We start from the raw sequence: 118,599 nt of genomic DNA, 5'->3' as shown, positions 1-118,599 counted from the left end.
ACTGAAAGAGGAATTTTCATGTGTCAAAGGAAATATGCAGTTGATGTCTTGAAGAGGTTTAATTTGGCTGAGTGCAATGCAGTGACCACTCCAGTAGAGTGTGGTGCTATTCTAACCAAGTCAGATACAGGAAAGCCAGTGGATTGAACATTGTTTAAGCAGATAGTGGGTTCACTAAGGTACCTATGCAGTAGCAGGCCAGAAATTAGCTATGGAGTTGGATTGATAAGCAAGTTTATGGAGAGTCCAAAAGAATCACATTTCCTGGCAGCAAAGAGGATACTAAGGTACATTAGAGGAACCCTTGATCATGGAATATTGTTTCCCAATAAGGCTTGCAATGTGAGAAATGAAATTACTGGTTATGTAGACTCGGATTGGAGTGGAGATAAAGATGACAGAAAGAGCACAACTGGTTATGTGTTCAAAGAAGCAGCCTATAGTAGCTTTGTCCTCGTGTGAAGCTGAGTATGTAGCAGCTTCTTTCAGTGCTTGTCAGGCCTTGTGGATTGGTATGGTTATGGAAGAGATGGGTCTGAAGGTTCCTGAGATGATGAAGTTACTGATTGATAACAGATCAGCTATTGATTTAGCTAAACATCCTGTGGCACATGGAAAGAGTAAACACATTGAGACTCGTTTTCATTTCCTCAGAGATCAGGTGACAAAGGGAAAGCTTGAGCTGGTTCATTGTCCTACTGAAGAGCAGTTGGCAGACTTGTTCACTAAACCATTGAGGGCTGAGAGGTTTAGTGTATTGTGCAAGAAGCTGAACATTATGTCTGCAGCTGAGGTTTTGAATTAGGAGAGAGTTTTTGTGAATTCTGAATTAGGAGAGAGTGTTAGAAATAATAATTCAGAATTAGGTCCTCTTAGTTTGTTACTGATTGTATGTTAGTCCCTAGAGTTTGTGGTCATTAACCATTTAGTCCTTGTGTAATTGACTTTAAATAAGACACACTGTGAGAGTGTGCGGTTAATGCAGAATATTCATTCTCTCCTTCTCTGATTAGTTTTCTGTTAATTGCATTACTCCTTCTTCTTCCTCTGTTCTTGAATGTGCAACAGTGTGTGTCAATGGTGTTGTGTAGCCATTGAATCTGCATTCAATTGAGGTGTTGAGTCTTCTTTATTCGTAAAGATCTAACAGTTATGTCAACAAAGCCAATCACACATTCAGTCGAATATTCGTTTCATATTAGCTCGTGTTTTGTAGAGTAACTATTCCACATAATTAGGCTCATGATTTTATATTCTCAGTATCTTTCATACTCATGATGAAAAATCACTTGAACATAAGTCCTTCATCAATAATCAATGGTGATAATCTACACCCGCTCATTAGGAAACACCACTTTATTTTAAGAGTACCGGAAGAAAATAGTTCACTGGAAATATTAACGAATAAGAATAATAATAGTATTTTTTTGTGTAATATAGTATGCTCCACAGGAGATAAACATGTTTGAACCGCGAACATCAACATTCTTGTAATGTTAATTCTCCTAACAAAGTTTTTTTTAGACTCAAATTAGAGATTCTAAAGGGAACAAAACACAAGTGTCACTTAAACCAACCACCTGTTAATAAGGGTAATAACATAGTAAATGTTATTTTATATACAATCCTTAAAGATTCACTCATTATCCTTTAGGTTGTATCCCTCGATCTCAAATTCTTAATGAATTAAAGTTAATTGATCAAAGTAATGGGAAAAGTTAAATGGTTCCTGTGTTCAACCATAGGCAACGATCTAGGTTAATCCGATACTAAATGACGTAGATAATCATTGTTATGCTTTGGTTTTTAAATTGTCGTATGAACAGTAGACATGCTAAGTGCAGTTGGGTTCTTTTTCAGACATAGTGGGTACTGATCATGTGAAGGAACATGATCATGATTGCTATAAGACCATGCATATGCCAAGCCAATTTAATGTCTATTATTACTCCAACATGTCAGTTTCAAAGTTCCAAGTTGAGTTTTTTTCTCTTTTTAAATGTAGATGTAGATTTGTTGTTGTTTAATAAGAATATGTGTTTATATTTTGAGACATTTATCATGGTTTGGCTTCGTGGCAAACCCATGTGAATATTGACAAATAAGAAATTGCACAGCCATTTAGAAGCTGATGGAGGTTTTTGTTCATTCCAAAATAGAAAGTTTCATGATTCTGAAATCTCGCAGGTTTTGTTTTTTGTTTTGGACATAGCAAGCATTATTGCCTTGGTGGCATTGGATACCATGTCGGTTGCAACTCCAAATTAAGAAAGGGAAAAAAATTTAAGTGAGAAATTATAAAATAAAATAGGCCTTCAATGATAAAAATTAAGTTTTTTTAAATGAGAAATAAAATAAAATAAAATACAGCAGCCCTTGTATAATCAAAAGTAAGGACAAAAAGAATCTTCACAAACAATATAGGTCTTAAATTTTTTACTCAATATACTATCTACTATCTCCTGACAATTTTAGATAAATAAAATTGTCATGCTTTCACTTAACAGTATAGATTCACTCCCACATAAGCATCTACAAGAGCTAACCCTAATATTGTCATAAGTTGTGATCAAAATATAATACAGCCCAATGATGTAAATACTGAACTAAATATCCATCTGCAGAAGTTTTGAATCATAATTCGATTGGAATGACCTGCTCAAGCATTTGATACTGAACTATTTTTGTTTTTTCAATCAAAAAGTGTGTATGTAGCCTTACTGAAAACTCTGCCATACAACTAGTGTTTCATGTTGCTGTCATCCCCAAATACATTTTAGTTAAATCCTACATTCTGTGTTTCAGGATATTATGGGTAGCTACATACATGTGTTTGTCAAGCTTGTGATCCAAAATTGCAGCTACCAGTGTTCACAGGTCCTTGCTGTAAGTTTCAACTTCCAGGAAGCATGTAAGCATCTAGTGTGGTCATTTGTGGAATAGGTAGCAGCATAAATGAATTTTGAAAGTGATCATTCCTGTCTCAACTCATCAGTCTGGAATACAATCTAGTTAGCTGCACAAGTAACATATCTGTTACCAATGTTTCTTCCGTGACAAGCTGAGGCTGACAACTCTGTGGAGAGACGAGAAAAAATGCAATTATAGCACTACCTCAAATATTCTGTGGGGTAACTGGGATATAGAACCTCTTCCACTATCTACAGTTAGAAGATCTCATATTCAAGTTGGTGTGCCTGACAGCAAGAACAGTACAAGTCCAACAATATTACTATTAGTACTTGACAAATCCAACATTTTGAGCCTTGCCCAGAACAGATTCAACATCTCCATGAAATAAGTTGAATTTTTTTGCCACAGCAAAACCAGCATGCATTCCATCTACTGCTGCACTAATGATCCCACCAGCATAACCTGCTCCTTCACCAACTGGATATAGTCCTCTTACGGAAGTGCTTTCATAAGAGTTAATATCGCGAGTAATCTGGATTGGGGAACTGGTCCTAGTCTGGAACAAAAACATTGTTCAGGACAAACAAATAACACTTGAGAAGCAAAGTCATGATAATAATCACTTGCATTATACAGAAGTTCTAACTTCTAATTTATGTCTGTAGGTAAATACATAAATACAAGGGGACATACTGATATTAGACCAAATTGAATGTGTGTACTTTAATTACCTCTACACCATGAAGGAGAGCCTCATTGCAGATAAATCCTGGTAACTGAAAAGTTTTGAAGTTTAAATCAAATAAAAAAATTATTAGTAATTTGTTGGAAAATTTTATAGAATGTTAAATAAAAATTTGTAGGACATGGAAACTACAAACCTCCTTGTCAAATGCTGCTAGTGAATGCTTCAAAGCTTCAGTTATATGAATAGGAAATAGCTGATGGAGATTTTCTGCTTTCACGCCTAAACGATAACTTGATGGGGGTAGAGATGTAACTGGTGTACAAACTAGTCAAGCTAAGTTTATAGAAGAGCTGAGAGCCTGAGAGTAACAAATAAAGGATAATGGTCAACGATTTTACCTGACAACTTATCCTCGAGAAAGTCTGTAACTGTCTGGACAGGCACTGTGAAATTTCCTCCTCCCATTGTAGCAGCTCTTCGTTCAAACTCTCTCTAAATAACAGAAGTATTAGACAAAACACAGATTGTTGAATTTGTAACATTAAGAACTCTTACATATCAATCAAGAACGATGACAATCTAGTTGAATAAAATTTCATATAATGCAATACTGGTTCATTTCTTACATCACTAATGCTTAAACACCAGAGAACAAATAGGATTTATATATTTTATTATTTAATAATTAGAGTAAAAATATGGCTCTAGCCTCTAGGTAATAAAAGTTTGATTTATTATGACAAAACAGGACAATAAAGTCCCCACATTTTAACTTCACTATTTGCTTTTGATAATTATAAGGGTGAAAATGAGAATGAAATAAAAGACATTTAGTTTAAACATTTAAATGCATAAGAACTAAAGACTCAGATTAGAAAAATCGAGACCTACCTGAAATTCAACCCCCGCGAGAGGACCATAATAATTCAAAGCTTCAAAATCCTTCATTGTGACTGTCACCACAAGTGCAGCATTCGCCCACCTAGATGCTCGCCGAGAAAATGACATCCCGTTGATGCACATTTCTGATGGATTTGTACTGGTGAGAACAACCTGTAAGTTCCAATATTCCATAGTTCACTACCAGTTGACTATATCTGATAATGGCAAGGTAAATTAAAACACAAATAATAATTTAATGCTACTAATCCTTCCACAGTAACCAAATGCAGTCCTCCTCCCCTTTTATGTCATTACTGCAAAGTGGTTAGGTTCAAATTAATATGATACACAAGGAAAATGCATACCTGCCCACCTGGACACATGCAGAAAGAGTAGCAACTACGATTTGCCACCCCTGAATCAGAAGATTCAAAGAATTCCTCTTTGTCAATATAATTGGCAACTTTGTAATCTGCCACTGGAACTTTACCACGTCCACGGCAAACTTCGGATGCCAACTCAGAATACTGCACATAAAAATAAATAAATGTAATAAATAACTTATCCCAAAGGCTTAAGTTGTTTGAGTGCAGACACATGAAGAGTTTTATATCATATTTCTAACACACACTCTAGCCTAGAATTCATTTGGGCTTGAAATGTGGACATTGCATAGGTCTACCTACCTTTGCGCTGAAATTCAACTTTTTTATTGGAAGAATGAGGGCGGAAAAATTGAGCTCTAAACCTCTCAGTCTTAGAAGCTGTGATACCATATCATTAACCAATTATCTCAAAAACTTTTGTTGGGTGAAGACACACTAGTGGTTTATATAATACTTCTAACAATAATTATGCATGCAACATAACATAATCATGACAAATAAAAAATCAGTGATAAAAGCTTTTATGATGAACAGAAAACTCTCAGAAATTGAAGAGTAGGAAAATATATTACTCATTGTTTATTCTGACACACAGGCTGGATGTATACAAAGTCAGCCTATGAAGAAAAGGGAATACACTTATGTCAGATCCCATGTTTTTTTGGGATTGACAGGAAGCTACAACTAAATATGCCTGATTCTAGAAGAGAAATTGTTGCAGAATACAAAATATTTCCAAATAGACTAACATAAAAATAAAATAAACAGAATTCGATCACGGTAGGGTTGAGATAAAAAACCAATTCTGTTTGAGAATATACACATTTTTCCTCTCACTGTTCTGTTTTGGTGTGGGGCATTTTTGTGAACCCATAAACGAGAAATGGGAGATTGATAGAAACACATGAACAATTTTATCAAATGATTGAAAACAGGAGACCGTCTCTCCTCCAAGGGTTTCCTCAATCCCTTTCAACAAAAGGATATTTCATTTCACAGAATCCCAACTACTTTATTTGTTTGTGAGAAAATTCTAGCTAACTATACTAACAAATCCCAACTACTTTATACTTACATTCATTAAAAATAAGGAAGCTGAAACAAATTTGAAGATACAAACCTGCATGCTGTTTATTAGTTCTTGAGGATGCTCAATCCGAAACCCTACCTGTTTGCAATGTAAAAAGCACAAAATTAAATAATTAGAAAAAAAAACATGACAAGAACAAATGTTAAACCACATTATATGATCATCTTTCTCCACTAAAAGCAAAGAAACACAAATAGGCCAGAACAGAGAGCATCATGTTACAACAATGACAAATAAGAATTTAGCCAATCTAGGATTTTCTGAGAGTCTGATTGGCACTAAGGATCTACATTAATTTCTCCTCATTAAATTTAGAAATTTCGGCTTCACAAAGAAGGTTCTCTGGTGTCTTTGTCCAGAAAGGAATGCTAGGGATACAAAATGCATATGTTCAAAAAGATAGACATCATGATTTTAATAAATTGAAATAAAAATTAAAAGATTATTGGTATATACTCACAGCAAAATCTTTTGGTACCAATTCCACATTGTGAGTAAGAAGCGTTTGATACATATCACGAGCAGAATGACCAACAGCCAGAATAACTGCATCAAATTCCATCTTTTGGCTCCTTAAACGTGATTGATCAGTTGATTCGGATGCCATAACCCCCAGAACGTGTCCATCGTTTATAACTAGATCATCTACTCTTGTTCCAAATTTTATGGCAACCTAGAACAAAGAAACAACAGTGTTATTTGGACAGGATGAAGACAACTGCAAGAAGGAAGATTACACTGACACGTGAATTTATGTTCAATACAAAGAATTATTGGAACTCACATCCAAATCTTGCAGATGTCGTCTAAAGTTGCGAAGTAAGGGAACCAACCTATCTGTTCCTAAGTGAGGCTTTCCATCAATCAATATCTGTTTTGGAGCTCCAAACTGCACTAACGTTCTCATAACCTAAATATAAAGTCAACCACTCAGTAAGACATATAGTTAGGCATAAGGGTGAAACAGGGTAAATCAAAACTATACGAATCATGTCAATTATAGTTATGTGACTCTTACTACTTAGCCAACCTTCACAAGTAAAAAAATTAACAGGGTTTTCCCCATTATTATTATATTTTTAATCATACATGTAGTCACAGATTTCCCCATGCACAGGGGTCTTGAGTGTGAAAGTAAACTAGAGGTTCTACAACACAGCACTAAAAATGATTTTTTTTTCCTCAAAGCCACTCAAAAAGTATTAGCACAATGAGTGTGTAACACAAGAAGTGGGGACATTACAAAATTTAAATGAAAGAATTTCCCTTAAAAACTATTTTCCAATGCAGATGTCTATTTTAGCTTAAAAGTAACCACTACACCTCAGGCATAAGATATATCAACGGATACATAGGACATGACTAGATTTGTAAAGGCTGTGAAGACTATTTTTTCTCTGTCTTGGCATTGTACTTACTAAAATAAGTTCACAAAGCTCTTTTACTATTATTCTTCTCAATTGCTGCTTCTTCACAAAAGCTGCAGTGATTAATGAAGACTTATTTTTTTTGGCACTGCAATACTGCATTAATATAAATCCATAAAACACTTTTCATTTTCCTATTCCTTTCTTATTGCTACAAGTTTATAATGAGATGAGATGAGATGCTGTGGTACAATCCATAAATTAACAATGAAGGTGTAAGCTATTTAAAATGACAACCAAAACTATGTTTTGAATGTGGTTATATCTTCCAGATAGTTGTCAAATCCCAAAAGTGGATCTGGATCCTGCTGAGACAGCAGAATTGAAAAAGGATCAACTGAACACATAAACGGGGCCGCACATATCTACTTTATAAATACAACATCAGGAAACTAACCGCAAGAACACTGCCACTATTGCGTCCAATTCTCGTTACCAACTTCCCATCACTCCAGGTACCTGCACCACCCTGCTACACATAAGTCCTTCATAAATGACAAAGCAAAAAATCTAGTAAACTAACATAAGAGAAAGGCTAGTTGAAAGAAAAAACAATAGAAAAGAATCCAATTGAGCTGACAAACTATCTGTAACTCAATAAATCATCCCACTGATGGTTTTCATAAGCACTTCATAAATATTGCGGCCTATATGAGCATTAAAAAGGTACACATGTTTCCGTTAAATCCAATAAAAATTCATAATAAGCTCCTCGCCTATTGGCAGTGTAGAGAACTTCAAAGTGTGGCAACACTCTGCACAAACGGGACAGAGAATGCTCCTATGTGTTTTCTTTAAAATAAATTTGCATGCATGTCAAAAGTGATGAACTATTTTGACACATTAAACCATCATTCAAAGAAATAAATAAAGAAGCATAGTACAACCTCCCCGAAGCAGAAGTTACTTTCCAATTCTAAAATCCGACGAACTACAAGAGCACCAATATCACGCCCCCTCTTCTCAACCGGTTGACCTCTTTCTATCACTGTAACATCTGCACCAAGCTCTGCAAGAACAAGAGCTGCAAAAAGGCCAGAAGGCCCACTACCCACTACTGCAATCTTCGGCTTTCTGGCAGCCCGGTTCCCATTCAACTCTCTTGAGAAAATGCTATGTCCATTTTCCCCATTCACTACATCTTCCTTATTTTCTTTACAGTCATGTATGATACTCATCAGATCACCAATATCTTTTCTTTCAAGCACATGCTCCACTAGGCCAACTTTAGGCTCCAGCCGAGAAATAAAGTCCCACGAACGAGGCTCCAGGTCAAGTAGCTTCTGAACATCCATGTCCACAGTATGCACAAATTTAGGCTCCTTCAATTTCTAAAAAAAAAACAACAGCAAAACAAAATAAGAGCATGCAAATGCAACAATAACAGAAACTATACAGCAATGTAAAACCATGTTTCACTTCAAACAACACAAATTCAAATGAACTCTCACAAACATTCTACACATCTTATACATTTATACATTGCATTAGCATACCTTCCTAGCATCAAAGGACTTCCTCACAACAGAGAAAGCTTCTCGCGGCAACAGTGAAGCAACCTGAATTTGAAAAACTTTCAGAGAATAAAATGCATAAAGAAACCAACTTTCGACATCAATTTGAAGCTGAACCAAATGGGTCATTACGAAAATGCTTCACATTTCATTCAATTACCGGGAACTCGATAACTTTGGCGATTTCTTGAAGAAGGCCATCGGAAACTTCTAGAGAGTCCTTGCCAGGGTCTTGAGTGAGTGGTACGGCGAGGTTGGAGAGCCTCCATGTACCCTCGAACTTGCTTTTGTCGTCGGAACTCGGTTGAAGAGCCTGTTTGTGCTTTGTTTTGAGCTTCTTCTTCTCCGATGGGTATCTCTGTTTGCCGGTTCTCTTGGCGCAGCAGATTTTGTTGTTGCGGAGGGGGTGGTGGCCGGTGAAAGGAGCTGCTGTGCCTCCATGAATGGGAGTGTGGAAGCAGAGAGAGGTGTGGAGCTTCGAGCAGGGAAGAAGGAGCATTTTGGTGAGGGGAGTGAAGATTAGGAGAGTGTTTTTTGCTCCTTTGGGATAAGACTGTTTGCTATATTGAAAGTTTTTTTTACGAGTAATAAAATGTGTAGGTCTTTTCTTTTAAAAGTTTTGGGGTTCGGCTCCGGTCACTATCGCGGATCAAGACATGTCTTCGAGATTACAGGTCGCTTACAGAAAGATATACTTACAGATCGTTCATCAAGTCCATACATCAGCAGCCTTTTACAGAGGTACTTACAGATCGTCCACCAACACAACTCTTACATCAGCAGTGGAGATCAAACACACAACTTTAACCTTAAGAGGAAGTGTTCCTTAAGAGGAAGTGTTCCTAAATAAATGTGTGGGTTTTATGCATGTTGTCATTTTCAATTTCATATTTCAAACTTGTAATGACATGTGAATTAATCTTTCTGATGTAAAAAAAAAAACATGTGAATTATTGGGTTAATAAACTTAATAGGGGTTAAAATACTGAAAGTTTGAACATTTGGGACTAAATTGATAAATGTAAATTTACAAGTAATTACATTGATCATAATGTCCAAAAACATTGAATTGGGTAAGCAAAGGTAAAAACTAAATTAGGGTGGAAATCAATGTCATAAAATCAAACATGTTGTCACTTGTTGAAAGTATTAGTTTCATGAATCAATTGTTGAACCAACAAAACAAGAATTGAACGTGTTAAATACTTTTTTTAAGGAACATGTTAAGTACTTAATCACTGTATTACTTGCATGGCTTCTAAAAAGAGATAATAATTTAAACATTTTGAGAAAAAAAACATAGGTCAATGGAGGAGGAAGAAATAGGGCAGTGGTAGAGAGTCTAGAGGCCAGGGTGGTAGAAAGTGTTGACAGTGGCGAGAGTAGAGAGTGGAGAGTAGGTAGAAGATACCAGTTGATGATTGTGGTGGAGGGTAACAGATATTGGATGGCACAAGGTGGTGATGGTGGAGGAGGAGTGCTGGTACACTGGTGACAATGTATATTAGGTGGTGGTGGTGATGGGGTTGTAAAGGGTGGAAATGGAAGATGTAGAAAAATAGTGAGAAAGTGATAAATTTTCAAGTTAAAACTAAATATTTTTACTGAAGTTGGCTAAAATTATTTTCAAATGAAGTTAAGAATCATTCGTAACTATTTTAATCAGGTGTGTTTTATCTTAAAATTTACATTTAGAAATACAAAAGTTGAAAATTCACACGACCACCCAAACGAGCCCTTACTTAAAGAAATCAAACCCATATATTGAAATGCTAAATAGTAATTGCCTAATATTACGTAAATGTTTAAAGTTTGTAGATGACCTGAGCCTATTGCCCTATATTATCAATCCTTTAGCATCGCATTGGTATAATGCCAATCTAGACCTTAACCACAAATGTGATTCACCCTGAAAAAACTGAGGCAGAAAGAGAACACCATATTCTCTTAAGCAAAGAAGTAGTACATCATTAACCCTACAATTGACCAATAGTTTGAAGATGTTTCCTGAGCGATACCGGATGTCACCAAGCCACCTGATAAATCAACGGGATTGTACTTTTAGCTCACACATTGGAAGTTCTTTTCGAAAAACAGTTACAAGATTATACAGTATCAGTTGTGAGCCAACCTTTGCTGGTGTTTTGCATTACCAATTGGCAGCATCTCCTTCCCGAGCCGGATAGAATTCGCTTGGCCGAACAATGTTGACCTCCTCAAACTCGTTATCATCTGGAAGAAACAAGTAGATAACTTTCAGTTATGTTTAAGGTAATAGTGTAGGCACGTGAAAATGAAAAATGGTCCTCTAAACAGATAATGCTGTCAAAATTAAGTTTCAGGAACATGTGCAACAACCAAAGAGAGTAGGGGAAAAGAACAGAGCATAAATTACATAAAAATTCCAGTTGCATGCTTGTAAAGATCATCTCAAATATACTAAGAAAGAAAGATTCATACATTTGAGTCTTGACCCCAGATCAAAGTTGAAAAGACCAATAAAATAGCCATCCAGAAGAACACCATGAATTCTTTCAGATGCTTTATTCATATCGCTTACCGGTTAACCTAACAATATTCCCTCTCAATATATGATTTATTAATTTGACAGGACAATTTCAATTCCATGTGGAATCTCATTCTAATCCATCAATTGACAATTGCAGCTCAACAAGACATATCATGTATATGGTAGAAATCAAATTTGAACAAGAAGTTATCTTTTGGACTGGGAAGATTTATTATAAACCCTGCAATCTTGGCCCCATTGGTTTCCCCAACCTCACTGACCGACTGATTGCAGGATCCTTCAAAGAACAGCATAGGCAATATGGCAAAAGTACTCTGCACGCAATCAGTGGAGAAAGAAAGCAACTGAATAGGCAACAAGGAAGAGAATAATAATATACACTTTACCTTTCCTCAAGGCCAGTGCAACAACAGCATCATTTTCAACCTGAACAACAACAAAAATATGGGAAATTGTCAACATCTAGAACATGCAAGTCATATGAGGAGCAGGCAGAGCTATTTTGCTAATTAGAAATTAAGAATGGATGTTAAAAGACCCAAGAGTAAGATATTCCTTAAATCCTAAGTTCCTAACAATATAAAAAAATAAACAGTACATCGAACAAAGCATGATACAGTAGTACCTTTTGATCTGCCAACGTCTTAGCGTCCTCTAATACCTCCCCTGTACCATGTAGAATTAACTGTTGATTATTCGCTGGTTGATCAACGAGTTCTTCCAACTTCTGCTTTACATCAAGAATTTTATCAGATGGCTTGCACCGGATGAAGTATGTTGTCATCTTACGCTTAACACGAATGTACATATCCTGCATGAAATGATAGGTTAGATTAAGATCACTCCAAATTTTTGATAATGCATTACAGTCTACAGATATCTAAAAACAATTAGACCACCAACTATATTATCCATAAGGTTAGCATTAACATAGCACTGAATATGATATGTTCATGCACACCACAAAAAAAAAAAAACTGGCAATGATCTTCAGAAAGTGAAGCTCAATCAAATCTCAATAATAATAGAGTCTTTTCCCACTAGTTCAACTACATAGATCAAACGATGTCATAATGTCCTATTGCAAATCAATTTTACTGGAAAACCGTTTAAATCTAAAACCTTTAGCAAACTGGCCTCTAATTTTCCCGGTCTCCCATTACTTCTAAGTTCTAGCTATTGGACTACTACCCTCTCTCTCTTATTTGCTTTCCTTACTAGGATAGTAGGATGTCTACAAGTCTTATCTGCACAAACCCAAACCACCTAAAGCGACATTCAGGCCATCTTTTCCATAATAAGTGCTACCCCAACTTTCTCTCTGATGCTTTCATTTCCAACCTAATTTTATCTTGTATGTTTCACTCATCAATTTTATCGTTTTCATCTCAGTGACATATATCTTATTTTCTTGCATGACTTGTAGTATCTTATATTGGTATAGTCTCCAATTTTCACCTCTATGCAAGAATGACAAAGCTTCTTGCTAAAGTAATGTTTCATAAACTCTTACTTGTTTTAACTTAAATGAAACTCATGTGCTTGCGAAGCTCGCCTTCATATCTCTAGCTTCCTATTTAATTTTCCTCTCGACTCTCCAATTAGTACTAAACTATATACACAAAACATACTCCCTCCGGTCCTATTTATAAGCATGAAAGAGAAGAAAAATCTTGGTCCTTTTTATAAGAACCAAATGAAAGTTTGAGCTATATTAATTATTTTTTTCCAATGATGCCCTTATTAATTATAACTTGTAAAATGTGTCTCATTAATTATTCTCTCTCTTTCTCACTTTCCAACACTAATAACAAAGGGTAATTTTGGAAGTTTATTTTGATTCAAGACAAATTTAATGCATTTTATCTAGTTTAACTACATTTCTTAAACTATGTGAATTTTTTTTTTTGTTGCTTATAAATAGGACCGGAGGGAGTACTTAGTAACACTCACTTTTGGATATGTTCAACTGGCACCCCCATATCCGAGTTAAAAAAGATAGAGACTCAATCACTCAAACAAGCTAAACATCATCACGATCGCCTAACATCACTACCATGTAAAATCCGAGGCACGCAGCGCACCTAAGCTCCAGCACAAACACACAGTTTGGGTTAAAAGAGCGTAATTCGATACACATTTACTGTGTCCTCTTTCATTCTCATAATCTCACGCGAGCACGACATAGACAACCATTTACTAACTCCTTTCCTATTTTACTACCCTCCCCATTCAATTAGCATCAAAATGAAAAGGGAACATTTCAATTTTCATTGTCTTTTCATGACAATTTCTACCAGTTTCCTTCACTTGAATGAATTCGAAACAAACAACGTAACCAATAAATTCATAACCAAAAGAACCTAAACCTAGCATTCACATCACGGACATGATATAGCTTAATCTTCTCAGCATTCACCAACATACATCACAAACACACACGTTCACACTTCAATTCGATCACGCTGGAACCATTTCAACATGAATTAACAAAAACAAGTAACAAGAATTGGAAAGAAAACAGCACAGAAGAGTGATTCACGTACCATTGATTACGTTTCTGGTGTGATGTTTCTCTTCGGCAACGCGCAAACGAGGATTGGTACCTGGAGATTCAACTGGTGACTGTTCCGATGTGCGTTCTTCTCGGTTCTCACTCCCTCAGCCGCACCGCACCGCACTGCACCGCCGCACGCGTAAGAGCGGTTGCTTCTTCCCGGGCCGTATCGCAGTTGCTCCGCCCCGGATCTGAGTTCACAGTTCACACGCTTCCCCTTTGCTGGCAATTTTCTTTTCTTTTTAATTTCTACTACACTTTTTTGCTTATTATTATTATTGGATAGTAAAACTTAAGGACATTAATATGTTTTTACTTTTTAGTGTCACACAAATAGAAAAGAATCTAAATTGGTCCCAGTAAAAAACTTATAGGCAATTGGTTCTTCAAATTTTTATTTTCACTAGTGCTTTTTACTCGCGCGTTGCACGGGGAATTTGTCTACTGTATTTGATAAATCGATCGATATTTTAAATTATAAAAATTTTAAGATACTAAAAAGGTAAGAATAATCATAATAAAGATGTAGATATTTAAATAGCATAAATTCAGACACTCAATTCTAGTGTTTTGTAAAGTTTTGCATATATGAGGTATAACTGAATTTTGTTTGCGAAGATGTATACCCGTGTTACATAAAAGATATTGCTTTTGTGTTTTAGATATGTAACAATACACAAATATATAATTATTGTTTACATTATTAAAAGTACACTTAAGTTATATAAAAATATTTTTTTTCACTCGTACAAATTTTCTTTTTTCATGTAAAATGTTCCTTCCCGTGAGATCTCATAACTCAAATATGTTAGCACTAATAAATTTATAGTACATATGTATTAATATTTTTTATTCCTCATATTATTCTTACTATCAAATTATTATAGTTATATACATAAATAAATATAATTACTCTTAACTTTTATTCACCTAATCTGAACGGTTCAACTTTTAACTATTCTTCTTCTTCCACCTCTTCCCTCTAATGGTATTGGATGACTCCAAGCTCTAAAATTCACTCATTAATATTCGACACTTCATTAGTGAATCATCAAATATATTCCATAAGTACTAATTGGATATGACATCATACCATCTAAAAATTCACATTTCACCTACTTCTTTGATCCCCTTGAAGTGCTACTACATGAGATGCTTTTTTGACCGCGTAAAATCGCTTCTATATGAGAAACAATGGATCAACCTTAGTAAAGCTTTGTTCTCATAGCAATACTTATCCCACAGGTACCAAGAAGTATTACTACAATGTTCAATGCAGAGCTTGGTATATTTTGCAAAGCTCTGCTAACAACATAGGAATCAACCTTAATAGTCAAATTCTTGAGCCTCACTTCCACAATTGGAGCTTTGCTCCTAAGTCCTAAGATAATAGAAATAATCAATCAGTTCAAATCATCTATATATTATATTGGGATCAAATACATGATTCAGTGATTTGATTTTATCTTAAATATAAATTTGACTGATTCTTCTAAAAGTCATAAACAGTGGCTAAAAGCTAGGTTAGCCTCCAAGTAAAATGCTTGATTAGAAGGTTAGCCTCAAAGTGACACACAACTGACATAAAAGCAGTAAAAATGAATCTTTGCTGCCCTAAACCACCTTTTTAGAGAAGGAGAAAAGCAATGTAAGCATACTTGGAAAAAGGAGTAGACTTGAATCAGGATGGAACACAAACTTGACATCAATTGCGAGCATGTATGGTTTTAATTTTAACCATTCAAGAATTACCTCTCAAGTTGCTTCTAATAACTTATTTCTTAAACAGGAAATCTAATTCCCAAACCTCCATTGAAACAATGGTTAATCAGGGAATAGAGTTCCAGAAACTTGACCAAAATACTAAACATCAAATTGTTTTCCCATCTTAAGAGTGAAAAAGAAAATTTCTTCAAAAGGTGCATAATTTCTGAATGCGATCACTCCTTCAATTACACAAAAATAAGACTCCAAATACAACAATAGAAGGTTTTATATGTAAAGAACATACCTTTGTATAAGAAATCAGATGCATAATCAACAATGGTACAATTATCAAACTGACAAAGGTAGCATAGTCACTTGTTAAAATTAAATTAACTAACAGTTATTGATCGTGAGAGATAGAATTTAAAAAATAAAACCAAAATAAACTTGGATGATCATTATTTCTCACCATCCCCTAAAAAAAGTGCAAAAAATCGGTTTGAAGTAACATACCTCAGGTACAAACATAGTTGTTAGAGCCTTTAAAAATCCTTCAAACATCTATCCCTCTTCTAATCGTGCTGAAACAAAGAATCCACACACACCTTTTAGGACCTTGCTAGGAGCAAGCAAGATGCATCCTCCAATCTAAAGAATATAGTTGAAGAATGTATCCAACATCAAATGCCTAAATCACCACAAACTACATTCATATCCAATCTGTTTGCATCCAACATCAAAATCCTTCTCCAATAATGGCTATAATACACCGTTAGTCATATTTGTTTAAGAATCTAGTTGTATTTGAGTCCATGTTTCTGGAAAACTCATGCTTCGTGTACATGTTCAATTGTTCATGTATCTTGATTGAGTGTGTATTTTAATATATTTTGAGTCGGTTATTGCTTTCTTTTATTGGTTATTAAAATTATAATGGAATTAATTAATTTATGATATTAGGAGATTGAGTTTGTTAGAAATAAGATATGATAGTTATATGTTTGCTTTTTGAATTTTAAGTCGAGTTGCAGGTACATATAAGAGATGAGATGGTTGATGCAGTATCTTAGTTAATTAGGAAAAATATTTTAAAATTTTAATATTTTATAATCTCAGCACTACATATTTTATTTTTATATTGTAGATCATGAAAAAAATAAAAGGACAAATCAGGGGATTCCGGTAAATATGCAGTAAATTAGGCTAGAGAATTTTCCTAATTTGAAGATATAATGAAAACGGTTTCAAAATTTATTTTGAAAATAAATTTAGTAATGAGTAATCTAGGTAAATCTTAGATAATTAGAGCAAATCTTTTGAAATATGGAATGACACGTGTCAACAGAAGAGAAACTTTCTAATGGAATAACACATGAAATTTTTTATAAACGAAAAATAATAAATTACCTAGTTTATCACCTAAAATAGCACGGCTCTACAATCAAGAGATGAGGAATTTAAAATTTTCATTTACATTAAATATAATGTTACATGGTGGCTGATTTTTTTTTTAGTGATTTTTGCTAGTTTTTACTTTGATTTTACATAATTTCTAGTAAAAAAAAAACGTTGATATTTCATGTTTATTTTTAATTCATGAGTGCATGATATATTTTTTGAATGAAATTAAAATATGAATTAAAGGAGTGTGCATCCCAGTATTTCCAGGTCGAATTTTAGAAAATATTTTTTTAATTAAGATAAAATCAAGAAATAAACAATCTAAATTCTAATCAAATAAAAAATTTATTAAAGTAATAATTAAAGATAAATAAAAACTACCAAAATCTAGCAAATCACAATAAAAACTCATAAAATTTCCCTCTATTTATAGTTCATCTCATCCTAGTACTAAGTAACTACTATAATAACATCTAACTAACCTGGTAGTCCCTGATTAATTTCTCCTTCTGTTACATGCTTACATCAATCAATATCAATATCAATATCAATCAATATCAATATCAATATCAATATCAATATCAATATATATTAGAAAAGAACAACTTATAGCATGACGTGTCGCTCTCACAGGTCAAGTTAGTGACGTGTCGCTCCGAGATTAATTCTAACTTAATTATTTACACATCACCTTTTCCACCTTGGCCCTATTTGCCCTTACCTTATTTCTCCAGATATTTTACACGTGCTAAACCTAAACTCTTCCTCCTCCTCTTTCAGGGCTCGTTTGGCACGCCGTATTAGGCATGATAGTATAAGCTTATACAATACATTATGAGTTTATCCATTGTTTGGTGATGACATTGTATTGTATAAGCTTATCCATCAAAGTCCCCTTATACGTTAAAATGACGTATTATTTAATCCATCATGTGAGTGATGTATAAGACATGATAAGGTTGCGACGTATAAGTCACCATCACCACCACCCTCTATTGCTGCCAACTTACACCACCATTGGCACCACCACCACCACCACCACCATCCGATCACCGCCGCCGCCGCCACCACCGCCCTACCGTCACCACTGGTGTTGCCACCACCACCACCACCACCACCGCCGCCCTACCGCCACCACCACCATAATCGCCGCCACCACAACCCTATCGCCACCACCACCATAATCGCCGCCACCACCGACACCACAACCACCACCCTATCGCCACCACCACCACCACCACCATTGCCTCCACCCTCCACCGTCACCACCACCCTACTAAGCCGCCACCGCCTTACTACCACCACCACACTCTATCGTCGCCAACACCACAACCACCATCGCTGCCACCACCGCCACCACCGATGTTGCCGCCACCACCACCGCCACCGCCCTATCGCCACCACAACCACCACCCTATCGCCGCCACCACCACCACCATTGCCTCCACCCTCCACTGTAGCCGCCACCGCCTTACCACCACCACCACCACCCTATCATCACCACCACCACAACCACCATCGCTGCCACCACCACCACCAACCTATCTCCACTGTCACCACCACCGCCACCAACACCAACCTACCACCATTGCCACCACCACCACCAACCTACCACTACTTCCATCACCACCGCCACCACCGTTATAATCACCTCCATATTTGATTTTTATTTTATATCATTATTCAATACTTCATTAAACATAAAATTGCATTAATTTAAACGATATGGTAAATTATACAGTGTATGTCCAAACGCTGGATAGTATAAGAAATTTATCAGGGCTTATACTATCAGGCCTAATACTATCAGGCCTTATACTATCAGGCCTTATACTATACGTCGCACCAAACGGGCCCTCAATTTACGCCGCTCACCATCAACGTATTATTCTAATCTGAAATCTTCTTCTTCCTCCTGTGACTTTGTTTCTCTCTGCGCCCAAACCCTAACGCCACCAAGCTTAATTCATACGTTCACCGTATTGCATGGAACGACAACAACAGCAACCAGAGCAGCGCCACCTCCTCAGTGGCGGAGGTGATTCTCCGGTGCTCTACGGCCCCACCACCCTTTCTTGCATTTTTCTTTTTGTGAAATCATAAAAAGGCCATCTTATTATTAAAGCACTAAATTAACAATTTTGAATGGAATGCAGATGTTCATTTACAGCATAGCATGGACCTCCTGGGTACACTTTTGCAATTCTGTTCCTGTACAAACACGGGAGGAGAAGGATGTTTATGGTATTCCTTGAGAGGGCTTGAACATAAAAGAGGTATGAGAAGCAAGCCATTGAAAAGAAGTAAGAATTTTTAATTTCTTTAGTTTGTCTTTCCAGAAACTACTATGCATCATATCAATGAATATCTCTTCCTGCAAGAAGCAGAGCGAGTGAGAATCGAAATCGGCGATCTCCGTGAAATTCTCGGAAAGCTCTAACAAGCCAACGAAGAGAGCAAGTCCCTTCACAAACCGGAGCAGGAAGTGGATGTGTATTGGGATTATCATTCTTCTCATCCTCATTCTGGTTATTTTCTTCCCCATCGTTACCAGTCTCACCAGTTTTGGAGATCCATTTTAGTTTCGCTCATGCACATGTTGTGTAAGGTACTTATCCAAGTTTTGATTTTGTTGAAAACCCCCCAAATTTTTGAAATCAATTGATTGCCAATTGCAGGAGTGGATTGCTCCCAAGCCTATGCATGAGGTTTTGCTTGAGGGTGCTTTGCAACATCAAATTGTGAGTAGAGTGGAGTACACATTGATTTGGCAAGCTTTTTTGTTGTTTATGGTTGTTTTGAGGTTACTAATTATTTTTCTGTTTTCAGTCTGTTGAACTGATTGATTTCGCTGAGGAATTGAAATTGAAACCCCTCTTTAGAATTTCTCCATTCTCATTTTGTTGTTGATTTTTTTTTGCTACAGGATTATTTCAGTCATGGATCCAAGTCGGAGCTGGGCTGCGCGTTGGTTGCGAATTGGTATTTTTCTTTTATCTTCTGTTAGTTGTGCTAATTGTAATTGTCCTTTGCCTTGGCTGTTGCTAATAAGGAATCAAACAAATGGGGTTCAGAGGGATATATTGTTTCAATTTGTATTTTGAATTACTCATTTGCTATACTGTTTTCCCTTCTATTCTATAGGTTTTTACCCTTCTCAATTACACATTTTCTTCAACTTTAATTACGCAAAAGTTGAAGAAACTCAAGTGCCACTTCGCTTAGACCTTCAAGTAAGTTAAAGACAAAACATTGTTTCCTTCTCTGAGTCATTCACAGTGCTTTTTTTTGAACCATGTTTTTCTGATTTGTGTTTTAGCTTCAGTTCTTCAAGGTTTCTTTGATGCAGTCACTCTTCTGTTGAGGTATATTTGGATGGTGCTTTTCAATCTAAATTTTTAAAATTGATGCTCTTTTACTCATCATGTTTCTGTCATCTATATTATGTTTTTGTACCATTTACAGGAACAATGTCGACAATCTGCTTTTACTCATCATATTCAATAGGATTGTTTATTTGTTTTTATCCAATTTCATTTGGATGTTGGTTATTGGGTCTAAGTTGTTTATTAGCGTTTCGTGTCTTAATCGAAAGAAATTGAGAGTGTTTGTGTTTGTTACTAGGTGGAGGCGCACAAGTGGAACTTGAATAAATATTGTACTAAGCGCTTAGCGATACATTGGTCTTTTGTAGGCATTTGCGTCGCAGTTTGTTTATTCCTGCAAGAAATTGGGACTTGATACCAGAAAGGTCAATGTCAATGGTGGTGCCATTGCTCTTGGGCATCCTTTGGGCGCTACAGGTGCACGTTGTGTTGCAACTTTGCTGAATGAGATGAAGCGTCGGGGCAAGGACTATCGCTTTGGTGCAATCTCGATGTGCATGGGTGATTTCTACTTTTGGTCTCTCTCTATAAATAACAAGTAAAGCATATATATAATCATTTTTTAATTGAAATAAAAATTTAGTTTAGTGACAAATGCATATCATGTGGAAGGCAAATTGATTGTTTCTATTCTTCTAAGCTGGCATTCAAACTTAGTGGCTTGCTTAATAAGTTAGCATAATTATTTCTAGAAAAGAAGACCTGTTTCAGAATAGTAAAATGAAAAGAAGCATAGGTAAATAACTTATGGCATCGGAGGGTATTTTCTAGAACCCAAATGAGTCCTAAATACTCAAAATTACCCCTGACTGTAGTGAATTTAGGAATCTCTAGCGGTTTAAGTTATTTTTATCTAGCACGTAATGGACCAAAGTAGGACTTCATACCTACACTTGAATTCCTAAATATTTTAGTCTTGACACAAGTAACTATGTGAAGGTTTGGAACTATCTCATTCTAACCACAACCATTAAGACTCTAGAGATTAAGTATGTTTCAATAGATAAAGATTCAAAGCTTTTATGGATTGATTAATCATTAGTTGTTCTGTTTCTGTGCATATCTGTGTGCAGTTGATGAGGTTGTTCAGCGAGCCTGTATGGACAACATATAATCGACCACAGGAAGATAACCCTGATAGAAAGGAATACATGAAGGGCTTGAAGCAGAGAGGGAGCGACGAACATGAGAAGAACCGAGAAAGCAAAGGGGCCTCTGAAATCTCTGCCAATAGTCCAAGGTTAGTCCTTTCCCAAAATCCTCAGATCCCACATCGAGAAGATTTCAGTGCTGCAGCCAAAAATGTAAATCTTTTCACCCCATTTTTTATAACCTCAGATCCCACATAGGACATATTGTTCCATTTTTTCTCTGTTAAATTTAATCAATTCCTTAAAACTGCATTTGCTTACTTGCTCCGACAGTTTGTCCAGTTGAAATTGGGTTTTTGTGATCACCATTTTCCCGGTTGTGTTTTTTATTTTTATTTTGAGCACTTGATTTTTTATTTTTGTTTATTTTCATTTGTTAGTAACAAGTTGTTGCTTCAGATTTAATGACTATAGACTATAGATATTTGTATTCTTTGTCTCTTTGTTGAAGTTTTGCAATTTTTATTTTAGATCAGATAAAAAAAAAGTGTTGATGCAAGTTCATTGATTCACTGCCATTTATTTTCCTGTTTGACAGAAGTAAGAGCTAAGTTCCTTGGAATCTTATGGTGAAGAAGGCTATGTGATTTTCGTTGCTGGTAGTGGTTGGTGAAATAGAGCATCCGTACAGAAGTCTCAAAAGCTTTATAAAATGGGTAGTGGCTGGTTTAATGTGTTCAAGTCAAAGGATGAAATGATGTCTTCAAAAGTCGAGGAAACTACAAGCACTGCAAAGGAAAGGTCAAAACCTCCAACACATGAAGAAGCACCTTCAAGTGTGACCAAAAAGAAGGTTGCAGCTGCAAAGCAGTACAACTCTTCTGTATGTGGACATGGTAGCAAAGATTCTCACTCTGTATCTGATTTTTTTCGTGTTTGTACGGAAACTAAATTGTGTTGTTAATGCTCTCAAACAAGTTGATCTTAAATGGGACATATTGTGCTTTATATAGCTTTAGAGCTTTGATTTTGATTTATAATTTATACTTTCTAACTGTTTCGTATTCGTAGATTTGGTTTTAATTTTTCAGCTATTTTTCATACACAAGTAGTTTTTTACAAACTAAAGAATTAAAAGCTCTCATGGGAGAAGCATTTTACATGAAAATAGTTTATGTACAAATTAATAGAAAAATACATTTATATATTCTTTAAGTACATTTTTCATAGTTTTTAATAATTATGAGTAAATATACATACAATAATGAAAATTTGGTAGTAAATATATGTCGTACTGAGACTAGAAAAGAAAAGATTAATATATATATATATATATATTGTTACATTTATTTATTTTAATTGCATGAGGAGGAATGTTTTACATATAAATAATTTCATTTTTGTAACAAAAAAACATTTTAAATCTAATTTAAAATGATTTTAGTATTTTTCTTTATTTTTTACAATAGATTTAGAAGTAAGAACATATATAGAAAAATATATCATCCTAAGATTAGAAATCGTTATATCTATTTATGTATTAATTACTGGGTTTTAAGCTCAACTCCAATCGGGAGGTACGTACGTGAAGTACTTTTAAAATAGTATAAGAGAGTTGGCAGAGTGGATTCTTAAGGTGGGCGATGAAACAGTTGACACCATCGACGAGGCTCAAACAACAATTGAAATTTCATCAGATTTGTTGATCGGACAAGGTCCTGATCCTCTTCTTGAGTTGGTTAATTTTGCTTATCCGGACTTAGTGGCGAACTTGGAAAATGATTCGTACTTCCAGGAAAGAGTGATTCTCGCCCGTACACTCGAGAGCGTCGAGCAAGTTAACAATTACATGCTGTCAAAGCTTCCTGGTGTCGAGAGAGAGTACTTGAGCTACGATACCCCACGTAGATCGGATGAGGATATTGAAAGTTGGAGTTTCGATCATGCTTCTTCGAACATAGACCAAGCGGTCGGTCTGTGTAATGGGACCCGGTTGAGGGTCACTCATCTTACTCAGTATATAATTGTTGCGACTGTTTTATCAGGAATCAGGCTGGGTAAAACTGAGTACATTCCGAGGATAACCTTAACGCCTTCTGACTCTGGTCTTCCCTTCAAGTTCTCTCGAAGGCAGTTCCCGGTGACTTTATGCTTCGCGATGACTATAAACAACAGTCAGGGCCAGTCCCTTTCTCATGTCGGTTTGTACCTTCCGAGGCCTGTGTTTACTCATGGACAACTGTATGTCGCTCTCTCAAGGGTGAAGTCTAGAAAAGGCCTGAAGGTGCTCATTGTGGATGAGCAAGGGGTGGTTTCGAGCTCCACGCGCAATGTTGTCTACAAAGAAGTTTTCGAGAACGTGTGAGCGAAAATTGACGTGCATAATCGCGCTCACTGCAGAGTAACTCAGCTACTGTTTATTAGACACCATAAAACCGTCCCCTTATATGTTTTGGAGAATTTGATGTTTCGTTAACCAATCTTTTTATTAGTTAATCAGTCGTTTGCTTCGCATTTTAGACACTTCTATTTCATCTTTGTTTATTAGTTATTCAACCGCATGAATTTCAAACAAGTGATTCAATTTAAGACTTTTCCGCCACTATGCTCAACGTATCAGACTCTTCAATTTCATCCGTTGTTTAATATATTTTAAATAATCAACATATTGACTGACGTATAAAAAAACGTATTGATTGATGTATCAAATACGAGAAATCTGTCACCTTATATGTTATGTAGAATTTTAGATTTCGTTAACCAATCCTTTTATTAGTTAATCAATCGTTTACTTCTCATTTCAGACTCTTATATTTCATCTTTGTTTATTATATTTAAAAAATCAACGTATTGATTTACATATAAAATACGACATACGTATTCCCCGTGCATCGCACGGGTTCAATAAAAATACGATAAAAATTAATTAATACTCTAAAAATAAATCCAAAATAAAATAAAAGACCCACAGATAAAATCAAGAAATAAACAAACTAAATCCTAATCAAATCTAAAATTTAAAAATGTGCTAATTAAGGATAGATAAAAACTACCAAAACCTCACAAATCAAAAATAAAAATTTATAAATTCCTGAATTAAATAAAAATATGAAAATTCAATAAAAATTAATTAATACTCTAAAAATAAAATAAAAAACTCACAACATAAGAGAAAAACAAACATAAATTTTTCCTTTAGATTCAATACAAAATTGTTGGATGAAAATTTAACTTTAATTTTTTGTTTGAATTAAAAAAAATTGAAAGTTAATTTTTTTTGAATTTAAAATTATTGTTCATAGGGAAATAGTGCATTCAATGTGTTGAAGAAAACTTTGTAAGAATGCAAGAAAAATATCATAAAATCATCCAAAAACACAACAATATGGTTGGTATTTCATCTATGTTCTACCAAATAACAACATCCGTGTTCTACATTAAGTCTAAGCCTGCAATCTGAATTAGACACCTATCATATAGTAGGACATATGTTACCTTAGCACCCATAATTACTAACTAAACACTTTGCAGACTGTTTATAGAAGATGCATATAAAGGACTAAACAATCAATCAAATATAAATGGCCAGAAACTCAAATCAAATTCTCTCTCACATGTGCTAAGGAGATTACTACTTTTAAGGCATGACATGAATCTAAAAACTAAATAGTAAATGTCATGTAAAGTCCAAACCTTTCAATGATAGCATCCCATGCTCCTTCTTCTAGATATCCCCATCAACCTTGACCTAACTTTGGGCCATCAAAAAAATATGAAAATAGGAAGAGAAAATGATATCACTTTCCAGAACCATAAATCTAAAAAAAAGGGATAAAGTACTAAATGATTAGAATCCATACATCAATTTTTCCATCATAGATCATAGCACCAACCTGAGCAATATCGTTAGTCTCAAAGGTAATCACACCGCTCTGCCATGAGATTAACCCCATCATTACGAATACTTTCTTCAACCTACGAATCAAGGAGAAAAAATCACAAATGTTATTTAACTCAAAAGTCCTGAAAATGTATAGAAGTCAATGTGTAGAAGCCAAAGATATATAAGGACTCTGTTGAATATCTGTTAAGCTTTTGTTTATTATTAATCTAAATAAAAAGAAACTAAATCTATCTAAACCTATCTCTATTTAAATAGATATTATCTCTATTTAAAATAATCCAATAAATATACCATAAAAATTAATTAATACTCTAAAAATAAATCAAAAATAAATTAAGATAAAATCAAGAAATAAACAACCTAAATCCAAATCAAATCTAAAATTTAAAAATGTATTTTTTTATTAGAATTAACCTTAGAATGACACGTGGAATTTGTTTTATGATAATTAACGTGAGAATGACACGTCACTAAGAATTAACGTGAGAATGACACGTCACTAAATCAGCCTGATGGAAGTTCTTTTATTCTAATATATATTGATTTCATGAATCTCTTTCCTACATTTATTTGGAAAAATTGATTATGCACAAGGAAAAATTTGTGCATAGTTACACCAAACACTTTTGAATCACTATAGCATGATTGAGAGGAAGTATTGGAGTGGTTCTATGTTAAAGTTGCATATTAGATTTATGTGCTAACCAGGTGTTTGATGAATTGACTCAACGAAATTTGAACATATTTTTGCACTTTTTTAAGTGATTTTATTCCCCAATTTTATTTTCTCCGATTACTAAGTAGGTTTGAAATGAATTTAAGTTATAATTACTATGGAAGAGGGTTGGTTACATGAGCAGTGGCGGAGCCACGTTGAGACAGGGGAGGGATGCAGTCCCCCCAAACGTCATATTTTATTTGTTATATATATACCACGATGCATGTTTTGGCAAATGATGTGTGTTGTCTCAATGGTTGGTACTTGTGATTTATGACTATTTGGTAGTGTCTTCAAATCCTCCCCAAGTCATTTTTTGATTAATATTCCATTTTGACAAACTTATTTTTTATGCTATTATGTTAATTCACTTATTTATTTATTTTTGAAAGATAATTCACTTATTAATACTTAATAACTTTTATACAATTAATTAGTTCAAGAATTAAAATATTTCTTGGTGGTTCAAAACTCTCTTAGAAGGATTTTTTAATAATACTTCAATTTTGACAAATTTATATGTTTTTTTCAAGAGAAACATTTGTAAAAAATGAACTAGCAAATTTCCAACATTATTAATATAATTATAATAAATTTTCAATGAGTATATAATTCAGTTTAGTCATTAATTTTTGTGTATATTTGAGTTCATTCCAAATAAAAAACTTTATATTTCTGTTTCATATTTTATTTTAGCCCCCTCATATTATTTTTCCTAGTTCCGCCACTGTACATGAGGTTGTTCTTTGTGAATAAAAACAAAGAAAGAGTTTCTTTGATTATTTTTATCTAACTTTTATGATTGTTTGGAACTCTTATGCTTGTATTGTAGATGAAAAACAAGAGGAAAACAACTTCCAACCAAACACGAAGAATTGTACCGGAAATTGGAGGAAGGAAGGTGATTAAGGAGATGGGGCTTTTTCATATCATTGCGCATATACACCTAATTCAGCATTGTGATTGATGAAAGAAGGTAGTGGAGCGGATGGAGAGGAGTAGGATGATGATGAGCCTTAGAGCTCAGATTGAGGAAGTTCTTTCCCTTAACTTTTTACTGTTTTATTTTTTCTTTATTTTTATTCCTTCTTTTAATTTTCTTTGTTTCTTATTTAGTAGGTTTTTTGCAAGATAGTTCAGTGTGTTTGTAACATCCTGACTTGACGACTGGCCTCACGGTAACAACACGAGTCTTTTCAGCGCACTTTGTCCTCACTCGCGCGCTTCCCGGGAAAACTTCCCAGGAGGTCACCCATCATATTATTGCTCCAAGGCTAGCACACTTAACCATGGAGTTCTTATGAGTTGGGCTCCCGAAAAGAAGTTGCAACTTGTTGTCATGAGTAGTACCAATCAAATCTCTTATGCCCTCCTCAACTGTATAGTCCATCCCTATACAGTCTCGGAATACCTCTTTTTCGGGTGCGATATCGATTCATTCATGTGCCCCTCCGCCTAGAAGCCTGCCAGGAGCCGCTCCTTGTCCATGCCTCACTGCACCGGCGATCACTCCCCGCCCTCGTCGGCCCCGGGCGTCACAGGCCCACCAACTTTCGCTTGGTTCGTCCCCGAACCACACCGTACTGGGAGAGGTCGGCTCTGATACCAATTGTAACATCCCGAGTTGTTTGTAGACCCTTAAGTTTCGGGGTCGAAACTATTTTAAGTGGGGAGAATTGTAAGACCCGGTGATTTATTTATGTTTCGTATTATTGAAGAATAATATAAAGTACGATGTTTTATTCAGTAAGGAGAAATTACTGATTAATTGTTACTATATCGGTTGTATAGTAATTTATTACGTAATTAGTTATTACGTAAGGCGCGAGTAGTCGATATGCATGCATGCACATGCATGAAATTCGAGTAGTGCATAGAATATGCATAAAAGGGAATTTTCGAGACTTATATCTATTATATTGGAGGAGGAGATTTATTTATTTATTTGTTAAATAAATATAAAGTGTTCTGAAATTTTATTTAAATAAAAATTTAATTGGATTTAATGTTATTTGGGAAATAAGATTTAAAAAAATTGAAGATATATTTTTCTTCTATGGGTTGGCCGAAATTTGGGTTGAAAGAGGGAAATATTTGAGTTGATTTTCCCAACAAATTTAATGTATTTGGACATTTGTTATTTTAAAAATTAAATCAGTTTTTTATTATTATTATTTATGTATGAGAAGTTTTTTTTTTAATTTGAAAGTTGGTTGAGGGAAAGGGAGTGGCCGAACCTTCTTGTTAGGGTGATGGTTTTGTTTTTTTCAATTTTGAAATTATTTCCATTTATTTTAGTGTTTTAATTAAAAGAAAAAATAAATAAATATCCTAACAAACTAGAAGGGGGGGGGGGGGCGGCCAAGGCTTGTTAGAGGGAATCTTGGGAAGTTGGTTACTTGCTTAGTGGAAAAGAAATTAATTTGAATCAAAATTAATTAAAATTATATTTTTGCCCTTGGGCTTGGGCTAAAATTAAGAGTTTTATCGTATTTTTACCACCACATCCTCCACTATAAATAGGAGTCTCAGGTGATGAGAAATCACAACTCAGAGCTCTCCAAATTTTCGTGAGTCTCTCGCTCTCCCTCTACAGAGTTCTTCTTGACCTCTATAGGAAATAATTCCTATAGTAACTGAGCTCTACTTCCTTCGAGAAGTAGTGAACTCAAGTATTCTTCTTCTTGTTTACATGAAGAAGATGTAATATTGGTTGATTTTAGGGGATGGGGTTCGAATATGTGAAGGGGGGAAATGATGCTCCTTTTTCCTTCAAATTCTAACTCTAGTTTGTTGGTCCGTGCAGGTTCGCGCACGGAAAGGTTAGATCGAACGTACTCGATCTCGCGTGGAAAGCATAACAAAGGTGAGGGCACTTCCGTCTAGAGAAGTCTTATTGCTTTCCTGCATGTGAAAAGTTGTATGCGAGTGTGGTTGATAACATGCTTAGTATTAGTATTCAATATTATGCTAAGTGATGATATGATGTATGATTTATTATTAAGTTAGTATGATAAATTCATAGTATGCTATAGAACTAGTTAGTTGATGTATGCTAGTTCAAGTATGTCTTATTTGCTAAATGAAATTATGCATGATGTTATTTAATTTCAATAGCATGAGATAAAATGCATGTCTATTTACTTGAAGTAGTAACATGAGACTAGGATTTTATGATGTTTACTCGCATGCAAGTAGAGATTATGATTAGTGGAACATAGGTCTGGTTAGGACTATGGACCATGAGAATAGTGGTTCCGTTAGAGACAAAACGGATAACTTGCACGCGAGGGTGAATGCGGTTTGAACCGTGATGTTATGACTTGTGGGTGTCTGACCCATGGTGTGTTGTGGTCGTTCCAAGGAACGCCATGATGTTGTGAGCTTTGATCATGGTGTTGTTCGTCTGCTGGACGAATGGTGTTGGATCCAAGGTGAAAGGTGGTTGTGTGAAAAGTGAGGACGCATAGACTGACTGAAACTTAGGCTATGTGATTAACCCTATCGATATAATTCCGTTGAATATATTTTTGGGATATCTAGTTGTTCATAACATGCTTAGACAGGAACTACTTGAGAGTCAGAAGTTGACCCTCGCTATTTTGTTATTTGTTGTTTGGGCGCTTAACGCCAACAGATGGTGATTCTGGATGAGCTGGTGGATCAGGACTGGGAGATTTATCTCCCTAGTTTTGATGATGACTCTGATGACTCAGCCTGGGGAACCGACTACCGCCAGGTGAGGAACATATATGTCGGCGGCGCTATCATCTTCAAGCGTGACCCGAGTGGACAGGTTGTGGTGACTCAGCCCCTTAGATGAAGGATTCGGTTTCCTCATGCACCTTCTCGATTTGGACTTCCTGTGGAGATCGCTAGCAGTACGGAGTCTGATCCAGAGGAGATTCCGATTTATGAACCAGGCGAGGGAAGCGAGCCTTCGGTGAACTCGGAGTATCGTAACCCTGCGGAGGGACTTCTAATACCAAAGGAGGAGCCTATGAGCCCAGTGGCGCCACCCGAGTATGGACTCGATGAGGGACTCAAGGATCTTGCACCCGAGGTACTAGATGTGCCGCCATGTTTCAAATGGATCATAGAGGAGTTAAAGCAGTGGAATCTGGAAATGCAAGCGAAGATTCAACAGGGAGCAGAAACGCCAGATCCTTCGAATATGTGGGCTGGACACTATGCAGACTGTAATCAGGACCATGGGTGGAAATGAGAGCGTTGATTTATCTTTAAAGTTTTGTTTGCAAGTACTTTATTTGAATTCTTGATGTAATCAAATCGACGAGTATTACAATGTGGTTTATTTAAACACCTGGGTGTGACCACGAATTTTATTTATTGATGAAGTTTTAATTTTGGATATGTCGATTATCTTTGTTAAATGATTCCGCGCGTTTTGAAACTAATGGTTATTGAAGAGTTTTACGTAAATTGAACTTTTACCACTAAGTAAAGATTAACAAATTAATCGGCGAAAATTCTTTACGAAAATTATAATAGACAAATTAATCGGCGAAACTTTATATTTATTTAACAAATAAATAAATAAATCTCCTCCTCCAATATAATAGATATAAGTCTCGAATATTCCCTTTTATGCATATTCTATGCACTACTCGAATTTCATGCATGTGCATGCATGCATATCGACTACTCGCGCCTTACGTAATAACTAATTACGTAATAAATTACTATACAACCGATATAGTAACAATTAATCGGTAATTTCTCCTTACTGTATAAAACATCGTACTTTATATTATTCTTCAATAATACAAAACATAAATAAATCACCGGGTCTTACAATACTCCCCCCTTAAAATAGTTTCGACCCCGAAACTTAAGGGTCTACAAACAACTCGGGATGTGATTCCCGCATTTTATCTTCTATCTCCCAAGTAGCATCACCCGTCGCTTGATTCCACATCACCTTCACCAAGGACACCTCCTTGTTCCTCAAGCGCTTGGTGCTTTTGTCGACGATCTTGATGGCGGCATCTCCATCGTTATATCATCCTTCAGCTGAATATCATCAGGTTCAATCACATGAGAATCATCAGCCATATACTTCTGAAGTTGCGACACATGCAGCACATCATGTATGTTGGATAGAAACGGCGGTAAGGCAATCCTATACGCCACGGGTCCAACACGCTCCATAATCTGGTACGGTCCGATAAACTTTGGAGTAAGCTTCTTTGACTTGATCGCCCTTCCGACACCTGTCATCGGGGTAACCCGCAAGAAGACATGATCTCCAGCTTGAAACTCCAACTCCTTCCTGCGATTGTCAGCATAACTTTTCTGACGACTCTGCGAAACCCTCATCTTCTCTTGGATTCGCTTCACCTCTTCTGTGGTTTGCTGAACTAATTCAGGTCCAACAATCAAGTTCTCCCCATCTTGATGCCAACACAAGGGTTTTCTATTATAATTTTCGTAAAGAATTTTCGCCGATTAATTTGTTAATCTTTACTTAGTGGTAAAAGTTCCATTTACGTAAAACTCTTCAATAACCAATAGTTTCAAAACGCGCGGAATCATTTAACAAAGATAATCGACATATCCAAAATTAAAACTTCATCAATAAATAAAATACGTGGCCACACCCAGGTGTGTAAATAAACCACATTGTAATACTCGTCGATTTGATTACATCAAGAATTCAAATAAAGTACTTGCAAACTAAACTTTAAAGATAAATCAACGCTCTCATTTCCACCCATGGTCCTGATTACAGTCTGCATAGTGTCCAGCCCACATATTCGAAGGATCTGGCGTTTCTGCTCCCTGTTGAATCTTCGCTTGCATTTCCAGATTCCACTGCTTTAACTCCTCTATGATCCATTTGAAACATGGCGGCACATCTAGTACCTCGGGTGCAAGATCCTTGAGTCCCTCATCGAGTCCATACTCGGGTGGCGCCACTGGGCTCATAGGCTCCTCCTTTGGTATTAGAAGTCCCTCCGCAGGGTTACGATACTCCGAGTTCACCGAAGGCTCGCTTCCCTCGCCTGGTTCATAAATCGGAATCTCCTCTGGATCAGACTCCGTACTGCTAGCGATCTCCACAGGAAGTCCAAATCGAGAAGGTGCATGAGGAAACCGAATCCTTCATCTAAGGGGCTGAGTCACCACAACCTGTCCACTCGGGTCACGCTTGAAGATGATAGCGCCGCCGACATATATGTTCCTCACCTGGCGGTAGTCGGTTCCCCAGGCTGAGTCATCATCAAAACTAGGGAGATAAATCTCCCAGTCCTGATCCACCAGCTCGTCCAGAATCACCATCTGTTGGCGTTAAGCGCCCAAACAACAAATAACAAAATAGCGAGGGTCAACTTCTGACTCTCAAGTAGTTCCTGTCTAAGCATGTTATGAACAACTAGATATCCCAAAAATATATTCAACGGAATTATATCGATAGGGTTAATCACATAGCCTAAGTTTCAGTCAGTCTATGCGTCCTCACTTTTCACACAACCACCTTTCACCTTGGATCCAACACCATTCGTCCAGCAGACGAACAACACCATGATCAAAGCTCACAACATCATGGCGTTCCTTGGAACGACCACAACACACCATGGGTCAGACACCCACAAGTCATAACATCACGGTTCAAACCGCATTCACCCTCGCGTGCAAGTTATCCGTTTTGTCTCTAACGGAACCACTGTTCTCATGGTCCATAGTCCTAACCAGACCTATGTTCCACTAATCATAATCTTTACTTGCATGCGAGTAAACATCATAAAATCCTAGTCTCATGTTACTACTTCAAGTAAATAGACAGGCATTTTATCTTATGCTATTGAAATTAAATAACATCATGCATAATTTCATTTAGCAAATAAGACATACTTGAACTAGCATACATCAACTAACTAGTTCTATAGCATACTATGAATTTATCATACTAACTTAATAATAAATCATACATCATATCATCACTTAGCATAATATTGAATATTATTACTAAGCATGTTATCAACCACACTCGCATACAACTTTTCACATGCAGGAAAGCAGTAAGACTTCTCTAGACATAAGTGCCCTCACCTTTGCTATGCTTTCCACGCGAGATCGAGTACGTTCGATCTAACCTTTCCGTGCGCGAACCTGCACGGACCAACAAACTAGGGTTAGAATTTGAAGGAAAAAGGAGCATCATTTCCCCCCTTCACATATTCGAACCCCATCCCCTAAAATCAACCAATATTACATCTTCTTCTTGTAAACAAGAAGAAGAATACTTGAGTTCACTACTTCCCGGAGGAAGCAGAGCTTAGTTACTATTGGAATTATTTCCTATAGAGGTCAAGAAGAACTCTGGAGAGGGAGAGAGAGAGACTCACGAAAATTTGGAGAGCTCTGAGTTGTGATTTCTCATCACCTGAGACTCCTATTTATAGTGGAGGATGTGGAGGTAAAAATACGATAAAACTCTTAATTTTAGCCCAAGCCCAAGGGCAAAAATATAATTTTAATTAATTTTGATTCAAATAATTTCTTTTCCACTAAGCAAGTAACCAACTTCCCAAGATTTCCTCTAACAAGCCTTGGCCGCCCCCCCCCCCCCCCTCTAGTTTGTTAGGATATTTTTTTATTTTTTTCTTTTAATTAAAACACTAAAACAAATGGAAATAATTTCAAAATTGAAAAAAACAAAACCATCACCCTAACAAGAAGGTTCGGCCACTCCCTTTCCCTCAACCAACTTTCAAATTAAAAAAAAAAACTTCTCATACATAAATAATAATAAAAAAAACTGATTTAATTTTTAAAATAACAAATGTCCAAATACATTAAATTTGTTGGGAAAATCAACTCAAATATTTCCCTCTTTCAACCCAAATTTCGGCCAACCCATAGAAGAAAAATATATCTTCAATTTTTTAAATCTTATTTCCCAAATAACATTAAATCCAATTAAAATTTTATTTAAATAAAATTCCAAAACTCTTTATATTTATTTAACAAATAAATAAATAAATATCCTCCTCCAATATAATAGATATAAGTTTCGAAAATTCTCTTTTATGCATATTCTATGCACTACTCGAATTTCATGCATGTGCATGCATGCATATCGACTACTCGCGCCTTACGTAATAACTAATTACGTAATAAATTACTATACAACCGATATAGTAACAATTAATCAGTAATTTCTCCTTACTGAATAAAACATCGTACTTTATATTATTCTTCAATAATACAAAACATAAATAAATCACCGGGTCTTACAGTGTTCATTGAGTCTGTATCCATCATTTAGTTTCTATTTTAGTCATCTTATTTGTGATGTCGGAATCCTTAGTTATTATTTCTCATATGCTTAACTCCTCAAGTGGTTTTAGTTCTAGATAAAGGCCTTGTCTTCGAAAGTTTTTGATACACTTGTTCTGTGAAGTTATTGCGACATGGCATGTTGTTGGGAGAGGTGAGTGAATTATGGATTTGAGAGGTGAGTTGTTGGGTGGTGTTGGTATGAATTCATTCGGGGTCTAGAAACTAAATGGTGGACGTAGACTCAATGAACACACAAAACTATCATGCAAGACTCCTACTAAATAAGAAACAAAGAAAACTAAAAGAAGGAATTAAAATAAAGAAAAAATAAAACAGTAAAAAGATAAGGGAAAGAACTCCCTCAATCAGAGCTCTGAGGCTCATCATCATCCTACTCCTCTCCAGTCGCTCCGCTACCTTCATTCGTCAATCACAATGCTGAATTAGGTGTATATGCGCAATGGTATGGAAAAGCCCATCATCTCCTTAATCACCTTCCTTCCTCCAATTTCCGGTACAATTCTTCGTGTTTTGTTGGAAGTTGTTTTCCTCTTGTTTTTCATCTACAATACAAGCATAAGAGTTCCAAACAATCATAAAAGTTAGATAAAAATAATCAAAGAAACTCTTTCTTTCTTTTTCTTCACAAAGAACAACCTCAAGTAATCAACCATCTTCCATAGTAATTATAACTTAAATTCATTCCAGGCCTACTTAAGTAATCGGAGGAAATAAAATTGGGGAGTAAAATCACTTAAAGAAGGGCAAAAACATGTTCAAATTTCGTTGAGTCAATTCATCAAACACTTGGTTAGCACATAAATCAAACATGCAATTTTAACATATAATTGTTAGAATATAATATTATAATATTTATTCTTAATTTATTATAATGTAATTACGCATGTAATCTAGCTTAGATTTATTTTCTAGTTAACTATTAGCCTAGGACCTTTGTATATAACTACTCAATTATTTATCAATGAAAGACACAAAATACAACCCGACTGCAACGTCGTCCCTTGTGCCCCGCCGCGGTGCCCGGACCTCAAAGCGTCTCGCTAATATTCTATTCTAACAAGAACCACCTCAATACTTCCTCTCAATCATGGTAGCACTCACTCAACAGCCAAATAACGTGTTTAAAGAACAAAGTCCGAAAATGCATAATGAGAAATCATCATTCTATTTTTGCCCTCAAGCATGGAAAAGTGAGTATAAAAGAAGAAGAATATATTAGATGAAACATACCTTGGTAGAGAGGGACACGCATGGATAAAAGAACAAGGATTCGAGCAAAATCTCTGGGTGAAAGGAGAATAAAGTGAAAGGAGAATAAAGTGAAAAGATAAGATTTTTTTAAGAAAAGATAAGCTTAAGATATAGTGATGTTGATTTTAAAGCAAAACAAAATCTTCTATTTTTTTAAAGTTTCAGACTTGGTGCTGTCGCACCAATTTTCTACACGAATGGCACCAAATCCAGCTATGTTTTCCAGTAGCGTGTTTGTCCCTCTGGCCTCACGCGATAGCGCGGAAAATACACCAAAACTGCGCCAAATTCAGTGCTAGAAATTCCAGAAGCGCTGTGCTACTCGCATGATGGCGCAATAGCGTGGAAATTGCACTAAAATAGCTCCATTCCTGCGCTGCAAATTCCAGTGGCCATGAGTGGCAGAATTTTTCCATGTTATTTTTTGTTTAATAATACTAACACTACGAATTAGGAAACTGAATAATTATTCAAACTAAGAAAGCAAAACTAAATTGACATTAGACTTAAGAAATAAAACCAAATAAAACTAAAACTATCACTTGGGTTGTCTCCCAAGAAGTGCAATTTTATAGTCTTTGCTAGACTCCCTTAGACTCAGAATGTCATCCGTGGTTCATCTCATGGTGCATTGCACTTGCGAGATATTTCAACCGAGCACAAACCTTAGTTAAATTTTTACATGCAACGTCAAGAGCTAACACACAATCATTAAATTTTGAATTAAGAGGGATAGGAGATTTTTCATTTTTCTTACGCTTTGGCTTCCATTGAAAGCACCCACCTTTTACCTTCTCCTCCTTATGCTCTGAATTGGTATTCTCCTTTTGGTCAGAGTTGACAATCATGCGTAGACTTTCTTTATTTGATCGGTCTGCGTATTCTCCTTTTTCTTCTTGTGTCTAGCGAAGCCTCCGAGCTTCAAATTCAGTTTCCCATCTCGCCTCATACTCAACCCAGAGTCTTGCTTCTATCTCCTCTTGTGTCTCAGTCTCTGCCATTGTTTTTGCTTTCTCTATTAGAGCTCGATTTCTACGAGCAATCTTCTCGATCTCATGATCAAAAAGAAGAGAATTACAGTCAACGGTACCTCGCATACACTAGCAAACCAACATAAGTAATACCTGCACAAGAGAAGTAAAGAAAACAAAAATAAAGTCTTAAAAGCAAGAAATAGGTTCGATTATTATAGACTAAAGCGGGGTTTGGATCCTCTCATGTGTAAAAAAACTTGAGAGTGTCAAGTTTCATCATCTCACCATTAATTTTATTTTATTTTATTTTTCATTTATTACCTACACAAAAGTTAATGGTGAGATGATGAAACTTGACACTCTCAAGTTTTTTTACACATGAGAGGATCCAAACCCACTAAAGCGCAATCCTCGGCTACGGCGCCAAAAACTTTGATAACTCCTAGGCAAGTGTAGTTATTTGTTAAGCAGTAATAAAATATCGAAATCAATGATTGTGGTTGTCTAAATCAATTTAATCTATTAAATAACTTAAAGGACTAAGTAAAAAGGTTTTGGGGGTGAATAATTGTTGAAAAATAACTTAATTTAAAGTTGTAAAATTCAGTGAAAATCAAGTACGTAGTATTGAAAGCAATCAAAAGGGGAAGTACCTGAGATAGAATTTCATCAATCTCACTTATGTTCTTAAAAGATTAATTAACTTATGAATTTGCTAACTTATTTATGGTGCTTACCTAAGTTTCTATGTGATAATGTCTTAACTACGTAGAACTTCCAATTAAACTGCTAACACTAATCTCTTAAAGTACTTAGTTACTAGCCAACACAACTAGAATTTACCCTTATCTCTAAGGTGTAAAAGTTCTTAATCAATTTCTCACCGGATCCCTATTTTCTACAAATTAGTTAATCTTCATGCATAAAGATTCATAGATAAAAGATTAGAAATTCATAAATAAAAATATGATTCACAAGTCTAAAAGTAAATCAAAAGAGTTAAACCGGACACCCCAAATACCTACGGAGGTTTAACCAAGCATGACTACCATAATCCAATAAATTATTCCAATAGAAAGGTTCTTCAGTTTTCTAATAAAACTAGGGCTAACCCGGGGAAAACGGCTCAAGAAAAGTTGCTCTCAATAGTCAAGCAATCACGTTCCAACCTATTGTATTGTGGCTGGTAGGCCTGTTCAACATTTTTTGGCCCGACCGAACCCGACCGGCCCGTGGCAAAAAAAAAGGCTTTTCGGGCGGGTCGGGTAGGTTATCGGGTCTTACAATTAAAAAAAACCGGTTTTAACCGGTCTGGTTCGGTCGGGGTCGGTCTGGGTTCTGAACCGACCGGCCCGACCGATTAGGGATAAAAAAAAATAGTTCCTCCAGCGGCCCAGCCCATTGTGTGTGAGTGAGGGGAGGAAAAAAAAAAAGGCTTCAGAAACCCTAGCCCATTACCCCACCCACTAAAATTTTTAACCCTCCCAAACCTAGCCGTCCCAATCCCAACCTCTCAACTCTCATTCTCTTCTTCTATCAACCTCTGCTCTCTCTCTCAGACCCGCCACCGCCACCACCACCACCACCCTTCTCCTCCTCTTCTTCTTCTCTCCAAACCCTAGCCGCCACCACCCTTCTCTTTTCAGATCCGCCGCCACCACCCTTCTCCTCCTCCTCTTCTTCTCTCCAAACTCCAAACCCTAGCCGCCACCACCCTTCCTTTTCAGATCCGCCGCCACCACCCTTCTCCTCCTCTTCTTCTTCTCTCCAAACTCCAAACCCTAGCCGCCACCACCCCTCCCTACGTCGCCATACTCTGTGCCGCAACCACCCTAGCCACTCACTCCACCACTGCATCTGCATGGCTTCTTGCCTTCTTCCTCCATGCTTCTCTAGTCCGTAATAGTTTGTTCATCTTCATTTTGCCTCAATCGATTCTGATATCGCAAGATGAAATGAACATGCTATTTCGCATGAGAAAAGCAATTGAAAACTTGTTCTTGACTATGTTGTTCTTGGTTAATTTGTTTGGTCATGGTTCTTCATCTTTCTATTCTGAGTGTTCTCTGCAAAATCCGGTGAAACCGACCTGACCCGCCCGTTACCCGACCAAATCGAAACCGATCCAAACCGACACATCTCATGGTCGGTTACGAGCCCAATTTTATGTCATGCGGGTTCGTCCGGTGGACCTTTTTGGGCCCGAAACCGACCGAACTCGACCGGTGGACAGCCTTAGTGGCTGGCTGGCTGCACCTCGTTCCAATTTATATATATTTTGATTATTTTCTTCTATTCCTTTTTCCGTTTGTTTATTCCAATCACGTGATTTCCTTGTCTCGCGTAAGTCAAATTTTATCTTCCACTCCTGCCACGTGTCGCCTCCCTAATGGTGCCGACAACATAAAGGAGAAATCCAACGCTTCGCAGCTCATGATCTTATAGTGAACCTCAGGCATGATCACGCCACATGGCATGGAACCAAATCGCATCCGTGTGATCTCCTGCGGGTGCATGGTAATTTCAGTGGACCCTCAGCGGAAAATCAACATTTTATGATTTTCCTGAAATTAATCATTAAATAAATAAAAATAAGATAAAAATCCAGAAATTAACAACCTAAATACTAATCAAATCTAAAATTCAAAAAGCTCTAATTAAATATAGATAAAAACTACCAAAATCTAACAAATCAAAATAAAAACTTATAAAATCCTAAATTTATTAAAAATATGAAAATTATATAAAAATAGCATAAAAACTAATTAAAACTCAGAAAATAAATAAAAAATAAAATAAAAGACCCACAAAAATACCTTTATATTTTTCGGGTTATCAATTAACCTGAATGGAATTATGCAATATCAACCAGATAAAAAGTTATAAAACTATAAGTTGAAGTAAAAGAGTTAATTCCTTAATCCTAATACTCCCCTACTACTTATAAACCTCAACATTTAAGCAAACACAGCTATACTCTAAGACAACAAAACTCTCAATTAAATCATTTTCAAAATCCTAATTCAAACTACTTTTTCAATTAACAATGAACATGTCCAATGAACATTGAGCGATGCTATATCGCACAGCCGAAATGCTGCACAACAAAGCACGACAAGGTTAACTCAAATACCAAATCAATTTTTAAAAATATAATAAAATAATTTATCATGAAATTCAAAACAGAAACACACATATCACACATATCGTGAGTGTCGTGTGATATAGCATTTTCCATGAACATTAAGTGAAAATAAATGGGAGAAATTTACTATGTATAAGGAAAAACATGTGCATAGTTACACCAAACACTTTTGACCCACTATAGCAGATTTAGTAGGTTTTTCTTAAAAAAATTCAAAAACATATATATTAGTAAATTAGTTAATTAATGATTAGGTTAATTATTCAATAGTTAAAAAAAGGTTAATTATTAATCTTCATCTTCCTCAACGTGCAACTTTCTCCAGGTTTTTTATACCCATAATTGCAACAAGCTTATCAGCCTTATCTTGCTTCTGCTGCAACCGAAGAAGTGAAGATTCAAATCATGAAATCCAAATCAAACTTTGAACAAGAGGGAATAACCTTTTGAACTATTGAATCAATATCAATCAATCATCATCAATCAATATCAATATATATTAGAAAAGAAGAACTTCCATCAGGCTAATTTAGTGACGTGTCATTCTCAGGTTAATTCTCTTATAAAAAATTCACGTGTCAATTTGTCAGATAGCAAATTCCACGTGTCAATTTGTTAGATAGCTTCCAAAACAAATCTATCTTGGCTGATTTAAAAATTTTAAATCTTCTTTTTAACTTTAGAAATTTCTTTATGTATATGTAACGTGAGATTTTGTTTTATATAAAAAGTATCATTATATTTTTTTACATAAATATTAGCAATATAACAAATATTATAATTTTTTTACGGGAATAAGTTTTATAATAAATACCATTCCGATTTGAGCGAGTTTCTTTTGGGTTAATAATATACTATTACTTTGCACTATTTAATTAGGGAGTAATGTTTTTTTACTCCCTAAAAAAAAGATTTATAGAAGAGAAAAAGTTTGATGCACCGACGGTGTAAAGTTTTTTTACACCGTCAACCAATTAGATTTTAAGGATGTGAGAAAATCTCTCTTTTCATTTAATTTCTTTAATTGACATGTCACATCCTTGAAATCTGATTGGTTGACGGTGTAAAAAAACTTTACACCATCAGTACATCAAAATTAAACTCATATATTGGTTCAATAATTAGTTAATATATTTGTAGATTTGGTAAAGGGATTACACACGCACACAACCCTATTTTTAAATAATACTATAACTCAATTACTTTTAAAGGAATGGTTAACTCAACATTTTTAAAAAAGCCTGACATTTTTTTTTAACGTCCTAACATTTCTTAATTCAAAGCAATTATATTTGTTTTAAAAAAATAAGCTTGATAGACTTATGTCTGATTTAAGAAAATGTAAAATATTCAGAGAAATGAAGCTTATGGAAATATTGCAAGGTAATGAGATTGACAGTAAACATAAGATTACGGAGTGTCTCATCCTCAGCGTCTGCTGCAGAAATAAGAGAGTTTGCATAGTGGATTCTTAAGATGGGCGAAGGAACAGTTATCACCATCGACGAGACTGAAACCACAATTGACATTATGTCAGATTTATTGATTGGACAAGGTCATGATCCTCTTCTTGAATTGGTTAATTTTGGTTATCCAGACTTATTGGCGAACTTGGAAAATGATTCATACTTCCAAGAAAGAGCGATTCTCGCCCCGACCCTCGAGAGTGTTGAGCAAGTCAACAACTACATGTTGTCAAAGCTTCTTGGAGCCGAGAGAGAGTACTTGAGCTATGATACCCCATGTAGATCAGATGAAGATTCTCAGGTTGACGCAGAGTGGTTCACCTATGAGTTTTTAATTGACGTTCAGCGCTCGGGAATTCCAAACCACAGTTTGATATTAAAAGTTGGAGTTCCAACCATGCTTCTTCGAAACATAGACCAAGCGACTGGTTTGTGTAATGGAACTCGGTTGAGAGTCACTCATCTTACTCAATATATAATTGTTGGAACTGTTTTATCAGGAATTAGGATGGGTAAAACAGAGTACATCCCAAGGATAACCTTAACGCCTTTTGACTCTGGTCTTCCCTTCAAATTTTCTCGAAGGCAATTCCTGGTGACTTTATGCTTCGCAATGACTATAAACAAGAGTAAGGGTCAGTCCCTTTCTCATGTGGGTTTGTCCCTTCTGAGGCATGTGTTTACTCATGGACAACTGTATGTTGCTCTCTCAAGGGTGAAGTCTAGAAAATGACTTAAGGTGCTCATTGTGGATAAACAATGAGTAGTTTCAAACTCCACGCGCAATGTTGTCTACCAATAAGTTTTTGAGAACGCATGAGTGGAAACGAACGCGCATGATCGTGTTCACTATAGATTAACTCAGCTATTGTTTATTAGCCACCATTAAACCGTCTCCTTATATGTTTTACAATATTTGAGATTTCGTTAACCAATCTTTTTATTAGTTATTCAATCGCATGAATTTCAATCTATGCAACAAGGGTTTCAATTTAAGGCTTTTTTGACCACTTTACTTAGCATTTCAGACTCTTATATTTCATATGTTGTTTAATATGTTGTAATTCCTTATACCTATGATTTGTTCGATTGTTTTCATGTTCATGACGAATGTCAAACGAGTTCCAATTGATCTGGATCAGGCTTAGAAGAGAAGTCTTTTTGTTCACTTTGTTTCGCATTTCAGACTCTTCTATTTCATCTGTTTAATATATTTTAAAAAACAACGTATTGATTAACATATCAAATACGATAGACATATTCCCCGTGCAACACACGGGGTAAAAAAACACTAGTAATTAGAACATATAATATGTTTTTTTTTTTGACTTTTCTATAAGGAGAGCCTTACAATTGTCATTACCTAAGACATTACGAAAATTCTAGAACATGGGTTTATGTAATTAAAACTAAATAAAACTAATTACAACATTTAAATAAAGTCCTTCATAAAAAAATTCCATTTGTAAAAAAAAGAAGTCATTAATCGAGCTAGGTTGTTTTATTTTCCTCTTCTCTCTTTGTGGAGTATTATCTTCCTCCATAATATTTTGACAAAAAATACATAAAATGAGTTTTCATTTTTAAAGAATCCTTATATTATTATACATAGACTCTTGCAGTGTTCTACATCCGTTCAACACTTCAACATATGTATTCAGCAAAGGTTTTCAACCTTTGCCGATAAACACACAAAATTTGTGGCGGTTCGTCAGATTTATTATTATTAAATACGCTACATATTCTAGCGGTCAGAAATTAAACCGCCACAATCTACATATGTCGGATGAATATCACCGCATCCATACATCCACTAAACATTACCATTTATTAATTTGTAGTTGAAATTATTGACTCAGTTATTAGAATTTATGTTTAGTTTATTTCATAAAAGATGACAATCAAATTGGGTTACTGATACTTTTCTAATTCTACTATTGATAATATTGTTATAATAATATGTAAATCAATTTAACTTTTTTTTGTTGCTCAAGATATCTTTAGAACCGACATTCACTAGACTAATCTCTTCGAAGCAAGAAGTTGTATCACAAATTCATTATTACGTCTTGTAAAAGAAGGTACACTTAATAAATTTGATAGCTTCTTTGTGAATAGTGAAGGGCAACATTTCTACCATACTCCATTCATTTCATATTATAAATTGCATTTTCTCAAATTTTTCTCTAAAATATAAGTCACTCCCTAATTGCATTAATTACTTTTTTCATATTTACTCTCATTTTTCTAAAACATTTATATTTATTATCATATTTAATATGAAAGAGAAATGTGATTTTTAAAAGTTTTTAACTTATTCTAGGAGAAATTCATGAGTAATTTAAGATAGTAAATAAAAAAATTACAAATTTATTGCTAATATTTATTTGTTTTATCAAATATCTTTTGATGAATAAAAACTCTCATGGGGCCATGGGGGAGTGAGTCCCTGTCTTGTTTAAAGTGATCGACAAAAAAAGTGATCGACATTCGACAAGCTTTTCTTTTTGGTAAACTGTCAAAGTCCCATAACCATAACAAATAAAACTTTGCCTTATGAGATTTTTGTCTTTTCCCTCATCATCATAATCAGATCAGAATACATGTGAATAAAAACACACACCAAAATATGAGATATTGTAACACAAGCAGCTGAAAGATTCAAAATCAATGGCTGTTTGCATGTGTGGGAGTTGACTTGATACCACATATTTTTTACCTTTTAATTTAAACCAAATGGTCGGCAAAGCGCGGCGATGCTGTCTTTCTCTGTAGCCAATAGAAACACTGCCTTGAACAAATCATGTTATTTATTTAAACTTAGTAAACAAATTAATAAAAAAAATAAAGGGAATGAATAATGGTGACCATGAATAATAAGGTCAAATATCACTGATTTTCTTTCCTCTTGTTAAAAAAATAGTTTAATTTTGAGGCTTAATACATCAGAAGGCCCCTGAAATTGTAAAGGGAATCAATTCCAGGGCCTGAAAAATTTTCGCATCAAATTGGGTCCCTAACAATTTTTTTTTAATTCAATTAAGGCCAAATGCTGCCATATCTCAATTTTGTCCTAGTCATCAATTACACGTGGCTTTTATAATTTTTTTTAATTAAAAAATTTTAGAAAAAATAATTTTTAATTCCAACTCAATTATTTAATCAGAAAAAAATATTAAAAACTTAATAAAATCATAATCTAATAATCCCTTAACTAAACAATTACATAATCTAAATAATAAACTAACATAATAATCTAATTATAATCAATCCCTAATTAAACCCTTTCATCCCCAAATTGAACCCAATTACAAATCTTTCCCATCCCCAAATTGAACCCAGACAAGAACCAAGCACTCCTTCCTCCTCCATCACCAAGAACAACAACCAAAAATAAAATTCCTGCACCTCTGTGGTAGAAATTTGGGGTGGATCTGAAGAATATGTGTTTGGAGTGAGAGGAGAGACCGAAAGAGAGAGGAGTGTGTTCTTGTTGTGGCTCATGATTGAAGAAAAGAGAGTAAGAGAAATGGGTAATGGGTTTTTCTGGGGAAAGAAAATAGTATTCATCATCTTCTTCCCCATCGTGTTCAAGATCCTGCAATCGAGAACCACTGAAAAAGAGAAGGGGAGGAAGAAATGGAGAAAGGGGAAGAAGAAATGGAGAAAGAAAACCCAATATCACAAATCAGATCCTCTTCTTCATAGCTACCTGAATCACAAACCCTAACTTTCTTTTCTATTCAACAGGGCCAAGAAATCGTGGGTGCTGGGGAAGGTTTTGGGGCTTGAATACGAAGGTTCAGATGAAGAAGCAATACAGGGCCTCGGGAGTGCGGAAAAGGAAGGGTGGAAACGGCACGAAGAAGAGGAATTGGAAGAGGGGATGAACGTTTCCTTGCATCTCTTGCAAATAACCCAGATCTGCTTGTCTCAGTTCCTGTGTTGGCCAGATGGGGATGAAGGTGGAGAGAAGATGGTTCTATCTTCTTCCACTCTAGGGTAGAAATTGGGGATGAAGAATGAAGATGAATAGTCAGGGTTTAATTGAGGATTCTCAGATTAGATTAGGGATTAGTATTTGGTTAGATTAGGTTTTTTTTAAGTTATTAGGTTAGATTAAGTTTTTTTTTTAAGTTATGAGAAGATGATTTGGGGTTAATTTGAGAGGGTTTGGAATTAAAAAATTAAGTTTTAAATTTTTTCAATTTAAAAATAATTTTAAATGCCACGTGGAAAAGTTGAGTAGGCTAAAATTGAAGCCACTTCAGCATCAGACACACTTTGGCCTTAATTGAATTAAAAAAAATTTCATAGGGATCTAATTTGATGCAAAAATTTTCCAGGCCCTGGATTTGATTCCCTTTACAATTACAGGGGCCTTCTGATGTATTAAGCCTAATTTTGATGTACCGACGGTGTAAAGTTTTTTTACACCGTCAACCAATCAGATTTCAAGGATGTGACATGTCAATTAATGAAATTAAATGAAAAGAGATATTTTCTCACATTCTTGAAATCTGATTGGTTGACGGACTTTACACCGTTGGTGCATCAAACTTTTTGTCTAAAAAAATATATCACTAACTTTACCTTTTTAGTATTTAAATAATTGTAAAGAAGGAGCCCTATTTAAAAAAGGAAGAAATTGCCCTCTAAAAGGAAAGATTTAAAAAGATACTTATTTACTAAAAAACAAAGAAGGAAATTCTCATAAAACAAAAGAAAACAAAGAAGGAAATTATTAAGAGCAAACGCAGAGAAACCTTAACGAACCGTGTTTTTGTCTGTAACCAGAAACCGAAGCCACACACTCTGTTCTCTTTCTCATGCGTGTAACTGAACTCACATAGTGCTGTTGTTCGTGTATATACAAAAACCAACACCAACCACAAAAAAAAAAAACTTCATTTTCTCAATTATTACCCTTAGTCCTTAAGCCTTGAAAATGCATTGAATTCTTGTACATGCATCATCACAGAGTGAACCATTGGCGAAATTTCTGTGAGCTCTTTTGAGAAGGAAGGTATATTATTATTCATCTATGAATGTTTCCTCATCTTATATAGTCAATATCATTTCTCTGTTGCAAGCAGATTTCTGATTTGAGGTTTTGTTTTCTGTTATGGGTTTATTCTTCATCAAGTTTCATTTTTCTGTTTGCTTGTGATCCCCAGATGGATCATCTTCTTCCTTTTTACTAGTTGATTTGTGGGCATGTCGCAAGTTTGCATTTTTTTTTTCATCTCCAAAAAAATTGCCATTGTTCTGTTATTCTCTGTACACAGCACATGGAGTCATGGACTAGTAGATTTTTAAAGCTAGCTTTGTATTGTGAATTTTATTTATTGACTCTTCTCACATCACATGCTTTATTCAATACTACATGTTTGTTTAGTATTTTATCTCAAAATACAATCTCTTTGTTTCTTCCAAACAACCTTTGGAGATTGCATCTTGAAGGCTGATTGTGATGTAGAGGTTCTGTTTTGTGTGTTCAGGGATCTGTGATCTGTGATTGATTGGTTAAACTTAAGAATTTATTGAGGATAACTGCAATTGCGGCCGCAACATAACGGGTTTTGGAGTCCTCACATTGGCATCGTGACAGCAATTGGGGCTGCGTCAACTTGCATTTGTCTGCAATTCTAAGTAAATCGTGACCGCAATTTAAAACCCTGGCATGGCAGAAACCGTCTCGGGTTCTGTGATTGCTCGAGCTAAAAGTGATGTGTCAGCAATGAAGGAGACGCTTCGTGTGCAGCAGCAGCTTCTGCAGAAGCTCTATGCTGAGTTGGATGAGGAAAGGGAAGCCTCAGCCACTGCAACGAGTGAAGCGCTTGACATGATTCTGCGGTTGCAAGGAGAGAAGGCTGCGGTGGTGATGGAGGCGTGTCACTACAAGAGAATGGCTGAGGAGAAAATGTGCCACTCGGAGGAAACCATCGTGGCCCTTGAAGAGGTTGTGTGTCAGAAGGAGATGGAAATTGCATCTCTGGAGTTTCAAGTGCAGGCTTATAAGCAGAAGCTTCTTAGCTTGGGGTGTGATTTCAGTGTAAGTGAGTTCGAGTTCCCGGAGGATCTGATCTTGAATGGAAATGATCAATTGAATGGAGAAAAGGGTCAATCTAGCAATGTGAGAAGGATGCATTCAATGCCTCCTATTCAGTTTAAGAGTTCCCTCAAACTTGCTCTGAAGAGTGAGAGATCACCTAGTCCAGTTTCTGATGTGATTCCTGAGGTAATTTTGGAGAGCACTGATCAGGAAGTTACTGCACCTAACTTGGATTTGAGAAGAAAGTTAGGAGACTTTGCATTTGGAAGTGGAAACCTTGATTCATATTGGAACCAGATAAAGAGGTTAGATGAACAAGTGAAGGTGATTTCAGATTTTACTGAAGGAGAAGAAAATAGTTCAGACTTGAGTAGTAGAAGGGGGAGGTCGAGTTCATTTTTGTCACTGGCTAACAGGATTATAAGTGACCAACAAGACAGGTTTCATTCTGCTAATTCAGATAGAAAAGAAGATGCTAACCCTCCTTGCTTGCCGAATGTTCATGATGTGTTTGAAGTCCCACAAGCTAGTGAAAAGCATGAAAATGAAATCAGTGAACGTTTGAAGAAAAGGCTTGAGAAATGGAAATCTGAAGCAGAGAACAGGCTAACAAAACCAGATCCAGTGTCTGAGGGAATGGTTGAGTCATCTCTTAAACATGATGCAGACAAGCAAAAGGGCGTGGTTAGAGTACACCGCGAAATCAAAGCACCTAGCATTATAGATATGGTGACTATCAATGGCCTAAAAAAAGAAATAACAGGTGTGGAGTGCAATGCTCAATCTGAGTTTCAAAAGCTGCATCAGAGAATTGAGAGGCTTGAGAGGGAGAGAATTAGTCCAAGGCATGAGATTATCCATGAAGGGAATGGTGAAGAGCAATTGAGCCTATTGAAGGATGTGCAAAATCAACTCAAGTTAATACAGTCTGAGATGAGAAGCTGGAAAACCAAAGAAGCCAGAAGCTGGAAAGCCAAAGAAGCCACTCCTAAGGATGATGATGTGTCTTTGAGCCTTCTCCAACTCCAAGAGGTACAGTGTAATCTGGTGTTTGTCTCTTACTCTTTTGATAATAAAAAAAGATGGAAATTATTGTTTCACACTCATGGTTTTGACATTAATATGTTCACTAATGTTAATGTGTGTGTGATGGGAAAGGAAGAGATTTGGTGAGAACTATTTGTGCGATTTCTGACCTTTAAAATAGGAATTGACCAGACTAAATTTCTATGAACAGGCAATGTTGCACTTTTGGCTGTGATCAAGTAATTGAAGAATGACCATCTCAGTTGACTAATGAACTCACTGCATCATATGACTTAGTCTGCACAGAAGATTGCTTTGGGGTATAGAATTACAGCTTCTAATTTGAATATAGTTGATGAAAAATGTATACATTTCCATGACAACATGTTGTACATTAGGCACTAGGGTGATGGCAATTTGAAATGCTTTCAGGTTTAAATTTGATTTCATGTTTTGCTGAATTGAAGAGGTTTTTGTAGTGCAAAATGAATATAGATAGTGTGCTTTTGACCCCCATTTTATATTGAGAGTGAGCAAATATTTGAGTGCCCTCACTTTCTCATGTTTATGTTTACTAAGGAAGAGAAATGCATATGCAATTTCTCATTATAGCTTATCTGCATCATTTACTAGTAGAAGTTTAAGTATTTATTGAGATAAAATGAAAATTCAACGTGTCTATTTACAAAATATACAAAGTTTAGGGTGAACCAAATAACAAACTTCTGCTATAAACGCAGCACATGAATGAAGGTTAACCGGACCTCAACCATTCAGGCAGTTAACTACATCAAGGCTATCTATCTCACACAAACAAGCTTACGCCCACCAGTCCTCCGAGACAAGGATAAGCCTCAAACAACTCCAAGCAACTCAACCAAAAACACTTCTCCCACTCCTTCAAAACTTGAGAAACCAGCCCGCCAATTCCCATGACGATCCTGGAGAAGACTGTCAAACAACCAATTATCTCAAAAGCTAAAGCTGTTATGTCAGGGCTACATGAATAGTTCATATCATTATTTCTAACAAAGACCTCCACAGCCCATGAGGGACGAACCCCTAGTGAAGCTTCCGTCGGTGTTCAGCTTCACCCACCCCACTGAAGGAGGAGTCCACCGATCCTGCAATTGAGTCATCGCAGTCAGCTCTTGCACAACAGCAAAATTCGTGAAATCATGGATACAAGTTTAATTCAAACTTTTCCATTAATGGTTGTTTGATAAAGCACTTTACCTTCTAAAGTGATGCCAAATCTGCAAATGTAAACGATTTGGGTTGAAACTCAATAGTCTTTTCTCGAGAGGCATAATGACATGCTGTTAAGACCGCGCACCTCTTTATTATGTCTTTCACGGAGAGTAATCCATCACTCTTATCTAGAAGCTGGAATTCAAATGATATGCTGTTAAGATCACACGTTCCACTTTCAAAACAATCATCTTCACCATTGATTCCCAAAAAGCAAAGAAGCACATGATCTGAATTGGAATTAGTACCCCACAACAACATTCTAGCTATATCAAAGGTGGAACGTTTGTTGATACAACACTTGACATCTCCATGGTAGCTCCCTGAAGGTAGATGAGAAAGAACGAGGCAACAAATAAAGCCGCACAGGCCAGATTGTGGAAGTTGCGGAAACGTTATTGAATCCCCTTCAGCACAAAAGATAAACATGTCCGGAACTTGGTCTCCAGGGATTACAACATATTGAGGACGTCCTGAAGGTCCTTCATAAAATCTGACAGGTATGTTGTGTTGTACCACTGTTACCAAATGAGTGATGTCTGTGTGCAAAGATGTGCAGTTAATAGCACTTAACATGTGTAGGGAAGGTGGAAGCTCTGGAAGAGACACAAGTTTCCTACAATCGTCTAACCGAAGCTCTCGTAGATTCAAAAGGATCTTGATATTTGGAGACAACATCTCAACATTGCTTCCACTTAGGTACAAGCGCTCTAATCTTGTTGACGAGCCAATGGTGTCAGGGAGTGCTCGTAAGTTGCAACAATTTCCCAAATTCAACTCATTTAAAGACTGCATACCATCAAGGATTAAACATAAATGGAATTCATTTAGTAATTTGCATCCAGAAAGGTCTAGATGGCGAAGAGATGCGTTTACCGGATCATGAGATGACTTGTTCCCAATCCCAAAACTCTCAAGATTGTAGCAGTCCCTTAGAGTCATATGATGAAGTTCCTTACAATGCCAAATTGATGAGGGTAATTTCTGGATACTTGTGCGTTCTAACCACACTGTCTCCAATTTCTCTGAGAAGATTGAGAATTTCTTCAGGGATGAGCAGTTCGTGAGATTGAAACTGCGGATAGATTTTAAATGGACATTACTTTCAAGGCTTTCAATCTCTGTGCAGTATTGTAAACCCAGATGCCAAAGCTTGTGGAGTGAAAAAATGGATGGATGAACATCACGCAAACTTATACACTGATCAAGAGATAATACTTCAAGATTTGTGGCCATAGATAAGTCTGGGAGCTCAACCAGGTGTCTAGAGCATTGAAGATCAATTGTCTTTAAATTCACAACATTCTGCAGTAACAAGGTAGACATGTCACTTCCTAAGCTTCGAACAAAAAGAAGAAATCTAAGCACATATATGGAAATCTAATGACTCCTATATATTGTCTATAAAATTAAAACAAAAAGTAAAATATACATGTTCATATATACCTGAACTCCATCCCAAAGCTTTTGAATGTTGCTGTCTGGCATGACAAGCTTAACAAGCATTTCAGCACAAAAGGTTGATGGTAAAGACTCCAAACAGTACCCAGGCCATTCAAGGCGCCTCAATTTTTTAGACAATGACTCAAGACCGTTGGGGAGGTATATCTTACATCCTTCACTCGGTATAGAAGAATAGAATTTAAGAAATCTCATTTCAGTCATTTTTGTAAAAGAATTAAAGCTCAAATGTAGATCCTTAACTTTAGACACATCTAAAATTATGCATTCGACTACTTCAGTTCCCTAACAAAACAAAATAGAATAGCAATTAGTAAATGCTATCATAATAGCTACATTCTACAAACATAGATGCAATTTTATTCGACGAAAAGTAATTTTAACTCGCACCAACCTTGTTATTTTTCAATACATCATACACTTCCTCAGGATCCCACAATCGACTTCTTCTTCCAGGGTCTTTATGAGATTCTTGGCAAACAACATTTCGGCCCATTTCTTGTATCAAGTCATGCATTTCTATTCTATTAAAATATGAAATAGTTATAAGAGACTTATCTATCAGTTCTTCTATCCCAACAGCAGCAAAGAAACCACAAGCATCTAGTAGACTTGTTATATGTTCTCTAGGTTCTCCTTTTAAGAAACATGCAATGTCTAGAAATATGTCCTTCTCGTCAGAATCCAAGCCATAAAAACTCATTTTTAACACATTATGAATTTTCACATCTTGAATCTTTTGGAGCTTTCTTAATTCACTTTTCCATACTTCAATATTTCTTGATCGAAGTCGTGGACCTAAGACTTTTAAAGCCAAAGGGTTGCCTTTGCAATATGCGATCACACTTTTTGATAGTTCTTCAAATCCATTTTTGGGACGCTTTTCTCTGAAGGCAGTCAAGCAGAAAAGTTGAAGAGAGGCATGGTAACTCAGTTCCTTAACCTCATATATATCATTCACAAGGCTGAATATGTGTTTGTCTCTAGTTGTTACAATCACTCTACTTCCCTGTGCCAAACAATCATAATCACTGATGAGATCATCTAACTGTTCTGAGGTAGCCACATCATCCAAAACAATAAAAACTTTTTTACGTCTGAGCTTCCTCGTCACAAAATGGGGCTCAACACAAAGATTTTCTTCTCCTAACAAGTCAGAAAAAAGTCTATTGCGCAAGGCATCTAAACCATTCTTTTCTGATTGTTCCCTCACATTTTTGAGAAAACAATGACCTTCAAATTGAGAAAACAACTTGGCATGCAAAGCACAAGCCAGGGTGGTCTTACCTACGCCACCCATGCCCCATATTCCAATCACTCGAACTTCTGTTGAGCCAATTTCCAATAATGACTCAACCTTTGCATAATTTTCCTCTATTCCAACAACTCCCTTCAATTCAATTGGGGATCTAATTTCCAGCTTTTTGATAACATCTTTAAGAATGTCCTTGATGAATTCAGATTCATTCCTACCATAAAAATTGTAAGATTAAGGAAAATGTGTTTTGCAAGTCAATCAATATAATAAGAATGAAAATACAGAGAATTGAGAACAATGTATACTTAAAAATATAAACTTGCATAAAATTTAATTGTACAACATCAGAACAACACAAAGACATCATCATCAATGTTTCATGAGTTGATATTGATAATTTGTTATAATAAAAGTATTATTTATTTAATTATTTTATCGAACATGTTTGAGAGAGCTTATTTGAGTTTATCTTATAGTTGAAACATTTATGTAAGTGTTTGAGAGAACTTATGTAAACAGCTTGTGATCTACCTATATGCTGTTTTGAGCTTATTTTCATAAGCTATTCAAAATAGCTTTTGAATAAAAGCTTATGTTTTTATATAACATATTTTCAACTTATTTCAATTAGAGTGAGCTTTGTTTTCCCAAACACGCCTAAGATAAAAGTTGTGAGGAAAGTTGTACCTATAAGTCCGAGAGTCCCACCCTGCCAAATTGGCTGCTTCATTGAGGGCACATCTCCATTTCTGCAACTTGTCATCATCACTGTTTTTGAGACGTTGCTCGTGCTTTGCAAAAGCTTCCTTGTAGCTCCCTGTCTGCTTCCTCACATCTGAAGGATCTACTTTATAGAACACAGGTATTACAATTTGTCCATGATCCCTCTTGCATTCAAGAATCATGCTGATCTCATCCAAACACCACTTGGAGGAAGCATAGTTTTCAGAGAAGATGACAACAGATACAAGTGAGTCTTGTATGGCTTTGATGAGTGCTTGTGAGATCTCATCTCCCTTCTCAAGCCTGTAATCTATGTAGGTCTCCACTTCCTTTTGGAGAGCATCATAAAGATGGCTGGTGAAGTTGTCCCGAGTATCTTTACCGCGAAAGCTAAGAAAAACATCATATTTTTTCAGAGACATCACAGAAGATGAGGAAGAAGAAGAAGGAGCAAAATTGATGATTTGGTGGTTATCCTCCATGACAATTTTTTCTGAGTAAGATGAAAAGAAGCTAGATGAAGTTGAAGAAGCAGCGTTAATTTGCTTCAATTCTGAGTGATTGAGAAATAGGCGTTGGTTGGTTGTGTGAAGATGACGATCAAGATGAGAAACAAGGAAGAAAATTGGTTAGAGCCAGCTGTGAAGTTTCAAGTAGTGTTCTACAACTTCTACTCTAGTCTCTTAATTAATTTCAACCACACAATCCAAACGTACACTCTCACTCTCTGAGCAACGCGTTCCACGTCTATTGACTTGTTGACTACGGCATTGTCTAGCTAGTTGCTAGTGTTCATGTATGCAGTACCAGTGGTGGGCGTTGACCATAAAATATTTGCCAGGAACCTGTGAAGTTCATTATCATACAAGTAGCATGGAAAGTTCACATTGACAAAAAAAAAAGCATTGGAAGTTCACGAGCGTGATTCTCAATCCCTTTCTTACTTAATCTAAATCAATCTCTCTCATTTTTTCCCTCTTCGTGATTCTCAGGTTGCTCTCTAAGTTCTCAAACTGTCATTTTTCATTTTCACATCTGAAGAAGCTGAAACGTTTAGGAGCCAGCAAGGTGGTGACACGGCGGAAAGCGTCGGGGTTCGTGAGGTGCAGAGAGAAGGTTTATATTGCGAGGAGAATTGAAGGAAGGAAAGAGCTGCTGAGAAGGACGAACAAAACCTTAAACCCAAAAACAAGCAAAGAGGACGACACTTTACTTGAACCATCACCAACAATGGAGACGAAGTAAGCAATAAGGCGAATGTGAGTCTTCCCCAGCACTTCACTCACGGCTAGAGACGAAGAAGAAATGGTGAGGAGAGAATGAGGGATGAGTTTGTGTCTTTCTATCTAAAATAAAGATGAATGTGTTAGGGCACTTAGGTTTTTGTTTTGTGAGTTGTTTTTCAATGAGTATAGTTCATTTATTCAAATGGATTTTAATTTAGTTAATAGATTAGTTGGAGTTTTGGTTTAGTAATTAGGTGATTTGATTTAGAGATAAGTTAATTAGTGATGTGGAAAATGTTACCACAAAAAAGTCACATAAGAATATAAGATCTATTAAACGTATCAGCTCGCTAGTCAACTTAGTTTAGCACTAGGCAAGATCACTTGAGCTTCACCCTAAGGAATTGTTTGGTTGGAGGAGAACGGAGGGGAGGGAAGGGGAGGGGAGGGATTTTTAAAATCTGATTTTGTTTGGTTCAAATTTAGGAGGGGAGGGGAGGGAAATGGAGGGGAGCAAAATCCCTCCAACCTCAACTTTTTGATCCCTCCAAAAGTGGGGGAATTAGGAGGGGAAATAAATTTCGGACAAAAATAGCCCTGCAAAAATCTAAAATTCCAACTTTTTATTCTAGGGTTTCCCTTCTTTATTTCACGTTATTTCCTTCTTCTTCGTACCAACCGCTGCTGCCCCTCTCTCCACCGTCGGCGCTGCCCCCTCTCCGCCGCCGCCGCCTCCTTCTCAGCGGCGCCGGCCCTGCATCCCCGCAACCCAAGTATGTGTTAGCAGCATGATTCTCTCACAACCCTTCTACATGTACTAATTTGTGGAAAGAATAGAGAAGAAATCGGTCATGTTGTACACGGTTTGAAGAATTTTGATGTGTTACTGTTTGTTAGTTCATCTGAATTAAGTTTTGTTCAAATTAGAAATTAACAGTGAAAAAAGTTGAGATTTTGGGTGCAATTCCATCTGGAATTCTCTTCTCCCTCCCTCCACTGTATCTGATTCAACCAGCATTTAACAATAGAAAAATGGCATCCAATAAGGGCTGTCCGCATGCAAACAGGCTCCAAATTAAGTACTTGGGTTAAAACTTAAAACACCTTCAAATGTATTTGGAAACAGATATCGAAGCTACCATGATTGATCTACAAGTTTTCATGCCAAATAGATTTGGGTTGTCAATTTTTCTTTTGTACAGTAATTGGAATCACGTAATTCAGAATAATTAAGCTTGATTTTGGTTTGTGAGGTTATGGTGAAGGCATAAATTATGCTGAATAATTGTTGATGAAAAAGGATGTTATATTGTGTTGTTAAATTCAAGTAAATATATAAAAGGAGATAAAAGTAATTTTAATTATAAAATTTCTTGCCTCCCCTCATGAACCAAATAAAAATAAGTTATTTTCCCTTCCCTCCCCTCCTATGAACCAAACGTAATAAGTATTAAAATCCCTCCCCTCCCTTCCCCTTCCCTTCCCTCCCCTCCCTTCCCTTCCCTTCCCTTCCCCTTCCCTCCCCTCCCCTCCATTAAAATCCCTCCCCTCCCCTCCCCTCCCCTCCCCTCCTTTGAACCAAACAGTATGTAAAGCAAAGTCTAATGCCAACATCTCTTGAAGTGCAAAGTCTAATGGTAGTATCTTTCTTTTCCAATCAACTAGCTTCTCAGCTCAAGTGTTGCCTAACAATTTATGAACAGAGTCATACATGACACACTCATGAGCATCCACATTTAATGAAAGCCGAATAAAATTGAAATTAAGCCTAAATAGATCATAATTCATTTTCATAAGTTTATCCAAACATGTGTATATATAAGTGCTTATGCTATACGATAAGCTCGTTTGAAAAAACAATTAATTAAGCGCTTATGGTCATAAGCCACCATAAGCGCTTATGACATAAGCACTTATTCATAAGCTATTTTAAAAAAATTATTGAAATAAATTGAAAATAAGCTGTATATAAGCATAAGTTATTTTTCATAAGCTATCATGAGTAGCTTATGAAAGTAAGCTCAAAACAACTTATGGTAGGCCAAATACTTACACAAGTGCTTATGCAGATGCTCAAATATGCTCTTTCAAACGAGGCCAAAATCAAATAAACTTTTAAATAGTAAGTTAAAAAATTTAGCATTATATGCTAATAGATAATCACTTATACGTACTCAAGCTTTTTTAAGCTTATTTTATTTCATTAAATTTCTCACATAAACTCACATAAATAAGTTGTTTACTCAAGAATTTTTTTGTTCTCTACATATTTCCAATATTTAAAGAAATAGAGTAAAATTAAGAAAATGGATTTTGTCTAAAAATCCTCATCTTGTACGCTATCAAGAGTTAAGAGAGGTTTCGAGTTTCAACCTCATCCCTGAAACGCGCAACAAAACTCTCATCCTCCTCTGCGCTTCCTTCCTTCCTCGCTTTCTCCACCCAACAATGTCACTGGCATCTTCATTTCCCATTCCTCACGTTCACGCCTCCACCACACTCAACCACCACCACCACCACCACCACCACCACTGCTTCAACCACCTCCAAATCAAACGCAAGCACTTCGTCTTCATCTCATCCCCCACCCTCACCCTCTTCTCCTCCAACGCACTTCAATCCCGCCACCGCCTCCTCCGCTTGGACTCCACCACTGACAATTTCCTCGTCGACGGCCTCAATTCCCCCCTCGACGACGACGACTCTGAACCGCCCGCGGCAAACAGCAAGATCTTCCTCCAGGAACCGCCCTGGATTTCGTCTCATTTCCTCAAAGACTGGCTCATGAGAGCCGAGCAGGAGGTGCGGGAGGCTGAAACGTTCGACGCGTTACGGCGGAGACAGATCGAGGCGGAGACCGAGGCGTGGGAGAGGATGGTGGAGGAGTACAGGGAGCTTGAGAGGGAGATGAGGGAGAAGAGGTTGGCGCCGAATTTGCCTCGTGTGAAATCCTTGCTGCTTGGGTGGTTTGAGCCGCTTAAGGAGGCCGTGGAGGCTGAGCAGAAGGCGCACCAGGCGAGGTCTAAGAAGCAGCAGGCGTCTATTGCTCCTAATGTGGACTCGTTGCCGGCCGCGAAGGTGGCGGTTATTGTGATGCATAAGATGATGAGTTTGGTCATGGAGAATGAGGAAGGGTGTGTTCAGCTTGTTCAGGCTGCTGTTCAGATTGGCATGGCTTTGGAACAAGAGGTAATAGCTTGACTGCTGCATATAATTGATTATTGTTTAAGTCATCTTGGATGTTTAGTATGTTATGCCATGCTGTTTTCTAAATGGAAAATGAAGTGTTAGTTAGTTAGTTAGTTTTGCGGCATCATGGATGCCAATGTGTTGGAAGTTGATACTTGGAAATGGAATAATAAGAACTATACATACATGATGAATGCAACTGCTGACTGCTCCCATGGCTAGGGATGGAAATAGGCTGTGTAGCCTACGGCTTGTCCGCCTTAGATGGGCTGGTATTAGTCTGTTTACTAAATAAACTAGGGCCCCGTTTGGAAGAGCTTATTTGAGCTTATTTGATAGCATAAGCGTTTGTGTAAGTGTTTGGGAGAGCTTATGCAAACAGCTTATGGCCTACCATAAGCTGTTTTGAGCTTATTTTCATAAGCTACTCAAGATAGCTTATGAAAAAGAGCTTATGCTTATATATAGCTTAATTTCAATTTATTTCAATAAATTTTTAAAAATAGCTTATGAATAAGCGCTTATGTCATAAGCGCTTAATTAAGCTGTTTTTCCAAACGGGGCCTAGAGCTAAGTTTTTTGCTAGAATCTTATTTAATTGAAAAAGCCAACTTTTAGAATATTAGAGAAGTCTTTTAGGTTTGATAGGCTAGTCTATTGAAGTAAATGTAAATAATGCGATTCTGTTTTTATTATGGTTATTGTATTATACTTTTATTGTAATGTTTTGAAATTGTGTACTTTATTAGTCTACTTAAAAGCTTAGGCCCTTTGCATTAAGACTTTGCTTGTTAGTTTATTTAGTGATAGGCTTGTGACTTATTTAAAAGCCTCATTTCAAAACAAGCCTTTAAATTGGCTTTTAGGCCAGGCCATACATTTAGAAAGGCTAGCTGGGGCTTAAAAATTCCTATATCAGATAAATAGCTCAGACTTAGGCCTTAACAATAGTAGCAACCAAGCGTTTTCCCCACTAGATGGAGTTGACTGCATGCATAAAATGACGCCATAATGCCTGGTCATGAATTAAGTTCAAAGATAGTCTGTTTAACTCTAAATTTCTCTTAATGGTTTGACCTAGTCTTCTTTGATCTCCAGCTACCTTTAACTATTGGACCAAAGTTATTGATATCGTGCATTCGTGCTATAGCAGCATCATGTAGCAGCCTTTGTTTTGTCATGCTGCAATTTGCAGTTAATATGCTATGATTGATTCATGGAGCGTAAAGCCTCTACTTCGAATTCCAAATTTAATTTTTGATAGTTTTAACTTTTATCTTATACACTTATTTAGGCAGAAAAAAATGGAAACCACCTCCGTTCATTGATGAACATCATTCACATTTGAAGCAAGCCCCTCTTCATCTTGTTCGCCATCACAAGTGCAAGCCCATTAGTTGCCAGCAATATTTCCAGTAGTATTAGAATTCGAGTTAGAACAAACTCTACCCCAAAAACTAGCTTATAGCTGAGGGTTGCTCTACGCCTCTACCCTTTAGGACTATTTTTTTTTTGCCATATCTCTAGTCAATGTGGGACTTCTCAATACATCCCCTCACACCGAAGGCTGGCATTTGGAGCGTGGAATTTGCAGGAATGAACATTTGCGGGTGGCCAATATATGGGTGATCTTCAATATACAGATCTAGGATAGACTCTGATACCATATTAGAATTCGAGTTAGGCCTACTCAAAAGCTAGCTTAGAGGTGAGGGTTGCTCTACCTTTTATAAAGACTATTTTGGTCATATCTCTAATCAATGTGAGACTTCTCTACAAGCTATTCCCGGTGTTGTTTGGCACCCCCACTGGTGTTCACTTCCCCCTGCTGCTACACAACCTCAACCATGCACTTTCTTCCCAGTTTTCCGCTAACCCTTTGGTTCATGACCCTCAATTTCAGTTTGCAGTTCTGTTAATTTTTTTTGGTCACCCTCTGTTTTGCTACTCAAGCTCCTTTTTTTTATAGAGAATATGGCTTCTTAATTAGGAATATGTCTTAACTCTATAATTTTGGATAATTTTTTTTTCCAAGCATTTATGTGTATAGGGTATAGCATAAATTATTTATGTTGGATCTATAATCTTTAATTTATATAGCTTCCATCTCACTATGCACTATCCCACTGTATGTTTTTTTTTGAGTCTGCAACTCTGAGTCACTATACGAAATTGATAACTATATATTGGACCATCATTCATCTGGTCAACTTTCCTAGGTTAACTTTCCTCTTTAGATCTTCTCCATACATGTCCAAACCACCTAAGACGATACTTTACCATCTTTTACACAATTGGAACTACTCCAGCTTCCTCTCTAATTATTTTCATTTCTAATCCTATCTTGTCTTGTGTAAACACTCATCCATCATAACATTTTACTTTTTTTACTCTCTATTACCCAACTTTCAATCTCTTCCGACTTATCAAGCATAGATTAGTCATTTAGTCTGTTTAAGATAAGGTTTGGTTCATTTCCACTCGTCATAGTTATGTTTGGATATCCAATAGATAGTGGAATTTAATGGAAAGAAATAGTATAAATTCCATTCCATCTTATTCCATCAATAAAAGGTTCCCTTTTTGTAGGTGCCAATTACTTATACACATTTGATGCGGTTATTTTATAGATTAAATGTATGTTAAGATTATTTTATTGTATTTCAGGTTAGGATTCATAAGTTCCTTGAAGGAAATAAAAGTCTCCAGAGTAAGAAGACAGAGGCTGACACTGAAGAGAATTTGAATAATGATAAAGAAAAACAAAGAAAATTTGTGAATGGTTTAATTAAAAGAAAAAAACTGAAAGAGGTACATGTGGTCTTGAAACAGGAAGAAGTTAGTCCTTGGAGCCGTGCTGCCCAGGCTAAGGTTTGTGTGCTTGTCTTTGAGTAATCAATTGTATTCTCTCTGTGTTTTTCTTTATTCTTTTTCCTTTATGGGTTTGAAAACTGAAATTTAATAAGCTAACACTATTACAATATGCAGCTGGGAAGTCGATTAATAGAATTATTAATTGAAACAGCATATGTTCACTCTCCAGTTAATCAGTCTGCGGATACTCCACCGGACATTCGACCAGCTTTCAGACATGGGTTCAAGCCTCAATCAAGGAGTCCAGGGTCAGTTTTTTTTTTCTTTTTGCCGCGGGGGTGGTTAAATTAGTAATGAAGATTTTTGTCCTTGACATCCCTAACAACTAAATATCAATGTCTGATTAGAGAAAATGAGGATTGAAGTTTTTGTGGTAGGAGTTTTATTTGAATGTTACATGTTATGTGTCTTGTTTATTAGTTCTCTCTCTCTCTCTCTCTCTCACACACACACACACACACACAGATACGAGACATTCGCCATACACAAACTTTTGTTCTTCACTGTAGAATGTATTGTGATGAAGTATGACACATGATCTTTGCCTAGGAAAATGAAAGTCCACATTTAAGAAGGTCTCAAAATTTCCAATGTCTATGACATAGATGTTAAAAACTGTAAACAAGGAAATATATCCAAAGAGTAGGTATGCAGACGATTGATGGAAGTGCCTTTATCACACTTGTTTTTCATTTGTAATTCTGAATAACTATTTGGTACCTGTAGGCAAAAGATCTTGAAGAATTATGGTGTTATACAATGTGATCCCTTAGTCCTAGCTGGGCTTGAAAAATGTGTAAGTTGAGACATCTTTTTCAATCTTAGTTGAAGTTATTCTGCAGCATAGTAACCAGTTTTATGATAGCTTCATGAATGCGAAGGAAATCCATTCGTATCTCTAACATTAAGTTTACGATGCCCCTTTTTAACCAGTTTGTTTTCTGTTACAAATTACAATCTCTCTCTCTCTCTCTCTATCTATCTATCTATCTCTCTCTCTATCTATCTATCTATCTATCTATCTCTCTCTCTGTCTGTCTGTCTGTCTGTCTGTCTGTCTGTCTGTCTGTCTGTCTGTCTGTCTGTCTGTCTGTCCGTCCCTATTCTTGTGTAAAGCTCGCTAAACTATACAGACTTTTATTGAAATCATAACTTCCGCCTGACTGCCATTATCTGTTCTGCTATTCTGAAACTCTTTTGCTATTAAGCATGGCTTCAGGCACAATTTGAACATCAGATACTTCTAATCTTTTCAGGATAGTTAGCATGCACTACATAAAGTGGATATATCTTAAGTTGCTTACTTACGAATCAGTGTTTTTGTCTTTGTGCAGGCTAAGCATATGTTAATACCTTACATGCCAATGATAATACCTCCGAAAAAGTGGAAAGGGTATGGCAAATGAGATGGTCCTTCTTGTGTTGTATTTTGAAATGCTGGTATTTGGTTTAATTTTATGTCGTTATACCATGATTATTGTGCTTAGCTCCTACCTTTCTCAAAACCAAATAGAATGAAGGGCAACTAATTGAATGAACTTTTAGCTATTCCTTTTTATTTACAAACATGGAAACTAACTAGGATAAACGAAAAATAATGTAGTAAAGGCTGCGAGTATCTGTTCACATTCTGTTTATAATCTTTAATTTCCTAGTTGCTAGCCTGTGTGTGCCTAATAACTCTCTTTCCAGGTATGACAAGGGTGGGCACTTGTTCTTACCTTCTTATATCATGCGTACTCATGGATCTAGGAAGCAGCAAGATGTAATGAAGAACGTCAAAGGAGAGCAAATGCAAAAAGTTTTCGAGGTACTATATGTAAATTTCCATTTCCCTTTTTATTTGCCGGGAGGAGACTGACAGTATTACGTAAAAGTTGTAATCTGGTGAAAAACTTGTTCCATTGTTTGCATGATTATACTAATGGTGAGGACTGTGCTGCAAGTCAGTACAGTTTTGTTAATTAATTATAATTACAAGCTTCCTTTTCTTCATAAATGATTCAGTATTTCTCAACAGTTTCAATATTTGTAAGTCTTCTACATTTACCCGTTCATTGAGTTGTATCTGAAATCCTGCCTTACGCTTCATCTTTTTTCCCTACAAAACCGATGTGGGAAACGGGAAACCATGATATGTCTGCTATTTATATTATGAAACATTTTGTATTCTATAGCAGATTCCCTTCCTAGAATTAGTCACCTTTAATTTAGCTTCCAGTCAATTAGGAAATCCCAAATATCATGTGATCTGGCCTTAGTGTAACTCTTTTCTACGTAGGCTAACTTTGTATAAATCTAACCTTTGTGTGTATCAGAATTAAAGGTGTATTTCCTGATCTATCCTTCTTTTGCATATTTTTCTATTTTTTTCTTTATTCTATTTTCTTTACACCACTTTTGGATTTCAATCTAACAAGTCTCAAACTTACTAAATACTTCTCGGCTCTATTTGTGCTTTGTACACAATCCTTGGAATGAAGTTGTTACAATGTATCTTGTATTTAAGTTTGACTTATCCTTCTTGAACAATAATTTTGTGCAGGCATTGGATATTCTTGGCAACACTAAATGGCGAATAAATGGAAGATTACTTGATGTTGTGGAGTCCATCTGGGCTGGAGGAGGTAACGTTGCAGGACTGGTTGATTGTGAAAATGTAAGCATAAATAAATAACTTAATAGATTACTTCAATATTCTTCTATCGACCAAAATGAATATTTCCTTTTATGTTGAAAATAATAGATAAACAATTTTTCAAGATATAAAAGAGGGGCAGTTGTTGAATTCTTCATATAGGAATGATTTTAGTCCTGTCTTTTTTTCCCCATTTACCAGTTGTTCAGACTAGCAAGCTAAATAAAAAGGGCTTTTTACTTGAACTAAAATTATATTCACCATTTCACCTCTAGATGGTGTCATGGTGACATTTGGCTCAATTGATCTCAATAAACAGCCAAGCTTTGTGATTGAGACTTCAATGAGTGAGAAGTAATCCGGTATAAGTATAATATTTTCGTAATTCATATGCAGGCCAAATCCTTGCACATTCAAAAACTCTTGATATTACCAATTACTATGCAATTAATTAGCTCATGCATATTCTTTTTTGTCTTTTAGGTACCTTTACCAGACAAGCCACCTACGGAGGATTTAAAACAAATTCAGGAGTGGAAGTACAGAGTAAGGAAGGCAAAAAAAATGAACCTAGAGAGGCATTCTCAAAGATGTGACACTGAACTTAAGCTTTCTGTAAGAACTTCCCTCTCATTGTAAATTATCCTTCAATGTTTTGTTTAAACAATTGAGAACAGAAACTCTAATAATAGTTATATCAGCGACCTATATAATCATATTGGTCAATGTAAACCGTATTTGGATCCTCTCGTATCAGTTTTCACATTATAGAGTCATGTCAGTAGAGACAAACACAAAGATACTGCGAAAGATAGATTTTGGAGCCTTGTTTAGGGCTGTATCTATTTTTTCTTCACATGGAACATTAAATGAAAGGATCCAAATACATATTTAGACTTGATTCGCAAAGTTTCATGAACTATATGATCATGAATGACATGATCTTAACTAAGTTTTCTGTAATCGTGTTCAAATATGAGATGTAATGACAAGAAAATGTATTATGAAACAGGTGGCAAGAAAAATGAAAGATGAGGATTGCTTTTATTATCCACACAATCTTGACTTTCGCGGAAGAGCATATCCTATGCATCCTCATTTGAATCATTTAGGTTCTGATCTGTGTCGAGGTCTGCTTGAATTCGCTGAAGGGCGACCATTGGGAAAGTCTGGACTTCGGTGGCTGAAGATACATTTAGCTAATTTGTATGCAGGAGGAATTGAGAAGCTGTCTTATGATGGGCGCCTAGGATTTGTAGAGAACCATATTCATGATATATTTGACTCTGCTGATAATCCTGTTAATGGAAATCGTTGGTGGTTAAGGGCTGAGGATCCTTTCCAGTGCCTTGCTGCCTGTATTAATCTATCAGAAGCCTTAAGAAGCTCATCACCAAATTCTGTTATCTCTCATCTTCCAATTCATCAGGTAATTCTACATTGGAAGCCTTAAAAGCAATGGGAGAACTAAGTTGTTATAGCTTTTCTAGAGTTCCCTTGTAATTAACCAAATTGATATTATTGAGATTCTGCATAGACTAGGTATGGCCAATGTAGTTCTGACTAGGCCTAGGTTGACCCAGATTCTAATATGGTAAACGAGTCCATCCTAGGTTTGATTTTGGGCCACCTACAAATGTCCAGTTCTACAATTTGACGCTTCGGATTTCCAGTCCTGGACATGAGTGTGTTGAGAATTGAGATCCCATTCAGACTATAGTTTTTATAAGGCTTCGGGAAACTTCACCTCTTGAACTATAATTTGGGATTGAGTTATGCCTAATCCAAATTCTAATAGATCTCACCTTCAAGGCAGAAATGTGAGATTTTCAATAAAATTTTACTATCTGAAAGGTAAGATGCAAACGAAGGGAACCCAAAAAAAGAAAACTTGAGTCCTGAAATTTGAGCACCTATGTTCTCCTGGAGTATATACTTCCCTTATGATAACAATGACATATGACCCCGAACCCCGTGTATGGTTATTTTTTCTTTTTCATAAAATTTTGTAAAATATAAAATGGAGAAAAACTGTCTATTAGAGGTAGTTTTTAGAAGAGAGATTACTGAGTTTTCAGAAGGTTCCAAGAGGACAATGCACTGTGCGTTTTTTCATGTTGTCAAAATGTATATCATATTTAATCACTTTAAATGGTTTTCGGTAATGTTTTAAGAGAAATTGATAGTAATGCTGCTCTCATGAATTTTTAGGATGGGTCCTGTAATGGCTTACAACACTATGCAGCTTTGGGAAGAGATGAGGTGGGTTTACATACGTCTCACTGATCTTCATATATTTCATTTTAAAACTTTATGCATTCTAGATTTGTGATGATTTCAGGGTTGTAGAATGCTTGCTTGTAGAACTCTTCACTATTTATCATTGAGCCACTGTAACATTGAAATGCTAGTATTGCTAGGAAAGAAAATCGTGTATGAATCATGGGCCTCCATCTAATAGCTTAAGCTTCATAATAGAGTCTTTACGACCAAGTGGTTAAGAAACTGATCTTTTCTGCCTCCACTCTTTGTAAGTAAGTTGAATTTAAGCACAACATAAAATATGCATATGTATTGTCCATGTTTTAAGCTAAAGAACTCTTGATTGACAGGGTGTGTTGGATGTAAAGTCATTAATGGGCCTTTGCCGAATAGATTAAGCTCTTAGGAAAGTGGTTACTTGACAACTATCATTATGGCATATTAAACTAACCTTTCTAGTACTCCTGCGAGTCTGCAACATCATCACCACTGCTTATTCAATACATGAAAAAATGGTTTTCCTTTTGCTCTTCAATTAGTTTGGGAGAGTTTTGCTGCTTCATCGCCTTCATGTGATCATATCTTCATATTAGGTACCTTATTCAATAGTATGGCTAGTAATGGCTAGACATGCTTTTATTGATGATCTATTTTTCTGATACAAAGTAATGATTCATCATTCCGGTGGTTGGTAATAATAACATTTCTATAGTAGTAGAAGTGTTTGATATTCAAATTCATTTTAAGACGGCTACCATGATCTTAGTTAGTACAAAGTTCATTAATTTGTCCTACATACATATGTGTGCCCTTCTTTACTACAAAGATTTGATCCACTGCTTTCCATTTCTGGGGTTGTTATTTTGATAAATTATTCTATACTATTTTCTATTTCTGATTTGTGATATCTATTATTCTCACCTGACTGGAATAAATGTGCATTTTTAGCTGGAGGCTGCGGCAGTTAACTTGGTTGCTAAAGAGAAACCTGCTGATGTTTACTCTGAGATTGCCGTTAGGTATGTTAAATTCATTTTTACATTGTATTTGAAGACATATCATGGTACATTAAATGGAGCTCAATGTAAAATGCAATGCTTCTGCCTGTGTTTTTCATTGGGAATTGCGTTTTTGTTAAATCCCTACCTTGTGACCTGCAGTGAATAAGATATTCAACTCATTAAAGAACTTCCATTATCCAGCAGTGTACAATTGATCTTTGTCCTCATTACTACAGATGTTTAATATTTTATTGTCACTTAAACTGTAATGAGCAGAGTTCATGATATAATGAGAAGAGACAGCAACAAGGACCCCAGCACTTTTCCAAACGCTTTGTTAGCCAAAGTTTTAATTGATCAGGTTGGATTCAATTTTGAAGTTTCAAACTTTTGCTAATCTAAATGAATTTATACTTCAGCAGTTGCCGATGGTCTATTTTTCTGTTCTTCTATTAACTTTTGGAAATATTCAGATTGATAGGAAACTGGTCAAACAGACTGTAATGACTTCTGTATATGGTGTTACTTATATTGGGGCACGAGATCAAATAAAGAAAAGATTAGAGGAAAAAGGCCTCATTACTGATGATAGACTTTTATTTACTGCAGCTTGCTATGCTGCTAAGGTGAGTATCAGCTACATTATTTGCAGGGAATTTATCTATTAGAGATTGCAATAGCCACCTTGTTAGGATTTAAATTAGGATGACATTAGTGCTGTTCTGCTCCAACTGTGCCTGCTGTTCTCCAATCAAAATATAACACATGGAATTTTGTAGAGTAAAAAGTTAATTAAAATTCAAAAATGAATTAATGGTATGCTCATGTGTCAATTTTTTATTGGAGGAACAGTTCCAACTTCCAACAGGATAAATGGTAATGTATCTAACTCTTACCCTTTAAATTATCCTAACAGCAAACTGTAAAAGAGAAGAGAGAAGATAGATGTGAGATATGCAAAACTCAATCCTAATGGATTCACAAGAAGAACCTTCTTTCCAAGGGAAAATCCCTTTATAATTCAAATACTGCAAAACATAATCCTAGCCTAATGAGAACTCCCCTATTTATAACTATTATAACTTAACTATCCTATCTTCTAATAATAGAAAATATATCCTAATAATTAACACTCCTAGTAACAGTAAATATATCCTAATTATTAATACTCCTAATAACAAAATATACTCTAAAAAACTTCAATATTTCGATCCGTAACACACCTGAATGTGCAATTGCGAGTGTTGCATTATGATATGGTATTATGATTGCCTTCTGGAATTGTCTAATAGAATAGAATTATGACACTGAAAAGTATTCTTTTAGATTTTTTTTATGCAGAAAAAGAAAACAAGAAAAAACTTTCTAGAGTGAAAGAAAGAGCATATTGACGTCAATAATTTTTAGATGAAATGCAAACAATATGAAACCCAGACATGGAATTTAAGATGGAGTATTTTATAGTATTGTATACATAGTTGAGTATATCATGTTCAGTTGCTAATTTCTTGGGAGTTGGGAGCATTGTTCTATGAGCAAAGAGACACATAGATTCCTTAAGCTTTCTTGGTGCTGTATTTAGATGCTCTTTGTCACTCTTAAGTAATATTAGGAAATTTGGTCAGCATTATCAAGCTTAATTTCTGTAGGTGACATTGGCTGCCCTTGGAGAAGTTTTTGAAGCTGCACGAGGCATCATGAGCTGGCTTGGTGATTGTGCGAAGGTTAGTTATGTGGCATGTTGGCGTCCAAATAATGTCACCTATTGGTTACTTTTAACACTTTCGCCTATCGGTTTATGCATCTGTTATATCACACGTGTGTGTGGCCGTATTTTCCCTTCCTGATCTCTTTTCCTAAAAGTGTCTCAAAAATTCTGCAGGTGATTGCATATGAAAACCAGGCTGTTCACTGGACCACTCCTCTTGGTCTTCCTGTTGTACAACCATACTGTAAAACTGAACGCCATCTGGTGAGTCTTCTATATATGTAATTTTTTTTTAATTCTCGTAATTTTGGTATTAATATACTTGTTTGAAATATACTATACAACCATTCATGTGTCCTTTACCCACTAACTGAAGTTTTCGAGATGGTTGGTTCATGACACGGTATCTGAGCTTCTATAACCCAGTGGTCTAGAATTCAATCTTTGTTACCGCCGATATTCTAATAAAAAAGTTGAATGCTAGTACGAGGTAGAGGAACCTATGCATTGCCCACACTTGAAGCCCAATGACCTTACATGAGGTGGCGTGTTAAAAATATAATATAAAATCATTCATGTCTCCTTTATCCAATAAGCTTTTAGAATAGGGGGTTCATGACAATACTTAATAGTGAGTTAGTGACGCTGTTAAAAGAATGACAGTCTTTAAAAATTGGAAGGCTTAAAAAATTTGTGCAATCCCCGAGAAGTATCTATTGTCAAGAATAATTGGCTTGATGCCTTCTCTGATTCTATTCTCTTCTATATATAATACAATTACATTTACAAGCATTAATGACTAATTAACCCTATTTCCTAATTTGCACAGCCTAAATTAGGAAGTCTAATTCTGTACATTCAAATAGGAATATTCTTGATTCTATTTCCTAATTTCTCAAACATAAAATAGGAAACAATCATTAATGACAGAGATCCTCATTGACATCCCCCCTCAAATTGATGCGGTTTGTCAAGAAGCATCAATTTGCTAAGGAGAAACTGGTGACGAGGACGAGGAACCGCTTTAGTGAAGATATCTGCAAGCTGAAGCTGCGAGGAGACATGAGGAAGAGAGATAACATGATCATCAAGAGCCTCACGAATGGAGTGACAATCTACTTCAATATGCTTAGTGCGCTCATGAAAAACTGGATTAGTAGCAATCTGAATAGCGCTTGTGTTGTCAGCATGGAGAGGCGTAGCATTGATTTGAGGGAATCCAAGTTCAGCCAATAAACCACGAAGCCAAGTTATTTCAGAGCAAGCAGTGGACATAGCTCGATATTCAGATTCAGTGGATGACTTGGAAACCCGGGCTTGCTTTTTGCTCTTCCAAGAGATTAAGGCCGGACCGAGGAACATGCACCAACCAGATACTGACCTTCGTGTATCAGCACAACCTGCCGAATCAGCATCACTATAGGCAAGCAAAGTAAGAGATACATTGGCCGGAAAAAAATAATCCCCGATGAGTAGTTCCTTTCAAATAGCGAATGATGCGGCGAACAGCAGCCAAGTGAAGATGACGAGGAGTGTGCATGAATTGACTAACTTGTTGTACTGCAAAGGAAATATCTGGACGTGTAATAGTCAAATAGTTAAGACTTCCCACTAATTGACGATACAATAAAGGATCAGGCAAGAGATCACCCTCATCACGATGATATTTGACATTAACTTCAAGAGGGGTATCCACAGGGACAGCAGACTGAAGACCAGCCAAAGAAACTAAGTCCTCAGTATACTTGTGCTGATTGAGAAAAATACCTTTAGAGTCAGAATGAACCTCAAGCCCCAAGAAATAGTGAAGATACCCAAGATCCTTCATGTGAAAGGAAGCTTGAAGCTGCTGTTTAAGTAGTTGTATGGGCGCTTGATCAGAGCCAATAATGATCATGTCATCAACATAAATGAGAAGAAGAACAATACCAGCGGACGTGTGATGAATGAATAAGGAGGAATCATATTGGCTCTGAGTAAAAGAGAATCCAAGAAGGGTAGACCGAAATTTCTCAAACCATGCCCGAGGAGCCTGCCGCAAGCCATATAAAGAACGCTTGAGTTTGCACACGCCTCCAGAGGAAGAAAATAAGCCTGGAGGGGGTTTCATAAAAATATCTTCTGCTAAATCACCATGAAGAAATGCATTCTTCACATCCATTTGATATAAGGACCAAGCTTGAGAGGCAGCGATAGAGAGGATTGTGCGGACAGTGGTCATCTTTGCCACAGGTGCAAAGGTCTCATCATAATCTACCCCGTATTCTTGTTTGTTACCCAAAGCAACCAACCGGGCCTTATAACGATTGAGAGAACCATCAGAATTTAACTTCACGGAATACACCCATTTGCAACCAATGGGTTTAACACCAAGAGGGCAAGGGACTATGTCCCAAGTGAAATTCTCTTGAAGTGCTTGTAGCTCATCTTGCATGGCCTTTACCCAACGCATGTCCTTAACAGCCTGCGAATAACATGTGGGAATAGGTATGCTAGATAAAGTAGCAGTAAGAGAAGTAGGCACCCATCCATACCTATCGGGTGTTCTATGCATGCGAGTGGATCAGCGCAGAGCAACTGGTGCTGGTTCAGGCGGAGGATCAGCATCGGGAGGGGGCAAAGTAGGAGGCCGTCTGGTATATACCTGTCCAGGTTTAAAACGTTCTATAGGGCAAGGAACATCAGCAAAAGTATGAAGAGGAACAAAACTGTTAGAATCAGAAGGAAAATATGGAAAATAATATTGATAATCAAAGAACACCACATTTCTAGAAATGCGCATGCGTTGAGCAATGGCATCATAACACAAAAATCCCTTTTGATTAGGAGAATAACCCATAAAGGCACACTGCACAGATTGAGCGCCGAGTTTATGACGCTCTAGAGGTGGCAAGTGCACAAAGCAAACACACCCGAACGTGTGAAGGTCATCATAACTTGGTTGTGTGTGATAGAGACGAAAGAAAGGACAATCAAAAGCCAAAACCTGAGATGGGAGGCGGTTGATCAAGTATACAGCCGCAGACAAGGCTTCAACCCAGAATTGAGAAGGAACAGAGGCTTGGAGGAGTAATGTTCGGGTAACATCCAGCAAGTGCCGATTTTTGCGTTCTGCAATGCCATTTTGCTTAGGTGTATATGGACAAGAACGTTGTGAAAGAATCCCCTTCTGCTGCAAGTACTCTTGAAAGTTGTGAGAAATATATTCCCCACCAGAATCAGTACGCAAAACCTTGATACATGTGTCAAACTGAGTCTCTATATATGCCAAAAACTGTTTAAACATACAAAAGACATCAGATTTAGAGCGGAGAAAATAGATCCATGTAAACCGGCTATAGTCATCAATAAAGGTTACAAAGTATTTATACTTTGCGTGAGACAAGACTGGTGACATACCCCAAACATCACTATGAATAAGATCAAAACATTTATTAGCACGATGAGCTATAGAGGGAAAGGGAAGAGTCTTGCTTTTAGCAAGTTTGCACACAGAACAATCAAATGCAGAATTAGGAATAACAATTTTATTACTTAACAATCCAGATTTCAATAAATGAGCCAAAACAACTGAGTTTGGGTGACCCAATTTCCTATGCCAATCCTCATACTTATTCGGGACACCATTACAAGCAAAAGACAAAATATTAGACAAAGAAAACTGAAGAGGAAACAGTCTGCCCACTTTAGGCCCCCTCGCAATCACTTTCCCCGACACCTGATCCTGCACAGAACAACCATCACGAGAGAAATTAACATTACAATTGTTATCGACCAATTGTCCAACTGAAATCAAGTTTGAAACAAGCCCAGGGGAAATGAACACATCTCGAAAGGAGGAATTGATGTCTCCAACAGCAGAAATAGAAAGAGTATTACCATCAGCAATTTGGATATTTTGGGTGCCATGATAAGTGTGAACATTGTGCAATTTTTCAGGGGAACCAGTCATGTGGTTAGAGGCCCCAGAATCAACAAACCAAGGTTGAGATGTAGTTTTGGACTTACCCTGAAGACCCAAGGCAGAAAGAGCTGCAAGTACCATTTGTTGTACGGCCTCAGGAGTCAAGGAAGCAACACTAGAAGTTGTAGGAGCAGAAGGCTGGTCTATAGAAGTTGTAGTTGCGTGTAAGGCATGCAATGGCTTCCGCGGTGGTCTAGTTGGGCAATCTGCGAGGATGTGACCATGTTGCTTACAATAGTTGCAAAATTTCTTGCTGCAATTCCGAGCAAGATGACCAAATTGCTTGCAAGAAAAGCATTGAACTTGGCGCATATCACGGCCTTTGCCTTTACTCTGGGCAGTGTATGCAACAGAGACAGGATCAGCAACAAAGTCATCACGGGATAAGGTCAGAAGACGCTGCTCTTCTCGAAGTAATTCCCCAAGACACACGTCCAAGGAAGGGGCTGGATTCCTGTTCAGCAAAGCTGCACGCACAGCTTCAAATTCAGGTCGAAGCTTCATGAGAAATTGGTCCCGTTGGCTAATCTGATAAACCTTTTGGACAGCAGTGAGTGAATCTTTAGAAACATCAGTGTGTAGGATAGCTGAATGATCAGCCCAAAGAGTAAGGAACCCGGAGTAATAGTCCTGGATAGAGAGATTTCCCTGACGATAGTTAGCAATGTCGAGCTCCAACTGGAACCGTTTGGCAACATTGTCCTGATTGTAAATACGCTTCAGATAGTCCCACATATCTTTAGCAGTAGAGAAAGCACGTAAGTTGTTGATCATGTGAGGTTCAACAGAAGCAAGAATCCAGGTTATAACTTGGGCGTCCTTTGTTTGCCAAGCCGCCAATGCTGTTTTGTCTACCGGAGCAGTGGACTGACCTACATGATCGTCCCAAAGGCCTTTCCCTTTCACGAACATTTGGAACTGAAACTCCCAAGCTCCATAATTTTTGCCGGTAAAGCGGACACAGAAGTTGTCGGAAGTCTTTTCGGAAGCCATGAGAAGCAAAGCAAACTGACCAGAAACAAGATAGCACAAAAAAACAGCAATGTTCCAGAAACAGAACAGCAAGAAAAAAAGAGAGTAGCTAACCAGGAATAAAAGCAACGAACCAGGATGCGCTACAGCGGCACAACACGAACCAGAAAACCAAGATTAGCCACAAGAGTGAACGACGACGGGAAGAAACAAATCAGCAAAAACTAGAACCAGAGCAACGAACCAGAGAGCCAAGGTGAACCACGATACTGAACCACAAAGGAGGCACGATGTTGATGCGTAAAAGAGAAGCAAGAGTGTGTCGCTCTTAGCACACAAGGAAAAGGCACAGGAGAAGTGAGAAGACTCGTGATACCATGTCAAGAATAATTGGCTTGATGCCTTCTCTGATTCTATTCTCTTCTATATATAATACAATTACATTTACAAGCAATAATGACTAATTAACCCTATTTCCTAATTTGCACAGCCTAAATTAGGAAGTCTAATTCTGTACATTCAAATAGGAATATTCTTGATTCTATTTCCTAATTTCTCAAACATAAAATAGGAAACAATCATTAATGACAGAGATCCTCATTGACATCTATATGTATGTGATATGGATGTGTTTATTATGCAGTGTTGATCCTTCTGTAGCACGTGTTTAAAAATTATCCAATTGAATCATATTACAATAAGGACTTAACATTTTGGCGTATCTTAAAACTCCATGCTAATGAATCTCATCATGGAATCCAGATCAAAACATCACTTCAGGTTTTGGCTTTGCAGAGGGAGGGGACTGCAGTAAGTACACATAATCTTTATAGTCAAGTCTTGTTTTCTTTCAGAACTACTTTTATTATTTATTATTTAAACTACTTGTAATCCAGGTATCTGTGAAGAAGCAGAGAAGTGCATTTCCTCCTAACTTCGTACATTCACTGGATAGTTCACACATGATGATGACTGCTCTAGCCTGCAGCGATGCTGGCTTATGTTTTGCAGGTTTGAGAACTTAATTTCACCATAATAAACATATATGGAACTTCCCTTTTGAAGCTGATAAATTATTCGATCTAAATTTATTTAACTTTTAATTGTACATTAATTGTCTATCTTGTTTTTGGGCTCTATGCTTAGGGTTGAAGTTTTAATCAATTACTTTTAAAATTGTGAAAGATTATGACTCTTGACCTAAAACGCAGATTGTTTGAGGTTTGCATTTAAAGGAGTTTCTTTTCTCTTCATGGTATCCATATTTTATGGTTGAATATATAAATAGGTTAATAGGTACCAGGAAAAACAGAGGAAATGAAGTAGAAATCAATGTAGCTTTAACTGTACAAACCTGAATCAACTGATAACAGACTCAGGGAACTGTATGCATAAGAAACAAGATGATGAAAAATATATAGAGCAATTCGAGATGTTCAATTATGATTAGGTGCTCGCTCTTCATAGGACGATTCAGTACATCAAGTATGTCATGCTTCTCACGCCTCATATCATGAACCACAGTGATTCTGGGTTTGGGCCATGGGCCCACGTCAAAGGGAAACCAATACAGTTGTTTGTGAAGTAGCCCTCTTGCATGCTTACTCTCTCACTTTCTTTTTTTGGGAGAAAATTCAAGCTTTAGTTCACTATGTATGAATGGGAACGGTCTTAAATAAGTCTTAAGATCATAGTTTCTAATGTTATTGTCACATTAATATGTCTATCATTTTTCTGTTTTCTACATCTAAAACCTTTGAATTTTTCTCAAATATTTGCTTCAATCCTACATATAATAAAAGATCTTTGGGGTTTTGTCAATTTTGCACTTAAAATGCTTAAGGCACATCTAGACCCTAGAATAGTGATAACCGTAGACTGTAGTTATTAAATCCACTTTTGGTTCTGTGGTTCTGTTCTGTGAACGTATTTACATTTATTTTCACTTTATCTGCCCAACTTTGAGAAGTTTGGTGGGAGGAAAAGTCTATGAAAGAAATATTCTTGTCTTTTCATGTACTTTGTCACTTAAATTTTGTGAAATAATTGCAGGTGTTCATGATTCATTTTGGACACATGCATGTGATGTTGAGATAATGAATCGGATTCTTAGAGAAAATTTTGTGGAGCTTTATGACATGCCTATACTAGAAAATGTAAGTTCCCACTGTATCATAGTTTGGGCTTATTTTCTATTAATACATGGAGAAAAATTGTTACTTGTCCTACTATCAAATATACGCTAGTTCTTGTTGGGCTCTAATTGCCATGTGTGTGTGTGGATAAAGTTGAAGAATTTCTTAATCAGACACAATTTGTCAAATTAGAGCAAAACTGAGAAGGAAGATAGTTAGTTTTCCACTTAAAAGATTGAACATCGTTTGGTGAAAGAGTAGGTACTATTGTCTGGGAAATTAAATAAAATTTGTATTGTTGTGGAAATCATTTATTCATTTAAAAAGGCACTAAATTTATAAAGACTGCTTTGCCTATGAATCAAAGTTAACGTTCAAGAAAAAATCATTAAGATCATATAGTCCTTAGTCCGTACCCTTTACCATTTCAGATCTCAACGGAGTAGATAAAAACAAACCATAGGCTGTTTTCTTTGACATTGTGATTGAACTTTGATTTGTTGGCAGCTGCTGGAGGACTTCCAGACTATGTATCCAGGATTGGCTTTCCCTTCATTGCCAAAAACTGGTGATTTTGACTTACGGAAGGTTCTTGATTCTCCATACTTTTTCAACTGAGCATTTCTCCAAGAGCAACAACTGTAAGTTTGCTGCAGAAGCTTTCTTGACTTCTAATGCAAAACCATGGACGAACTTCCGAGGCATTTTCAACCTGTTTTGAATGTTGAGGTTGGAATGATGACCCATCATTGCCTCTGGAAAAGGCCATGAAGAAAAGCAAATAGGTTCTGGAGATATTTTCAAAGAAAGTATCTTGTTGCTTGAGGGATCAGAACTTTGCTGATTTGAAAATCTAATTAACTTGAGGCTGGTTCAAGAGGAGATAAAGGCAACCCCTCAAATTTATAATACATTCAGGGGAGGAAATTCACCACGAAATTTTAATGTCCGTGATTTCCAACACCTGAATTGAGTTGCGGCTGGGCAATAGACGTGGCTAGTGCTAAATGAGCAGAGCATCTGTACAGTGTGGAACCTAGGGGCAGAGCAAATTTTGATAGTGCAAGAGTATTTTTCTCTCACAATGTAAAATATGTAATAGATGTATTATAGTAGGTTAGAGAAAGTTCGTTAGGGTTAGAAGCATTGGCTTATCTCTGATTTTTATAAAATTAGTCACTTCCATTAAATTCAATCATAGTGTATTAAATTATAGATATTGAGAATAAATGGAAAAGGATTTTAGAATTCATCCTTGTTGTCTCAGCTTTAGATTGTAGGAAATCCGGTTCATTTTTAATGCCTTGAATTTATCTAACTGTTTATGGTCCGCATTCTGTTTTACTCACTCAAGTTAGTGGGAACCCATTAATTCAACACCTCTAAGTTCCAATAATATGAAATGCAGAAACTAAAGGAAAACTGCTATAAAAATTGCAGTGCAAATATCCATTATCTCAACAACATATCATGTCCCTTTGCTATTAGAACTTCATGTTGGGGTAAAAAGGGGTGGGTGGTATGTTCATTTGAGATAAGGGAAAAAACGCCTGCAATGCTTTTGGTTTTTGAAATTTGATGTCTTGGAGTTGTAAACTGCACTGACATTTTCTGATGAACTTCCTCATAATTGGAGCTTTATATGACATTTATCTTTCCACCAATTAGCAGCAAAATGCGAGAGTGCTCCATATTATGCTCGTATAGTGAGTGAGAGATCCTCAAGATTTCCATAGTACTTTGCCATGATGTATTGTCTCCAATTTCATATTTATTCACTTATTTCACTAAAAAGCTAGGATCTATGGACTCACTCAGAAGTTACAAATCATCAATAATGAGTTCTTCCATGAATAACCAAGAGCGGATGTAGAAAGCAAATAAAAGAAAAGAACTTTCATTCCACAAAAATACATTTGATATGTTCTGTTTATTTGTTTTATTTTTGCTGCGAGATGTACATAAATATTTACCAAGTAAGAGAAAGGTCAGAGACTGCACACATGTAGGACTTTTATTTTAAGGTGAGGCTATTCCTCAAAGAAACAGGGTTAGAAAATGACATAGCTTTATGAAATTCATAACTTCAACTGTTTCATCCATAACGACCATTTAACAGCTTCTAAAAATTTGTCATTTCGCCGCAGTGCAGTGATTAGATTAATGTAGGTTTTCTTGTCAGGTTCTATTCCATTTTTTCTCATTTCCTTGATCAAGCCTACAGCATCTTCAACCATGCCTGCAATTCCATACGCCTTGATCAACGTGTTATAGCTGCACAAATCAGGTCTCAGACCATATTCTTTCAATTCTGCAAGCACGCCACCGACTTCCTCAATCCATCCTTGTTCTCCATAGATATTGATCATGGTGTTGTATGTGTAGTGGTCAGAGGCACAATTTGATTCCTTCATCTGTTGCAACACAGATCTAAATGTCTCCACTTGGCCATCTTTTCCATAAGCATTCAGCATTGAATTGTAGGCTTCAAGGGAAACTGAAAACCCATCAAATTGCATCTTCTGAACAGTTGATGACATGTTCTTGAAGTCTTTATTTTTCCCATATGCAGCTATTATTGTATTGTAAGTGATCACATCAACCAGACCTTGTTTCTTAGCCATGAAGTACAACCTTCTAACCTTCCTGAAAAGCTTGGCTTTTCCAAAAACATCAAGCATGACATTATAGGTAATTGTGTTAGGTGCGAATCCACGCTGTAGCATCTCATCAAAAAGCCTGGAAAGCTCATCAACTGGCAGAGCCTGAGAACAGCAGTTCAGGACACAACTATATAGTTCCTGGTCCCAATTCACTCTATCTTTGGAAATTTTGTAGTACATACCAGCTAATTTATCCACCATGTTACACCTTTGATAAATTCTCAACATATCACGCAACAAAAACTGGTCAGGAACGATATCCGGTCGCTTCTCAATTGCATCCAATACAGAACAAGCATCTTCCAAAGATCCAGATTTCACATACATTCTCACAACAATGCTGAAGGCAATCATATCCAAGGAAACTCCTGAGGACTTCAACTTGAGATACAACATCTCTGCTTCCTTGAAGAGGCCCATCACACTGTAAATGTCAATCATGGTGCACATGATGTGCTGGTTTGGCTTGTCAACGCTCTTCGGCATCTGATTGTATATCCTAACAGCATCCTGCAGCAAACCCCCCTCTTTGCAGGAGCAAATCAAAAGATGATACAAGTTGTCCTCATAATGCCTATCCTGCCACTTCTTGTCACCCAACACTCTCAAAGCATCTTCCACCAACCCATGCTTCACATAAGCCATGACCACAGTGGAGCAAGAACCCTGGCTAACCAAAACATGCTGATAAAGCGACCCCTTGAGCAAAAAAGGCACCTTGTTAATCTTTCCAACACTTTCATAAACACGCAAAACCGTACCAATAACAGAAGAACAATGGCAACCACAATGCAACATATCATCCAGTGTTCCAACAGCACCCTCCTCATCTCCATGCTCAGCTTGCAACTTCATCATCGTGTACAAGTTAGACGAACTCGGCTTGTAACCCAACCGTCTGAGCTCCTTGTAGTGCCACCTAGCCTGTTCATAATTCCCAGCCCTTCCCCAACCTTCAACCATGGAACGGTAAGTGGTCTCATCAGGATCCAACCCAACAACACCCTCTTCCTTCATCCTCAAAAACAATCCCTGAGCAGCATCCATTTTCGATGCCTTCCCATACCCAGTTATCATAGTGTTAAAAGCAATCACATTGGCACAAAACCCTGCTTCCTCCATTGACACCAAAACCCCCTCAGCTTCCCCCATTTTCCCTTGCTGACAAAACAAATTCAAAATCACCAACCAATTCTCAAAATTCAGAACCAACCCTTCTTTCTCCATCAACTCAACCACCCCTTCAGCCTTCTCATACAACCCCATTCTAGTATAAATCGTTATCATCGAAGAATTCGCCGCTTCGCAAACAACCCCAAACTGCCTCATCTTCGAGATGGCAAATTCAGCTTCATCCACATTCCACCCCTTCCGGTAAAGCCCCATCAGCATCCCGAACGTCGCCGCATTCGGAACGACGCCGTATTCCAACATCAAACGGAACCATTTCGCACCCAACCCCACTAGGCCCCGTTTGGAACAAGCGTAGATCACAGTGTTGAAAACGCGGTAACTCATCTCCGAACCGAAACTGGCGCGCATTTCCTGAACCAGCTTCTCTGCTCCTTCCCAGTCCAGGCTCTTGCACAGAGCTCGAATCGCAGCGTTGTAAGCATCGGCGTTGCGTTCCACCTTCCCGGCGCTCCTCATCCAGCTGAAAAACGACAGCGTTTTGGCGGCGTCATCGTTTTCGAGGCGTTTGAGGATGACGTTGCATTGGTCGGTGCTGAGTTCGAGGCTGCCGAGGTTAGCGAGGTCTACTACGTCAGTGTTGAGTTTCTCCGTGTTTGGCGGAGAGATGGTTTTGGCGGCGGAGGTGAGTTTTTGTGTGTTGGGGTTGCGGAGGTTCTTGGAAGCACGAAGCGGAGGGTTGGTTTTAAAGGGGCGGGGTCCGGCGTTGGCGTGGAGGTAGGTGGAGAGGGATGGGAGGGAGGGCTTTGAATCGAAAGCGTCGAGAGAGATGGGGAATCTGAGGGAGGCCATGGCGATGAGTGGTGGTGGTGGCACTTCATCTTGCTCTCATCTCATCTCATTGTGAGTGGATTTTGTGATTTTGCTATTGCTCATGTTGGTGGTTGAAAACAACAAAAATATCTTCACGTGAATCATGGTAAAAAATTTAGAGTGAACTATTGGTTATTTGGTTATGACGTTGGTATGTTATTCCACTTTATTGACTAGCCTTCATAATACACCATTTTGTTTAATGTTTAGCAATCTCCTATAGGGTAAACTAGGGGTGAACATGGCCGGGTAAATTCAATGAACCCGCCCAACCCAATCCGATCCAATAGAAAAAATGCGAGTTGGATCGGGCAATCGGGTTAGTCGGATAGATTTTACTATAACCTAACAAAATTCGGATCGGATTTCGGATTCAGTTCAAATCCATCCAACCCAACCCATAATCCATACATATAATAATAATTTTTTTTATTTTACTCATACTTGGAGTGCTAGTGTCGGAGTGTACTTGTATTTGTAGTTATTTGTCATATTTGAACTTAGAGTATTTGTTCATGTTGGTGGTTGAAAACAACAAAAATATCTTCACGTTAATTGGAGTAGTAAAAAAATATAGATAGAGTTATTGGTTATGAGTTATGACGTTGTAAACATTTTTTTAGCAATAGGTTAAATGTATAAAGGCCGACTTCAACTTATCTCTCAATCATCACTTGTTGAAAAGACTAGAGTTGAGGGACTCATGTTTTGAAGGTCAACCGGTAAAGGTCGACTTTAAGTTACCTCTCGACTGTCACCTGCGATGAAGGTTCATAGCTAGGAGACTCAACTTTCGAAGATTAAGTGCTAAATGTTGACTTCAACTTACCTCTTGAGTCTTGACCATCACCTGTGGTGTAGGCAAGAGATGAAAAACTCATGTTACGGAGTACATGGACGATCGTCGATTGTCGACCATGACCATGACCATCACCTTCGGTGAAGGCGGGACGAGGAACTTATGTTCTGGCAGTCATCATTGTGCTGTCACCGCCGGTCATATCGATCACCATATATCATGTCATGATGGATCGGCAAATTTGTGGGTCGAGCTGGATTTGAACCGATCAAACATAGTAATCGGGGTGCATGGTCATCCACCAACCATCAAAGCACTGCATGTCAACCACCGATTATGCACGACCAAGCATAGTTATAGGAGTGCATGGTCAGCCACCCACCACCACGTGCTGATTGTCGACTATGCCCGATTCGGGTGCATGGTCAACCATCAAAAATTTGAATGTCGACCATGTCCGACCAAACATAGTTATTCAGGTACATTGTGATCCACTGACTATCCAGTTATACCGACAATCCTCAGAACATGTTAGTCTACCAACCACGAAGATGTTGAGCGACTACAATCCCTTCATGTGTCAAAAGCAAACCACTGACCGTGTGAGCCCACTTGTCCAGCTCACTACGGACCAACCGCTAATCTCACTATCGACTGGTACCATTGCCATTTAACATTTTTAGTATCGGGACACTACTCATCGTTTGATCAAAGACGCCAAGTTCTTCGCGTCCGACAATTCGACGACCCCCAATATTTTCCGCCGACTCAAACCTCGAATATCACAAACTAAGCCCTATAAAAAGAGGAGAGAAAGCATACCAGGTACACGCACTTCATGAATTATTCCCTGCTTCTCACCCACATTCTAATTTGACTGTCAGAGTCTTTTTGCAGGTGCCACCCCTAGGGCATCCATACGATAGAAGTTTATCTTTCTTCCTATAATTTTATGTTTGAAAAAATACAAAGACAAGTTGCTATTATATAGGAAAGGTAACCAATCAAATGGATTCGTTTGTCTTTATTTCCAATTCTTTCAGTGACAGATATTTCCACAAACTGAATCACTGTGATGAGTAAAAATCGAGGAACAAGGGAGAATTCTATTGAGGAAGATTCCATGGTAAAAACAAATGGAAATGTGAACATAAACTTCACGAGGCGCTGAGTAGCTCGAGCTTGGGCATGGAGGTTCCTGCTAAGAAGGATTTGAGCAATGTCAGAGCAAGTTTTGGTCTGTGCAGAGGAACTTCGTGCCCTGCACCCCTTACAGTTACAAACGTGAGTCCAGCATATTCTTGAGTCCATCCTCCTACCTGCAGTTTCATTCACATATATAGATGATGCACTGAACTTAAGTGAACCAACATGGAAGAAAATATAACATAAACCAAGGGAAATCAAGTCATATGAAATGGAAAATTTGAAAAAAATAATTGTAATCTCTTACCTCCTCCTCATCATACCATGGACGCCAGGGGCTCACAGTTGGAAGCTTGAGAGCATCTATGCTATAGCGAGTAGATGTTACTGGGAGTACTGCATCTGTATTACCACTGATATAACATAAAGGACAGAAAATGTAAGTTATGTTAGGAGACAAAAATTGTTAGAGATCCATTAGACATAAATTATAACACCAGCTAAATTAATACGAAACTTGAAAGTATAGACATAAAAGTGAATGAGATGATAACATAACAATAAGGTAATCAACTGACCACATGTCATGTAAGTATTTTGTGATGATCAATTGTCTGATCATCTAAGGAACCTATAAGCATATACTAAAAAATTTATAATTTGGGATAAATCTTTATTTGCATTTTTTCCCCTGATTGCAATTCATTAGCAAACTGTCTTTGTGCCAGATCATTACTGCAAGTTAATTTGTCCTTCCTGGCTATAATTACTTTTATGCAAAGTAGGACAGCAGATGAATGAGTAAACACATATGCAAGGATGTTGTATATGTATTAGAACATGAGAATAACCTGAAAACCCATATCCGCAGTCCCGAATTAATAAGTTCTCGAAAAACATTGAGCACCGTTCTTGGAGAATCCTTCCAGTGGGTATTTATCACTTCACTGTAATGAATAAGTGGATTCTAATCTCTGTAAATTTGGTGAAGGAAATGAAACACATGCAAACATGGAGAGAAATAGAAGGAAGAACAATAATGCACTTTATGCTGTGGCTACAATCTCTAAATATGCTACCAATTATCAAAATCTTCAAATGATTTAGTTGCAAGGATTCTTGAATTTTTAGTTTCAAAATGAAAGGAGAATTGTAAAGAAGACATAGCAACTGAATGTTAAAATGATTTTTATTTTTACTGTTAAAAAAGACCAAAATGATAAACCACATTTCATTTGTTGTTTGACCTTTTCCAGCAATGAATTAAGAATGTATTTCAATAGCCATGCTTTCAAGTGTTTCTATAATGCGCATTACCTGCAGGTCTCCCATTTAGCAGGCTTATGATTTGGATCAACATGAAGAATCCTTTGGACCTCAGGTAGATTGAAGTATATAGTGGAGTGCTTCTCTGTGCAAGGATCATACCCAGCACCGAGTCTACCAAATCTCTGTTTCATGCCATAACAAATCAATAAGGATCAGCACTATAAATATCTCATAATTCAGACACATTGTAGCATGCCGAAAAATTCTTATCATTTGAAATATGTTCAAAATCTATATTTTTGGGTTTAACTTCGAATTTAAACCAAAAACTAATGAATGTCTTATGATAAACATAGTCAGACACACAATAGGATATAGAGGAAGATTGATACATAAAATTGGCTACTACAGGAAACAAATATAGGCTATTTATAGCATTCATTCACAGTAACATATGTTTTGGGAAATATATACATATACTGCACCATGAGAAATAAGAAAGTCATCAACAGCTAGCAATGTTGGGCGCTTAAGACCATAAGAAATTGAATCCAATGCTAAACAAGAAAGCTGTTCAAGAAAATGTCCACTCACATGCTTCTTTTTACTGTCTGATTTGACTGGCTAGCATTAGCATGGCAAGTAGGAGTAAAGATACTGTATGGATCTATATTGACAACTTCTTTATCAGCAATTTCAGAATTTTTTTCACATGAATGTGATGGGTGTAGGACTGACTGAGAATCACATAGCAGGTTCAAGAGCTTGTATGTTTCATCTGAAATCATACCACTTGACCACATGAACTGGTACATGCCCAGTTGATCATGGTAATCATCTAACAGAGCATTTCCCACCTGCAGCAAAGATATGTTGATTAAAATAATGATGACAAGAAGGATTAACCCAGGAATTACTTTTTTCCAAAAAAGCAGTCAGTAGATTCAGTACCATGTAACCTTTCAGATTTATAGCAATTTCTTTACAAGCTGTGTTGTGCTTCACAATAACTTGGCTAAGTTGAGGAACATAATGCCCTGAAACCCAGGATTAAAGATTGACCAATACAATTCGAACATTACAAATCCTACGTAAAGTAAATGAACCAGATTACCAGAATGAGAGTTCTCATCTCACTAATTTTGTTTACCTGCATAGCTCTCGCCGCTAATAAAGAAGTCTCTTCCTTTATACTGGGGAAAACGCTCAAACCACTTCAATAGAAATATCAGAGAGTCCTCAGCTGCACATAAAATTTTATTAATTCTACTGGCATGTGAATATGTGTGTAACGAGAAGAGAAGAATGCTAACTGGTAAAAGTGTTACCTGTCTTCTTATCGCCATGGTTTAGCAAGTCAGATGAAGTATTTGAATAGGAAAATCCAACTCCAGCAGGAGCGTCGACAAAAAGAATGTTGGCAACTACAAAAAGCACAAATGGTTAGACAAAATTGCATTTATGAAGCTTATTTCTTCATTAATTTTTCATTTCTGCAGTTCTGCTCATAAAAACCAGTACATGATAAGCATAAGTAAGATTCCTTTTGCAGTTATTTCAATAGAAAGGACAACTTCTTGACAGTTTCTATTGGAGGACATGTTATACAGAGCAGCTTAAGATAATATAAGGACTACATAGACATTAAAGAATGTGAAAACAATATGGCAGTAGGCATAGGTTCACCCTTATCATTATCAGATAAGCATTAAAAGCTGTGGAGTACAATATGTGCAGTAGGCATATATTCACAGATGTAGTTATCAAATAAGCATTGAAAACTCTAGAGGAAGACATAAAACTCTAGAGGAAGACATAGGACAGTTAGAAATTTAACTACCAGTGGAGATGGGGGTGAAAAAGCTCAAATGCACAAGGATTAAACATAGTGAGGAGCATACAAGTAGAAACAGTAACACCAATAGACCTAATATTTAAGAATTTGGGTCAGAATATGTTGGGGAGAGTCACGGCGAGGACCCATAGGTCAAGACCGAGGGGAGACACCAAGGAGATCTTGAACACCACCTCTTAACCAATGTGGGACTCCAACTCAGCACTTGAACTCCCAACAATCTCCCCCTCAAGTGTGAGTCCCTCAACCACATCACCCATGGTCCTCCCGTCAAGGCGGAAGCTATCAACCGTCACTATGGTTACTAACCATCGGCCCCTCCGCAGAAGTTACCCGACCGTTACCATGGTTACTAACCACCGGCCCCTCTGCGGAAGTTATCCAACCGTTACCATGGTCTCACGAATCATCGGCTCTGATACCACTTGTTAGGGAGAGTCACGGAGAGGACCCATGGGTCAAGGCCAAGGGGCACATCTTAACCAATGTGGGACTCCAACTCCGCACTTGAATTCCCAACAGAATATGATGTTAAATTATTGGTTTCCTTGGTTAGTTCATTGTATATAAGTGTATGTTTGGTTTGGCATTATGTCGAATTGCAAAGGTAATTTCACGCATCTCAAGGTTTCAACAAAAAAACTAGAATTTGACAGGTTGACTCAATGTGGATTGGAGACGGAGGCATTTTGCCATGTGAGCGCATGTGGATCCACATTGAGTTCAACCAAAATCTAAATACGCTAAGGGCTTGTTTGGTGGTCAGGATAGGATATGATAGGATATGATATGTGAGCAAGATATCAACAGGATAGGATAAAAGCAGGATAGACTCTTATCATATCCTGTGTTTGAGGTGCACATGGTAAGGACAGGATATGATAAGGAAAAATGTATCAGATTTATATTTGAATAAAAAATACATTTAAAATTCATCATTATATTAAATTTAATTTCTTTACATTTTCATGAATGAGTCTATATTTTAAAATAAATAAAATTAATATAAATTTTATTAATTAGCCTATTTTATTGTTTTGAAGATACCCTATATTTTAAATAAAATTATGTAGTTAACCGATTGGTTTTCACTTAGTTGTGACACATGATAATTAACAATGAAAGTTAACTAAATTAAGAATATTATTATTTCAAAAGTACTTTATATTTGAATTATAAATTATTATATATAGATAAGTAGTTTTAAATAATAGGAGATGAAAATAAAAAATTAATCTATTACTATTAAAAAATCAATATTTGTAATCAATGTTTTTGTGACACGTGATAAACAATAAAAATTAACTAAATTAAAAATATTATTATTTAAAAAATACTTTATATTTAAATTATTATATAAGTAGATAAATAATTTTTAAATAATAGGAGATGAAAATACTAAATTAGTCTATTATTATAAATAAATCAATATTTGTAAGTGAGTAGTCTATTTTACTATTTATGAATAATAATTGTATTTATTTTTTATTTTAGTTAAATTAATATTTTTATATTTATTAATTAATATTACTATAAATTATAAATTATATAATATTAAAATAAATTAATTTGGAGTTAGGATACTGAAAGAAAATATATAACTGGTATCCTATCCTGCTCTATCCTAGCTCCCCCCTTAGGATAACTTTTACACATGATTGACAGGATAGGATAGGAGACAGGATAGTGTTATCATATCCTGCTGGCGCAACAAACAGCAGATAACAACAGGATATGATTATTATCATGTCCTATCCTATCGTGTCCTGGTCACCAAACGGGCCTTAAATCTCGAAGATGTTCCCCTGCCCCAACAGGGGGAACCATTCACAGAAATTGAAAAAAAAATAAAAATTGACCAGCTTGTAGGTTGACACTCACCTTGATTCCAAGCATACGGATTGAGATAAAGGGTCTTGCCATCTGGCTTTATATGAAAAGGGCCAATTTCTTCTGCCTCCCCATAAGCAATGGACGAACATCCAGGTCCTGAAATATCCCAACAAGAATTTTTGTTACATTCCAATCCCAATAGTAAGTAGTAACAGAGCCTGATCATCACAAGTTACAGGAGCAACAAGTTATGTCCTTATTCCAATCCAACAACTATCACAAGCAAACTTGATTAAAATTTCAAAATTGAGCTAAAAAACAATTAGTGAAGATTACTACTAGTAGTAGAGTTTAAGGTTAAATCAATCAACCTCCATTTAGCCATAAAACAAGGGGTTTGGTGAAATGATCCGTTTTAAAATAAAAGTGGGGACAAAAAAAAGACAGAGAATAGAAGATTAAAAAAAAAACAAGAAAAACAAAAATCTAACCTTTAAAAAACCCATCGTAACCCCACCCTATTCCTAATGAAAAAAAAAACAATTCCCTAATTCTTAAAACAAAACCACGTAATACTACCCCATCTACCCACTACTTTTCTATCTAAACCTTATGTTCTCTCTCGTTTTTGCTCTGCGTCAGAGAGCAAGCAATTGATTATCTCCCACAAATTCTTGTTCATCTTTTGTTCTTTTTCACTACAAGTTCCACACCAAATTTCCGATTCCAATAGACACCCATGAAGGAATATTTTGGCATCCAAGTGGAAGTGCTTTTGGGATAATTTTGAGGGTTAGGGTTTGTGCTCTAAGGAAGGAGAAGAGTATCCACTCCTACAGAATTGTTCTTCCTATTTCATTGAGGTATATCTATCACTTATAGATTTAAAGAATGATATCATAGTATATGTTAGACTTGAGTAGGATTTTTTTAGGGGTTTGGGTACATAATTGGGGATTTCATAGTTGCTCATGGGTAGTACGACATAAGATAATTGTTGCTGAAGGTTTGAAGTTGATTTTTGGTGTTCAGATCTGCCGGTTAGTGGTTCGTTTGGTTGTCGCGCCGTTGTAGAGAGCAATCGTGTTGGTTCTTCGTAACTGTGAGTGGTTTTCAATTGCTATGACATATTTTTAACAGTCTTATAACTGATTTAATTACTTTATCATATTGCCTATTTATCTAAATTGGGGAAACATGTTTTTTATATGTTTGACTATCATTCTTGAACTCTGAAAGCTGATTTTATGAAGCTGATTTTGAGTATGTTTTATGAGTTGATATGAGAAGAGAATGACATTGGTTTAATTTTGAAATTATATGAAATTGAGATTGTGAACTTGAAAAGCTTTTATGAGCATTGAAAAGTTGATGTTGAGAATGTTATTTTGAAAAGCTTTGATGAGTATTGGAAAGCTGATTTTGAGACTGTTGATGAGACTTGATATGATTTGAGAAAATGGTTTTGGGGATCCTTGATAGAACCCCGTAGCCGTTAGCTGAGGTAACGGCCTAGGTGCACCTAGCTAGTTTAATTTCGGGAGGAGAGGGCTATCCGTTAGATGGAGCCGCCAGTGCACGGAAAGGGCTATCAACGAGATGTAGCTTCCCCCGATGAGATTGATGAGATATGACATGATTCCGGGTGAGAGGGCTATCCGTTAGATGGAGCCGCCTCTTGGGTAAGATAATCCTTAAGAGGAAAGGGCTATCAACGAGATGTAGCTTCCCCCGATGACACGATGTGACTTAAGAAAGGAAAGGGCTATCCGTTAGATGGAGCCGCCCCTATCGGAGAGGCCATCCCTTAGGAGGAAAGGGCTATCAACGAGATGGAGCCGCCTCATGGTTCTACATGTGTAACCCTATTAATTATATTTTTGGTTTTATGTTTTTCATATCTGGACATGATTTTAACTGTATTTATTTGAAATGGTTATTTATGAACTTTATGATTTTTGTCAAGTTCATTGTTGAAATGATTTAAACTGGTATTATTGATGATATAAATTGTTTATACTGAGCTGAGAGCGAAAAACTCGTGCCTAGTTTGTTTCCCCTTCCTGTTCATGGGGGTTGTTGACTGCTCACTAAGTCTTTGTGACTTACCCCATTCATTATTTTCCCTCCACAGATTTTCAGGCAACTGAGTAGCAGATTGTTGTCAGGTTCAGATCATTCGGCCCATTTCGTTTATAGGCCTCATTTGGCAGGTGGTCATATTGGTATCTTTGTTGGTCTTTGTTATTCTGCAGCTATAGGGGAGTCTTGGGGGATATAGTTGTTATTTATTTTTAAATTTAAGAAATTGCACTTTAGTGCTGAATTTGGAATTTATGTATTCTTGGAATTCTAGTTATGATAAATATCAATTGATAGGTTTTATTATTTTGGAGATATTGATATTACAGGAAATATTATTTTGTATTTTTTTTTTTTACAAATTCTGGTAAACATGTATAACTTTGGGAAATCATTTTGGAAAGTGGGTTTTGGTTAAACAGGCTTGCCAGGCTAAGGTGATAGTCTGTGCGCCGGTCACGGCTTAGGATTTTGGGTCGTGACAAAGTTGGTATCAGAGCTTTGGTTGTAGGTCCTATTAGCTGCAGACATGAGGTTGTAATGGAATCTTGCTAGTAAATTGTGAACCGCGGCACAACTTACTTCAAAGATGCTATTAACGCCTCATGAGAGTCCTAAAGTTGTTTCCAAAGTGTGATTTGAGTTTGTTCCTCATTCACTGAGTTCTGAGTCATGTGTTATGTTTGATGAATATTCTTTGTTCTGTTAGGATGCCACCTAAATTAGGATTTCTATTATAAGACGATTAGCTTGTTAGAACCCTCCGTAAGACATTTGGGGTCAGTAGCGTTCGACAGTGTAGTGCAAGCCAAAGGCGATAGACGTTGGTTGTTTGTTGACGTAGGAAATGTTAAGGTGCTTATATCGAGACAATGAAATTTATGAATGATAGAGCTTGCAATTGGCTTGAAGGGATTACAACATGATGTGAATCTATGTGTTGGAGTTGTTATTGGGAGCGTCAACCAAGTGTTAGAAAAAGGGAGCAACAACAAGTGAGTGTCATTGGAGAGGTTGATGTCACATTGATTGTTCACGTTAAACTTAATTATCATGCTTTTCTAGTACTAGTCAAGGGTGGATCATAGAGGTTTATTGATGCTTTTGAGAGTATATGGAGAGCACTTGGATGCTCATGCATAAGGGTGGCAAAGTTAACGTCATTCAGTTGGAGGATTGTAACACATGATTGATCTAATGACTTTATGGTATGTGAGCGATTGGATCGGCTTTGATAACGTGAATAAATTTTCCTAGAAACTCATAAATCGCTTTTTTTCTAAATTGTTAGAGATGACTTTGCATATAAGTTTGAGCTGCTGAAGAAAATTGATAATAATTTCTCAAGTACTCTCTAGAGTAATTCTAGTAGATAATCTTAAAGCTTTATGTAGAGTCATAGACTAGATTTAAAGGGCCCTTACGATCCATTTTTCCTCAAATGCATTTTTGCATGAGATCTACACCTTGTTTTGTTTGTCAAAAGATCATCATGTAGCTTTCTTTGGAGATAGTAGGGTGTGACATTAGCGCAGTCAGACAAGTCATATTATGGAGGATTTTCTTGGGGTTGTGGTGCAACTTCCTCTAGTCGTGGATAAGCGTTAGTAGAAGCGTCTTTAGCATTTTCTTTGACTCCCTACAACACTTGTAGACAAGCTATGAGTTCTTTTCGCCGAGGTCGTGCAGTATCTAAAAATAATGATAAATGAAACAGTAGTCGATGTTAACGACATGTAAGGAGAGTTGAGCTCGAGTCTTTATTTTGACCCATCAAGATGTTTAGGCAACCAATGAAGTGGCAATAAGTATACTCCCTATATGATATTGAGATGATTATGTTTTCCTTAGCGCTAAAGATATATACTCTTTTATCATTGTTGTCAGCTTAGTGAATTATCTTCTTTCATGAATAAGATGTTGGTCATTGCTGAACCTCTTGGAGAGTATTTGATAGTTGAGTTTGTGAACCATTATTTTTAAGGTATCCATTGGAGATCGATTGAGAGTTGTTGATAGTCGTTACAGCTTAAGACATAATTGATTTTAATGTGATCTTTGGATATAGATTGGATAATCTTTTGTCAATGATACTTTGGACTGTCATAAATAGGGTGGTGAGATTTAAAGTACCGCGAGAGTTGTTTTTCTCATTTCCGGGAGAGTGAAGTTGGACACCTCACAATCCAGTTTCAGCATTGAAAGTTAACAAGTTACTACGGAAGAGTTGTAGATGACAATTGATCTTGGTAAGAGATACTCAGTTAGCAAAATTGAAACTAGAAGAGATTTTTGTAGTGTGTATTTTGCAGAATGTATTTCCTAGAGAATTTTCTGGTGTACCTTCCAATAAGGGGATAGAGTTCTCCATATAGTTAGTTTCTAAACCAGATTTATTGTGAAGAAGAGAGTCAAGACTGTGTAGTTATGTGTAGACTACAAGCTAATGGAGAATATGATGGTATAAAAAAAAAGACTTAGTGATCTAGGTACCATAAATGGAATATTAAGAAAGAGAGAATTTTGAAGACCACTTACAAAACATGTTATGACTGTAATGGGTTGTTAGTCATGCATTTAGACTTAGTGATGTCAATGCTGTTTTAAGAATTCAATGAACCGCATCTTTAAGTCATTCTTTTAGCACTTTGTGATTGTGTTTATTGGAGGTATTCTCATTCATTCTGAGGATAAAGAAGAACACTATAAGCTTGCTAATAGAAGAGTTATGTTTGGGATTGTCCATCCCAAAGGACTGTCGACTTTTATGCAGATTCATTTTAATTTGGTTGGTGATTGGGTTAATGATGAGAAACATGATCAAGGTCAAGATTCATAGGTGGTGAAGTTGGTAGAGGATTTTTAAGGTAAAAAGGTTCCACGTTTTCCAGTAGACTCTGATGATATTTATGACTTTAATGTCGGCTGTGTGTGCCTAATACAAATAGTTTGTGGAGGAAAATATTAGAGGATGTTTATCATTATTTTTAGATCATACATCCAGGTTCTAATAAAATGCATTAAGATATGAAGAAATTTTATTTATGGGAAAGGATGAAGGAGGACAAAAAAAAATTTGTTTCTAAAGGTTTAGCATGTCGACAGGTGACAGATGAGCATAAAAGCAAATAATGTTGCTTCAATCCATTAAGATACCATAGGGAAAGTGAGAAGGTGTAGTTATGAACTTGGTGAGAGGTTTGCTTAGGAAATTAATACGTTATGATTTTGTATCGGTAATTATGGATCAATTGACTGAGTATGTACACTTTTGCCTATAAATAGTAGGGTTAAATATGTTTATGGTCCCTGTGTATTGAGGACAGTTTGAGTTTGGCCCCTATTTTTTTCAAAGTAAAGCAACCATCCCTCCGATTACACTTTTCGTAACAAACCACCCTTAACTCCGCCAGTCCTTGCCAAATGCCATCACCTGAGGGGACGTGGCATTGCCACGTATTAAATGAGGTTGACCTGGAATTTTTTTTTTCAGTAAAAATTAAAAATGACGTTTTTTTTTTCTTCTTCTCAATTACAAAATTAACATTTCCAATCTAAACAACCCAACATTAAAACCGAACATTATGTAATTTGACCCACACTTATCCAACAATTCAATTCCAACACTTATTCATTTCCAACACTTATTCCATTTCCAACACTTGATCATAAACATTATCTTCATCTTCCAACACTTGACCAGAAACATTACCCAGCCATTTGCTTCGAACAAATCGAACAACTTGCGTGAAGAACAAAGGGAAAGAACAAATCGCGTGAACGAACGTGACAAGAAGGAAGAAGACTTCAACCGAGCGAAAGAATCGCAAGGTTAGTATGATTTTTTGCGTTTTAGCAGTTCGGGTTTAGGGTTTTCTGGGTACAATAGACTTAGGGTTCCTGGGTTTGCTGGGTTTAGGTGCATAATCGTGTTACGGTTTAAGAGTTTAAGCGTTCCATTTTGTTGAACGGGAATGGGGTTTTGATTTAGGGTTTCTATTTTCCCTTGTTGAAATGATTCGTTGTTTCTTTTGTAGGATGTCTTTCACGGTTCTGATTCACCACATGGGGGCTTTTCGTTTTGAGCCACATGTGCATTATGCAGGAGACCTTGTTGAGGTTCATGCATGCCATGGAAATGACATAGATATGTGGTCCTATTTTGAATGTCGCACTCTTGTGAAGTCCCTTGGGTACACTGCAAACTTCAAGATATGGTGGAGAACAAATGAGGATGCTGCTGAAAACCTGTATAGGGAGTTGCTTACGGATGATGATGCTATGGTACTTGCTTCATATGCTATTCATAACAAGTGTGAAGTAAGTCTATTTGTGGAGCATATTGTAGAAGTGGTTGATCCAATTGAAATGCTGCCTGATGTTGAGGACCATATTGTTGAGGAGCCATTTCATGAGAACCCTATTGCTGAGGAGCCAATTGCTGAGGAGCCAATTGCTGAGGAGCCAATTGCTGAGGAGCCTATTGCTGAGGAGCCAATTGCTGAGGAGCCAATTGCTGAGGAGCCTATTGTTGAGGAGCCTAATCCTACTGGAAAAAGAAAAAGAAAGAGCTCACCTACAAAGAAGTCACCTAGAAAGAAATTTCCTAGAAAGAAGACCCCTTCTGCATCCAAGGCTGTTGGTGCTTCTGCACCTCCAGAGGCAGCAGCTGTGACACCAAGTGTGAAGAACCCTCATTTTAAGCCCCCTACCAAGAAGTCAGCTCAAAGGAGGTCTGCAAGGATGAGGGCAGTTGTGCATCAAACCAAAAATAATAAAGGCAAGGCGATAGTAGTTGAGTTGTCTAGTGATGAAGATGGTGTGGTTGAGGATACTCATGCAACTGAGGTTCCTGAAGATGTTGAACTTGATGAGGTTGTTAGCATCCCTGGTAATCATGGTGATCATGATGATTCAGACACTGACAATTCTGTTGCTGGCATTCAGTTAAATGATAGTGAGGAGGAGAGGAATGCTGAAGGTGATGGGTTTGAGAATGGTCTCAAAATTCGAGGACGAATTTTCTTTAAGGGGGGAAGATTGAAATGATCCGTTTTAAAATAAAAGTGGGGACAAAAAAAAAAGACAGAGAATAGAAGATTAAAAAAAAAACAAGAAAAACAAAAATCTAACCTTTAAAAAACCCACCGTAACCCCACCCTATTCCTAATGAAAAAAAAAACAATTCCCTAATTCTTAAAACAAAACCACGTAATACTACCCCATCTACCCACTACTTTTCTATCTAAACCTTATGTTCTCTCTCGTTTTTGCTCTGCGTCAGAGAGCAAGCAATTGATTATCTCCCACAAATTCTTGTTCATCTTTTGTTCTTTTTCACTACAAGTTCCACACCAAATTTCCGATTCCAATAGACACCCATGAAGGAATATTTTGGCATCCAAGTGGAAGTGCTTTTGGGATAATTTTGAGGGTTAGGGTTTGTGCTCTAAGGAAGGAGAAGAGTATCCACTCCTACAGAATTGTTCTTCCTATTTCATTGAGGTATATCTATCACTTATAGATTTAAAGAATGATATCATAGTATATGTTAGACTTGAGTAGGATTTTTTTTAGGGGTTTGGGTACATAATTGGGGATTTCATAGTTGCTCATGGGTAGTACGACATAAGATAATTGTTGCTGAAGGTTTGAAGTTGATTTTTGGTGTTCAGATCTGCCGGTTAGTGGTTCGTTTGGTTGTCGCGCCGTTGTAGAGAGCAATCGTGTTGGTTCTTCGTAACTGTGAGTGGTTTTCAACTGCTATGACATATTTTTAACAGTCTTATAACTGATTTAATTACTTTATCATATTGCCTATTTATCTAAATTGGGGAAACATGTTTTTTATATGTTTGACTATCATTCTTGAACTCTGAAAGCTGATTTTATGAAGCTGATTTTGAGTATGTTTTATGAGTTGATATGAGAAGAGAATGACATTGGTTTAATTTTGAAATTATATGAAATTGAGATTGTGAACTTGAAAAGCTTTTATGAGCATTGAAAAGTTGATGTTGAGAATGTTATTTTGAAAAGCTTTGATGAGTATTGGAAAGCTGATTTTGAGACTGTTGATGAGACTTGATATGATTTGAGAAAATGGTTTTGGGGATCCTTGATAGAACCCCGTAGCCGTTAGCGGAGGTAACGGCCTAGGTGCACCTAGCTAGTTTAATTTCGGGAGGAGAGGGCTATCTGTTAGATGGAGCCGCCAGTGCACGGAAAGGGCTATCAACGAGATGTAGCTTCCCCCGATGAGATTGATGAGATATGACATGATTCCGGGTGGAGAGGGCTATCCGTTAGATGGAGCCGCCTCTTGGGTAAGATAATCCTTAAGAGGAAAGGGCTATCAACGAGATGTAGCTTCCCCCGATGACACGATGTGACTTAAGAAAGGAAAGGGCTATCCGTTAGATGGAGCCTCCCCTATCGGAGAGGCCATCCCTTAGGAGGAAAGGGCTATCAACGAGATGGAGCCGCCTCATGGTTCTACATGTGTAACCCTATTAATTATATTTTTGGTTTTATGTTTTTCATATCTGGACATGATTTTAACTGTATTTATTTGAAATGGTTATTTATGAACTTTATGATTTTTGTCAAGTTCATTGTTGAAATGATTTAAATTGGTATTATTGATGATATAAATTGTTTATACTGAGCTGAGAGCGAAAAACTCGTGCCTAGTTTGTTTCCCCTTCCTGTTCATGGGGGTTGTTGACTGCTCACTAAGTCTTTGTGACTTACCCCATTCATTATTTTCCCTCCACAGATTTTCAGGCAACTGAGTAGTAGATTGTTGTCAGGTTCAGATCATTCTGCCCATTTCGTTTATAGGCCTCATTTGGCAGGTGGTCATATTGGTATCTTTGTTGGTCTTTGTTATTCTGCAGCTATAGGGGAGTCTTGGGGGATATAGTTGTTATTTATTTTTAAATTTAAGAAATTGCACTTTAGTGCTGAATTTGGAATTTATGTATTCTTGGAATTCTAGTTATGATAAATATCAATTGATAGGTTTTATTATTTTGGAGATATTGATATTACAGGAAATATTATTTTGTATTTTTTTTTTACAAATTCTGGTAAACATGTATAACTTTTTGGAAAGTGGGTTTTGGTTAAACAGGCTTGCCAGGCTAAGGTGATAGTCTGTGCGCCGGTCACGGCTTAGGATTTTGGGTCGTGACATTTGGATTGAGGATCTTGATCAGCCTCCATGAACCAGTAGAAGAGTGCTCTCCCAGCTTTGTCATTGACCGTGATGTAGCCAGAATAGTGTGCAAAGCTGGTGTTGAAGTTTTGACCAGGGAGCCTACCAACCTTGTCATGGTGTTGGTGAACAAATGGGTCTGATGATGTTGCAAAATTGATGCATAGTAAAAGGGTGGCAACTATGGCTATGGCCAAAATTTGAGACCACTCAGATTGGGCCATTTGCCAAAATCACAAGCTTCTGCTTGAATGGTTGTTGCCTGCTTGCTTGGAGATATATAGTAGATTATACGGTTCCACGTGCATTGCAAGCATAGGTTTTATATAAACTATTATGGAAAATGATTGAGACACGCAATACCAAAAAATGGAAAAAAAAAATATGTTAATTATGTTGTTGGTCCTATAAATATGGTAATGTTTGAGTTTAGTACTCGGCAGAGTAAAGTTGCGTATGCATCCTATATTTATAGAAAAGTTTGGATTTGTTCCTCTCGCCTGAATGGGTTTGCATGTCCTATGAAAGCTAGCTTATGAACTTAGAGCATCTTCAATGGTAGTATCTAATGTTAAATACATATTCATATGAGTATCTATTATTATTGGAGTACATATTCAATTTCAACATGACAAATATGAAAAAAAAAAAAAAAAGAGAACGCATTTTAATGAGAAAGGAAGAGAGAGATGGGAAAGAGAGAGTTGGGGGAGGAAGGAAGAAGTATGTATCAATGTGTGTTTGGTGGGGTTGTCTAAATAACCCATAATAAAAATTGGGTTAAATCACCCATGATTAAGTGTACCAATTAGATTATAACATGTGTTTTTATATTTTCCACCTCACTTTGTTCAACTCCTTTATTTTACATTTTCATAATTTTTATTTTATTAAATAATTTAATTACGAAATAAACCTATCAATTTAGATAATAACGTACGACTCCTTCATTAAAAAAAAAATACTTCTAAAAGAGAAAACAAAAAACCTAATCCCCATTTTCTTCCCTGTACGCTAGCTTTTCAGATGGAAATTGTTTTTACATCCAACTTTTCCCTAACATACAACATAGAAATTGCAGTAATCAATATAATCATAGACTGGATGCATAAAATAGCAAACGATAATCACATTAACTTTCTCATTCATTTTTGATTGACCAATTCCTTCCATCTAACCACAGTAAAGACATTGCAACAATCAAGTAATCAACAAATTTTTTTTCTAAGAATAAAAGAGAAGAGTGATGAATCTTTAACGTGTTTCTTTTTGTTACTGGCATTTCTCATCTTCAAAACCAGGAGGTTGGTGCACATACACTTCCTCTGAGATGTATCCATTTAAGAAGGCACTCTTAACATCCATCTGATGAAGAATTATGTTGTGATTTACTGAAAATGAGATCAGCAGTCTGATAGCTTCCAATCTTGCTACTGGAGCAAATGTTTCAGTATAATCTATTCTTTCTTGCTGACTGTAGGCTTGAGCAACTAGCATTGCTTCTATTTAAATAGAGAAACCTAGCCTACACGTTTAAAAATAACAGAAAATATTTCCTAACATTGTTAACAGAAACCTAGCCTTTTTTTTCTGTTACTAACAGATACCTAGCCTACACGTTATTACCTAACAAAAGAAAGATCAATATAATCAAGAGCCGAAATAAAGCTACAAGGATCACAAATAGTTGCAACTAAATAAGAGCCACCAGAGAAGGCTTCTTCCACTATTGGTAAAGTCGAAGACAAGGAAACAGACTAAAACCACATATCAGTGGTCGAAGGCATGACTCAACGGGAACCAATAGCCTCCGTTAAAATCAGAGATAAAACATAGGAAGGATACAACGTCGTAATCATTGTTGAATGTATGAGGTATTTTTGAGAAAAAAATGAGAATTTATATTTCAAAGATACAATAATGCAAAAGAAACAAAGAAATTATGTCATTCGATCGACCCGCATAAACCGTCATTATTTATAAAATAAAATAAAGATTAATTATAACAGCATGGAACGCTAGAGATTGCAATTATCATACATGTAACTCATAGTAGTTTTAGACAACCAGAAACGTCGATATAATGTCATCAAATGTATATTTCACAGCGCGATAAGTCAAAAAGTAATTTCATCTTCTGCTCTTACATATAGGTATTGATAATATATACCCTATCTAGTTTTTCTTTTTGATAAACCAAAAGTTTGGGAGATAAATTCTTGGCAAAGTATTTTCCACCTTTAAAGTCTAGCAAGTTACAAAGAGATATCATGAGTTTTTCTCAAATAGAGCAAGAGTTCTTATTTGGGGCTTTAAAGAGATCTCTGAAGACACTCAGACGATACCCGGCCTCGCCATAGGTTTTCTATATGGTAGCTAGTTTAGATCTCCTATGGTGACCTTCCTCATCAAAATAGAGTCAGTATTGATATTGATGTTGGATGCGGATGGTTCATTTTGAAGAAGTCTTCAACTAAGGTCATGTCATTATTCAAGATATGGCCTCCATCACATATCAAGCAATCATAGCTTACATATACACTTTCTGAATAAGCTTGCAGGCATTTACCTGAAGGTATGAAAAACGATAGAAAGTGGGGGTTTGAATAACGTTTTCAGATTAAAACTTTTCCCACTTGAGATTTTAACAAATCTCTCGAGTTCAGAATGTAAAGTGCTAAGATAAGAGTTGAGGAAAGCACACAATGATTTTATCCTGGTTCACTTGATAAATTCCTCAAGCTAATCCAGTCCACCCGTTAAGGTGATTTCTTCCTTCTTAGAATGAAGGCAATCCACTAATCAGAGTTTGTTACAACTGCACTTGCAACCTGCAAGGTGACTAACAATACAATGACTTAGCTATCACTAAGATTCACTCTCTTAGTCTTCTCAAGGATCCTGACCAACCTTGGTCCCTTAAGGCAGAAACAAACTAACTGTTTGAAGGTTTGAGTTTACAAAGAAATGCTTCTCAGAAAGCTAAAGTAAACACAATGAAATTCGTTGAAGAAAGATTGCTAAGAGAATGTTTGAATATTGATTGAGCTTGAACAAAGTTTCTTAGGCGACATCTTTCATCTTCAGCCTCTTTATATACTCCAAGGATTAGGGTTTGGACGTTTGCATGGAATGCTACCGTTGGAGGACAAATATGTAACTTGCAGATTCTACTATGGCTGAACTTGTTAGGTAAGGTCGTCAGGAATTTTACAGTTCCTTTTGTACTTGGATAGCGACTTGACCTTTAACCTAGATGACTTCTGATCAGAGCGACACTTCATGTTGGAACTTGTGAAGCATGGTGATCAGAGTCAGAGGAATGCTACCGTTGGATCCTCTGACCTTCGTATCCTCTGCATCTAGACCTTCGTATCCTCTGACCTTCCAGCCCTCATCTTCTTTTTCCTTTGTGCGTGTGAAATCATAGAGAGGAAAAGAATCTAATTCATTTTGATTCTTTAATACACACCATTTCTTGTACTACTACATTAAACACACAAAAGGGATTTTGTGACTAAGAAAATCTGGTTCTAGAGTATTTAGAATTTCGGTTTCATCGATCAAGAGTTGATAGCAAAGGTTGGTCTCGGTGTGGATACACATGTAGAATCTTCATACATTTGAAGAAAAACTTTCAAGTTTCAAGGACTACAACCGGGTACGCATTTATTTGCATTTTTCAGATGACATATATAATTTTAATTTTGAACACTGTTTAGAAATGATCATTTTTAGCGCCTCTGACAACACATCTTTGGACACTTCCTCTTTCATGTGCTTCAGTTGAAGTTTCTCTTCTTCAAGGGTAGCCATTTGAGCATCAATCTTAATTTCCCGTTGAACAATCCCCTCCAATTTAGCCTTTATATCAGAAATTCTACGAGCATCAATAAGAAGTTTGTTGCACAGAGCAACCGGATCATCATTAACTAGAACAATGATTTCTTCCCTGGAAGGAGACCCAACAAAAGATTTAGAAACCTGAGTTCTCTTAAAATATGGCATATCCTCATCATCATGGCTAAGTGAGTCTGCTTTTCTTTTCCTCACAGTTTCTTTAGAAGCACTTCCTTTGTCCTTCTTCTTCTTCTACTCCTTTTTTATTCTTTGTTAAAAAGGATGAGAGTTCCGCAGTAATTCTCTCAGAAAAGTTATAGATGTAGTCATGCCTAATGTGGTCATAGCGCGGTGCAATCTTTGTTATTCCGTCATCCTCTTTCAGTTTTCTCGTTACTTCTTCCCATTTGTTACATTTACCCTCTAGCTCCTCTTTGTGGATGCTTCTCTTTGCTTTTATTAAAGCAAAAGATTCTTCCTTAGTAAAGTAATCTGACTCTGTCAATCAAGTAAGGAGTAAAGCTATAAAGGCCGAAAGAATTTTCAACGAAACACAAAGTATCAGGGATATAGATTTAACAAACACACACATTCACGAGAGGAAGAAAGAAAAGAACAATTGCAAATGAAACTTTGGATCTGAATACTCAATTGAATAAGATTTTAAGCCAATTAGAAATTATTGTTAACCGGAAATCATGCATGGTAATTGGTCAATTGAATCAGATTTTAAGCCAATTAGAAATTGTTATTAACTGGAAATCATGCATGGTAATTGGTCAAAAATGTAATTTGGAAAACAAATCAATAAAGGATATGTGTTCGTATATTTCGGCTTCATATTGGATATGATTTCTTATCACAAAGTCCAACAAAGGTATATCGCAAAGGAGTAAAGCTATAAAGGCGGAAAGAATTTTCAACGAAACACAAGAATCAGATTTTAAGTCAATTAGAAATTGTTGTTGACCGGAAATCATACTTGATATTTGGTCAAAAATGTCATTTGGAAAACAAATGGATATGTGAGTTCGCATATTTCGGCTTCCTACTGGATATGATTTCTCATCACAAAGATCTATTTAAATAGAGAAACCTAGCCTACACGTTTAAAAATAACATACTAAAACCACGTATTAGTGGTCGAAGGCATGACTCAACGAGAACCAATAGCCTCCGTTAAAATCAGAGATAAAACATAGGAAGGATACAACGTCGTAATCATTGTTGAACGTATGAGGTATTTTTGAGAAAAAAATGAGAATTTATATTTCAAAGATACAATAATGCAAAAGAAACAAAGAAATTATTTCATTAGATCGACCCGCATAAACCGTCATTATTTATAAAATAAAATAAAGATTAATTATAACAGCATGGAATGCTAGAGATTGCAATTATCATACATGTAACTCATAGTAGTTTTAGACAACCAGAAACGTCGATATAATGTCATCAAATGTATATTTCACAGCGCGATAAGTCAAAAAGTAATTTAATTTCATCTTCTGCTCTTACATATAGGTATTGATAATATATACCCTATCTAGTTTTTCTTTTTGATAAACCAAAAGTTTGGGAGATAAATTTTTGGCAAAGTATTTTCCACCTTTAAAGTCTAGCAAGTTACAAAGAGATATCATGAGTTTTTCTCAAATAGAGCAAGAGTTCTTATTTGGGGCTTTAAAGAGATCTCTGAAGACACTCAGACGATACCCGGCCTCGCCATAGGTTTTCTATATGGCAGCTAGTTTAGATCTCCTATGGTGACCTTCCTCATCAAAATAGAGTCAGTATTGATATTGATGTTGGATGCGGATGGTTCATTTTGAAGAAGTCTTCAACTAAGGTCATGTCATTATTCAAGATATGACCTCCAACACATATCAAGCAATCATAGCTTACATATACACTTTCTGAATAAGCCTGCATGGCAAAAAAAAAAAGCATTGGAAAGATCATTGAAGCCCTTCCAAGGAGGAAGAGCGTATGGGGAAATGGAAGAAAATAGGGGTTAGGGTTTTCTGTTTTTTTATAATTTAGAAAAGGACTCCTTTGTTATTATTTAAATTCGTAGGTTCGTTCTGCAATTAAATTATTTAAGAAAATCAGAATTATGATAAATGAGGTGGATAAATAAAGATACATGTTATAATATAATTGACACACTTGTACATGGGTGATTTAACCCAATTTTTATCATGGGTTATTTAGACAACCACGTGTTTGGTAAGTGGGAAGAGAGAGTTAGAGGAGAGAAAAAGTGGTGTCTTATTGGAGAGAGATGGGTTGGTCCCTGATTTTTTATTTTTTTTTCCTGATGTTTTGCACTTTACTAGCGGTTTGGGACCTCCAGAAGTAATATTAGACCGCCAGAAAAGTATTTAATATAATAGATTAATATTTTTATTCACAAATGCACTTTACTGGCGGTTTATGACCGCCAGTAATTGCCTTCTGACCGCTAGAAATGTTTTTATATTAGAAATATTCATTGTTAAATACAAAAGTAAAACTCTCTCCTCTCCATCTCTCTTCTCTTTTTATCATACTAAACAACATCTAAATATACTCTATTTCTCACATATTTCTCTCTACTCAAATTCTCTCTTCTCTACTATCTCTTCTCTATCTCTCTCTACTCTACCAAACATAGTGTTAAGGGTCTGATAATATAAAAGTACTTCATATTTAAATTATAAAATACTAGCGTTTTTACCCCGTGCGTTGCACGACGAATATTGTTCTTTGAATAAGCAAAGAACATTGAGTGTACCCATCTTGGTCAAGTTCACAATAGTTATCATTTTCTGCTTTGTACCATCTTTCTCAAACTCTTGTTCTCCACTTGCTTCAAAGAGAATTCTAATTACATCTGGTCAAAGACAAATAAAAATGTAAGGAAAAAATTAAGAACTATTGTTCAAAAAATCAAAAGGCTACAGAAGGGTTTATACCTATAAGGAATGACGTATCAATGTCCTTATACATTATGTCATAAAGTGGAACGAAAGAGTATGGGATTAAGTTGATAGCCTTGTTAGGAACCAATCGTACAGAAGTGTGAATATCAAAGTTGATATTGAATGGATGCGAGGTTGGACGAAAATCACGACCGCTTTCACCAACACCAAGGAATGAAATCTAATATACACGTCCTTTACTTAGCAAAGACTAAAATCGATAAATCAGAGTCTTCCTAACTGAAGCATGAATCTTACAACCTTGGAATTTTAAAAGTAAAAAAGATAAGAGATTTACCAACCATAAAAAATGATATTAAAACAGGGTGAGTAATTAAAAAAATGATATACCTTGTCATCCATAAAAATCATGCCCATAGAAAAAGGGAGCTTCGAACCATATAAGCTCGGACTTAGCCATAAACGATTGACTTTTGCAACAATAGTCCGGTTCTCTTTGGAGGCATCGATTTTGGCGAGATCGTCAATTCTGGCAGCCATCAGTACAAATGTTAATTTCAAGATATAAAGTGCTCGAAAATAGATGGAATGACATGTCATATTTGATGTTCCATTTGGCTAAAAATTATCTATAGACATATGATTTGTCATATTTGATATTTGATTGTTTCCAAGTTCAAATAATTTTTAAAAACTCGCCTAAAATTTTGCTAAATATTTGACTGGAAAAAATGAAATAATTCCTACATTAAAATTTAATTAATTGTTTTAAATGAAGTTTTTTAAAAGAAAACGAATTTCACTTTTATTCCATATAGCATTTATTATATCTTTTATGAGTTCACTACAAATTACTATAATTAAGTTGTTTATGTAAGGAAATTGAATGAAATTAAAAATTAATTTTGAATAGTAATTTCCTTAAATATATAGCTAATGAATTTAATAAGTAATTAATTATTTAAAACATTTTTTTTTTCATTTTAAAAAAGGAAATTATTTCAAAACATATTTGCACTGATTCACGTCATTAATTAATTTACATAAGGAAATTGAAGGAATTAATGAATTAATTTCGAATATAATTTCCTAAAATAAATAATCAATGAATTAAAATTTAATTAATTATTTTACATTGGGTTTTTTAAAAAACATTATAGCAATAATTAACTGGAAAAACGAAATAATTATTGCATTAAAATGTAATTAATTGTTTTAAATAGGTTTTTAAAAAGAAAACGAAGACAACTTTTATTCCATATAGCATTTATTAGATCTTTTATGAGTTGACTACAAATTACTATAGTTAAGTTGTTTATGTAAGGAAATTGAAGGAAACTAAAAATTAATTTTAAACAGTAATTTCCTTAAATAGATAGCTTTTGAATTTAATAAGTAATTAATTTTTTAAAATATTTTTTTCCATTCTAAAAATGGAAATTATTTTAAATCAAAGAAAAGGTGATTCATGTCATTAATTTATTTACATAAGGAATTTGAAGAAATTAATGAATTAATTTCGAATATTAATTTCCTAAAATAAATAATCAATGAATTAAAATTTAATTAATTATTTTACATGGGTTTTAAAAAAACGATTATATCAATAATTGACTGGAAAAACGAAAAATTACTGCATTAAAATGTAATTAATTGTTTTAAATGAGGTTTTTAAAAAAAAGAAAATGAATATAGTTTTTATTCCATGTAGCATTTATTAGAGTTTTTATGAGTTGACTACAAATTACTATAGTTAAGTTGTTTATGTCAGAAAAGTGAAGGAAACTAAAAATTAATTTCGAATTGTAATTTTCTCAAATAGATAGCTTTTGAATTTAGTAAGTAATTTAAAAAAAAAATTCATTCTAAAAATGGACATTATTTTAAATCAAAGAAATGATGCAAAACCATCACCTTTATTCATTGATTTTCCACACACTGAAATTATGTATTTTAAGAATATATGTCGTTGATGCTCTGAAATGATGGAAACTAATATAAAATGTTTGTAAGTATATAAAATTACACAACATCAATATATATCTTGCATTTCAAAACAGAGACTCGTTCATTAAAATTATAAACACAGGTAGGATGAAAGATTTGAATCCATCTAAAATAATAACATATAATCATAAAAGAAGCAATTGTAAATATAAACTGTAATTTATTAATAAACCTTGAAAACTAATATGCAAAACATAAATTCAAACACTTTCTGTTTCCTGGTATCGAAAACAAAAATAAATGTCAAAACTTACTTGAAATGTAGAAAGGAGTAGCAAAAGAGAGATGGTTTATCATCAATCTTTATTCTTGTTCTACTTGGATAACAAATATGAGAACCATGAACGGAAAGCTTATTTCTCCTCCTTAACAAATCTTTATTATTGTTCTACTTGGATAACAAATTTATCATCACTTTCTATTCATCATATCTTCTCCTTCTTGACAACTTTCAAAAGCTTATTTCTCCTCCTTAACAACTTTCATTACATTTTGTTGGCAATCATTAACTACAATTGAAAAAGACAACAACTGAGTATTAGTTAATTGAACCAAATCAAATGTAACAGGTCAATTGAATAGAAAATGTGAAAACATACCTTTTGATATGAGAAGGTTGAAACTTCATACTTGCAGAAAAAGGATGGCAAAAACACATTTTGAGTATGTGATGAAATCAGCAATAAGAATGTTGATTTATAGGAAATGATTTTGAAAATCACATTTAATGGGGACAACTAAACCAAATTATAGGAAAATCAATGCAATTAATAAATTTGTGAGAATTGATGTGGCTGTGACACTTGTCAGTCAGTGAGGGTGGGATGAGAGTGCATCTTGGAATGCCACGTGTCTAATTCTTTTGGATAACGTTGTTCTTTTATAAAGTATATAGATTATATAAGTAGAGAAATAATTTTAGATAATAGAAACTGATAATATAAAAGTAGTCTATATTTACCACTAATAAATCAATATTTATAAATGAGTAGTATATTTCACTGTTAGTGAATAATAATAAAAATATTATTGTATTATTAAAATTAATATTTTATAATTATGAATTAATATTATCATAAATTATATAAATATAAGTATTGAAATGGTTGAATTTAGGGTTAGGGTACTAAAAAAATCAAAAACTGTATCCTATCTAGTGAGGATAATTACATTCCAGCTCCCCTCAAGATAAATTTTATCTTGCCCTACTGATGCAACAAACAACAAATTAGATCATGATATGATTACACCACATATCATATATGTTTATCTTATTCATCAAACATGCCCTTATGTGGCTTCTATTGTTTGTTGTTTTCATTCTACCAGGTAGCTACATTATGGTTGTTTTACCATTTTCATTTTCGGGGCTTGGTTTTGTTTTGTCTATGGGGGCTCTTATTGAAGATTGTGGGTTGTTATGAAGGATGACATATACGGTGGTGCAATATTGGGTCTTTTCCATTTATGGGTTCGATATAGGTAGGTGGTCCAATTTTGAATGTGCTATGATTTGGTAACTGACTTATAGGTAGGGATGACAACGAGTCGGGTCGGGCTCGGGTTTTCCTAACTCAAACCCAAACTCTAATATTAAACCCAAACCGGTCGGGTTTTGGGTTTAACCAAACCTGTTATAGTCTCAAATTCATGTCCTAACCTAAATTGATGTATAGATTTCTTTTGCAAAACAAAATGCAACTTGTATTATTTTGTTGTGAAAATACCTTTTATTTCTTTTTTGCCAAAAAATATGATACCTTAATGTTCAAATATGATCAAATTGTTAACAAATTAAGTTGTTAACATGATATGTAAGAGTAGTTTTGCAATTTCATATTTATTGTTCGGGTGCGGGTTTCACCAATATCAAACCCAAACTTAATCATATCGGGTTTTACCCGTAAATTTTGGTTCGGAATCGGGTTCCGTTGTCATCCCTACTGATAGGTATAAGTTCAAGTTTCCATTTTTTCACCTCCAACGCTTAAACTTCCTGAACACAAATTTAGTTCCGAAATTCAAGTTCTGAAAGCGGAAAAAAATTGACGTCTTATGATGTAGAGAAAACTAAAAATCAACGAATAAATCGAAAAGAATAAAGAATAATTTAAGAAAAAATGAATGTATAAGGTGTGTAAATAGTAGTTTTATTGAAGGGTATGCACATTTTATTTAATGATACTTCGAATTATAAAAGCTGAAATAAATTGTGTGTTATTAGTAATTTTGAATGTGCAAAGAGCAACCTCTTAAAAAGTTTGCTTCTCTATTTCTTTCTTTATCCCTTCAAACGCAAATAAGTGGAGAGAAATAAATATTTTCGCATTGCTCCGATATACTTGAAAATGAGACGGTTCAGTATTCTTTTTTTTTTTTTGGTCAAAGGTGATTGGAATAAATACCCAAAGGGTTACCCAGCGGCACTTACATCATGTGAGAATAAATCTCAAGGAGCATTATGCAATGCACATACATAAGAAAATAAAGCACAGGCATGCCTACTCAAATTAACAAGCTGAAACATCCAGCGAAAGCATGATGCAAAACCCTAAAGGTCATACAAAAGATCCTTAAAACCCAAACATTAACAGATAATCAATTGACTTCTAAGCGACAATTAAAATCTATTCTTCATTTTTACGCGGCGCTTCCATAAGCAAAACAACCGACTTTGCCGGAGTTGCAAAACATGCAGCTATTAGTGAAGCTCAAATCAAGGCTTCAACAACACAAAATGGGGTCAATCTTGTAGATCTGAGAATCTGGGGAGAAACAGGAAACTTTTGAAGATTCCAAAACACCCGCAGCAAAGCTGCAATACTGAGAACGAAGAGAGAGATGGAGGGGTAAGATTGGAAGCAGCAGCGGTGAGAACGGCAGCAGCGGCGAGACTCATCGGCTTAGACGGTTGCAGAATGGCGGCTCTGGTGTTCACGGAGCGGACGAGACGGATGCAGGAGGGCAGATTTGACGGTCATGGAAGCAAGAGGGGGATGACGTGGTGGCAGGCATGTGACAAGGGCCGGCGAGGAGGAAACACGATGGCAGGCATGTGAAAAGGGCGAGCGATGATAAAGGCAGTGGTGGGTGGAGCCGGTGGCCACGCCGCAGCAGGTGGCACGGTGGTCAGTGTTGGTAGCAGCAGGGGCATGGTGGACGAAGAAAAGGGCAAACAACACACAGAGAAAAAAGAAAAACCCACTTATTTGGGTAGGAGATCCACCTAGAGTGGAAGGAAAACCCACCTATTGTGGGAGAAGGCATCAACCAAGCAGAAGAAAAGGTCTCCCTAGAGGAGAAGGGGATCCCCCCATGAGGGAGGAGACCCCCCAAAGGGGGTGGCGGCTGCTCTTAGGGTTGTGCCCTAGCAGAGCAAAATTTTTGACAGACTCCCGGTGGTGTGTGCCTGTGTAAGAACGGTTCAGTATTCTTTGATAGACTAAAAATAACATAATTGCAAATTTTAAGGATTTATTGCAAAAGAAATCATAACAAATCAAAGCAAAAAACATGGAACCTTTCATTTTTGAGTAGATAACAAGACATTTCCAAAATGTTTTCTAGTGTCGGCATATGTTGACTCAGTTGATAAAAATGACTCATTTTCCTGAGAAGATTGTGTTCCATTCCCGCTACTGATATGAAAATTGCGTTGGTGAGTGGCCTGTAATTACACCCGTAAGCAACCCATGGTCCCGAGGGAAGCCTTAACCTGTGGTAGTGATCGGAGTCGAACTAAAAAAACGTTTTTTTCTTTTTGTTTTTCTCTTTATTTTACTGTCACGCCCACATTGCTTAAAGCAGAAGCTAGCGTCAACGCTTTCAAAAGTATTCACATTGCTGAGAATAGTATCCTGGAGATGTTCCAGCACAATAAATCCAGTCACTGTGAGTCACAGCTTTACATGAAAGTGCAAAACAAATACTAAGGGGGCATGTATATAAAATTCACCTCTGCACTTAAATTATCAAATTGATCCTTGTCATCAGAATTTCTCAAAACTCTTCTGTCATTATTGGAGATTGTTTGATCTGAAGACAATTTAGTTTTAGCTCCAACAAAAAAAATTATTCGACGGGGACCTGTAGGCTGAATCAGTGTGTATGGTTTCCATTACAGAGCCAAAGTTTGTTACGGGTACCTAGAAAAAAGTGATATAACAAGAACCCACAATTTCAATCAAACAAAATACATTGTACAGAAAGTATACACTAGAAATTTGGAGCTTGATTTATAAAAGAAGTCACTATATATCATCATAGGAGTCCAATTTGCACATGAAGCAATGTCAGTGTCACACTCACAAACAGAGTCCGGTAATGGCAATTTGTGTAAAGCCACTAATCTGATTATATGCAAGATACCGCTACTCAAATAAAGAAAAATATATTCTTCACCAGCTACACAATGAATAAGTTTTCAAAAAGAAAAAGATTCAAATTATGCCCATAACTTTGTTACCTCCTCCAAATGGCGCTGGTGAGGTCCATTCTATACTATGCAGTTGACATCAACAAATTTGGATTATATGAATTGAAAAGACTGCAAACAAAACACAAAAAAACCCAGAATAAACAATCTAGCCTTCAAAAGAATAAGATACTCCATTGCTTGACATGCTGCAAATATAAATTTAATATTGTGTACTTCAGCTGCTCTTCTCTATTAACTAATCTTAATCTAACTAAAGTTTTTATTTTCTCTAACAATAAATGCAGTTTGACTAAATATAAAATACTAATGAAATCAAGAGGAATAACCAGACCAGAAATGCTATATATTACGAACAAAATTTTAACTAAAACTGAAGCTTACCTGTCTTCCTATAATTTTATGTTTGAAAAAGATACAAAGACAAGTTGCTACAATATAGGAAAGGTAACCAATCAAATGAATTCGCTTGCCTTTATTTCCAATTCTTTTTGTAACAAGTATTTCCATACACTGAATCACTGTGATGAGTAAAAGTTGAGGAACAAGGGAGAATTTTATTGAGGAATATTCCATGGTAAAAAGAAATGAAAATGTGAACACAAACTTCACGAGGTGCTCAGTTGCTCGAGCTTGGGCATGGAGGTTCCTGCTAAGAAGGATTTGAACAATGTCAGAGCAAGTTTTGGTCTGTGCAGAGGAACTTCGTGGCCTGCACCCCTTACAGTTACAAACGTTAGTCCAGCATATTCTTGTGTCCATCCTCCTACCTCCTCATCATCATACCATGGACGCCAGGGGCTCACAGTTGGAAGCTTGAGAGCATCTATGCTATAGCGAGTAGATGTTACTGGGATTACTGCATCAGTATTACCACTGACATAACATATAGGACAGAAAATGTAAGTTATGTTAGTAGGCAAAAATTGTCAGAGATCCATAACACATCAATTATAACACCAGCTAAATTAATGCAAGACTTGAAAGAATAGACCTAAAAGTAAATACATGAGATGATTACATAACAATAAGGTAATCAACTGACCACATGTCATGTAAGTATTTTGTGATGATCAATCGTTTGATCAACTAAGGAACCTATAAGCAAATACTAAAAATAAGAAGTAAAATCAAGAAGTTTATAATTTGGGATAAATCTTGATTTGCATTTTTTTCCCTGATTGTAAGTCATTAGCAAACTGTCTTTGTGCCAGATCATTACTGCAAGTTAATTTGTCATTACTGGCTATAATTACTTTTATGCAAAGTATATAGGACAGTAGATGGATGAGTAAACAGATATGCAAGGATGTCTATATATTAGAAAATGAGAATAACCTGAAAACCCATATCCGCAGTCCCGAATGAATAAGTTCTTGAAAAACATTGAGCACGGTTCTTGGAGAATCCTTCCAGTGGGTATTTATCACTTCACTGTAATGAATAAGTGGATTCTAATCTCGGTAAATTTGGTGAAGGAAATGAAACACATGCAAACATGGAGAGAAATAGAAGGAAGTAGAATAAAGCACATTAGGCTAGGCCTGCAATCTCCAAATATGCTACCAATTATCAAAATATTCAAATGATTTAGATGTAAGGATTCTTGAATTCTTAGTTTCAAAATCAAAAGGAGAATTTTAAAGACAGTAGAAACTGAGTGTTAAAATGTTTTTTATTTTTACTAATAAAATAGACCAGAATGATAAACCTCATTTCATTTGTTGTTTGACCTTTTCCAGCAATGAATTAAGAATGTATCTCAATAGCCATACTTTCAAGTGTTTCTATAATGCGCATTACCTGCAGGTCTCCCATTTAGCAGGCTTATGATTTGGATCCACATGAAGAATCCTTTGGACCTCAGGTAGATTGAAGTATATAGTGGAGTGCTTCTCTGTGCAAGGATCATACCCAGCACCGAGTCTGCCAAATCTCTGTTTCATGACATAACAAATCAATAAGGATCTGCACAATAAATATCTCATAATTCAGACACATTGTAGCATGCCGAAAAATTCTTATCATTTGAAATATGTTCACAATCTATATTTTTGGGTTTAACTTCGAATTTAAACCAAAAACTAATGAATGTCTTGTGATAAACATAGTCAGACACAATAGGATATAGAGGAAGTTTGAAACAGAACATTGGCTTCAACAGAAAACAACTATAGGCTATTTATAGCATTCACTCACAGTACCATATGTTTTGGAAAATATATACATATACTGCACCATGAGACATAAGAAAATCATCAACAGGCAGCAATGTTGGGGTGCTTAAGACCATAAGAAATTGAATTCAATGCCTAGATAAGAAAGCTGTAGAGCTGTACAAGAAAATGTCCACTCACATGCTTTCTTTTCACTGTCTGATTTGACTGGCTAGCATTAGCATGGCAAGCAGGAGTAAAGATACTGTATGGATCTATATTCCCAAGTTCTTTATTAGCAATTTCAGTAATTTTTTCACATGAATGTGATGGGTGTATGAATGACTGAGAATCACATAGCAGGTTCAAGAGCTTGTATGTTTCATCTGAAATCATACCACTTGACCACATGAACTGGTACAAGCCCAGTTGATCATGGTAATCATCTAACAGGGCATTTCCCACCTGCAGCAAAGATATATTGATTAAAATATTTATGACAAGAAGCATTAACCAAGGAATTACTTTTTTCCAAAAAAGCAATCAGTAGATTCAGTACCATGTAACCTTTCAGATTTATAGCATTTTCTTTACAAGCTGTGTTGTGCTTCACAATAACTTGGCTAAGTTGAGGAACATAATGCCCTGAAACCAAGGATTAAAGATTGACCAATACAATTAGAACATTACAAATCCTACGTAAAGTAAATGAACCAGATTACCAGAATGAGAGTTCTCATCTCACTAATTTTGTTTACCTGCATAGCTCTCACCGGTGATAAAGAAGTCTCTCCCTTTATACTGGGGAAAACGCTCAAACCACTTCAATAGAAATATCAGAGAGTCCTCAGCTGCACATAAAATTTTATTAATTCTACTGGCATGTGCATATGTGTGTAACGAGAATAGAAGGATGCTAACTGGTAAAAGTGTTACCTGTCTTCCTATCGCCATGGTTTAGCAAGTCAGATGAAGTATTTGAATAGGAAAATCCAACTCCAGCAGGAGCGTCGACAAAAAGAATGTTGGCAACTACAAAAAGCGCAAATGGTTAGACAAAATTGCATTTATGAAGCTTATTTCTTCATTAATTTTTCATTTCTGCAGTTCTGCTCATAAAAACCAGTACATGATAAGCATAAGTAAGATTCCTTTTGCAGTTATTTCAATAGAAAGGACAACTTCTTGACAGTTTCTATTTGAGGACATGTTATATACTGAGCAGCTTACGATAATATAAACACGACATAGACATTAAAGAATGTGAAAACAATATGGCAGTAGGCATAGGTTCACCCTTATCATTCTCAGATAAGCATTAAAAGCTGTGGAGTACAATATGTGCAGTAGGCATATATTCACAGATGTAGTTATCAAATAAGCATTGAAAACTCTAGAGGAAGACATAGGACAGTTAGAAATTTAACTATCAATGGAGATGGGGGTGAAAAAGCTCAAATTCACAAGGATTAAACATAGTGAGGAGCAGACAAGTGGAAACAGTAACACCAATAGACCTAATATTTTAGAATCTGGGTCACAATATGGTGTTCAAATTCTGGGTTTCCTTGGTTAATTCATTGTATCTAAGTGTGTGTTTGGTTTGTCGTTATGTCAAATTGCTAACGTAATTTCACACATCTCAAGGTTTCAACAGAAAAGCTAGAATTTAACAGGTTGACTTAACATGAATTGGAGACGGAGGATTTTTGCCACGTGAGCACGTGGATCCACGTTGAGTTCAACGAAAATACAAACACATTAAGTGTGTGTTTGGTTTCAAATCTGGAGAGGCCAAACGTGGATCTAGAAATCCAAAAGCAACTATTTCTTGCTTCTGCAAACGTGGATCGGGGCCAAACGTGGATCTGCAGAAGTTTTCCAAACACACACTAAATCTCGAAGATGTTCCCCCTGTTGGGGGAACCATTCACAGAAATTGAAAAAATAAAAAAATTTGACCAGCTTGTAAGTTGTCACTCACCTTGATTCCAAGCATAAGGATTGAGATAAAGGGTCTTGCCATCTGGCTTTATATGAAAAGGGCCAATTTCTTCTGCCTCCCCATAAGCAATGGACGAACATCCAGGTCCTGAAATAGCCCACCAAGAATTTTTGTTACATTCCAATCCCAATAGTAAGTAGTAACAGAGCCTGATCATCACAAGTTACAGGAGCAACAAGTTATGTCCTTATTCCAATCCAACAACTATCACAAGCAAACATGACTAAAATTTCAAAATTGAGCTAAAAAACAATTAGTGAAGATTACTACTAGTAGTAGAGTTTAAGGTTAAATCAATCAACCTCCATTTAGCCATAAAACAAGGGGTTTGGATTGAGGATCTTGATCAGCCTCCATGAACCAGTAGAAGAGTGCTCTCCCAGCTTTGTCATTGACCGTGATGTAGCCAGAATAGTGTGCAAAGCTGGTGTTGAAGTTTTGACCAGGGAGCCTACCAACCTTATCATGGTGTTGCTGAACAAATGGGTCTGATGATGTTGCAAAATTGATGCATAGGAAAAGGGTGGCAACTATGGCTATGGCCAAAATTTGAGACCGCTCAGATTGGGCCATTTGCCAAAATCACAAGCTTCTGCTTCAATGGTTGTTGCCTGCTTGCTTGGAGATATATACTCCCTCCATTCCTATTTATAAGTCCATTTTACTCAATTCTCTTAAATTAAGAAAAGTAGTTACAAGCAATAAATTTGTAAAAGAATTTATTCACTTACCTAGATTACCCTTATTTAATTTCTTATAAATTTTTCTTTATTTCAAAATCTCATTGTCTCTTTCATATTAAATATGAGGATAGTTTTGGATAAAAATAATTAATGCTCAATTGATATTGTAAATGGACTTATATTTAAAAAGAAGAAAAACACTTAAAATGACTTTATAATAAGGAACGCAGGGAAGTAGTAGATTATACGCTTCCACGTGCATTGTACACATAGGTTTTATATAAACTACTATTATGGAAAATGATTGAGACATGCAATTCCAAAAAATGGAAAAAATATGTTAATTATGCTGTTGGTCCTATAAATATGGTAATGTTTGAGTTTAGTACTCGCTAGAGTAAAGTTGCGTATGTATCCTACAATTATTGAAAAGTTTGGATTTATTCCTAACCTGAATGATGTTTTTTTTTTTTTTAGGTAAGCAAATTTGTATTAAAAGTGAGTACAAGGGGTACTCAACCCATAATACATCAAGGACCAAAACGAAACCAAAAACAAAGAAAAACCAGCATAAACCAGCTAGTAATAACAGCCCACCAAACCATAAAAAACAATAAAACCCCTCCAACATAACAGAACTAACCAAAGACCAGCTGAATCAATACAGCAAGGCAATACACCCTTCAAAAAGCCAATCAAATGCATGTACATGAAGACTCAAAAGAGCCTGTATCGCGCAAAGCTCTAGGACCCAAGAATGCAGTGTAGGGGGTTAGAAAACCAAGCTGCAGAAGAATAACAAAACCCTTTACAGTTTGCCTTATTCCACTGCCAGGACCAGCGCTTTATTAACTCAAGACCAGTTCCCACACTTGGTGTGCCTCCACGAAAGACCACCTCATTTCTTGTTAACCACAGCCACCAAATGACAGCTAACCAAATTGAGCGAGCCAAACGCTGCTGCATGTTATTAACACCAAACTTAAATTGAGAAAGATGTTCACGAGCAGAATTTGAATGAAAAAAAGGGCAGCCCAACCATTGTAAGCAACCTTGCCAAATGCTCATTGAGAGAGAACATGAGAATAAGAGATGGTAACTTGATTCCACCTGGCTATTACAAAAAACACAAGAAGCATCAGCTAGGGAAGGAATAACCCGACGCCTGACCAAATTTTCTTTGCTCGCAATGCGGTCTAGCATCACTCTCCAAGCAAACCCTTTCACATTAGAAGGAGCACAAGACTGCCAAACATTTGAGAAAGCATGATCTGCCTCAGGCAAAGCAGGGTCCTGCAATAAAAGGTAAGCCGAATGAACTGAGTAAATTCCATCAGGACTTGGTAGCCATAACCAAGCGTCCGGGACACCTTCAAGCAATTGAACACACCCAAGTGCACGCAACAGGTCTTGCTCCCACACTAGTTCCCTTCCTAAAAGAGGACGCCTCCACAAAAATTTCCAATGCCAGCGCCCAAGCTCCCACCTCCCACAATCAGTAACGCAGCTCCATTTCAACCTGGAAAGGTTATATAACCGATAGAATTTATCGCGCAAACAGCCCCCCACTAGCCAATCATCATGCCAAAAATCTGTATTATTCCCACTTTTAACTGATTTTGAAACAACTCCATCAAACCAATTCAGGCCATCTAAATGACAAACCGCATGAATGTCCCGCCACCATGGAGAAAAAGTTGAGCACACACTATCAATATACTTGGTCTTAACCACCCGACACCAAAGAGAATTCGGTTCTGCACGCCACCGCCAAAGCCATTTGCCAAGTAGTGCTCTATTAAAAAGAGTGAGGTCTTTAATACCCAACCCTCCAGAATTCTTGGGTAAGCAAACCTGTGACCATTTAACCCACGCAATTTTCCTCTCTTCATCTCCTCCTCCCCAAAGGAAATTCCTCATAAGGCTGGTGCACTGCTTCACAACGCAAGATGGAATTTTAAAGAAGGAAAGGAAAAACAGTGGCAAAGCAGATAGGACGCTCTGCACGAGACAAATTCGACCGCCAAAAGAAACTGATTTCCTTCGCCACGCAGATAGTCTATTCCTGAATTTTCCAATAACCGGTTCCCAAGTAGCACGACTATCAGGTCTAGCCCCAATGGGTATACCCAAGTAAGCAAAAGGGGCAGCCATACTTCTGCAATTTAGAATCCCTGCAAGCCTGTGTGCAATACCGGAATCAACTGATAAAGATGCTAATTTGCTTTTGTAAAAATTCACCTTAAGTCCTGATGCCAACTCAAAGCAGTGGAGAATAGCCTTAAGCACCACTGCATTTTTTGTAGATGCTTCTCCCACAAACACTGTGTCATCAGCAAATTGGAGCATCGAAATGTCGCACTCCCCTGTAGTGCCAACCTTGTACCCAATGAACAAGCCTAGTTCAACAGCATTCATGAACAACCTGTTCAACCCCTCTGCCACAATTAGATAGAGAAAAGGTGCTAAAGGATCTCCCTGCCTGAGTCCGCGTTCCATTCTAAATTCACCAGTTGGACTGCCATTAACCAGGACCGAAACAGATGCCGATTCGAGGCAGCTACGAACCCAACTAATCCACTTAGCGCTGAAATTCATTCTCCCCAGCATATACAATAAAAAGCTCCATTCAACTGAATCATACGCCTTTTCGTAATCAACTTTAAAGATAAAGGTTGGCCTCTTTCGCAGTTTAGCTTCATGAACAACCTCATTCAAAATAACCACGCTGTCTAACATGGAGCGCCCCTCAATAAACGCAAACTGTCGTTCATCAATTAGTTTTCCCATCACACCTTTCAGCCGCCTTGTTAGAAGTTTGGAGATTACCTTATAAATGCAACCAATCAGAGAAATAGGCCTGTACTCATTAAGAGATTGCGGGGAGTTCACCTTTGGGATAAGGGCAATGAAGGAGGCATTACTCCCTGTAGGCCAAGCACCCCGGCGCCAAAATTCCTTCACTACTCTGATGAAATCACCCTTCATAATATCCCAATACTCTTGTATAAATTTAAAATTGAACCCATCCGGTCCCGGGCTCTTGTCACCTCCACAATCCCATACCGCAGACTTAATTTCCACTTCTGAAAAGGTGGCTGTCAATTGAGCATTGTCTGCATCTGAAATAGTACTAAACTGAACCCCATCCAGCGTAGGACGTTGCCAAAATGCAGATCTGAATTTCGTTTTAAAGAATTCCTTTACAGCTCCTTTGACTTGCACCGGGTTCTCTACCCACACGCCATCAATAAGCAAGCCAACCACAGAGTTAGACCGCCTCTTCCAATTTATTGTGGAGTGGAAGAAGCTCGAATTCTGGTCACCATGAGATATCCAACGGAATCTAGCTTTTTGACAAAGCAAAGATTCATACAGCCTAAGAACTTGCCAAAATTCAGAGTTTAAATCCCGTTGTAAAGCTCTATCTGACTCTGACAAGCCCGCTTCCTCATCCCGCAATTCCAGGTCATTTATTTGCTGTACAAGTGCCTCCATTCTAGTCTTCAAATTCCCGAACACATTTATATTCCAATCTCTCAACACAAATCGAAGACCCTTAAGCTTTTCTTTGAGGACAAAAGCCGCCCAGCCACGGAACTTCATACCTGCCCATGAATTAGCTACCACCGGGTTGAGCCTCGGATCCTCAATCCAACAATTCAGCACTCGGAAAGGTTTTGGTCCCCAATCCTGGACTATTTGTCGTAAGAGAATCGGACAATGATCCGAAATACTGCGGTCAAGAACCATCTGAGAGCATTCTGGCCAAAGCTCACACCACTCGCTAGAGACAAGAAATCTATCAAGTCTATTGCGTGCCTGATTGTTCGGCCTATACCAAGTGTACTTTTTTCCAACTAACGGAATATCTGACAATTCCATATCTGCTATAAATTCATTGAAAACAGTAATATCTCGTCGTTGAGAGGCACTTACATTACCGCTCCCGCGTCGCTCTTCAGCGCAACGCACTGCATTAAAGTCGCCGGCAAGACACCACGCCAAGATAGAACAATCACCCTTCCAACCCTTTAAGGCCTCCCAAGTGAAGTGCCTTTCGTCCCTGTTGCAAGCAGCATAAATGTTAGTTATAACACAGCGCTGATGAGAATCCCCCCAAGTGCCAACAAGACCAAGAAAGCCAGGTGCCTCGACAAAATCCTCCATGGTAAAGACCTTCAGATTCCATATGCAAAGAAGGCCACCACCTCTATTTACTGCCGGAATAGCTTTCCACTCAAAGTCGCAGTCGCCCCATAACTGAGCACAAAACTGTCTATCTATGGCCTGCATTTTAGTTTCCTGGACACACAGAAATTCCACATGGTTCTGGCAAATCGTTTCTCGAATCATCCGGCGTTTGGCCCCATCCCCTAGTCCTCTGACATTATAAGACATGATCTTCATTGATTATTTGTAGAGAACCCACCATTGGCACCGTCGCCATTCCCAGCTACATCTCTGCGTTGTAGCTCACCCATCTTGCTAATGATTGTCTCTTCATCACCTGGGAAAGACACACCACATTGCTTTCCAATATCCCACAAAAACTTTGCTTCCGTTGACCCCCTCTGT

The 118,599-nt window shown here is 36.5% G+C and overlaps 10 protein-coding genes, 1 long non-coding RNA gene and 1 pseudogene across 32 annotated transcripts; 5 read left to right on the top strand and 7 right to left on the bottom strand.

Moving 5' to 3' along the window:
• Positions 1–2,590: 2,590 nt before the first annotated feature.
• LOC130724315 (uncharacterized) lies at positions 2,591–9,488 on the bottom strand. Of its 3 annotated transcripts, XR_009014481.1 has the most exons (14): positions 9,061–9,488; positions 8,883–8,945; positions 8,274–8,717; positions 7,784–7,855; positions 6,744–6,869; positions 6,420–6,632; positions 5,990–6,037; positions 4,849–5,010; positions 4,493–4,654; positions 4,000–4,093; positions 3,795–3,925; positions 3,645–3,689; positions 3,115–3,469; positions 2,591–3,016 (listed from the first exon to the last, which is right to left on the bottom strand). XR_009014481.1 is itself a non-coding variant. In XM_057575517.1 (13 exons), the coding sequence occupies exons 1-13, from the start codon at positions 9,397–9,399 to the stop codon at positions 3,236–3,238; spliced, it is 2,133 nt and encodes a 710-aa protein (XP_057431500.1). In that variant the 5' UTR covers positions 9,400–9,488; the 3' UTR covers positions 2,591–3,235. The 3 variants fall into 3 exon arrangements, 2 of the variants coding, with proteins under 2 accessions (XP_057431500.1, XP_057431501.1); XM_057575517.1 differs by having other exon boundaries at positions 2,591–3,469; XM_057575518.1 differs by having other exon boundaries at positions 2,591–3,469; positions 3,795–3,913; positions 9,061–9,486.
• A 1,154-nt stretch (positions 9,489–10,642) lies between these two features.
• Positions 10,643–14,242, bottom strand: LOC130726503 (uncharacterized). Of its 2 annotated transcripts, none has more exons than XM_057577782.1 (5): positions 13,977–14,242; positions 12,056–12,241; positions 11,817–11,856; positions 11,054–11,132; positions 10,643–10,936 (listed from the first exon to the last, which is right to left on the bottom strand). In XM_057577782.1, exons 1-5 carry the CDS (start codon positions 13,977–13,979, stop codon positions 10,738–10,740), a joined length of 507 nt encoding a protein of 168 aa, XP_057433765.1. In that variant the 5' UTR covers positions 13,980–14,242; the 3' UTR covers positions 10,643–10,737. The 2 variants fall into 2 exon arrangements, with proteins under 2 accessions (XP_057433765.1, XP_057433764.1); XM_057577781.1 differs by having other exon boundaries at positions 11,032–11,132; positions 13,977–14,236.
• A 4,716-nt stretch (positions 14,243–18,958) lies between these two features.
• Positions 18,959–22,626, top strand: LOC130724239 (3-ketoacyl-CoA thiolase 5, peroxisomal-like). 12 transcript variants are annotated; one of them, XR_009014468.1, is made up of 9 exons: positions 18,959–19,133; positions 19,252–19,398; positions 19,480–19,703; positions 19,774–19,836; positions 20,022–20,077; positions 20,240–20,328; positions 20,415–20,460; positions 20,720–21,721; positions 22,171–22,626. XR_009014468.1 is itself a non-coding variant. In XM_057575430.1 (9 exons), the coding sequence occupies exons 4-8, from the start codon at positions 19,799–19,801 to the stop codon at positions 21,593–21,595; spliced, it is 417 nt and encodes a 138-aa protein (XP_057431413.1). In that variant the 5' UTR covers positions 18,959–19,133; positions 19,252–19,398; positions 19,480–19,703; positions 19,774–19,798; the 3' UTR covers positions 21,596–21,721; positions 22,171–22,626. The 12 variants fall into 12 exon arrangements, 3 of the variants coding, with proteins under 3 accessions (XP_057431413.1, XP_057431415.1, XP_057431414.1); XM_057575430.1 differs by lacking the exon at positions 20,415–20,460 and having other exon boundaries at positions 20,790–20,982; positions 21,555–21,721; XM_057575432.1 differs by lacking the exon at positions 20,415–20,460 and having other exon boundaries at positions 20,790–20,998; positions 21,555–21,721.
• An 18,742-nt stretch (positions 22,627–41,368) lies between these two features.
• LOC130725492 (uncharacterized) lies at positions 41,369–45,364 on the top strand. The gene is made up of 2 exons (XM_057576715.1): positions 41,369–42,054; positions 45,109–45,364. The coding sequence occupies exons 1-2, from the start codon at positions 41,369–41,371 to the stop codon at positions 45,362–45,364; spliced, it is 942 nt and encodes a 313-aa protein (XP_057432698.1).
• A 728-nt stretch (positions 45,365–46,092) lies between these two features.
• On the top strand, positions 46,093–48,960 carry LOC130722366 (myosin-binding protein 7-like). Its single transcript, XM_057573069.1, has 3 exons — positions 46,093–46,384; positions 46,860–48,445; positions 48,651–48,960. Exons 2-3 carry the CDS (start codon positions 47,042–47,044, stop codon positions 48,672–48,674), a joined length of 1,428 nt encoding a protein of 475 aa, XP_057429052.1. The 5' UTR covers positions 46,093–46,384; positions 46,860–47,041; the 3' UTR covers positions 48,675–48,960.
• Positions 48,961–49,075: 115 nt separating this feature from the next.
• Positions 49,076–54,099, bottom strand: LOC130722365 (disease resistance protein RPV1-like). 2 transcript variants are annotated; one of them, XM_057573068.1, is made up of 6 exons: positions 53,097–54,099; positions 51,546–52,620; positions 51,137–51,436; positions 50,567–50,995; positions 49,676–50,479; positions 49,076–49,563 (listed from the first exon to the last, which is right to left on the bottom strand). In XM_057573068.1, exons 1-5 carry the CDS (start codon positions 53,612–53,614, stop codon positions 49,679–49,681), a joined length of 3,123 nt encoding a protein of 1,040 aa, XP_057429051.1. In that variant the 5' UTR covers positions 53,615–54,099; the 3' UTR covers positions 49,076–49,563; positions 49,676–49,678. The 2 variants fall into 2 exon arrangements, with proteins under 2 accessions (XP_057429051.1, XP_057429050.1); XM_057573067.1 differs by having other exon boundaries at positions 49,676–50,995.
• A 2,618-nt stretch (positions 54,100–56,717) lies between these two features.
• LOC130722208 (DNA-directed RNA polymerase 3B, chloroplastic) lies at positions 56,718–76,353 on the top strand. Of its 2 annotated transcripts, XM_057572864.1 has the most exons (19): positions 56,719–57,547; positions 60,215–60,418; positions 60,536–60,669; positions 61,148–61,217; positions 61,756–61,814; positions 62,114–62,231; positions 62,967–63,080; positions 63,543–63,674; positions 64,072–64,488; positions 65,271–65,321; positions 66,270–66,340; positions 66,599–66,683; positions 66,796–66,948; positions 67,972–68,046; positions 68,205–68,294; positions 73,729–73,776; positions 73,863–73,977; positions 75,019–75,122; positions 75,609–76,353. In XM_057572864.1, exons 1-19 carry the CDS (start codon positions 56,807–56,809, stop codon positions 75,717–75,719), a joined length of 2,892 nt encoding a protein of 963 aa, XP_057428847.1. In that variant the 5' UTR covers positions 56,719–56,806; the 3' UTR covers positions 75,720–76,353. The 2 variants fall into 2 exon arrangements, with proteins under 2 accessions (XP_057428848.1, XP_057428847.1); XM_057572865.1 differs by lacking the exons at positions 73,863–73,977; positions 75,019–75,122; positions 75,609–76,353 and having other exon boundaries at positions 56,718–57,547; positions 73,610–73,750.
• Positions 76,354–76,971: 618 nt separating this feature from the next.
• Positions 76,972–79,831, bottom strand: LOC130723201 (pentatricopeptide repeat-containing protein At4g30825, chloroplastic). Its single transcript, XM_057574162.1, has one exon. The coding sequence runs from the start codon at positions 79,745–79,747 to the stop codon at positions 77,180–77,182; it is 2,568 nt and encodes an 855-aa protein (XP_057430145.1). The 5' UTR covers positions 79,748–79,831; the 3' UTR covers positions 76,972–77,179.
• A 1,821-nt stretch (positions 79,832–81,652) lies between these two features.
• On the bottom strand, positions 81,653–96,206 carry LOC130726101 (serine carboxypeptidase II-2-like; annotated as a pseudogene).
• LOC130726100 (uncharacterized) lies at positions 87,088–96,030 on the top strand. 5 transcript variants are annotated; one of them, XM_057577328.1, is made up of 5 exons: positions 87,088–87,533; positions 87,703–87,772; positions 89,175–94,257; positions 94,428–94,497; positions 95,531–95,877. In XM_057577328.1, the coding sequence occupies exon 3, from the start codon at positions 92,767–92,769 to the stop codon at positions 93,799–93,801; it is 1,035 nt and encodes a 344-aa protein (XP_057433311.1). In that variant the 5' UTR covers positions 87,088–87,533; positions 87,703–87,772; positions 89,175–92,766; the 3' UTR covers positions 93,802–94,257; positions 94,428–94,497; positions 95,531–95,877. The 5 variants fall into 5 exon arrangements, with proteins under 5 accessions (XP_057433311.1, XP_057433312.1, XP_057433314.1 ...); XM_057577329.1 differs by lacking the exon at positions 95,531–95,877 and adding an exon at positions 95,888–96,030 and having other exon boundaries at positions 87,134–87,533; positions 92,456–94,257; XM_057577331.1 differs by lacking the exons at positions 87,088–87,533; positions 87,703–87,772; positions 95,531–95,877 and adding an exon at positions 95,888–96,030 and having other exon boundaries at positions 91,862–92,583; positions 92,790–94,257.
• Positions 96,207–107,134: 10,928 nt separating the features above from the next.
• LOC130726102 (uncharacterized) lies at positions 107,135–109,294 on the bottom strand. 2 transcript variants are annotated; one of them, XR_009014711.1, is made up of 3 exons: positions 109,208–109,294; positions 108,263–108,887; positions 107,135–108,151 (listed from the first exon to the last, which is right to left on the bottom strand). It is a non-coding gene; the product is annotated as an uncharacterized LOC130726102 (long non-coding RNA). The 2 variants fall into 2 exon arrangements; XR_009014710.1 differs by lacking the exon at positions 107,135–108,151 and having other exon boundaries at positions 108,541–108,599; positions 108,698–108,887.
• A 338-nt stretch (positions 109,295–109,632) lies between these two features.
• LOC130726099 (serine carboxypeptidase II-2) lies at positions 109,633–113,963 on the bottom strand. Its single transcript, XM_057577326.1, has 9 exons — positions 113,641–113,963; positions 113,318–113,425; positions 112,270–112,365; positions 112,092–112,184; positions 111,893–111,978; positions 111,535–111,798; positions 110,981–111,114; positions 110,516–110,611; positions 109,633–110,053 (listed from the first exon to the last, which is right to left on the bottom strand). The coding sequence occupies exons 1-9, from the start codon at positions 113,909–113,911 to the stop codon at positions 109,786–109,788; spliced, it is 1,416 nt and encodes a 471-aa protein (XP_057433309.1). The 5' UTR covers positions 113,912–113,963; the 3' UTR covers positions 109,633–109,785.
• Positions 113,964–118,599: the final 4,636 nt, after the last annotated feature.

Source organism: Lotus japonicus, chromosome 6 (assembly GCF_012489685.1).
Source record: "Lotus japonicus ecotype B-129 chromosome 6, LjGifu_v1.2".
Lineage (NCBI taxonomy): Eukaryota > Viridiplantae > Streptophyta > Magnoliopsida > Fabales > Fabaceae > Lotus > Lotus japonicus.
This window is presented reverse-complemented; position numbering and strand designations above follow the sequence as displayed.

Bases quoted from the DNA above. Each gene is read 5' to 3' on its own strand.
- LOC130722208 (XM_057572864.1), top strand. From the start codon at position 56,807: ATGTCACTGGCATCTTCATTTCCCATTCCTCACGTTCACGCCTCCACC. The intron at 60,419-60,535 runs GTTTGTGTGCTT...TACAATATGCAG, and splicing joins GCCGTGCTGCCCAGGCTAAG to CTGGGAAGTCGATTAATAGA. The intron at 66,341-66,598 runs GTATGTTAAATT...TGTAATGAGCAG, and splicing joins TACTCTGAGATTGCCGTTAG to AGTTCATGATATAATGAGAA.
- LOC130725492 (XM_057576715.1), top strand. From the start codon at position 41,369: ATGGGCGAAGGAACAGTTATCACCATCGACGAGACTGAAACCACAATT. The intron at 42,055-45,108 runs GTATGTTGCTCT...TCTATTCAACAG, and splicing joins GTGTTTACTCATGGACAACT to GGCCAAGAAATCGTGGGTGC.
- LOC130724315 (XM_057575517.1), bottom strand. From the start codon at position 9,399: ATGCTCCTTCTTCCCTGCTCGAAGCTCCACACCTCTCTCTGCTTCCAC. The intron at 8,946-9,060 runs GTAATTGAATGA...TTTCAAATTCAG, and splicing joins CCAAAGTTATCGAGTTCCCG to GTTGCTTCACTGTTGCCGCG. The intron at 6,038-6,419 runs GTGAGTATATAC...CATTGCAAACAG, and splicing joins TGGTACCAAAAGATTTTGCT to GTAGGGTTTCGGATTGAGCA.
- LOC130723201 (XM_057574162.1), bottom strand. From the start codon at position 79,747: ATGGCCTCCCTCAGATTCCCCATCTCTCTCGACGCTTTCGATTCAAAG.
- LOC130726503 (XM_057577782.1), bottom strand. The intron at 11,857-12,055 runs GTACTACTGTAT...GTTGTTGTTCAG, and splicing joins AGACGTTGGCAGATCAAAAG to GTTGAAAATGATGCTGTTGT. The intron at 11,133-11,816 runs GTAAAGTGTATA...TGTTTCTTCCAG, and splicing joins TGCACTGGCCTTGAGGAAAG to ATGATAACGAGTTTGAGGAG.
- LOC130722365 (XM_057573067.1), bottom strand. From the start codon at position 53,614: ATGGAGGATAACCACCAAATCATCAATTTTGCTCCTTCTTCTTCTTCC. The intron at 52,621-53,096 runs GTACAACTTTCC...TTTTTATGGTAG, and splicing joins TGGGACTCTCGGACTTATAG to GAATGAATCTGAATTCATCA. The intron at 51,437-51,545 runs GTTGGTGCGAGT...TTGTTTTGTTAG, and splicing joins ATGTATTGAAAAATAACAAG to GGAACTGAAGTAGTCGAATG.
- LOC130722366 (XM_057573069.1), top strand. From the start codon at position 47,042: ATGGCAGAAACCGTCTCGGGTTCTGTGATTGCTCGAGCTAAAAGTGAT. The intron at 48,446-48,650 runs GTACAGTGTAAT...TTCTATGAACAG, and splicing joins GCCTTCTCCAACTCCAAGAG to GCAATGTTGCACTTTTGGCT.
- LOC130726100 (XM_057577329.1), top strand. From the start codon at position 92,767: ATGATTCGTTGTTTCTTTTGTAGGATGTCTTTCACGGTTCTGATTCAC.
- LOC130724239 (XM_057575430.1), top strand. From the start codon at position 19,799: ATGAGGTTTTGCTTGAGGGTGCTTTGCAACATCAAATT. The intron at 20,329-20,789 runs GTAAGTTAAAGA...GGTCTTTTGTAG, and splicing joins CACTTCGCTTAGACCTTCAA to GCATTTGCGTCGCAGTTTGT. The intron at 20,983-21,554 runs GTGATTTCTACT...ATCTGTGTGCAG, and splicing joins TGCAATCTCGATGTGCATGG to TTGATGAGGTTGTTCAGCGA.
- LOC130726099 (XM_057577326.1), bottom strand. From the start codon at position 113,911: ATGGCCCAATCTGAGCGGTCTCAAATTTTGGCCATAGCCATAGTTGCC. The intron at 111,979-112,091 runs GTAAACAAAATT...CCTTGGTTTCAG, and splicing joins CACCGGTGAGAGCTATGCAG to GGCATTATGTTCCTCAACTT. The intron at 110,054-110,515 runs GTTATTCTCATT...ATGTTATGTCAG, and splicing joins CTGCGGATATGGGTTTTCAG to TGGTAATACTGATGCAGTAA.